Source organism: Anser cygnoides, chromosome 1, assembly GCF_040182565.1.
Source record: "Anser cygnoides isolate HZ-2024a breed goose chromosome 1, Taihu_goose_T2T_genome, whole genome shotgun sequence".
In the NCBI taxonomy this organism is placed as follows: Eukaryota; Metazoa; Chordata; class Aves; order Anseriformes; family Anatidae; genus Anser; species Anser cygnoides.
This window is the reverse complement of record NC_089873.1, coordinates 212,467,982-212,578,882: the sequence shown is the minus strand read 5'-3', so window position 1 is coordinate 212,578,882 and position 110,901 is coordinate 212,467,982. Positions and strand designations below refer to the sequence as shown.

Genomic DNA, 110,901 nt, shown 5'->3' with positions numbered 1-110,901 from the left:
TCGGACCAGGCTGCTCATGGCTTTATCCAGCAGCGTCTTGAAAACCTGCGCAGGTGGAGGCTGCACAGCCTCGCTGGGCAACCTGCTCCACTCCCGGACAGTCCTCGTGGGGAAAGCCTTTCCCAAGACCCAGCCTGAAACTCGCTTTTCTGCCTCTGTCTGCGGGCTCTCCAGCCTGCACCACACTGCAGAGCCTGGCTCTGGCTCCTCAGTAACCTCCTTGTTGGAGCCACCAGGTTGCTGCTGTTGGAAGCTTCTCTCCTAAAGGCTGAGCAAGCCTCAGTCTCTCCTCAGCTCCCTCCTCGCAAGGCAAGTGCTCACAGCATCACAGAATGACAGAATGGTTGAGGATGGCAGGGACCTCTGAAGGTCATCTGGCCCAACCCCTGCTCGAGCAGAGCCGCCTAGAGCTGGCTGCCCGGGACCATTTCAAGGTGGCTTGTGAAGATCTCCAAGGCAGGAGACCCCACAGGCCAGGGCTCCATCGCCTCCTCAGTAGAGAAGTGCTTCCTGATGTTTAGACAGGTTCAGCTCATGACCATCCCCATGCCTTCCCCCCTGAACTTGGGGCGGTTTGTTGAGGTCTTTCATGTGCTGGGGGCCCAAAACTCACAGCAGTGTCCATATGTGGTTTAACAGGTGCCAAGTGGAGAGGGGGCTGATCCCCCCTGGCCTCTCTGTGCCCCTGTGCCCACAGTCCGGGTGCTGCCAGGCTCTCCTTGCTGCCAGTGCGTCCTGCGGCTCCTCGTCCTGCCTGCTGCCCACGAAGACCCCCAGGACATTTTCCCCAGGGCCCGTGTTCCCAGCTGGGCAGTCCTGGCCGGTGCTGTTGCAGGGCTGTGTCCTTCCTGAAGCAGGACTTGGCACTATCCCTACTGAACCTCACGCCGTTCCTGTCGGCCCCTTCTTCCCACCTGCCCAAGGCCCTCGGGGTGGAGTCTTGCCCTGGTGACAGTTTCCCCAGCCTGGTGTCACCCTGGAGCGGTTTCCCCAGCCCGGTGTCACCCATAACCTTCACGAGTGGGCGCTCTGCCTGCACTGGGCCATGGCTGAAGACGTTCGGCAGGAGAAGGCCCAGGGCCCAGTCGATGGCGTTGCCACGTGGGGCAGGATGGGTGGTGGGGACAACGGCAGAGGCGGTGGTGGTGGCAGTGGCGGTGCTGTGCTGGTGGCGCGGTGGGAATGCCGCCCAGCCGGTTCCCTGCGGAGGCCTCGGCAGCCCCAGGCCAGGGCCGTGGCGCAGAGGCGTTGGTGGGGATCGGCCCCAGCAGCACCCATGGGACTGGGGCAGCAGCCCACGCGTTGAACTGCCCCGCGCCTGCCTGCTCCTCGCTATCAGCTGGCACCTGCGGCGCCAGGTCCCAGGGCTGGGGACTCTCCCGTCCCCACAGGCGAGGACCTGGCCGTGCCCGCATGGCTCCGCCGCAGAGGTGAGCGGGAGCAGCGTGGAGGCTCTGGGGGGCGGTGGCAGCAGGGGGGGGCAGCGGTGTCACCCCGGTGCTCCCGGCACTGCCGCGCTCTGCGGGGGGCCGGGGCAGGAGGGCAGCGGGGGGCAGGCGGGCACTGCGCCCCACGCCACGGCCCGGCTGCGCCCCACGCCACGGCCCGGCTGCGCCCCACGCGCGGCCAGCAGCAGGCTCCGGCCCCAGGGCGCGGGGCGCGCACCCCCTCTTTGGCGGCGCCCCCGCCCGGGGATGCTCTCGGGGCGGGATGCGGTTGCCGTGGCGACAGCCGGGTACCCCCGGGATGCGGGGGGGGGCGCGCCCGGAGCCCCCCCACTGCAGAGCCACAGCCCGGGCGCGACCATCGGTGGCGGGGGAGGCGGGGGGGGCGTTCCCGCGGGTTCTCCCCGCGGCAGCGCGCGGGGACCCCCCGGGGACCCCCCCGGGGCGGGCAGCGGGACGCGGGCGCCCTGCGGCGCGCTGCCGCCCCGCGGGGTCCGCGAGGGGGGGTCCCCGCGCGCTGCCGCGCCAGAAGCCGGCGCCGGGCGCCCCCCCGCAGTGGTGCGGGCCGCTCTGGCAGATGCGGCTGCGGACCGTGCCCAGCCCTGGCGCAGTCCCTGCCGCGCCGGGCCGAGCCGAGCCGAGCCGAGCCGCGGCGATGCGCCCTGCCGCCCCGCCGGCTCCGGCTGCCCGCGGCGGGGGCTGAGCCGAGCCGAGCCGAGCCGGGCTTGAAGGTGACAGCGGGGCCAAGGGGCGGGGCGGGCGGGCAGGACGCGGCTGGCACGGGTGGGGCCGGCACAGCGCTGCCACGGGTGGGGATGGGGGGCGGCCTGCGCGGGGATGCGGGGCAGCGCCGGCCCGCGTGGGGGGGGGGGGGAGCGCGGCCGGGGGTGCGGAGAGGCCCGGTTCGGCGCGGGGGTGGGGGGCCGGGGGGGCCAGGCCCAGGCCCAGGCCCGCGCCGTCCCGGTGCCGGTGCCCCCCGTGCCCCCCCCCGGGCGGGGCGGGCGGGCGGTGACGTCGCGGTGCCGGGCCCGCACAATGGCCGTCGGGGCGGGGCCGCGCCGGGGCCTGCAGCCGTGGGGCCGCCGCAGCGCCGTGAGCGGGGACGGGGCGGGGGGGGTCGGGCGGCGCCGTGGGGAGGGGACGCGCGGGGGGGGCGCCGCGGGGCGCGGGGCCGCGGGGCGGGGGGGGGGAGCCTCGCCGTGGGGCGGGGGCGGCGCGGCGGGGGCGTGCCTGGCCCCCCTGCGTGGGGTCGGGCACCCGTGGGGCGGGCGGGGGGGGGCGGCGCTGTCCTTGGTGGGGCGCGAAGGCGCCGGGCGTGGGCCCGGGCCCCGGTCCGGGAGCGGCTGGGAGGGGGCGGGCCGCGGGGCTCCGTGGGGCGGGCGGGTGGGTGTCCTGCGTGCGGGGCAGCGTTCCGCGGGGGGGGGGGGTGCCTGCTGCCGCCCCCCGGCACCGCGCTGTGGGTCTCGGCCGTGGGGCGCTGCGCCTGGGGTGGGAGTGGGGGGGCCGGCGGCCCTGCTCGCCCTTGCCTGCCCCACGGCGCGTGGGGCGAGGGCTGCGGCTGCCCCCGAGCCCTGCGGGGTGAGTGCACGCTGCGTGCCCGGCCCACGGGGCCGGTGGGGGGCTGGGGGTGGCGTGGGGCTTCCGACCCCCTGACCACCCCTGCCTCCAGGCCGAGCGCCGCGGGGCCGCGGGAACGCCGCCATGGCGAAGCGGGAGGCCAGCGCCAGCCCGGTGGTGCGGCAGATTGACAAACAGTTCCTGGTGTGCAGCATCTGCCTCGACCGCTACCGCAACCCCAAGGTGCTGCCCTGCCTGCACACCTTCTGCGAGAGGTGAGGCCCTGCCCCACGGTGCCCGTCCACACCCCACCGCGGGGTTGGCACTCCCCACTGCAGTCGTGCCGTGTCCCCGCTGTGCCCCACTGCACCCACATGGTGCTGTGCCGCATGCCGTGGCATCCCTGCTGCATCCCTGTTGTGCCCCACTGCATCGCTGCTGCATCTTGGTGCAGCCCTACTGCATCCCCGCTGTGCCCTGCTGACCCCGAACCGCACCCCTGCTGCATCCCCACTGCACCCCACCTTATCCCCATTGTGCGCTGCTGCATCCCCGCTGCACCTTGTTGCACACCCATTTCACCCACACTGCATCCCCACTGCATCCCCTCTGTCCTGCTGCCCCCAAACCTCACCCCCACAGCATCCCCGTTGTGCCCCACTGCATCCCTGCTGCGCCTCGCTGCACGTCTCTCACAGCATGCCCACTGCTACCCGCTGTGCCCTGATGCTTCCCCCCTGCACCACACTGCATTACCCACGGCACTCACCATGTGCTGCGCTGCATCTTCTGAAACACTTTCCCTCCCAAACCTCCTGCCAGAGCTGAACCAGGGTCCCACTGCACCCCCAGTGCCTGCACTGGATGTCCAGACCCCTGATGGGCCCCCTGCATCCCAGTTCTCCCCACTGCAGCACCCCCGCCTACTGCCAGGGCCCCACTGCGTCCCCGCCGTGTCCGCACTGCGTCCAGCTGTGTCCCTGCTTGTGTCCCCCCGCTGCACCCCGAGCCCCAATGCACCCCCTTGCTGTACCCCATACGTCTGTACTGGCCGCTTCCCTCACTGCACCTCCTGCAGGTTGGCAGGGTCACTGCGCCCCGTAGCGTTCATGCTGCATACCTGCAGCGCCCTCACTGCACCCGTGCTGTGCCCAGCTGCATCCCCCCAGCATCCCCCTCCCGCAGCTCCCGCAGGAGCTGAGCTGGGGCTGCTCTGTCCCGCTGCATCCCTGCTGAGCCCACGCTGCGCCTCGCTGCATCCCTGCTGCCACCCAGCTGCACTGCACTACGTTCCCACTGCCCCACTGCCCCCTGCCACATCCATTCTGCCTTCAGGCTGCATCCCCACCATGTCCCCGTGGCATCCGCACTGTGCCCCGCTGCATTGCACGCTGCATCCCTGCAGTGCACTGCTGCCTCCAGGCTGTGCGGCACCACACGCCCCTGCCCCCTCACTGCTCTGCACTGCAGCACCCCACGCACTGCCCAGGCCACTCCAAGCTCCCAGTATGCCTGCCCCCCATCTGCCAGAGGGGAGCAGAGCCCCGCTGTGCCCCCTGCACGTCTCTACTGCGAGATGGGGTGAAAGCCCCTCCACCCGGGGGCGGGGGGCCACACTGCCCCCACAGCCCTCACCCCGTGGGCAGTGGGGTTGTTTCTGCCCCACAGTGCAGGGTCTGGCTGGGGGGGGCTGCGGCGTGGCCAGGGGCTCTGTACTGATGTCTGCTCTCTCTGTGCCCCCCCAGGCCCCTGCCAGCACCTGGCGCTTCCCTGTCCCTGCCCACGTGGCCCTGTCCCATCCCGTCTGTCTGTCTGTGGGTCCAGCCCCATGTCGGGGCCCAGTGGCCAGCTCTCCATTGGCACTGCAGCGCTGTGCCCCCCTCACCCCCAGTTGTCCTGCTGTCTGTCTGATACCCCAGCCCTCTCCCATGCTCCTTCCCCATGCACCCTGATGCACCCTGGCGTAGCCCGTGTCCGTCCTTCTGCCCCGTGTCTGTCTGTTCCCCAGCCTCTTGCTCTGCTCCTGTCCTGTGCACCCTGAGGCACTGCGATGGAGCTCCCCATCTGCCTGTCCTGCTGTCTGTCTGCCCTTCCAGTCCCTTCCTCTGTTCCTGCCTTATGCTCCCCAGTGCATGCTGGCACAGCCCCCATCCATCCGTCTGTCCCCAGCCCCATCCCTGGCTCCTGCCCTGTGTGCCTCTGTGCACCGTGGCACAGCCCCATGTCCGTCCGCCTGTCCCCCCGGCCCCTGTCTGTCTGCCCAGCCCCATCCCGCTGCCCCGCACACTGCCCCGCGCCCACGTGGCGGTGGCCCTGACCCTCTCGTTGTCCCCGTTCTGCCCCAGGTGTCTCCAGAACTATATCCCGCCCCAGAGCCTGACCCTCTCCTGCCCCGTCTGCCGCCAGACCTCCATCCTGCCCGAGCGGGGCGTCGCGGCCCTGCAGAACAACTTCTTCATCACCAACCTGATGGAGGTGCTGCAGCGCGACCCTGACAGCCGTGGCCCCCACCCTGGCCAGGGGCTGGACCCCGTCAGCGCCGTCACCGGCCAGCCCCTCTCCTGCCCCAACCACGAGGGCAAGGTGGGTCGCGGGAGGGGGGGGCAGGGGGTGCCGGCGAGGGGGGGCCCTGAGTGCCGGTGCCGCAGGTGATGGAGTTTTACTGCGAGTCCTGCGAGACAGCCATGTGTCACGAGTGCACGGAAGGGGAGCACCGGGAGCATGTCACAGTGCCGCTACGCGACGTGGTGGAGCAGCACAAGGCAGCCCTGCAGCAGCAGCTGGAGGCCATCAGGGGCAGGTAGGGGGATACTGGGGGGGGGGCACAGTGGGGGGAGTGGGGCCTCGGGGTCCCCGGCCGCGTACCTGTGCCCAGCCCCGGCTCTGCAGGCTCCCGCAGCTGGCAGCCGCCATTGGGCTGGTGTCAGAAATAAGCCAGCAGCTGGTGGAGCGCAAGAACGAGGCCGTGTCTGAGATCGGCAGCACCTTCGAGGAGCTGGAGAAGGCTCTGCAGCAGCGTAAGGGCTTGCTGGTGCGGGACCTGGAGGCCATCTGCGGGGCCAAGCAGAAGGTAGCGCTGCCCGCCCCTGCCGTGCTCCCCTGAGCCGCCACTGTCACGGCACAGCACCTGCAGGGACGTGGCTGCCGGTGACCCTGCCGTGTCCCCAGGTGCTGCAGGCACAGCTGGACGCGCTGCGCCAGGGCCAGGAGAACATCCTCAGCAGCTGCGCCTTCACCGAGCAGGCGCTGCACCACGGCACGGCGCCCGAGGTGCTGCTGGTGAAGAAACAGATGAGCGAGCGGCTGAGCGAGCTGGCCAGCCAAGAGTTCCCTGAGCACCCGCACGAGAACGACCAGCTTGACTATGTGGTGGAGACCGACGGCGTCCGCAAGTCCATCCTCAACCTGGGCGTGCTCATCACCACCAGCGCCACGGCGCACAAGACGGTGGCCACCGGCGAGGGGCTGCGGCACGCGGTGGTGGGACAGCCCGCCTCGCTCAGCGTCACCACCAAGGACAAGGACGGGGAGCTGGTGCGCAGCGGCAGCGCCAGCCTGCGCTTCCAGGTGACGGGGCCGGACGGCAGCGTGGCTGAGAGCGAGGTGCTGGACAACAAGAACGGCACCTACGAGCTGCTGTACACGCCGCGTGCCGAGGGCGACTTCCTGCTCTCCATCCTGCTCTACGGGCAGCCCATCCGCGGCAGCCCCTTCCGCGTCCGCGCCGTCAAGGCCTGCGACGTGCCCCCCTCCCCGGACGACGTCAAGCGCCGCGTGAAGTCGCCCAGCAGCGGGCACATCCGGCAGAAGGCCGTCCGGCGCCCCTCCAGCATGTACAGCAGCGGCAAGAAGAAGGAGAACCCCATCGAGGACGAGCTCATCTTCCGTGTCGGTGAGCGACGGTGGCGGCGGGGCTGCGGGAGGCGCGGGGGGCGCCGCTGACGGCTGCGTGTCCCCGCCACAGGGAGCCGCGGCCGGGAGAAGGGCGAGTTCACCAACCTGCAGGGCATCTCCACCTCCAGTGCCGGCCGCATCGTGGTGGCCGACAGCAATAACCAGTGCGTGCAGGTAGGAGCTGGTGGCGCTGCCGCGGCCCCCGGCCCCCGCCCTGGCTGAGTCCCCCCCGTCTCCCCAGGTGTTCTCCAACGAGGGGCAGTTCCGGCTGCGCTTCGGCGTGCGGGGCCGCTCCCCGGGCCAGCTGCAGCGCCCCACCGGCGTCACCGTGGACATGAACGGGGACATAATCATCGCCGACTACGACAACCGCTGGGTCAGCATCTTCTCCCCCGAGGGCAAGTTCAAGGTGAGGGGGGGGCCTGGGTGGGGGGTGGCGGCTCGGGGCCCCCCCTGATGTCTCTGATGCCGCAGACGAAGATCGGGGCCGGGCGGCTGATGGGCCCCAAGGGCGTTGCTGTGGACCGCAACGGGCACATCATCGTGGTGGACAACAAGGCCTGCTGCGTCTTCATCTTCCAGTCCAACGGCAAGCTGGTCACCAAGTTTGGGAGCCGCGGCACGGCCGAGCGGCAGTTTGCAGGTACACTCGATGGTAATACACCGATGGGCAAGTTCCCTCTTCCTTACTGCATGCCTTTGGCTGCCCGCTGGCTCGGGGCCGGGCTGGGTGAGTACTGCATGCCTTCCCTGTGCCGGCGGGAGCCGACCCAGCGGCACCGCGGCACCTGGGGCTGGGGCTGGTGTGGGCTCTGGGCTTGGGTGGTGGGGCTGGTGCTGGGCCCGGGTTCTAGGTTCCAGTGCTGGGTCTTCTTCTGGGTCTTGGCGCTGGTGGGGGTGGCTGGGCTCCGGGTTCCAGTTCTGGGTCCTGGGTTCTGGATGTGGTGCGGGTTCTAGGCCTTGGTTCTAGGTCCTCGTTTGGGGTTCTGTTTCTGATGCTGGGGCTGGGCTTGGGTTCTAGGTTCCGGTTCTGGGTCCTGGATCTGGGCTTTGGCTCTGGGTCCTGGCCATGGTCCCTGGTTCTGCCCCGGCGGTCGGGGCACTGGGTCCCCCTCAGGTCTGGGCTCCCTTGGAACCCTCTCTAGCCACCCCGGGGCCAAGCACTGCCTGCACTAACGCCCTTGCAATGGCCTCATGGCTGCCTGTACACACTAACCCCACTAATCTGTGCTGGCGCTGGTGCTGGCACAGCACCCGGGGCATCCCCATTCCCATGGGCAGGACCCCTGTGCTGGGCGCCCGGTGTCCCCGTCCCCACCTGCGCTCAGCGCTGCTCCCCCAGGGCCCCACTTCGTGGCGGTCAACAACAAGAACGAGATCGTGGTGACAGACTTCCACAACCACTCCGTGAAGGTGAGCCCAGCTGCGGCGGGCAGTGCCAGCGGCGCGCCCAGCGCCGTGCCCGTCCCACTGTGCCACCGGCCCCGTGCCAGCAGCCACTGACACCCTCGTCCCCAGGTGTACAACGCGGACGGTGAGTTCCTCTTCAAGTTCGGGTCGCACGGGGAGGGGAACGGGCAGTTCAACGCCCCCACGGGGGTGGCCGTCGACGCCAATGGCAACATCATCGTGGCCGACTGGGGCAACAGCCGCATCCAGGTGGGAGTGCGGCCCCAGCGCGGGGTCCTGCCTGTGGGGGGCTGGGGCAGCCCCATCCCTGTGCCCACAGCCCATTGCCAGCAGGGGGTTCTGGGCAGAGAGCGGGGTTTGTGGCCCTGAACAGTGACTTAACAAAGGGCAGATCGGGGAGCAGAGCAGGGACAGGGTGTGCACCCACACGGGGGGGTCACTGGGGCGGTGACAAGCTCTGTGCATCCATGGGGATTGCTGGGACCTCTGGGGCGTGAATGGGTGAGTGTGCCCATGGCGGATATAGGGGCTTGGGAGGGTGTGTGTGCCCACGGGGACCATTGGGGTGGGGGTAGGGACCTCATGCCCATGCGAAGCCGCAGGACAGAAATGGATCCTCGTGCCCATGGGGGCCCTCCTGGTGGGGATGGGACCCTGGGGCTGCTGGGCAGGGCTTGGACAGCCAGGGCAGGGCCAGGTCCCCGGGTCCGTGGGACCACAGGGGCAGGGATGGGTGCACGGGAGGGCACAGGGCCGGGGTCACAGCATGCTCTGCCACTGCCCTGCAGGTCTTTGACAGCTCAGGCTCCTTCCTCTCCTACATCAACACGGCGGCCGACCCGCTGTACGGGCCGCAGGGGCTGGCACTCACCTCGGACGGACACGTGGTGGTGGCCGACTCGGGCAACCACTGCTTCAAGGCCTATCGCTACCTGCAGTAGGGGCGGCGGGGACCCGGGGGACAACGGTGCCCACCCCACGCGGGAGCCCCCGCCGCCCGCACTGCCCCTCTTGTGCACTTTATCCCCACGCCAGGGCGGCCGGGCCCAGAGCAGGGGCAAGGACGGGCATGGCTGGCGTGGGGCGGGGGTGGCCGTGTTCCCCCCACGGCAGCGCCCGCGGGGCTCCCTGAGGTGCACGGGGCGAGGGGGCCGTGGGGCGGGCATGGGGCGGCCTTGCAGCCCCCTGCAGCCCCCTGCTGCCGCCGCGCGCCCAGCCACGCTCGCACGCTCTGTATGTACAAAATAAAGTATTCTGAGGGTACCGTCGCCCCCGGAACGTGTCACCGGCTGCGGCCCCACCACGCCGCGGGGCTCGGGGCCGCCGTCCCACGGCACGGGACGGGACGGGGAGCTCTGCCGGGATGGGTGCGACCCGGGGACCCCGGGACTGGGGGGGGGGTGGCAGTACCGGGAGTGCCCCGGGAGCCGCGGGGTCCGTGCCCCCCACCCATCCCCCGCCCCCTTGCCCCCCCGCCGCGCCCCGGGCTGCCCGGCACAGGTCGGGCTGCCGGCTCCTGCCCGCGGGGCCGTGCCAGAGCAAACAGAGCCGGGCCAGGCGCTTCCCAGCACGGGGGCAGCTGATGGGAAGGGGCTGGGAGGGCGCCAGCGCCGCGCACCTGCGGGGGGGCCCTGCCCGGCCCTGCCCAGCCCGGCCGGCCCCGAGCGGGGGCTGCCCCGGTCCCCACCGCGCCGCGCCGCCCGTGTGCCCCCCGCCGGGCTGCGGTTTTCTTTCCCCCTTTTTCCTCCCCTTCCCCCCCCCGACCCGGGGCGCCTGCCGCGGCCCCCCCGGCCGAAGGTTGCGCGGGGCGGTCCGGGTTGAGCAACGGGGCAGGGAGGTTGTGCAAGGCCCCCCCTATATAGGGCCGGCGGCGGCGGCAGCGGCCGCGCACACCATGGGGGTCCCCGCCGCTGCCCTCTGCCTGGCCGCCGCCCTGGCCCTGGGGTGCGCCCGACCCCTGTGAGTGGGGGGCGGCGGGGGGCGGGCGGGGGCTGCGCGGGGCAGGGCTGTGGGGACGGGGGGATTGTGCGGGGCAGGGGGCTACAGGGCAGCGCGGGGCGCGAACGTGGCCGTTTGGGAGGGGTGCGCGGCCGCCCCCGTCCCCAGGACCCACCTGCCTGTCCCCAGGACCCACCGCAAACCCGATGCGCCTGGAGGAGGGCACCCACATGGGGCCGAGCCCCCCGGCAACGACACCGGTGAGAGCCGTGGGGAGAGAGGGAGGGGGGCAGAGGTGCGCGTGGGGTCACACAGGTACGGGGGGTGCGGGGGGGTCCAGGCACAGGGTGCCGTGGGGCACGCTAGGTGCTCTGGGGCAGCAGGCAGGACCCGGGGGTCGGTCCCAGGGGTCCGTGCCAACCATCTGCCCCCCCCTGCCCTGCCAGCCCTGGCCCAGCTCTGTGGGGATGAGGGTGGCTTTGACGCCGCAGCACTGACCGAGAACGGCACCATGCTCTTCTTCAGAGGTGGGGCTGGGGCACCAGGGTCGGGGTCAGGGGTACGGGAGGAAAACGTGGTCTGGGGGGGACGGGGCTGGCATCGGGAGTGTGGTAATGGGCTGTGGGGGAAACGGAATCTGGGGAGGTGGAGGAGTAGGAGGGGTGTGGGTGCTGGGGGGAGTGGGTCTGGCACTGGGAGGTCTGGAGGGGAAGTGGGAGGGAAGCGTTCAGGGGAAACGGGGGGGGCTGGAGTCCATAGGGGCAGATCATGGTGGGGACCAGAAGATACAGCGGATGTGATAAATGAGGGGTAGAGGTGGGGCCCTGGGAGAAAATGGGGGTGGGGTGCTCCCATGCCAAGGCTGGGCTAGGAGCAGGGCTTTGGGGTGGTGTGGGGGGGCAGCGCCAGGGCCCGTGCTGCCTGCTGTGGGGCAAGCGCAATGCCCCTGCCCAGGCAAGGAGGTCTGGGAGACCTCGCCGCGGGGACCCCAGCCCTACGGCCACCCCCTGGCTGAGTCCTGGCTGGAGCTGGAGGGCCCCGTGGACGCGGCGCTGCGCATCCACCGCCGGCAGCACCCTGAGGAGCACCAGAGCCTCTACCTCTTCCAGGCACGGCTGCGGGCTGGTCATCCCGGGCTGGGGGGGCCTGGGCTGGGGGGCCTCCCGGGGTCCTGCTCCCTGGGGTCGGGGGGATTGACCCTGTGTTGATCACTGCCCTTGGGGTTGGCCCGTGGGTGGGTGGTGCTGGCAGGGACAGTCCTGGGGTCCCATCCCACAGTTTGGGTGCCGGGGGTCTTGTCTGGGACCAGCCCTGTGGGGCTGGCTGGGGGCATGGATGAGACCCGTGGAGTTCAGGCTGTGGGGCACGTTGCAGGGCGAGCAGGTCTGGGCCTATGCTGGGGGCCAGCTGCGCCCTGGCTTCCCCCGGCGCATTGGGGACGAGTTCCCAGGGGTCCCCGGGGGCCTGGACGCTGCTGTGGAGTGTCATCCCGAGGAGTGTGGCGGGGAGACCATCCTCTTCTTCAAGGGTGAGCACGGCCCAGGTGGGAGGGTGGTGGCGGGGGGGCACCGTGGGGTGTGGAGGGGCTGGGGGTGGCTCAGGTGCTGGGGGCTGTGCCGAACCGTACGAGCCGTGCCGCTCCCCTGCGCAGGGGACCAGGTGTTCTCCTTCGACCTGGCGTTGCGGGTGACGAAGCAGCACACGTGGCCGTGGCTCGGGCCCTGTGACGCGGCGCTGCGCTGGCTGGAGCGCTACTACTGTCTGCAGGGGACCAGCTTCCAGCGCTTCGACCCCCTCACTGGCAAGGTGCCCCCCGGGTACCCCCGTGACCTACGTGACTACTTCATACCCTGCCCAGGCCGAGGTGAGGGCCCCTCCTGGGACCGTCCCAGGGTCCCACGTCCTGGGAACCCCTGCCCTGGGCACCATCCCATGGTCCCATGCTGACGACCTGCACTCTGGGGACTCCCCCTGGGGACCCGCACCCTTATGACCTACCCTTGCGATGTGCACTCTGAGACTCTGAGGACCCCTCCCCTCCTGCGGGGCCCTGACCCTGGGTGCCTGGGCTCCAGGACTATGGTGGCCAAGGGACCCCGAGGTCCCCACCCTGCAGCAGGGTCCCTACTGGCCGTCCTGGCCCCCCCCCCACCATCCCCATCCCTTTCCCTGTTCCTGCTGCCACTGCTGCCACTGCCCTACAGGCCATAGTCACAGGAACGCCTCGTGGGGGGACGCCGGTGACCGCTGCAGTGGGTTGCCTTTCCAAGCCGTCATCTCCGATGACACCGGCCGCATCTACGCCTTCCGCGGTGAGGGGTGCTGACGGGCCATGGGGTCGGCAGTGCCTGCGGCAATGCTGGGGGCTGCAGGGCCATGCTGTGGGGTGGAGGGCTGTGCTCCTGGTTGCTCTATGGGGCCACGGGTTGTGGGCCTGGCTGTGCTGTAAGGCTGTGGGATTGGGGCGCTGTGGGCTGTAGGAAATAGGTTTGTGGTCCTGGCTGCACCATGGGGCTGTGGGGCAAGGGGAAGGGGGCTGTGGGGCAGGGCCGTGGCTGATGCATCCTGCAGGCGGACTGTTGTTCCGGCTGGACTCGTGGCGGGACGGGTGGCACGCCTGGCCCCAGGGACACAGCTGGCCAGGGCTGCAGGGCGAGGTGGATGCTGCCTTCGCCTGGGATGGACGCACGTACCTGATTCAGGTGGGACACCCCCCCGGCACAGGGCTGCTCAGGGACATCACCCCTGGCATGGGGGCTGCTGAGGAGATGTTGCTGCTGGCACCAGGGCAGGGGGAGGCAGTGGCATGGTGCCCCCCACGAGTGCGCTTCTCCCAGCCCCCAGCCAGCACCTCCAGCCACTCCTGAGCTGCCCCCAGCCGGGGGCCTCCATACGGCCCTCCCCATCCCTGATGTCCCTGCCCACCCCATCCCTATCCCATGCCCCATCCCTGTCCCCACGGACATTCATGACCATCCACGTGCCCGTCCATCACCTTCACCACTCTCCGCAGGGCTCCCAGGTCTCCATCTACCTCTCGGGCCAGGGCCACCGGCAGGTGGAGGGGTACCCGAAGGCTCTGCAGGATGAGCTGGGCGTCCCCGTTGCAGACGCTGCCTTCACCTGCCCCGGCTCCGCAGAGCTCTACGTCATCGCAGGTGGGCAGCGGGTGTGCCAGCACCATGCTGGGGCCAAGAGTGGGTGCAGGGCAGCACTGGGGGTCCCCGGGCTGGGCCCCACAGCACCAGGTGACGGCAGCTGTGCCGACAGGGGACCGCATGCGGCGCGTGGACCTGACACAGATGCCGCGACATGCGGGCGAGCTGCTGCAACTGCCCCACGATGGTGTGGATGGTGCCATGTGTACTGCCGACGGCGTCTTCCTCTTCCGCGGGGACAGCTACTACCAGTACCGCAGTGTGGACGAACTGCTGGGGGCGCGCCTGCCTGCCCCCCCCAAAAGCATTGCCGTCGACCTCTTCCGCTGCCCGCAGTGACCGTGGCCCCTCCTGCTGCCCGAGCATGCAATAAAAGCCAGGAGCCCCCGAGGCCCTGCTCTGATCTGTCCAGGGCTGTTGCGATGGGGGAGGAGTGGGGGGAGTCAGCACAACTGTGATGTGTCCTTGCCCCCATCCCATCGCCAGTCGATCCCTATCCCTCTGTGGATACCCCTGTGGGTTACCCCACAGGGTCTGGGGGCTACTCCCCACAGGCTGGGGCATGGCGGCAGCACCCCCAGGGGCAGTGGGGCCTCCAGTAGGGTGCCCTGGGGGGGACGCAGGGGAGTCCCAGCGGATGTGGGGGGGCAGCCCGTGGCTGTGTCAGGCCTTGCCACACCACACTGCTCTGTGCTGCGCTGCACCACCCAGTTGTGTGCTGTGCTGTGCTGACTGATGTCAGGCTGTGCTCGCCCTGCCCTGCTGTGCTGGGTCAGACCAGAACGCACCGTACCGTACTCACACCCATACACATACCACAGCCGTGCCATGCCGTGCTGTACCCATCTGCTGGAGGGACAACCCAGCAGGGCATACGTAATCCAGGAGGTTCCTAGAGTGTGTTAGTGATAACTTCCTTCTCCAAGCAATAGAGAAGCCAATGAGGAGAGGTGCTCCACTGGAGCTCATCCGCACCAAGGAGGGGCATGTTGGGAATGGGAAGATCAAAGTCAGCCTTGGCTGCAGTGACCAGGAGATGGTGGCGTACGAGATCCGTAGGGCAACGAGGAGGGCGCACTGCACGTTCACAACCCTGGACTTCAGGAGAACAGACTTTGGCCTCTTCAAGGACCTGCTCAGAAGAGCCCTGTGGGATGTGGCCCTGGAGAGGAGTGGACCCCAGGAAAGCTGGTTAGAATTCAAGGATCACCTCCTTCAGGCTCAAGAGCAGCCCATTCCAACAGCCAGGAAGCCAGGCAAAAATGCCAGGGGACCTGCATGGATGATTGAGGAGCTCCTGGCCAAACTCAAACATAAAAAGGAGGCCTACGGAGGCTGGGAGCAAGGACGGGTAACCTGGGAGGAACACGGCAGTATTGCCTGAGCAGCCAGGGATGTGGTTAGGAAAACTAAAGCCCAGGTAGACCTGAATCTGGCCAGGGGTGTTGAAAAGAACATGAAGGGCTTCTATGAGTACTTTGGTGATAAAAGCAAGGCCAGGGAAAATGTGGGCCTGTTGTTGAATGAGTTGGGGACCTGATGACAGAGGACAAGAAAAAGGCTGAGGTACTGAAGCTCTTCTTTGCCTCACTCTTCACCGGGAAGATGGGCCTTCGTGAATCCCAGGTCCCTGAGACCAGAGGGGAAATCTGGAGCAAGAAGGACGTACCCTTGGTGGAAGAGGATATGGTCAGGGAACACTTAAGCTCACCGGACACGTAGAAGTCTCCAGGTCCTGACGGGATACCCCCACAAATGCTGAGGGAGCTGGCTAGTGTTATTGCGTGGCCATTCTCAATAATCCTTGATCAATCATGGCAACTGGGAGAAGTGCCTGAAGACTGGAGGAAAGAAAATGCCAGTCCTGTCTTCAAGAAGGGCAAGGAGAACCTGGGTAATTAGAGGCGGTCAGCCTCACCTTGATCCCGGGAAAGGTGCTGGAGCCACTCATCCTGGAAACCACTTCTAGGCACATGAAGGGCAAGAATATCATCAGGAGCAGTCAGCATGGATTCACCAAGGGAAACTCATGCTTGACCAACTTGATAAGCTTCTATGACGAAGTGACTGGCCTGATAGATGAGGGGAATGCAGTGGATATAGTCTGCCTAGACTTCAGTAAAGCGTTTGACGCTGTGCTCCATATGATCCTTGCAGACAACCTGGTGATGTATGGGCTGGATGGGCAGACAGTGAGGCAGATCGAAAACAGGCTGAACGACAGGACACAGAGTGCAGTGGTCAGTGGCGCAAGTACGGTCAGTAGTCAGCGGGCTAGTTGGAAGCCAGTAACGAGTCCTGGGGGTCAATACCATGTCCAGTCCTGTTTAATATCTTCATTAATGATCTGGGTGATGGGGCAGAGTGTAACCTCAGCAAGTCTGCAGATGGCACAAAACTGAGAGGGGTGGCGGATACACCAGGGGGTTGTGCTGCCCTCCAGAGGGACCTGGACTGGCTGGAGAAATGGGATGACAGAAACGTCATGGGGTTCATCAAGAAGTGCAGAGTCCTGCCGCTGGGGAGGAACAAGTCCAGGCACCAGGACATGCTGGGAGCCCCCCAGGTAGAATGCTGCCTGACAGAAATGGACCTGGGGGGCCTGGTGGACATAAAGATGCTGAAGGGACTGCACCTTCTCTGATATGAGGAGAGGTTGAGAGAGCCGGCACTGTTCAGCTCGGAGAAGAGAAAGCTCGGGAATCTCATCAGTGTCTGTAAATACCTGAAGGGAGGGTGCAAAGATGTTGGAGCCAGGCTCTTTTCTGTGGTGCCTGGTGCCAGGACAAGAGGCAGTGGACACAAGCTGGAGCACAGGAGGTTCTGTCTGAACATCAGGAAGCATTTCTTTACTCTGTGGTGCACAGTGAGCTCACCTTCAGCAAATCTGCAGATGACACAAAACTGGGAGGGAGCAGCTGACGCACCAATGGCTTGTGCTGCCATCTGGAGGGACTTGGACAAGCTGGAGAAAAGGGCTGACAGGAACCTCATGGAGTTCATAGAATCATAGAATATCCTGAGTTGGAAGGGACCCACAGGAATCATCGTCTGATTCCTGGCTCCCCAAAGGACCACCAAAATTCAAACTCTATGTCTGAGAGCATTATCCAAACGATCCTTAACTCCAGCAGCTCAGTGCCGTGACCACATCCCTGGGCAGCCTGTCCCAGTGCCCGACCACCTCTGGGTGCAGGACCTGTCCCTAACTCCCAGCCTGGCCCTCCCCTGTCCCAGCCCCGTGCCGTCCCCTTGGGTCCTGTCGCTGTCCCCAGGGAGCAGAGCTCAGCGCCTGCCCCTCCGCTCCCCCGTGAGGGAGCTGCAGGCCGCCATGAGGCCTCCCCTCGTGAGGGAGCTGCAGGCCGCCATGAGGCCTCCCCTCGTGAGGGAGCTGCAGGCCGCCATGCCTCCCCTCAGCTGCAGGCCGCCATGAGGCCTCCCCCGTGAGGGAGCTGCAGGCCGCCATGAGGTCGTGAGGGAGCTGCAGGCCGCCATGAGGCCTCCCCTCGTGAGGGAGCTGCAGGCCGCCATGAGGCCTCCCCTTGTGGGGGAGCTGCAGGCCGCCATGAGGCCTCCCCCCAGCCTCCTCGTCTGTGGGCTGAACAAACAAAGTGACTTCAGCTCCTCCTCATGAGCCTCGCCCTTCAGACCCTTCCCCGTCTGTGTAGCCATCCTTTGGGCACTTTGTAATAGTTTTATGTCCTTATATCATGACGCCCAAAGCTGCACGCAGTACTCAAGGAGAGGCTGCACCAGCGGCTTCCCTTGACTGGCTAACAGTGCCGTGCCTGGGGCATACCTCCTGGTACCCTGGGGTACCCTTTCGGCTGCTAGGGCACACTGTTGACTTGTATTCAATGTGCTGACGACCAGAACCCCCAGACCCCTTTCTGTGGGGCTGCTGTCCAGCGTCTCGTCCCCCAGTCTGTACATATAGCCAGGGTTGCCCTGTCCCAGCTGTAGGACACGGCACTTGCTCTTGTTAAACTTCATGCGTTTTGTGATGGCCCAACTCTAATTTGTCCAGATCTCTCTGCAAGGCCTCTCTACCCTCATCAGAGTCAACAGCTCCTCCGTAGTGCTGTCTAGCTCCTCATAGTGTCGTCTGCAAGCCTACTCAAAACACCTTCAAGTCCTACATCAAAGGCATTTCAAGAGAACTGGCCCCAGAATGGAGCCCTGGGGAACCCCACTAGTGACTGGCCGTCAGCCTGATGTAACCCCATTTACTAGCACCCTTTGAGCCTGACCCACCAGCCAGTTGTTCACCCGTTGCATTATGTACCTGTTAAGCTGTGTGCTGGACATTTAGTCCTGAAGGACACTGTGAGAAACCATATCAAACGCTTTGCTGAAATCCAGAAAGATTACATCAGCTGGTTTCCCTTGATCAACTAGGTGGGTACCTTTGTCATAAAAGGAAATTAAGTTCTTTACACAGGACCTTCCCCTCATGAACCTGCTGTTGGCTATGACTTTGTGCTTTCCAGTAACTCCCAGAATCGTTTTCTCCATGATTTTTACCAGGCACTGAAGTGAGACTCACAGGCCTGTAATTCCTAGGGTCTTCTTTCTTGCCCTTCTTGAAAACTGGGACAATGTTTCCCAGCTTCCAGTCGACTGGGACCTCTCCAGATTCCCCAGACTGTTGAAAAATAATCGTGAGGGGTCTTGTGCTGACATCAGCCAGCTCTCTGAGTACCCTGGGACGGATCCCATTGGGCCCCATGGACTCGTGCATCGAGCTGGAGCTGGTTTTAAGCAGGAGCTGAGCAGCGTCCTGGCCCCAGGGGGGTCCATCCCCATCCCCAGGCGGTGCCCTCTGGGCCCCAGGCAGCGCTGCTGTGCCGGGCGGGTGCCGGAGCCCTGGCACAGGCTGCCCGGAGAGGGGCTGGGGGCTCCTCCGCGGGGTCTCCGGCAGCCGCCGGGACGTGGGGCTGGGCGAGCGGCCCCGCGGGGCCCCTGCTGCCGTGCCGTGCCGTGCCGTGCCGTGCCGTGCCGTGCCGTGCCGCGCCGTGCACTCAGGCGCTGCCCCGTGCCGCCCCGCACCGCTCCCCGCCGCGCCGCGTTGCTCCGTGCTGCCCTCTGCTGCCCGGTGCCGAGCCGGGCCGAGCCGAGCCAGCCTGCTCCGTGCCGTACCACGCTGCACCGTGCGCTGCTGCCCCAGCACCCTCGTGCCGCACCGCGCCGTGTCAGCCCGTGTCAGCCCGTGCCATCCCGTGTCAGCCCGTGCCATTCCATCCCGTGCCGTGCCGTGCCGTGCCGTGCCGTGCCGTGCCGTGCCGTGTCGTGCCGTGCCGTGCCATCCCGTGCCGTGCCGTGCCGCCCCGCAGCATCCCACGCCGCCTTGCGCTGCTGCATCTCGCGCCGCCCCGCACCGCCCCGCACCGCCCCGCACCGCGCCGTGCCCGCTCCGCTCCGCCCCGCCCTCGGAAGCGGAAGCCGACCCCCCCCGCCCCCCGGCAGCGGAGCCGCCGCAGGTACCGGAGGGGCCGCAGCGGGGCCGCTCCCCCCGGGGCTGCGCAGGGGGGGTCCGGGGCCGGGGGTCGGGCGAGAGCGGCTCCGGGCCCGGCGCAGCGGGGGCACTGGGACGGGGACGGGGCCCGGGGGGCCGGGGGCGGCTGCGGGGGGCCGGGCTCGGCCGTGGGAGCCGGGCAGGACCGGGCCCAGGGGCGCTGCGGGGCTGAGCCCCACGGCGCGTGGGGCAGGGTCGCGGCTGCGGGGCCGCCGCGGGCTGAGGGCGGCCCGGGGCCGGGGGGGCGGCTGGGGAAGGGCAGGGGGGCAGGGGGGGCACCCCCGCCGCCACTGCCGCCCCCGCTGTCCCCAGTGCCCGCTGCCCGCAGGCCCCATGGACACGGCGGAGCTGGCGCCCCGGGGGCTGTAGGAGCCTCCGCCACCGCAGGTGAGGGATGGGGCTGGCCCCGTGGCGGGGGCCCCACGGGCGATGCCGGCCCCACGGGCGGTGCTGGCCCCATGGCAGCCGCTCCCCGTGGTGACGCTGGTCCTGCCGGCGTCTCTGCTGTCCCCAGGCCCCGCGATGTCGGGGTCCCTGAGCAAGCGCAGCGACCTGGCCAACGACAACAGCTGCCTGGGGCTGAGCCTGGCGCTGCAGGGCCCCCCCGAGCACGGGGAGCTGCTGCCGGCCAAGGCCCCCCCTGGCTCGCCCCAGGGCCGCCACCTCCATGGGAGCACGGAGCTGGGGGGCGGCGGGGGCCCGCCCCCCCAGGCCGGCGAGGAGCCCGCCAATGCCAAGTGGGTGAAGGAGGGCCAGAACCAGCTGCGCCGGGCAGCCGAGCGGGACCAGAACCGCAACGAGCTGGGCCCCCCCCCCGAGGAGCTGGAGGTGGCCGCACGCAACGCCCGCAATGCTGCCGGCAGGGGGGCCCTGCTCATCGACCTGCGGGGTGCCCCCGAGGAGGAGGAGGAAGAGGAGGAGGATGATGACGGGGACGACGCGGAGGATGGGGATGGGGACTCCACCCCGGTGCAGAGCGACCCCGCCACGGCCGAGTCAGAGCCCAGCGGGGAGCGGGCGCCGCGTGAGCAGGGCCGCAGCGCCAGCCGTCTCTTCGGGGCGCGCAGCGGCACCGCCAGCGACGAGGACTCCAGCTGGGCCACGCTCAGCCAGGGCAGCCCAGCCGGCAGCTCCCCCGACGACGCAGGTGGGCCCCGCATGCCCCCCACTCGCCTGCCCTGCGGCTGCCCCTGCAGCCCCCAGCCCAGCGCGCTGCCCCATCCAGCTGTGCCCATCCAGCTGTGCCCCATCCTGCTGTGCCCCATCCTGCTGTGCCCCATCCAGCTGTGCCCCATCCAGCTGTGCCCCATCCTGCTGTGCCCATCCTGCTGTGCCCATCCTGCTGTGCCCCATCCTGCTGTGCCCCATCCAGCTGTGCCCATCCTGCTGTGCCCCATCCTGCTGTGCCCATCCTGCTGTGCCCCATCCAGCTGTGCCCCATCCTGCTGTCCATCCTGCTGTGCCCCATCCTGCTGTGCCCCATCCTGCTGTGCCCCAGCCTGCTGTGACCCATCCTGCTGTGCCCCATCCAGCTGTGCCCCATCCAGCTGTGCCCCATCCAGCTGTGCCCACCCATCCTGCTGTGCCCATCCAGCTGTGCCCCATCCAGCTGTGCCCCATCCAGCTGTGCCCCATCCTGCTGTGCCCATCCTGCTGTGCCCCATCCTGCTGTGCCCAGCCTGCTGTGCCCCATCCAGCTGTGCCCCATCCATCCTGCTGTGCCCATCCTGCTGTGCCCCATCCAGCTGTGCCCATCCAGCTGTGCCCCCCATCCTGCTGTGCCCATCCTGCTGTGCCCCATCCTGCTGTGCCCCATCCAGCTGTGCCCATCCAGCTGTGCCCCATCCAGCTGTGCCCATCCTGCTGTGCCCCATCCTGCTGTGCCCATCCATCCTGCTGTGCCCCATCCTGCTGTGCCCCATCCTGCTGTGCCCCATCCTGCTGTGCCCCCCATGCCCCATCCAGCTGTGCCCATGCCCCATCCTGCTGTGCCCCAGCCTGCTCCTCTCAGCCCCGCGTCTTTGTCTGCCCTCCCCAGCCTTGCACCCACTGCTGCCCCCAGCGCTGCCCGCGGCTCCATGGCACGCGCGCTGCATCGCTCCCTTCTGCGTGGTGGCCCCCGCCGGGCTGTGCCCCCCCCGTGCCGGTGCCGGTCGCACATCCATCCGTGCTGTGCCCCACGGCGTGCTGTCCCAGCGCAGTCACCCAGCACCCTCCTGGCTGCGCGTCCCGATGCGCTCCCCATCGCCCCCCCGGCCGCGGGGGTCCCCCACGGTGCCCCAGCTCCCTTCCCCACCTGCCTCTCCCCTGCCGCCGTGCCCCCGAGCCCCGGCTGCCCCACGTAGCCCCCGGCCCCCTCCGCGCGGCCCCCGCTGTCCCTGGCCCCCCCCCCCCCCATCCCTGTCCCAGCCCCCCCCATCTGCGCATCCCCGCCCCCCCACTGGCGCGGCCCAGCGGCGGCCCCCGGCGATGCCGTCAGCGGTTGCCGGGGAAACGCCGGGTCCGGCGCGGCCCAGGTGAGCGCTGCCGCAGGGCCCGGCCGCCGGGGGCTGCCCCGAGCCCCCCGGGAGGGGCGGGCAGGAACCGCCGCGGGCCCGGCACCGCCGTGGGGACGGGCGCTGCCGTGGGGGCTGCTGGGCGGGGCGGCGCTGCGGAGGGGCCGCGGGGTCCGCGCTCGGCGGCGGGATGGCTGCGGGGGGCTGGGGACGGGGGTCCTGAGGCGCAGGGGTCTGGGTGGGGGGCTCCCGGTGCCGCTGGTCCCGCGCCGTGGGTGGGCTGCGGCTGGGTTCCGCGGGTGCTGGGGGGCCGCTGAGCACAGCGGGGGCCTCGTGGCCATCGCCCTGCTGGGCGCGGCTGGGCCTTGGGGCCTGCTCGCCTGGGAGGGCTCCCGCATCCCCGCGGCCCCCTGGGCCGGTGTTTGGGTGTCCCGCCTGGCCTGGCCCCCCCGTCCCGGTGGCCGCTGGGACTCCTTTTCTTACGGCAGCGGGGTCCTCTGCCCTGCCTGGCTGTGCCCCCCCGCCATGTGGCAACACCCCCCACATGGCGACCACCCCGGGGTCCCCGCCCGGCTGCGTGGGGCTGCAGGGGTCCCAGCCTCGGTTCCCCCCTGCTCCCCAGACTCCTTCTGGACCCGGAACTCCTTCGAGACGGACTCAGACCTGCCTGCGGGATGGATGCGGGTGCAGGACACCTCGGGCACCTACTACTGGCACATCCCCACTGGCACCACGCAGTGGGAGCCCCCGGCAGGGCTTGCCCGCGGCTCCCAGGGCAGCACCCCCTGCGAGGAGCAGCCGGTGAGTCGGGGAACACAGGCTGTGGGGCTGCCCTATGGCATTTGTCCTGAGCCGTCCGCTCTTCCCACAGCTCGCCTGGACGGGCTTCGCTCCGACTGAACGCTTCGGCAATGGCGATTTCTGGAAGGTGAGGGGCTGTTGGGGCCGGGGACATCGCCTGCTGCGCCCGGCCCTGCCACCCTCTGTCCTTCCCAGGACCCCACGGCAGAGGAGGCAGATGGCGAGCCTGGAGTGCAGGACGCGGAGCCACCGGCACCAGACCCGGCCTCGCCGGGCATCAGGTGGGGATTCGGGGGCTTGGTGGGGGCTGCGTTGACCAAGCTGGGGCGCAGGGTTCCCCGTGCGCAGGGAGCAGCTGGTGGCAGCCGGTGGCAGGCGGTGACAGCCCCGCTCTTGCAGTGCGGCCCTGGCTGAGGAGGACGAGCCGGGCTCCAAGGTAGGCTGGGACAGCGGGGGCTGAGTGGGGCCGCGCTGGTGGTGGGCTCCTGCCCAGCTCCCCTGGCCCCTCCTGCTCCGGTGTCACGGGGACATGGGGGCCCTGGGGTGGTGGCCGTGCTGTTGCCACTGTGGGGGGGGCTCGGCTGGATGGGGTGCTGCCCCTGGCCCCCCCGGTGCATGGGGCCGGCGGGGGCCAGACTGCGCCCACCCGGGCCGTGCCCCGCAGAGCTTCCCTGTGCGCTCGCTGGGCTGGGTGGAGATGAGCGAGGAGGAGTTGGCGCCTGGGAGGAGCAGCGTCGCCGTCAACAACTGCATCCGCCAGCTGTCCCTGCACCAGCATGGAGCGCCGGGTGCCTGGGGGGGGGTGAGTGCCTCCCTCCCCAAGCACAGCATCACCCCTGGCCTCCAGCACATCCCCTCTATGCCCTGCATGCCGTGCTCTGTCCCTGCACCCCTCACCCCAGGCTGCCCCTGGCCTGACACAGCCCCCCCCAGGGCCGGGCCATGCTGCTGCTCCTGCAGAGCCAGACGCTGAAGCTGGTGGACCCGCAGGACCAGACCCTGCTGCACGCACAGCCTGTGGCCAGCATCCGTGTCTGGGGCGTGGGGCGTGACAGTGGCAGGTGGGGGCGTGGGGCCAAGGGCTGTTCAGGGTCTCCTGGGGAACTCAGGGGGCAAGCAGGGGTCCCCATGGGATCCGCAGGGCCGGTACAGAGGGGGGGGGTGCGCACGCACGGGTGTCTTGGCATGCCGGGTGCAGGCATTGCTCCAGAGTTGGGGCGTGGGGTGGGTCCCTGAACTGGGGGGGGTGCGGGGGCGTCCTGCACGTGCGGGGTGCTGGGTGCATCTGTTCGCATTCAGGGTGTGTGGGGGGTCTCCGTACTCTGAGGTTGTGGGGTCCTGGGGCAGGTGGGGGTCCCGTGGGCTGGGTGTTGCCCCGTGCTGGTGTGCTGGGCCCCATGCTGGGGGTGTGTGCGTGCGCCCAGCCCCCCTGACTCTGTTCTCTGGCTCTCTCCTGCTGCTCTGGCTGGGCACCCAGGGAGAGGTACGGCAGCGCCGCGTGCCCCCAGCCCCTGCCCACACTGTGCTGGGGGGGCCTTGGTGGCGGTGGCCCACTCCTTGTGGGTGGGGGGCAGGGGCCCTGGTGGCCTGTGAGGGGTCCCTGAGCGCAGCCCCTCCTTGCAGGGACTTCGCCTACGTGGCCCGCGACCAGCTGACGCAGATGCTCAAGTGCCACGTCTTCCGCTGCGAGAGCCCCGCCAAGGACATCGCCACCAGCCTGCATGAGGTCTGCTCCCAGGTGAGCCCAGGGCTGCCCCGGGTGCTCCCCCCCACCCCTCTGTCCCCAGGCTGCCTGTGCCGGGCAGAGGTTGGGGGGCTGCATTGTGACAGGCTGTGGGGGGGGGTCCGTGGCCCCCCTGCTCTCCTCAGATCATGGTGGAGCGGCGAAGCGCCCGGGCGCTGGCTAATGGCCTCTCCATGGACTCCTCCAGGATGGTGGAGATCCCCTTCCAGGGTATGGCTGGGACCCGGGGAGGGGCGCAGGCACCCGGGGACTGACCGTGTCCTGCCCGTGCATGCAGTGGGGGCTGGGGGCTGCACATGGGCAGTGCCGTGGGGCTGCAGGGGCCGTGCGGGTGGGCACACAGGGCAGGCAGGGGGGCAGCAGGCTGTGCGCGGGCTGGCCGTGGGGCTGTTGGGTGCAGCTGGTGCAGGGGGGCTGCTCGGGGCGCGCGCGGTGACTCTGCCCCGTGCCCGCAGTGGAGTTCCCGGTGCCCAAGAGCGAGGTGGTGCAGAAGTTCCCGGTCTGCTACCTGGGCTGCGTACCTGTCACAAAGCCCGTGGGTGAGCCTGGGGGGCCGTGGAGGGAGGCTGGTGTTGGGGTGTGCCCCACACTGGGAACGGGGCCCTCTTCCCCCCTGCCCGCCCCGAGCCCCCACCTGCCTGTCCCAGGCATGGATGTCATCAACGCGGCGCTGGAGGCGGCACTGGCCACCAGCAGCAAAGAGCATTGGACCCCCATCGTGGTCAACGTGGCACCTGCCACGCTCACCATCACCCATGAGCAGGTGCGGCAGCCCCATCCCCGTCCCTGTCCCCGTCCCCGTCCCCATCCCCATCCTGGTGGTGAGCCCGGTGCTGTGCCTGCAGACGGAGGCAGTGCTGTGCGAGTGCCGCGTGCGGTTCCTCTCCTTCATGGGCGTGGGCCGGGACGTCCGCTCCTTCGCCTTCATCATGGCCAGCGCCCCCGGCGCCTTCCGCTGCCACATGGTCTGGTGTGAGCCCAACGCGGCAGGGCTGAGCGAGGCGCTGCAGGCTGCCTGCATGGTGAGTGTCCCTGGCCCCGCACCCCCCCGCTGCGCCCCCGCGGCCCTGCTCACCCCCTGTCCCCAGCTGCGCTATCAGAAGTGCTTGGACGCCCGGCCCCAGGCCTCCAGCTCCTGCCTGCCCGCGCCGCCTGCTGACTCAGTGGCCCGCCGGGTGGGCTCCACCGTCCGCAAGGGCGTGCAGACCCTGCTGGGCAGCCTGAAGCCCAAGCGCCTGGGGGCACAGACGCCGTGATCAGAGCAGAGGGGAGTGACCAGACCCCTGCCCGCCCCATGCTCCTGCCTGCTGCAACCAGGACGGGACTGGGACGGGGCAGCTGCACCGGGCGCCGTGGGGCACATGCCTGCGCCGGGGCACGTGTGTGTGTGTGAGTGTCCCCGGGCGGGTGGCAGCTGCGTCCCACGTGTGGGTCCCTGTGCTCGTGCGTGCCCGCAGGGTGGCAGGGCCGGGCCCGGGGCCCTGTCCCGTGCACAGGGCGGCCTCGCCGCCTCCTGGGACGGGTGCTGCCCAGCCAGGGCGCAGGCTGCCTGCCCGATGCATGCGGTCTAACCTGCAGTGCGGGGGCCCTGCCGGGGCTGCCCAGCTCCGGAGCCGCCCCTCCTGCTGTAACAAAGATCTGTGTTGTACTAAATAATTAATAAACCCATTCCACCAGCCCGGCCCAGCCCCTTCCCTGCAGCATCCCCCAGCTCCACACCGCTGAAGGAGGTTCCCCCCCCGGGGCCAGCAGTCGGCTCTCTCCATCACCAACCTTTATTATGCAGCCGGCTGGGGGCTGCCACCAGTGGGAGCGCAGGGCTAAGTGGTGGCCCCGTGCAGCCAGGATGGGGCCCCTTCCCACCCCACAGAATGGGTGAGTATCTGTCCCCATCCCCACGTGTCCCCTGGTGCCGCTGCCAGCCCCGGGCTCAGCAGAGCTGCCGCTGCCGCCAGAGCTGCAGGATCTGCCGGAAAGGCCGGGCTGGGCGCAGCACCCGGCAGAGGCTGGGGTCGGCCGAGCGGCCGGTGCGCAGCGCGCAGAGCAGGGCTGCCTTGCAGGCCTCCAGGCAGGGCTCGCGGGGCGGGTGACCCTTGTGGAAGTGGTACCAGAAGCGCTGGAAGAGGTGCTCGTCATCCTGGAAGCGGCGGATGAGCAGGTCCCAGTCGGCGGGGAAGGCGGTGGCCATCCCGTAGGCCTCACGGGCGTGGTAGAGGCGCTGCCAGTGCGGCTCTGCCCCAGGCATGTTGGCCTCGGTGAGGTTGAGGATGAACGTCTCGTGGTCCAGCACGGCGTGGGAGCTGCCGTTGTAGGCGCCGTCCACCTCGTACACGCGGTAGCCTGGGGGCAGCAGTAGGGGGTTCTGCAGGGCCGCGCCACAGCCAGAGCGGGAGGAGGGGAGGGGAGGGGAGGGGAGGGGACGGAGGGCTCACCGGGGTTGAGGTTGATGTAGGTGGTGACGCTGGGTGCCACAAAGGCCACAGAGACCGGGCGTGTCAGGGTCTCCTCATCATAGAACATCTCAAACTCATCCACGTGTGTGTGCCCGAAGAACTGTGCTGCGATGGTGCCTTCAAACCTGCGCGTGGGGCAGCAGGGGTGAGAGCAGCCAGCGCCAGGCCCTGTCCCCTGCCCCGCGGCGCTGCCCGGGGCTGGCCCCACCCCGCACCGCTGCTCCCGCGACTCGTTGCACCAGCCTGGCTGCTGCTGCGCCCACGGCACCCGCTGGCGCCAGCTCCCACCCAGCCCTCGCCCTTGGCCTCCTGCCCTTGGATGGCATCAGGCGCAGCAGGGCCCCGGCACAGACCCGGCCCCCCGCGGGCTGACCTGTTGACGATGCGGTAGTAGTTCCAGCTCCAGCTCCGCAGGCAGTGGGCTGGAGGGATGTGCCCTATGATGTGCACCTAGGGGCAGCAGCCAGGAGAGGGGGGGCTGGTGCGGGATGCACAGGGGTTGCGGGGCCCTGGGACCCCCCCACCCTGCTGATGCCCACCTTCTCGCCCTGCTGCTCGGCGGCCTCCAGAACGCCCACGAGCCACTGCAGCTGCCCCGCAGGGTCAGTGGAGTTGATGAGCAGCCAGAAGTTGGCCTGGGAGCAGAAGTTCATGTTGAGCGAGACGAGGCGCAGCCCAGGCCATACCTGCACCGTGTAGAAGCCAGCGGCTCTGCAGGGAAGGGGGGGTGTCAGCGCTGACTGCCCAGGGCTGCGCTATCCCCATGTGTCTGGCACACGTCCCCCCCCAGCCTGCAGTACCTCAGACCCCCCCTTCCTCCCCTCACATCTGCCCCAAGCAGCAGTGCCCCCGCCCCCGGCCCCTGTGTGCCCCTGGTCTGCAGCCCCCCCCCCACCTGTCCAAGCACCCTCCCACCAGGAGTTCCCCCGTGCCCTGCAAGCTCCTTGCCCCTGTGCCCCCCAGCCAGCCCAGAGCCACCCCGGTCCTCACAGCCTGGACCCCCCCCAGCCCCTTGCTCCCTGCGCGGCCGCCCCACCGGAGGGTCTGCAGCGCCGGTGGGGGCAGCCAGTCCTGCCAGGCCTCAGCCATCGCGTCGTACAGCCACGCCGAGGACTGGTTGCCGCGCACGTAGGGTGGGGGAAAGGCATTGACGGGGGTGGCCTCGTGGTTGCCCACGGCCGGGTAGACGGGCAGGGCGCCCAGGTGCTGGCGCAACAGCGCGGTGACGGTGCGCAGGGCCAGCAGCTGGTCCTCGCGGTGCTGCTGCCAGACGTTGTGTGCCGGGATGTCTCCCGTCCAGTACGCGGCGGCGAAGGGGCCAGCGTGGTGCAGCTGGGCCAGCAGCGCCGCGATGGTGTGCAGCGGCAGGTCGCACTTGCTGTACTCGCCCCAGAAGCCAGCGCCGCCAGGGCCAGGGCGGGCGGCGCCGCGGCAGCAGAGCGGGTCGGGGCAGGCAGGCTCGCTGCCCGGGGTGTAGAGCCGGTCCCAGTGCAGGTCGGTGAGGAAGAGGATGCGGGCACTGGGCGCGCCGGGCGGCGGGGGCGCCGGGGGCCGCACCGGCGGCTTGGGGGCGGCGGGCAGGGAGACGTTCCAGGCGCCGAAGATGTCCCAGTGGCCGCAGCGCGGGCCCAGCAGCAGCCCGCAGGCCTCGCTGGGCCGCAGCACGGAGCGGGCCCAGGCGGCCACCACGTCGCGCTGGAAGAGCTGCACGGCCTGCCGGCAGATCTCGGGGCGCGCCAGCCGCAGCTCCTGGCACAGGCCCGCCGCCACGCGCCCCACGCGCGCCACGTTGGGCTCCAGCTGCGGCGGGCAATGGGGACGCGCTGGTCCTCGCTCTGCCGGCACCCGGCCCCGGGGGAAGCGGGCGGCCTCGGCCGGGTTCCCCTTCCCCGTCCTGGCCCCAGCGCCCGTCCCTGGCCCCAGCTGTCCCCGTCCCGTCCCGTGACCCACCACAAGGCACGTCCCGTCCCAGTCCCAACAGCGGCTGTCACGAGGCTCCAGCCCTGCCCCGGGCCTCGCTGCTCCCATCCCTGTGCCCTCCCGGCCCCGGCCCCGACCTCGCTGGCCCCGCTCTGCCCGTTCCCGTCCAGCCCCTGCCTCGGCCTCATCCCGGCCCTGTCCCTGTCCCCATGCCGCTGCCTTCCCGTCCTGGCCTGTCCCGTCCCGGTGTCCTACCGTCCCAGTGCCCTCCCCTCCCGTCCTGTCCCAGTGCCCTCCAGTCCTGCTGCCCTCCCGTCCCGGTGCTCCCCCGTCCTGTCCTGTCCCGGTGCCCTCCCCTCGCCCGCCCGGTGCCCTCCCTTCCCCTCCTGTCCCTCCCTCCCCGTCCCGGTGCCCTCCCCTTCCTACCCCCCCCGCCGCCTCCCCCCCCTTCCCCTTTCCTCCCCCCCCCTTCACCATCCCCTTCCCTCCCCCCCCCCCCCCCCCCTTCCCCCCCCGCCCCCCCTTCCCTCCCCCCCCCCTTCCCCGTCCCTCCCCCCGTCCCGGTGCCCCCCAGTCCCGCTCCCTCCCCTCCCCTCTCCTCCCGGTCCCGTCCCCCCGCCCCGCTGCCCGCCGGCACCTGCAGCGCCAGGTCGAGCGCCCCGAAGAGCAGCCGGCAGCCCGGGCACGTCAGGTTGCGCCAGCCCCAGCGCGGCCCCGCCGCCTCCAGCAGCGCGGCGCCGGGCGGTGACAGCGCCGCCGACAGCGGCAGCGCCAGGGCCAGCGCCAGGGCCAGCGGCGGGGCCCGGCCCGCGCCCACCGCCATGGCCGGGACGGCTCCGAGCGGGGCGGGGCCAAGGCGAGGGGGCGGGGCCGGAGCGCGGGGGGCGGGGCGCCGCGCGGGGCACGATGGGAGATGTAGTCCCGCGGGGTAGCGGGCACGGCCGGAGGGGGAGTCCCGGGGGCACGGCCAGCGACGGATCGCGCCGGGACGCGGCGCTCGGTGGAGGCCGGGAGGGCAGCGCGGGGGAGGGATGGAGGCCCTGCTGGGAGATGGGGGCCCTGCTGGGCGTCCTGGAGACGGAGTCCCGGGAGGTCACGGCCAGGTGGAGCCCCGCTGGGGTGCCGCGGGACGTGGGGTCACGGAGGGAACGGGGGGGGCTGCGGGACGTGGAGCCCTGCGGGTCAGAATGGGAGATGGAGTCATGGAGGGAATGGGGGGGCTACAGGAGATGGAGCCCTGCTGGGGCACTGCAGGACGTGGGCTCACAGAAGGAACGGGCGGGTACGGGACGTGGAGCCCCCCTGGGGAACTGAGGGATGTGGGGGCATGGAGGGAACGGGGGGGGGCTGTGGCAGATGGAGCCCCGCTGGTCAGAGATGGAATCCAACTGGGGAGCTATGGGAGTCCTGCCGGGGGGCTATGGGAGGCGGAGGCCCATTAAAGCATTCAGGGAGACGTAGTCCCACGGGAGAGCTGTGGGAGATGGAGTCCTGTTGGAACAGGGTGCGAGATGGAGCCTGGGAGAGGCGCTGCGGGAGGTGGAGTCCCACCAGGTGCTGTGGGAGATGGAGCCCAGCGGGCGCTGTCTGAACGGGAGCACAGCACCTGAAGCCCGTGGGGACCCCCTCGCGCTGCCCACGGGGACATCTCAGCCCCCCCCCCCCCGCCATGGGTCCTGTGCTGCTGCCCACGGGATCTGCTGCTGGGTGCCAGGGGCTGCGCTTGTGTCTGGGGGGGGCACAGCTGTGTGTGCATGTGCAGGTACAGGTGTGCGTGCATGCAAGTGCCAGGCGCAGCTGTGTGCGCGTGCACAGGTGTGCAGGCGTGTGTGCAGGGCTGTGTGCCCGAGCATGCATGGCTGTGCAAACCCGAGCAGCTGCGTGTGCATGCACGCACACGAGTGTGTGCACGCGCCTACGCGGGGGTGTGAGCCGCGGACGGAGCCGGGGCCGGGCAGGAACGGCGGCAGGACCCGGGGCTCTGGGAATGACCCAGCCGCGCCGAGCCGCGCCGAGCCGCTCGGGACCGTCCCCCCGTGCCGGTGCCGGTGCCGGTACGGAGCCTGCGGGCGCTCCCCTCCCTGCTCCCGCAGGGCTCCCCCCGCTCGGGGCCGTCCCGGGGCGCGGACCCACCGAGGGCCGGGCCCGGGGCTCCCGGCGCTGCCGCGCCCTGCCCGGCTCCGTGCTCCGCGCTGCCCGGCGCCGGGCGGGGGGGAAGAAGCGGGGCGGGTGGCACCAGGCAAAGGCTTTATTGTGGCCGCAGCCCGCGGGGAGCGAGCGGGGAGGGCCCGGGCTGGGGGTTTCCCCCCATCACCCCCGCCTCCGGCCCCACGGACGGGGCGAGGGGAGCGCGGGGGCCGCCGCCACCCTGCTCAGCCCGGGGCCGCAGCGCAGAGCCCGCAGGCACGGGGGATGCCCCGGGGCAGGTGGGAGGGGGGGGGGCGCACGGAGGCTCGCGGGTGCCACTGAGGCTGGAGGGGTAGAGGAGACGCGAAGCACAGGGGGCTGCGTCAGGACACGAGGGGGACTTGGCGGGGGCAGGGGGGCGCGGGGCCGGGCTCAGGGGGGCCCGAGGCTGCTGACGGTGGTGTAGCTGAACTTGGAGAGCGAGGCGTTGACGTTGGCCACGTCCTCATCGAGCGGGCGGCGCGGGCAGGCGCGGTGGCAGCCGGTGCAAGTGCCCAGGAAGGCCTTGCGGAAGCGGCGGTTCATGAAGCAGTAGATGAGGGGGTTGGCACAGGCAGAGGTGTAGGACAGGAGGTGGATGAAGGAGATGGGTGTCCCCGAGAGTGCGCGCTGGGCTGCCCGCGGTGCAAAGGCACGCCAGGTGTTGGCGGTGAAGATGGGCAGCCAGCAGAGGAAGAACATGGCCACGATGACCACCAGCATGCGGATCACACGCCGCTTGGCCACCAGCTTTGCCTCTGAACTGTTGATGCGTGCCCGGTCCTGCTGTGCGCCTGCTGTGCCCAGAGCACGCAGCTCCAGCGCGCCGCCTGGCCGGGAGAGCTGCAGGTAGCAGCCATCCCCCTCATCGCAGGCAGGTGCCGGCTCCGCGCTGCCATTGCGCTGGGCTGTGGGGGGGGAGCGGGACATGGTCATGTCCCCAGCCCCATGGCGCCACCCGGACCCGTACAGTGCCAGGCACTGAGCAGCACGGCCTCCCCGCTGTGACAGGTGTCAGGAGGCGAGGCAGCTCTCGGGGCTCGCTCTCGGCCCTGCTGCGTGCCCCAGGCAGGAGGTGCTGAGCGGAGCCGTGCCCCGCAGGATTGTGCAGGTCCCCAGCTCCCCATCCCCTCACCTGCAGCCTCCCCCTTGATGTCCAACTCAAAGCGGATCCCTCGATAGAGCTCACGAGAGATGAGCCCGTAAGCCACGATCATCACCACTCCCGGGATGAAGAAGAGGATGAGAAGCAGCAGAACGTACCTGGAAGGCACAGCACCTGTTGCATGGCAGCCCCTTGCCCAGCCCTGACACAGCAGCTGTGCTGGGTGCAGGAGCGTGCGGCCCAGGGCCGGGGCCAGCTCACCAGGCCTGCCGGACGTGCTCGCTGGGCCAGTCGTGCGTGCACTGGCTGAGGGCTGGGCGGGCGCCGCGGGCGGGCACGGCCCGCGTGGTGCTGTAGATGGCGTAGGGCAGCATGAGCAGCGCCGAGAAGAGCCAGGTGCTGGCGATGACCCGGCAGGCGTGCGAGCGCGTCTGCCACACGCGGGATTGCAGCGGGTTGCAGATGGCGCTGTACCGCTCGATGGCGATGGCCACCAGGCTGAAGGTGGAGACCGACACGGAGACGCCTGTGGGCAGCGAGGGTCAGCGCCCACAGCGCGGTGCGGCACAGCCCCCCGGCCCTCCACCCACCGTACCCATGAGGTAGGCCATGAGCTTGCAGACAGCCTCCCCGAAGATGAAGGTGCCCATGAGGTTGGGGACGAGAGTGAAGGGCATGCAGCAGAGTGCCAGCATCAGGTCACTGAGCGCCAGGGACAGCAGGAAGGAGTTGGTGACGGTGCGCAGGCGGCGGTTCAGGAGCAGCACGGCCACGACCAGGGCGTTCCCGCAGATGCTCAGCACAAAGATCAGCGCGTACAGCAGGACGCGCACTGTCAGGTCCAGGTCTGTGGGGCAGCAGGGTCACAGGCGGCCAAGTGCGCGTCCGGGCGCACCGGGCATGGCGAGGGCGGCGTGGCCGCGGACGGAGCCAAGCGCCCGGGCTCTCACCAGCCCTAGCAAGCGTCTGGTGGGCAGAGCCGGGACGTCCCCGCGGCCATCACTGCAGCGGACGCGGTGCCAGGATGCCCGGGCGCTCTCCCTCCCCAGCGCGGCTCGGCGGGCACGACGCCACCCAGGCTGGGCTCCAGCACCAGGGCAGCGGGCGGGCAGGCGCCGGAGCCGCGGCGGTGCTGACGCTCCCCGGGGCCGGGCGCTGGCAGCCCCGAGCCCCCCGCTCCCCGGCCGCGCTCGGACGTGACCGCGGCGGCTTCGCGCCGGGAGCTGAGCGAGCCCCGGCCGCGCGGCCAGCGACGGGCACCGGGACCGAGGCACCGGGGCGGGGGCTGCGCGCCCCGGGGCTCCGCTCCCGCCTCCGCCCGGCACCTTCGCTGCCCCCGCGCGGGCACAGCCCGGCCCCGAGCCGCGCTGCAGGGCTGCCGGGCGCTGGGCACCGGGCACGGGGGCCGGCGGGGCTGGGGCACACGGGGGAACCGCGGGCGCGCCGGGTTGCGCCGGGCAGGAGACGGGGCGCACGGCGGGACGGACCGGCTGCCGCGTCCCGTCCCGTCCCACCCCGCCCCGGTCTCACCTTTGGGCGCCGGGGGCCCGCGGAGGCCCCTGCGGAGGAGGTCGCAGGCGGAGCTGTTCCAGGCGGAGCCGGAGCCGGAGCCGGTGCCGGTGTCCGTGCCGGTGCCGGTGCCGTTCCCGGGGCGGCAGAGCAGCTCCTGCAGGGACTCGTTGAGGCGCCGCGGGTCCATGGCGCCGCCGGAGCCGCCGTCAGAGCCGCCCCGCGCCCATCGCGCCCACCCCGGCGGCGGCACCGGCGGCGGCCCCGGGAGGAGGCTCCGCGCCGCCCCGCTCGCTCCGGAGCCGCCGGGAGAGTGAGCGGGGGCGGCGCCCGGCGGCGGGGGCGCGGGGCGGGGGCGGGGGCGCGGGGCGGGCCGGGGGCGCGGCAGCGGCAGGGAGCGGGGGGAGCCCGGGGGGAGCCGGGGGGAGCGGCGGTGGCGGGGCAGAGGGGCGCGGGGGGGCCGCGGGCTGCGGAGCAGCGGGGGCCGCCGGCCGGCAGCGGGAGCCGGGTTCGAGGGACCCCACGTGGGGCCGGGGCTCGGGGACCTCGGGGGCTCGAAGGGCTTGGGGGGCTCGAAGGGCTTGGGGGGCTCAAGGGGCTTGGGGGGCTCGAAGGGCTTGGGGGGCTCAAGGGGCTTGGGGGGCTCGAAGGGCTCGGGGGGCTCGGGGCTCGCACCGCGCCCTGCCGGGGCCGTTCCGGCCTCTCCCCGCAGCATTCCCGGGTGCCCGGGCAGCGGCTGCCGGCGGGTGCCGCCCGCTGTTTGCCCAGGCTGCCCGGGGCTGTTTGCCGCAGCTGCGCCGCTCCCAGCCGGGGCCGGGCCGGGGTCCGCCCGGGGGCGCGGGGCCGCTCCCGTTGCCGCCGCAGCCGGGGCCTCGGAGATCCCGGCCCCCTTGTCCGCTCCCGTCCCCAACCCCATCCCTGTTCCGACCCCATCCCCTTCCCACCCACACTCCCGTTCCGTCCTCATCTCACCCCCCTCCGTGTCCCTTTTCTGACCGTCCTTCTCCCCGCCCTATCCCCATCCCTGTCCCTGTTCCGAACCCGTCCCTGACCCTCTCTCGTCTCCTCCCTTCCCTGTCCCCTTCCCCATCCCATCCCTGCCCCTGTTCTGAACCTTGGCCCTGTCCCATCCCCATCCCTGCTGCCTCCTGACCTGCTCACCCATCCTCTCCCTTCCCTGTCCCCATCCCTGTCCAGACCCTGTCCCCTCCCTTTCCCATCCCCATCCCCATCTCTGAACCCATCCTTATTCCCCATCCCTGTCCCACCCCCCTTCCTGTCCCCATCCCTGTCCCCTCCAGCCCGATCCCCTGCTGCCCCTTCCCACCCCATCCCCGTTCCTGTCCCTTCCTGTCCCTTCCCACTCCCGTCCTCTCCCCACCCAGGTGGCCCTGGCCCCGTCTCTGTCCTGCTCTGATTCCTGCGGCCGCTGTGCTGGGAGCCCCCCGGCCCCGCCAGGGCACAGCCCGGTGCCTGCCCCCGCTGCCCCGTCCCCGCAGCTCCCGTTCGGTCATGAACAACCATCCTCGTTACCTAGCAACTGTTGTCATTGTTACGTAGCAACTATTGTCACCATCACCTAGCGGTTGTTGTCCTTGTTACCTAGCGACTGTTGTCATCGTTACCCAGCGATGGCTGTCACAAAGCACCCGGCGTCACCGCTGTCGCACACCTGACAGCCGGACAGGTCCCTCGACCTTCAGTGCCGGGGGCCTCTGCGTCTTGTGCCCCGCACCCCCGTGGGACCCTGGCCCCTGGTGGGTCCCTGTACACCAGTGGGGCCCTGCACCCCCGTGTGCCCCTGTACACCAGTGGGACCCCGTACACCAGTGGGGCCCTGCACCCCCATGCGCCCCTGTACACCAGTGGGACCCCGTACACCAGTGGGGCCCTGCACCCCCATGCGCCCCTGTACACCAGTGGGACCCCGTACACCAGTGGGGCCCTGTACACCGGTGGGATTCTGCACCCTGGTGGGACCCTGTGCCCCCATGGGACCCTGTACACCAGTGGGACCCCACATCCCCATGGAAACCTGCACCCTGGTGGGACCCCGTACACCAGTGGGACCCCGTACACTATTGGGACCCTGCACCCTGGTGGGACCCTGCGCCCTCATGGGACCCTGTACACCAGTGGGACCCCACACACCATTGGGACCCTGCGCCCTTGTGGGACCTTGCGCCCCCATAGGACCCTGCACACCAGTGGGACCCTGTGCCCCAGTGGGATCCTGTCCCCCATCAGGACACTGTCCCCCATCAGGACCGTGTCCCCCATCAGGTCCCTGCAGCCTGGCAGGCGCCTGGTCCCTGGCTGGAGCCCGTCCCCTGGCCAGGCGCCGCTGCTGGGCCCTGCTCTCAAGGCGCCCGATGCGCAGTGCCAGCTTGAAGGCGCTGGACTCCAGCTGGGCCAGCAGCCGGGCCACCCGTGTCTGCAGCTCCTCCAGGGCCACCTCCAGCGCCTGCACTCGGTGCTCAGCCTCCTCCGCCGCTGCCGCCGCCGCCGCCTCAGCATGCACATCCAGCTTCTCCATGCGCAGCAGGATCTCGCGGCCCTTGGCCTCCATCAGGGTGCGGGCGCTGGGGAACTCGGCCAGCACCTCTGTCAGGTCCTCCTTGGAGAGGCAGAATAGGTCCGAGTAGCCGATGCTCTGGATGTTGGCGGTGCGACGGTTCCCCGACCTGTTCCCTGGGGATGCAGGGCTGCGGTGAGGCCTGGGCTGGGGGTGTGCTTGCAGGGGTGTGGCAGAGGCTCACCTCGGATGTTGATGAGGCTGATCTCCCCGAAGTAGAGCCCCTCGCCCAGGATGGCGAGCCGTGTGACGCCATCGGCCGCCACCACGGCCAGACGCCCCTCGCGGATGAAATACATCTCATGCCCCACGTCGCCGGTGCGGCAGACGAACTCGCCGGGGCTGAAGACCTGGGGCCGCAGCTTGAGCACCAGCGCCTCCAGCACACCGCGCTCGCAGCTCTGGAAGAGGGACACCTTGCGCAGGGCTGGCAGGTGCACGCTGGCGGCCACCTCAGCCCGCAGCCGGCTGGGCAGGTGCCGGAGCACGGCCCGCTCCCCCACCAGCTTCCTGTGCGCCCGCAGGTGCTGGTGCCAGCCGGCCACCCGCCGCGCCAGTCGCTCCCCAACACCATGTGCCTGCAGGTACTGCTGCACCGGGCCGTGGTCGGGGTAGAAGGCGGCATCGGCTGCGTTCATGTTGGCGATGACGGAGCTCATGCTGCCCATGATGGTGGCGAAGCCCAGCACGGCCAGCAGGAAGCCGGCGGTCATGAAGAGGAACTCCTCCTCGCGCTGGGGCTCCGGCGTGTCGCCCACGGTGGTGAGGATGAGGGTGGAGATGTAGAAGCTATGCAGGTACTGCCTCAGCGGGCGGGCGAAGCCGGGGCGGCTGGCGTTGGGGTAGACCCAGTCGTCGGCACCCAGCCCCAGGTGGGTGGAGAGGGCAAAGTAGAGGCAGCCGTTCCAGTGGATGGTGACGAAGACGTAGAGCATCAGCTTGGCGATGCGGAAGGCGTAGGGGTGGGCAGTGCGAGTCTCCCGGCGGTCAAAGGCTTCGAAGAGCCGCGGGGCCCGCAGGCAGCGGTTGGCTCGCACGGCCGGCACGGCCGGCCCCAGGTGCAGGTAGAGCAGGTCGGTGGGCAGCACCGAGGCCACGTCCCAGGGGAAGCAGGCAGAGCGCAGGTAGCGCCGCCGGATCTGCGCCCGGTCCTGCACCAGGATGCCCTCCTCCAGGAAGCCTGGGGGCAGTGAGTCAGCACTCGGCCCCGTGGGGAGCCCCTGGGGGGTGGAGGGCCCTGGGTCCAGGAGGGATGTGGCGGGGCTGGGGACAGGGGACTCGTGGGTATGGGGGCTCCCTGTGGGATGGGGGCACCCGAACGGGGGGTGAGAGGCCGTGGGGTGGTCCTGTGCTGGTAGAGGTGAAGGGCATCACACATGTCACCACGGGGCCCTGTGCTGCCCGCATCGCTGTACTGCTGAGGGGCTCGGCAGATGGGCGCCCACCCCAAAATGTCAGCCCGGCCCCACCCCTGCCCCCTGCCCGGTGACCGCTGTGCTCCCAGGTCTGTGTGTGCCAGACACATGTGTGTGTGTGCCACGTGTGTGTGTGTGCATGTGCCACATGCACGTCACACAGGTTTGTGCATGCGTGTCTTCACATTCAAGTACGTGTATCTGTGCACGCGCACATGGGCATGCACATGTGCGCACACATGCGTGACTGCGTGTAGTTGTGTGTGCATGTGCCCGTGCACACACACGTTGTGTTTGTGCAAGTGGGTGAGCGTGCGGCTGGGCGTGTGGGCGGGCTGGGGCACTGACCGGTGTGGAGGTGCACGGCGATGTCCAGCAGGTAGAGCGCGTCGCTCAGGCAGTCCAGGCTCAGCCACAGCACCACGTGCTGCTCCTGGAGGTCGGCGAAGCAGGACCTGGCAGCGCCGGCACCGTCACCGGGCTGCCCAGAGCTGGCCCCAGCCCCTGGGGCACCCCCCTGGCTGCAGCGCGGCGCCCGCCCCGCACCCCGGCACCTGCAGATGATGACGATCCAGTTGTACATGATGGGCAGGACCATGGCGCTGAGCCACCAGTAGTACCAGTCCCCAGACGGGTCGAGGATCCAGCTCCGGGGAGCGGCAGCGCTGCTGGGGAGGCACGGGGGGGGTCGCGGTGCACGGACCCCTCCTGGGATGGGCCCTGCCGCCCCACCGTGCCCCGCCGTGCCCCACGGTGCCCCGCCGAGCCCCGCCGTGCCCCACGCCCCCAGCTCAGCCGCACCCCACCACGGGGCAGCGGCGCTGGCGGGGGATCCCCCTCGCGCCCCGTGCCCGGTCCCCCCGGCGGGGCAGCCAGGCCTCGCTCACCCCTGCGTGCGGCCGGTGCGGGGTGCCGGGGCCCGGTCCCAGCGGCGGGACAGCACCGCGCTGAGGCTGCGCATCCCGCACCCCGATCACGGTGCTGCTGCGGGGCCGGGGCGCGGCTGCGGCGGTGCCGGGCGGGTCCTAGCAACCGGGGTCCCTGGGGGCTGCTCACGCGCGCACCGGGACGCGAGCGCTGCCGTGCGCGTCCCCGGGGCCGCGGGGGGCGGCGTGCCGCCGGCGCTGCCGCCGGGCTCGGGGCGGTGCGGGGCTGGCAGCGGGACGGGGGGCGCCGCGGGGGCGGGGGGTGGCGGCCGGTGCCCGGTGCGGGCACAGCCGGTGCGGGGGGCGCAGCTGGGGGCGCCGTGCCCCGGGCGGGCTGCCCGTGCCCCGCGGTGCCGGTACAGGGGCGGGGCAGGGGCAGGGGCAGGTCCCGGCACGGCCCCGGTGCCCCCGCCCCGCCCCGCCCCGCCCCGCCCCGCCCCGCCCCGCCCCGCCCCGCCCCCCCCGCCCCGCCCCGCCCCGCCCCGCCCCGCCCCCCCCGCTGCCCACCTGCCCCCGCCCCGGGCCCCGCCCCGGTCTCAGCGCAGCCAATGAGCTCTCGCCTTGAGGCCGTGGCCGAGCGCCGGCCCCGCCCCCGACGCGCGGGCCCCGCCCACCCCGGTGTTCGGGGCGGGGCCGCGGGCGGGGCCGTGCGCGCGCCGGTGCGTCGGGCGGCGGCGGGAAGATGGCGGCGGGCGCGCGGGGCCCGCACCGGAGGCGGCCGGTGAGCGCGGGGGCGGGGGCGGGGGGCGGCCGGGCCGGGGGGGCGGGGCCCCGGGGGGGGGCGGGGCCGCCCGGGGCGGGGCGGGGCGGCCCGGGGCGGGCGGGCCGGTGCCCTTGGCCGCGGCGCGGGGGGGGACCCGGCCCGGCCCGGGGCTGTCCTCGAGCGGCGGGCGCTGTGGACGGGGCGCCCGGCCCCGGTACCGGGGGTGGCGGCGGCCGCGGGTGTCCTCGCGCGGGGGCTGCGGGGAGCGGCGCGGCCCGGCCCTGGCGGGTCCCCCCCCGGGCTCTGCCCCCGCTCCCGGTGTCCCCGGGGAGCCCCGGCCGGGCCGCACCGGGGCCGGGCCCCGCGCCCCCCGCGGGCCGCTCCCGTTACCCCCGCTACCCCGCTGTCCCTGCCCAGGCGCGGCGCTGACGGACGGAGCCCCGCGACCTTGACCCCAGGTAGGAGGGCGCCGGGACGGGGCTACGGGGCGCGCGGGCGGCGGTGGGGGCACGGCTGCTCTGTCCGTGTGTCCGCCCGCCCGTCCTTGCGGGGGTGTCCAGGTCTGGCGGGCCCGGGGCGGCTGTGCCTCCACGAGTGGCACCGGCACGTGGCGTGGGCCGGCCGTGGGGCGATGCTGCTGTCGGGTCGGGGGCGCGTGTCCTGAGCGCCTTCTGGGCCGCCCCCCGCTGCCCCCCGGGTGTGGGACCGGGCGTGCGGCCGTGCCGGGCAGCAGCACTCGTGGCTTGCGGTGCCCCGTGCCCGCCGCCTGCCGGGCACCGGGCTGGGGGCCGCGCTTGGTGCTGCGCACCGTGGGGCAGCGGTGCCCTCGGCGCCCCTGGACGCGCCCCGCACCTTGCTGACAGCGTGTGAGTCCCCGGGACCGGGCAGGTTCGACGCCGCGGTCACCTCTTAGAGTCCCCGCTCTGGTGCCAGGTGGGTGCCGGACACCGGTGTGGGCCGAGCCCCCTCCAGGCCACGTCCCCTGGGGGCTCCGGCCGGTCCCAGTGCAGCCGCAGCACCCTGGGCCTGGTTTCTGCGACGTGTTGCCATGAGCTGGGCCTCACGGAGCGCCTTGCTCTGTCCGGGTCCGTCTGTCCGCATGCCTCCCCCTGCCCGGCGTGGGGCCCGGTGTGGCTCAGCGCTGCGGGCGCCGCCCGTGGCTGTCCCGGTGGCGGCAGCGCCGCGGGAGCTTGGCGCGAGGTGCTGGGCGCGCTGACTCCTCAGGGTCTAACTTTAGCAACTGCAGTAAGACTGCGCCCATGTTGGAATGGGAAGCTCCTCGCCGCGTGGTATAAATACATCTGGCCAGTTCCTAAAATACCCGGTGGCAGCGTGCTGCCTCCCCCGGCGGTGCTGCCGGCAGCGCGGTGCTCGGCTGCCCTCAGCGCCAGCTCCGTGCCGCTCACGCCGCATGGAAGCTGCCGGCACCGCTGCCCCACAGCTCCTTGCACTTCCCACGCCGGGTCTGTGCCTGTGCTCTGGGCGTGCCGCTGCTCACTTCCCTTTTTGTGCCTTTTGTGGTTTAGGTTTCCCTGAGTGGCCTCTTCCACACCCCGCCTGCGGCCCTGTGGTGTCCCCCCGGCGCTGTCCCGGTGCTGCCCTCCTGCCCCCGGTGGCGTCCCACCAGTCCCGGCAAGGCCGTGCTGGGCCTGTGCTGGGACGGCGCCGTGCGGAGCAGCGGGACCAGGGCCTCGCCTGTGCTGGGGGCAGCAGGGGATGCCCGGCACGAGGTGTGGGGACGGAGCGCAGGTGCTCGGTGGCACTGGGGGGAGGCCAGGGAGCGTGGGAGCCATGGCTCCATGCGCTGCCCCCAGCTGCCACGCTGCCATGTCCTGGTGGCAGTCAGGGCAGAGCCTTCCTGCTGGGGATGCCCCGGCCCTGTGTCCCTCGCTCCTGCACTGCCCCTCGTTGGTGCTGCCACAGCCCCAGGGCCAGGCTCTGCTGGTGCCCCGTGCCCCGAGTGACGGTCGTGGGGCCTGGTCCGTGCCGGTGGCTGTGTTGGGGCCGGAGGGTGCCGGGGACAGGGACTGGGACAGCCCTGTGCCCTGGGCAGGGGCTGATGGCACGGCCTGGAGAGCCGCGGTGCTGCCCTGGCGGGGAGAAGGGGCTGAGCACATGGGGCCTTGCGCCTCTGGCTGGGGTGCCTGAGCTGCTGCGCCCCACGGCGGGGCCCCGTGCCTGGCCGAGCCTGCTGCCGCCACGGGGCCGGGCTGGGGGCGGCTCTCCCGGTGCCACTGGGTGCCCCCGCGCTTGGCTCCCGGTGGCTCCGGGGTTCAAAGTGCAGGGCTGGGTGTGGAGGCAGAGCCGTGCCAGAGCCCTCCTCCGCTCTGCTTCCTTGTCCGTCCCGTCCCGTCCCGTCCCACCTCCTGGCAGCCGACGCTGCTGCCTCTTCCTCCCGGTTCTGCCGGGCGCCCGTAGGGCAGCGCCCAGGACCCGGCCCCTTCCCGAGGCTGGGCCCCCCTGGCCCCGCTCCAAGCCCACCGGAGCGGGCGCGCGGTGCTGGGACAGGGCAGTGCCTGCCCGTGAGCGTCGCAGGGCTCTCGGCACATGCTGGGGCGAAGCTGAGAGGTTTTGGCTGCGCCGTGGGGCCTTGTGCAAGGCCTGGGAGCTGCCGCCCCAGCCCCACGCGCAGGTAGGTGACGTCCTGCCCGTCCTGCTGCCTCGGGGCTGGGCCTGGGGTCCCGCCGGGCTGCTTGCCTGGGGGCTGCTCTGGGTGCTCCCTTCCAGGCTTGTGCCTCCCGTGGTGACCTGGGGCTGCTGCAAGCTGGTAGCGCTTGTGGAGCCGTCCCCATGCCGGTGCCGCTGCTTGCCCGTGCCCTCCAGTCGTGTGCTGCCAAGAGCTGATGTGGTGGTGGTGGTGGGGGAGGGGGGGGGTGCCTGTCCCGCTCCATGCCTGTTCCCCTCCAGAGCGGCAACAGCAGCTCCCTCGCCCCCCGCAGCCGCAGCCCAGGCTTGCAGCGTGAGCCCAGCTGCGGGGCAGCCACAGCTCCAGGATGGCGGGGCCAGCCCCCCCGCCCCTCCCGGCATAGCGGCGGGGCATTGGCCCCTCCGGGAGCTTCCCGGTGCAGCCAGGCCCCGGCAGGGCTCCGCTGGAGCTTCCAGGGCCGGTGCGGGTGTGCGGGCAGCCAGTGTCACCCCCGGTTGCGTGACCCAGTGCCGCTACACGGGGAAGGGTCGGGTGCGGTGCAGGCGATGGCGGCGTGGCTCTGCTCCTGGGGCAGGAGTCCTGCCGTTCCCTGCTGCACGCTGGCACGCCTGCCTGCGGGGTGCAAGGCCTGGGAAGAGCGGTCCCGGGCCGAGGGTCCCTGCTGCTCCAGCTCACCCGTGCTGAGCCGCCGCTCTCCCACAGCCCGGACCTGGGTGACAGCAGCATGGAGTGTGGGGCCCTGTGGGTTGGCCGCTGCCCCGTGCCCCTGCAGCACCGCCGCGCAGACGTCGGATCTGGCCCAGCCTGCAGGGTGCCGCACCGCTGCCTGTGAGCCCCCCCCCGCCACGCACCGCGTCCCCATGGAGAGGATGAGCTGGCTCAGCAAGCTGAACCCCCGGGGGGCCGGGCACCGCACCGCCCGCAGCGCCAGCTTGCAGAGCCCCGTCACCGCTGACCCCGAGACCTGCCTCATGGTCTTCAAGAACCACTGGTCCCAGGTGAGTGAGCCGCCGTGGGGGCGAGCCCAGGGCGCCCCCCCAGCCAGGCACTTAACACCGCTGCCCCCAGGTGCTGCGGATCCTGGAGCGGCGGGGCTGCAAGCCGGCCCCTGACGACCTCAGCGCCGTGCGCAACAACACCTACCAGATGCTGAACCTGTTGGCGGAGGACCGGCCGCGGGGCGAGGCAGCTGCAGGGCCCATCCTGGAGTTCGTGGTGGCAGAGAATCTCCTGGAGCGCCTGCTGTGCTGGCACCTGCAGGGGGACTTCACGGAGGAGCGCAAGGTGGAGCAGCTGAAGCTCTATGAGATGCTCATCAGCCAGGCCCGGCAGCCCCTGCTGCAGCACAAGCCTGTGCTCACGCCCCTGCTACGGCTGCTCAGCCTCTGTGCTGAGCCCGCCTCGGCGCTGCTGGAGAACAGCCTGGTGCTGCTGCTCAACCAGCTCTGTGTCTCTGTGGCCAAGGAGCCCTCCATCCTGGAGCTCTTCTTCCACAGCCACACGGACCAGGGCCCTGCCAACCTCATCATATTCTCCCTCCTCATCCCCTTCATCCACCACGAGGGCGTCCTGGGGCAGCAGGCCAGGGACGCGCTGTTGCTTATCATGGCCATGTCTGCCAGCAACCATGCCGTGGCCAAGTCCATCACCGACAACTCCTACTTCTGCCCGGTAAGGCCGGTGCTAGCGTGGTGCCTGTGTTGCCAGGGGCTGTGCCCTGCTTGGGGCTGCACGTCCCAACGCCGTGCTCAATGCCTGTCCCCCCAGGTCCTGGCCACAGGCCTGAGCGCCCTGTACTCCTCCCTGCCTCGCAAGATTGAGGTGCGGGGGGATGACTGGCACTTCCTGCGCCGCGAGGACTGGATCGGCGTCTCCTCCCTCGTGCTCTTCATGAACTCGCTGGAGTTCTGCAACGCTGTCATCCAGGTGGGGCTCGCTGGTGGTGGTGGCGTGCACAGGGCAGCGTGGGCGGCCCTGACCCCTCTGCTCTGCAGGTCGCCCACCCGCTGGTGCAGAAGCAGCTGGTGGACTACGTCCACAACGGGTTCCTGGTGCCCGTCATGGGGCCAGCGCTGCACAAGGTAGGGGCTGCCTCAGCCGGGGCTGTTTGGGTGGGCAGCAGGGCTGCAGGGTGCTCCGCGCAGGTCCCGGCCTGGCGCACGCCCAGCTGCTGCTCCTGCAGACCTCCATCGAGGAGATGATCGCCAGCACGGCGTACCTGGACCTGTTCCTGCGCAGCGTCAGCGAGACGGCGCTGCTGAAAACCTTCCTGCGCTTCGTGCTGCTGCACCGCCACGACAACGCCACCATCCTCGACACCCTCGTGGGCCGCATCAACAGCAACTCGCGGGTGAGAGGCACGGGGGCCGCGGCAGGGCCGGCTCGTGGGGCGTTGCGGCTGCCTCACACCCCCTCGGTCCTCAGCTCTGCATGGTCTCCCTGAGCCTCTTCCGGACACTGCTCAGCCTCAACTGTGAGGACGTGATGCTGCAGCTGGTGCTCAGGTAACCTGCACCGTGCCTGCCGCTGCCCTGTGGCGGCAGGGTATGGTTGGGGCATTGCCTCGTGGGTGAGACACGGCTGTGGCATGGAGGGGCAAGCGCCTGGGCGGGGGCACCCCTGGGGGGTCTGGCGGTGGGGTGGGATGGTGCTGGCCCCTGCTGTTCCCGTCTTGCGGTCTTGGCACGTCCCCGCGCGCAGCCCTATGTCCCCCCAGGTACCTGCTGCCCTGCAGCCACGTCATGCTGAGCCAGAAGCGGGCGGTCAGGGACCTGGACATCTACGGGAAGACGGCCGCCAAATTCCTGTCACTCATCCCACGCTGCTGCCGCCCCGAGAGCCTGCCGCCGCCTGAGCGGGAGGAGGAGCATGCCGCCTGGTCCAAGGGTACGGTGCTGGTCCCCTCGCTGCGCCCGGAGCCCCTGCTCCGAGCTCCCCAGCCCCGTGCCGCCCTGAGCGCCTGCTTCTGCTCCTGCAGGCCAGGGCAGCCCCAACGTGGACGCCTCCTCCGTGGTGACAGTGCCGAAGCCCTCCACGCCGTCCCGCCTCGCCTTCTTCATGCGGCAGCAGAGCGCCGGCCCTGAGGCAGCTGGCACCGTGCCGCCGCGCTCCCCCGGCACGCCGTGCGGCAGCCCCGGGCACCGGGCCGGCCGCTGGGAGGAGGTGTCGGAGCTGGACAGGAACTACCTGGAGTACCTGCGGGACGCGCGCCACAGCATCGACCGCTGCGCCTGGGCCTGCCGCGTCTGGTCGGCCCCCTACGACGGCGAGGAGCCGAGCGCCACTGGCGCAGCCCCCACACCCGATGGCAGCCACCTGCCCGGCCCCGAGGGCTGCGGTGCCCCGCGCCCTCCGGGACCCCCCACCCCGCGGACTAAGAAGCGGGGCCTGCCCGAGGAGGGGGCAAGGGAGGGCCCTGGGGGGGCACCCGTCCCTGGTGAGCCCTGCACCGGGGGCCCCAGCCCCAACGCCCAGGACTCAGGAGCCCTGGTGAACGGGGCGCATGGGCTGGTGGAGCCAGGGCGTCCCGAGGGGGACGTGGCGGTGAAGAAAGTGCGCAGGAGCCCCCAGGGTGAGGGGCTGGCGCAGAATGGGGCTGCGGCCCCCCCCAGCCCCCGGCCGCAGCCTGCGGGCTGGGAGCCGCTGCCCTCTGTGGACTCGCTGCTGGAGGAGCTGCTGGCCAAGGCGCCGGCCGAGCCCAACGGGGCGGGCGTCAGCATCGAGGCCTTCACGGAGGAGTTGCGGGAGATTGAGGCCGAGATGAAGAATGGCGGCGTGGCCCTGCCCAGCCCCAAGGAGCCGCCCTGCGCGCCTGAGCTGCCCCTGTCCCGCGAAGAGGAGGAGGCCTACGCCAGCTTCGCCGCCCTGCCCGAGGGCGAGCTGCTGGCCGGGCCGGGGGAGGCTGTGGGGCGGGTGCTGCCCCGGCCCCTGGACCCGCTGGCGCAGCTCATTGCCAGCCCCCCGCGTGCCGTGGGGCCGCCCCCCAGCCAGCCCTTCACAGGTGGGGCCGGGCACAGGGTGCGGGAGGGCGGCCGGGTCCCCCCTGCCGCGTCCAACGCGTGCCCCTGCCCGCAGGCCCCTTCGTGACGGCGCTGTTCGGCAAGCTGGAGAACATGCTGCACAACTCGCTGTACGTCAACTTCCTGCTGACCGGGCTGGTGGCCCAGCTGGCCTGCTACCCGCAGCCGCTGCTGCGCTCCTTCCTCCTCAACACCAACATGGTCTTCCAGCCCAGCGTCAAGTCCCTGCTGCAGGTACCTGGGCCGGGAGGGGCGGTGCTGAACGCCAGCCAGGCGAGCAGCGCGGCCTGCGGGGTTGTGGTTTGGTTTTTAAATTGGTGGGAAACAGAATTGCGGAGGTGCCAACGGGCCAACTCTCCAAAGAATGCTTACCAATATGGTGATAGATGCTTTATATTTGCTTATTTTTATATTTATATCCATATTACGTATTTATATGAATTTATATACAAAAAGCGTACATCTGCCCGGGGCTGGTGGTGATTCCCTCCCGCCCTCCCTCCCACAGGTCCTTGGCTCGGTGAAGAACAAGATCGAGAGCTTCGCTGCCAGCCAGGAGGACTTCCCCACGCTGCTCTTCAAAGCCAAGAAGTACCTGATTGCCCGGGGGAAGCTGGACTGGTCCGACACGCCGAGCGTGGTGCCGGCCCTGCGCCGCTCCGAGACGCTGGGTGAGGCTGGGGCCGGGGCCAGGGGAAGCAACGCCCATGCTGAGGGTCCCATCGCGACGGCTGGGGGCCAGCACGGAGGGCTGGGGCTGCACCGGTGCTGGGGCTGCACCGGTGCCGGGGGCTGCCCGGGCCCTGCGTGGGGCCGGGGGGCTGCTGCTGTGGCGGTGGTGCAGGGCGCTGGGGGCTGCGTGGGGCATTTCACAGGGGCCGCACCGCACGCAGGGCTGGGGGCTGCCTCTCCCTGGGTGCCCGAGCGGCGCGGCTGACGCTGTCCTGCAGCCCGCAGCCGGAAGCCGTCGCTGGGCGAGCTGATCCTGCGGCACGCCAACAGCCCGACGCGGGCGCGCCAGGCGGCCCAGCTGGCGCTGCAGCAGGTGCGGGACGGGCCGGTGCTGCAGGCGCTGGCGGGGGCCACGCTCTTCCGCGGTTCGGCCGAGAAGCAGAGCGAGGCGCTGCGGGTCAAGAACGCCGTCTACTGCGCCGTCATCTTCAGCGAGTTCCTGAAGGAGCTGGCGGCCATCGCCCAGGCCCACGCGGTCACATCCCCGTTCCTGACCGAGCCCCCCGAGGAGTGACTGCGGCGGGCGCCTTTTTAACCACGCGCAGGGCACGGACCTTTTTAATTTATTGGGGATGAATGTTGTGCTGAGAGCTGGCTGCGGTGCGGCAAGGGGAGGCTGCTGCCCGCGGGGATGCGCCGGGGTCGGCAGGGCCGGATCCTGTGCCGCCTCACGCGGGGCGGGCCGGCTCTGCCCCCCACCCCCTGGGTCCCCACTGTCACCCCGTCACCTACCCCCTCCTCTCTATGCAACACCCCGTGCCGTGGGGCAGCCCCCCCGGGGCTGTGGGGCGGCGGGCCGGGGCTGGGGCATGGGGCGTGGGGGCTGGGTGGTGCATGGGGAGGGCTGGTGTGTCTGTGCTGTGTCAAAGCCCTTCTGTAATAAAGGGTCTGGTCGAGGGCAGTGCTGCTGCCATCCCTTCAGGGGTGTGGGGGGGTGCAGGGCACTGGGCTCCCCTCGTGCTCCCTGGGTGTGGGGGGCCTGGCCCTGCTCCCCCCCCCCGTCCTGGTGCTATAGCTGCATCCTGCACCAGGGCTGCAGGGGGCTCGTGCCTTGGGTCCCTGCCTCCAGCCAGGCCCCTGCAGCCCCCTGGCCTCCCAGCCCCCTGCACGGGGAGGATGGCCCCCAGCAGCACCCTGCTCCCCCCCCCCCCAACACTCAGGGCAGGGACACAGCTGCAGCAGGTCACGGTGTTTATTTGTTGTACAAACATCTGCAAAGTGTGGGGGCCTAGGGCACCACCAGTGGGTTCCAGCCCCCATGGGGCTTGGCTTGGGCAGGGGGCTGCAGCCAGGGCTCCCACCCCGCCGCCTAAGGCTGGGGTGGCTCCGGTGCCCAAGCCCCCTGCCTGCACTGCTGCTGCTCCTGGATGAGCTCCGGGCTGGGACCGCAGCCTGCCCTGCCCGGCACTGGGCACTGCTTGTGCCTGGCACGTGGGACTGTCAACCTGTCCGTCCGTCTGTCCTGCAGCCAGGCAGGCACCTTCTTCCAAGCACCTCCATCCCCCTCCACGTGTAGGCAGAGCAGAGAGGGTAACTGCAGGGCTAACCTGATGATGGGGTGGGGGCTCACAATTACCCCCCCCGGCCAGCCCCCTGCATTTGTCCCCTGGCACAGGCTGGGCAGGGCCACACACCCTCAGAGCAGGGTCTCCTTCTTGCAGTCGTGGCTGCAGGTTGGCCCCTCGAACTGCAGCTCGAGTGCCTGCTTGGGGTGCAGCCGGGCATCCTGCGTGGTGAAGGGCAACGGCGGCCACAAGAGCCCATTGTACCCAGGGGGGTGGCTGCAAGGCGCCAGCACCACAGGCACGGCCACGGCCAGCGAGCAGCCAGCGGGGGAGGCTGGCGAGCTCCCTGGGGAGGTGTCAGACAGGTGAGTGGCTGCATGGGGTGTGTGGGGTGGCACTGCTGGGGACCCGTGCTGCTCCAGCAGGCACAGGATGGTGGCGTGGCCACGCTGGGCAGCCAGGGCAGGGGTCCAGCCATGGCTGTCAGCAAGGCAAGGGTTGGTGCCGCGTTCCAGCACAACATGGCCCTCCTGGGCAGCGATGCCCAGAACCATCGCCCCTTGGCTGCAGGCCTGGCCTATGTGGGTGTCACAGTCCAGCAGCAAGCAGGCGGCGGTGGTCTGGCCCTGCCAGGAGGCCAAGCGCAGGGCTGAGCTCTGCTCCCTGTCCACTGCGTCCACCTGGGCCCCGTGCTGCAGTGGCAGCTGCACGGACTGCCCCACCAGCAGGAAACGTGCAGTGCTGCGCGCCCCTGCGTGTCCCAGCCCTTGGGGTCGGCCCCGTGCACCAGAAGCAGCTCTGCCAGCGCTGGGTGCTCCTCCAGCACCAGCAGGTACAGCAGGGGCCAGCCCTCAGCACCAGGGAGGTTGCGGTCGGCCCCACGGTGCAGCAGCAGCTCAGCGGCAGGGTGGTGGCCATGCAGGGCAGCAATGGCCGGGGCAGCGCGGCCATCGTGGCTGCAGTGGTCCAGGGGTGGGCGGCTCTCCAGCAGCAGGCGCAGGCCGGGGCAGTGGCTCTCCTGTGCAGCCAGGTGCAGCAGGCTCCAGCCCCATGCGTCACCGTGCTTCTCGTCCAGCCCCCGGGCCAGCAGTGCCTGTGCCATGGCTGCGCTGCCCTGCACTGCTGCCACAGCCAGCGCTGTCACCCCTCGGGGTCTGTGCGGTCCATGGCTGCCCCCTAGAAGAGCAAGGCGCTGACCACTGCCCTGTGGCCCACGGTGGCAGCCACCAGCAGTGCTGTGTGCCCAGCCACATTCACCTCGTCCACCTGGGTGCTGGCCTCCAGCAGCAGCTCCACTATCTCGGTGTGGCCCTCGTAGGCAGCTCCAGCAGTTGTTTGAGTCCATCCATCACGCACACGCTGCTCCACATAGGCACCGTGCTCCAGCAGCAGCCTCACCACTTTGCTGTAGCCCCAGCTGCCTGGCACACAGAGGGCAGCCACTGAGAGTGCTGCGTGCCTGTCGGCATCGGCAGGGTTGGGGTTGGTGCCATGGGGCAGCAGCAGCTCCATGATGGGGCAGTGGCCCATGTAGGCAGCAGCAATGAGGGGGGTCCGGCCCTCAGCATCAGCCTGGTCCACACAGGCACCGTGCCACAGCAGCATCCAGACGACATCCTTGTGGCTGCCCCAGGCGGCTGCCCGCAGTGCTGTGCGGCCCTCGGCGTCTGCTCTGTCCACCTCTGCACCCATCCACAGCAGCGTGGCCACAGCCTCGGTGTGCTGAGTGCAGGCGGCTGAGCGCAGGGCAGCCCAGCCCTCCCAGTCCGGCCGGCTGATTTCGGTGCCGTGGGCCAGCAGGCACTGCAGCACTTCGGTGTGGCCCTGAGGGGCAGCCAGTGTCAGAGGTGTCTGCCTGCTGGCATCAGCCGCCTCCACCTGCACCCTGTGCCAGCAGCAGCGTGGCTGCCTCGTGGTGCCTGCCATGGGCTGCGCTGGCCAGCAGCGTCCAACCGCCTGGCATGGAAGAGTAGCTTGGTGCCACCAGGGCCATCTGCCAGCAGTGTGCCCAGTGCCTCCAGCAGCTGCTGGAAGTCATCCCAGCTGGGGCTGGGCTTCGGACCGGTGCAGTGTGCCCAGAGCGCCCGGTACAGCTCCTCGGGGTGCAGGGGCCGGGGCGCAGCCAGCAGCCAAGCAGCAGGTGGGCGAGGGCAAAAGAGTGGTGGTGGAAAGAGGTGCCGGCACAGCCAGAGGTAGAGGCTGTTGAGGGTGCCAGGGACGTGCCACAGCTCACGCAGCACAATAGTGCCAGCGGCCACCCCATCTAGCACCCGCTCCAGGTAGAGGAAGCCGGCCAGGTAGAGCTCCGGGTAGAGGAAGCAGCGCTGCTCTTGATGTGCAGCTGGTGCAGCACCTCGTCAGTCTGCTGTGTCAGGTGCTGGCACAGGGCAGGCTCATGGTCCAGCCGGCACAGGATGTACTGCTGCATGTCCTGCACCACCGCCGCCTTCTGCAAGTCGTCCAGGCACAGGCAGCAGAAGCCTGGAAGGGAAACGCATCAAGGGGGGACCACGGCTGCCCCCCGCCCTCCTGTGCCCACCCCCACCCACTCCCCAGTCCCCAGTCCCGCTCACCAGTGAAGCTCCTGGCCAGTGCCTTGCCGTGCCGGCATGCTGAGCAGACCAACAGCAGCCAGGGGGGCAGCAGGGCCTGGTGCCGGGCCAGCAGCTCTGCGATGGTGCCGCTGCATCCCGATGGCTTCCACTCACCCTCAGCCACCAGCATCCCCTCGTCCAGGGCACCCACCAGCAGCAGCAGGGGCTGCTCCGGGGTGCAGCAGTGGCAGCAGCACGGCCCTGGGAGGACACAGAAGCACCTGAGGCTGTGCCAGGACGCGGCCCCATACCTGCAGGAGACCCCGGTGCAGTGCTGGGAGCTACGCCTGTCGTCCCTCTCCTCTTGAAGGCCTCATCTGGGTCCAGCTTGCTGTCAGCAGGCAGTGGGGCAGGAGGCAGCCGGTACCCCTGCAGCAGCGGGGAGCGCTCCAGGGGCTGCACCAGCCCCAGGACGAAGCGGTGGGGCGAGAGCGTGTCGGCATCCTGCGCCTGGCAGAGGTGCCAGCCCAGCACCCGAGCGGCCAGACCAGCACGGTGCCCGCCTGCTGAGGTCGGCCACAGCAGCTCGGTGCAGAGAGCCGTCCTGCTGCAGCCGGGACCCCCGGTCAGCATCACGCCGCCCCCCTGCCTGTGCGCCAGCCGCTGCCGCAGCCGCTGCGGGGCCCAGTGGAAGGAGTCGCCCTGCTGCAGGGCGCCAGGTTCCGCTCTCTGGGGGGGCGCGGGGCATGCTGCGCCCTGGGCACCCCGCGGGCAGCGGGGCAGGGGGCTGCTCCGTGCGGAGCCTGCTGCCGGGCCCTGCCAGGGGTCACCGCGTCCCCGGTGCGCGGCGGGCGGCACGGAGGGGCAGGCACCTGGGGGAGAGGGGTCAGGGGCACCGGCAGCGCTGCCTAAGCTGCGCCCCCAGCCCCGCGCTGCGCCCCCAGCCCCACGGTGCGCCCCCAGCCCCACGGTGCGCCCCCAGCCCCACGGTGCATCCCCAGCCCCACGGTGCGCCCCCACACCGCGCTGCAACGGGAGGGCTCGGGGCGGCACCGGCGCTGCGGGGACCCCGGCGCGGCCCCCCCGAGCCCCGGGGCAGCGGGACCTCGCGCGTGGGGCCGGGACCCCCGGCTGCGAGGCGGGAGGGGGCGGCGGCGCGGGGGCGGCTCTCACCGTGCCCGGGAGCGGAGCGGCGGAGCTTCCGCCGGCCGGGCGGGGCAGGAAGCGGCGGCGGCGGCGGCTGAGCCCGGAGGCACCGGGAGGCTCCGTCCGCGGGGCTCCGCCGGCGGCGCCCGGACCGGCCCCGGGGGCTGGACGGTGCGGGGCGGAGCGGGGCGGTGCGGGACTTAGGTGCGTGTGTCGGTCTGCTCGAGGGTGGGAAGGCTCCGCAGGAGGATCTGGATAGGCTGGACCGATGGGCTGAGGGCAACCGTGTGAGGTTCTACAAGGCCATGTGCCGGGTCCTGCACCTGGGGCGCAACAACCCCAAGCAGAGCTACAGGCTGGGAGATGAGTGGTTGGAAAGCTGCCTGGCAGAGAAGGACCTGGGAGTACTGGTTGATAGTTGGCTGAATATGAGCCAGCAGTGTGCTCAGGTGGCCAAGAAGGCCAACAGCATCCTGGCTTGTATCAGAAATAATGTGGCCAGCAGGACTATGGAAGTGATTGTCCCTCTGTATTCAGCTCTGGTGAGGCCGCACCTCGAGTACTGTGTTCAGTTTTGGGCCCCTCGCTACAAGAAGGACATGGAGGTGCTCGGGCGAGTCCAGAGAAGGGCAACGAAGCTGGTGTGGGGTCTGGAGAACAAGTCTTACGAGGAGCGGCTGAGGGAGCTGGGCTTGTTCAGCCTGGAGAAGAGGAGGCTCAGGGGTGACCTTATCGCTCTCTACAGGTACCTTAAAGGAGGCTGTAGCGAGGTGGGGGTCGGTCTGTTCTCCCACGTGCCCGGTGATAGGATGAGGGGGAATGGGCTAAAGTTGCACCAGGGGAGGTTTAGGTTGGATATTGGGAAAAACTTTACCGAAAGGGCTGTTGGAATTGGGCTGCCCAGGGAAGTGGTTGAGTCACCATCCCTGGAGGTCTTTAAAAGACGTTTAGATGTAGAGCTCAGTGATATGGTTTAGTGGAGGACTTGTTAGTGTTAGGTCAGAGGTTGGACTCGGTGATCTTGGAGGTCTCTTCCAACCTAGATGATTCTGTGATTATGGGAGGGATCCTTGCCACTGGCAGCTGTTTCCATGAGATCCATCACCTCTCCAGTTCTTTATGTTATGCTCTGTTTTATTGATGCTGCCTAACACTAATTTCCTGGTGGAATACCATGCAACGTGTTACCTGTGTCAATCAGTGCATGTTGCATCCAGGCACTCACATTTATCAACCCAAACGTTTGACAGAGCTGCTTTATACAGAGCAGTGCTGATAGGTGTTAATTATCCCTATAATGTTTTAAGTCTTCATTTACAAATGCTAGCTTTCACCAGTTGAGTTTTGGCATGATTTTAGCAGTCTTCCTGCCTGCCAGGTTTTCTCCCAAAAGCTCTCTCGCGCTAATCCAGCAGACATCCACCTGTGCTGCCCCACTCTGCGTGGTTGGGAGCACTGATGTGGGGTGGCTGCTGGGGCTACTGGCACCTGAGACATTTCCCAGACTGTGACCCTGCTCTGCCTGCCCTGCAGTGCTCTGCCCACACCAGGGAGCTTCCAGAGCTGGTGGGATGGGGTTGGGAGGGGAGGAGAGGGGATTGCAAAGCATCTGGGCCCTGCAGCCAGGGCACTGGGCAGAGCTGGGGCAGGGCGCATGGCCCCCACCCATGCACGTGCCCTGGGGAGGACGCCTGGTGCCAGAACCAGCACCTGCAGGGTGGAGGTGCAGGGGCCGAGACCTGAAATGAGGATGCCTGCAGCACCCCTCGTGTGGGGAGAGGCCGTGGCTGGGTAGGAGCGGGCTGGGGATGGCAGTGAGGGGTGCCTGCAGCAGCTGCAGGGGGTGGCAGTGGCTGTGCCCCTCTGCAGGAGCTGGGGGCACAGGACCGCTGCCAGCCTCGGCTTGGCAGGCTGAGAGCATGCTGAGGCTGCTCTGAGCTGTCGTGAGGCCACCTCTGGAAAGCCTCGAGATTTGCCCTCTGAAATGTGTTAACACTGCTTCTTGCTCTTGTCTCCTGTCTTCACCTGTGAATTAAGGACGGTGTGTTTGCCTCGAGCACTTTGGGTTTTTCTGCACACACCTGTGAACATGCCAGAGCTCACCAGGGCGTTTGGTTCTTTGCTTCATCCAAACAGTGACGCTGTGTAGCCGAGATCAGCCCCAGTCTGTGAGGTTGTCATTGCTCTGAGGTCATTGACAGCTCGAGGCCGAGCCCGTGGCGCAGTGCAGGGTGGTGGCCGAGGGCACTGGACTGCGATGGGTGCTGCAGGAGATGTCCTCGCGCTACCGCTCCCGGCCTGTGGAGCTCCTGCTGATCTCAGACTGCCTGGAGAGCAGGGCACTGGCAGCGGGAGGAGGACTGGATGGTTGGTGCCCTCCACCAGGTCCAGGCAAAGCATGGGGAGAGCATGGTGCTGGCAGCGGCCTCGGCACGGCACCATGCCGCGCTGTGCCCCTGGGGATGGGGCAGGGGGGCGGCGCTGGACACCCTGATCGAGCAGGGGCTGGATGTGGTGGCATGGACCTGGCCCCTGGAATCCCTGCCCCTCTGCATGCCCCGGCTTCGGGCAAGGTTTTGTTTGATGCCACGGCTCCTGCAGGCACAGCACTGTCAGCGACGATCACCTCTGGGGGTGGGAAGCACCACGTCAAGCCCAGGGTGGCGAAGGCGGCTGAGAAATGCTGCTGGCGCACCGGGGAGCTACCGGAGCTCCTGTGGCAGCTGGTGCTGGGCACGGGGCACCTCGAGGAGGAATCCTGGTGCGGTGGAGCTGCGGTTCGCCTGCCCATCCTGCTGGGAGGGGAGGAGGCTCTGGGACGTCACTCGAGCCCCAGCCCAGGCTCGCACCAGCGCTGCCGCTCCTGCACTCGGGCTGAAGGTACCTGGGGGCTGTGTGGCACGTGCTGCCCTGCTCCGTTGGGTCCCACGCTGCAGGTGGCCTGGTACAGCGTTGGGTACATCCAGTGGAAGGGGTAAAGGTGATACAGTTTGGTCAGGGAGAAGGCAACATGGATTTTGATTTCAGGGAGCGTTTGGCTTATTTTAGGGTATTGCAAGCAGCTTAGCAACAGCACTACACAAAACCGAAGTGACCCACCCTGACAGCAAAGCAGTGTCAGCAGTGTTTGAATCTCTTTCAAGTGATACGGGGGATATGCAGGCTTTTTGTTCTGGCAGCAAACCCAGTGCAATGTCTTGGCAGGTGCAGCGGCCCCACAAGGCAGGGAACAAGCCAGAACCCTTCTGCAAGGAGCATCCTGAGCCCAGGGCCAGCCCGGGGGTCCGGGTGTGGGGGGAGCAGGGATGGGGGTGGGCAGGGGGCTGCAGCGACCCCTCCTCATCCCGCAGGGCTGACAGTGCCAGTGAACAGCCTCCTTCTCCCTGCCCCCCCCCCCCCATAGTGCTGCAACTTGCGGGGGAGGTGATGCTTGGGGAGCCAAAATTAGACCCAAGAAGGATTTCTCATGTTTTGATCCTGGGAACCATTTCCACCACCAGAGATTCACAGATTTCCACCCAAAAACCCTGTGTAGGTGACACAACCCAGGCAGCTCCCACATCAACCCTACTTCCCCCGATGGCGGGTGATGCCCCGGGTGCGCGGGGGGCTGTGGGATGGGCAGGGTGCAGGGGGCCCAGGGTGCTGTGTGTGTGTGCAGAGCCCCCGGTGCTTCTAGCCAAGTAAACCAGGTGTCTGTGTGTGCACATGTGAGTGTGCACGTGTGTGTGTACGGGCGTGCAAGGGCTGCTGCACTGCGCTGCCTGGATGGGGTCTGCAGGACCAGGGGTGCTCGGAGCTGCAGGGCAGCCAGTGCTGACGGTGTGCGGGCACCGCTCTGCCTTGGCCCCAGCTCTGCTGAGCTCCTGCTTGGCCCCAGCTGCCTCCCAAGGACAGGAACTGGGATCTCACGGCTCGTCACCCCTCCCTCTGGCAGTGTTGGTGGGGACGCTGAGCCTGGGTCTGGCCGCGGCTCTGCTCTGGGGGGAGCTGGGCCCAGTTGCAGGGGATGTGGCGCTTCTGTCCTGGCCCCGGCTTCTGCGGTAAGGGGATAGAGGGAGGAACGGGCAGGTGGGCAAACGGGCGGGTACCAGGGTCTGGGGGGGGACAAAACTGCAGGGAGTGCTGCCACTGATGTCGCCATAATTTGCAAGTATATGGATACTGCTGCCCCGTGGACTGGTGACCACAAGCACGCAGAACTACACCGCTGTTGGCCCCAAGGAGGGCTGCCATGCCTCCCGCCCCTCCAAAATGCTGTAAAAAAACATCAGGGTGCAAAACATCCAGAAAGGAGCAGAGGAACCCCGCCGCAGCACCCCCCCGAGCTGCGTGGGCACGGTGCCGCTCCCGTGCCAGGACCCGGCGAGTGGCCGGCGGGACCGATCCTGCCCCGGCCAGCGGACGCGCAGAAGGGATGCCGGTAGAGCCCTGGGGGGCCGCTTGGAGGTGCAGGGAAAGGGCTGCCGGGGAAGTTTCCTCACGCCTTTGCTTCCTCCCCTTGCTCTGAACGACACCAGCCCTGACTCATTTCCTGGTGGTGCCGGCGTGAGGCTGGCCCTGGCAGCGCCTCGCCGGGGTCCCGCAGCCGGGCTGGGCATGGAGCGGCCCCTGTGCCCTGCAGGGGCCTGGGGATGTGCAGCAACGTGTCCGTGTCCCCGGCCGTGGGGACACCCTGGGAGTGGTGCCATAGCGTGGGGGCAGCACCAGGCTCTGCCGGGCGCTGTGCAGCCGCACCACGGCGCGTGTGGCACAGAGCTGTTGTGCTGGGCTCTGCGCTGCTGGGCACCAGTTTTCTCGCGTGGTGTTTGGCTCCCCTTGCCCGATATCTGCACATCGCCACTTCCATCCCTCGCCCGTTGCCACCCCTTTCCCTCTCTGCCTTTTGGGGGCCGTGCTGTGTGTTCCTGCTCCCACAACACGGCGCCTCTCAGGGCAGCCTGGCTTCGCCTGCCCAGCAGGACAGCAAGGGGCCAGGCAGCCACTGTGGGTGAATGAAGCTGGGGCCCCAAAATGTGGCAGGGAGGCGGACACGGAGCTGTGGAAAGTGGTAGGGTGGGGATGCTCCCACACTGCCACAAAGCAGTGCCTGAGCTGTATTGTGCAGAAATTCTGCCATCCTAACATTCCTTCACCCTGAATGTCCTTGGAGAATTAACATAGAATTAAGATATTAACAAAGAATTAGCATAGAATTAAGATATTAAACAGCACTGTTCCCAGGACAGACCCTTGAGGTACACCACTCGTCACCGGCCTCTACTTGGACATAGAGCCATTGACCACCGCTCTCTGGGTGTGACCTCCAAGCCAACTCCTTATCCACTGGATGGCCCACCCGTCAAATCCTCTCTCTCCAATTTGGAGACCGGGATGTCATGTGGGACTGTGCCAAAGCCCTTGCAGAAGTCCAGGCAGATGACATCAATTGGTTTTCCTTTGTCAGCTGATGCAGTCACACAGTAGAAAGCCACCAGATCGGCCAGCAGACAGCTGAGCGGTGCCTTGTCCTTGTCCCCTGCAGTGTTTGGGACAGACCACAGCCGAGGACAGGCCACCAGGGGCAGGGGACCAGTGCTCTGCTCTTGTCTGGCTTTGCAGAGGACATCTGAGGCTATGCTCGGGTCAGGAAAGCATTTCCCTTCTGGTCAGGGATCTGGGAGGTGTGGCAGCTTGCTCTGGGACCTCTGGTGTTGCACCTGGGTGCTGCATGGCTACGGCTGTGGGGGTCAGAAACCGGGGCTGGCCCCCTCTGCCTGAGAGCACCCTGCTTTACAGAAGAGCATCTTCTGTTAGTCTGCCGAGCACGGCCCTGCTCCACAAGAGGTTAAGTTTAATTCTGGTTCAATTAATCCAGTCTCCAACATCACTCGGTGTTCTGGAGCACTGCCCAGCCCTTGGCACGGCAGCGTCCCCTCGCTTCGCCACCTCCTCCACTGAGCCGCATCAGCTCCCGGGCCAGCCCCAGCACCCATGTTCTTAATGCACAAATGTCCCCTTCTAAACACAGCCTGCTCTTCTCACCCCCCATCTGAGATGCCGAGCTGGACGCGCTCACAGCGCCATGCAGACGTGCCTCCGTTGGAGGGGGAGCCTTGGGAGAAACGTTGCCCCAGGGCTTTAAGAAAAGGGAAGCAGAAGACGCTCCCACCCCACGCGGGAGCTGCTCCGGCTGCGCGTGGGGTCCTGGCAGCCTTCTAGGAGGCCGCTCGCGATTTGCAAATATCTCCAGGCTGTTCTCAGAGAGATGGCAAGGCTAGAGGGGTGTATTTGGTAACGCACGCTGCAGGAAGACCTGAGAAATGTTCCCAGCGTGCACAACGGGGAGGAGGAAAAACGTTTTCTGTGGGCAGCCTCTGTGCTGCCAGGCAGTGCCGTGGCACGTGGGAGATGGGGGCAGCCCTGCAGGGCCTGGGGGGGTCAGGGCTGAGTAAATGGCAGCTGCGGGACGCTGCCCCGAAATGTGAGCAGCAGGCTGCTGCCTTTGTCTGAAAACCATGAGTTCCTGTGCCGTGATGCAGGAAGCCAAAGCCGTGGTCCCCAGTCGGCTGGGAGAAGCCCCCCCGTGCCCCTCTTGCCCCCCGCGCCCCGCAGGCCCAGTGCCCGCAGCTGGCAGCGGGTCGGGGCAAGGCGACGCGGTGTGCTGCCAGGCGCTGCTCTGCTGGGTGCCGTTCCAGCAGCTCTCCCTTTCCATGCAGCCTTTCAATTCCCCCGTCTTCAGCTTCTCACAATAGTGACTTATTTTTCTCAGTTTTTCAGGTGAAAGAACACTCCTGCAGCATCGGACAGATCCTCCCCATGCACAAACGCAAAGGCTGAGCCATGGCGCTTTTCAGCCTTGCTCTGAGGCCAAGCTTTTTGGTTCCTCAGCCTCAGTTCCGAGATGAATTCCACCCCAGCCCATTTCCGCAGGCTTCCCCTGTACCCCAAGCAGGTTCCCAAGGCGTTTCGTGCCGTGTCCCCTCTGGCAGCAGCCCCCCATGCATGCATGCTCCGTTGGTGAGCGCAGCGCCCCCGGTGCTGCGCTGCCAGGCCTGGCACCACCGGTCACCATCACCGATGTGCTCGGAGGGCGAAGTGAGGACTGGAACCGAGTGGCGGTGGTGCAGCAGCGCGGGAGGTGTGGCGTTGGTGCTGTGCCACTGCCTGCTCCAGGAGCAGCCGGAGGTGGGCGCGTGCCCAGGGAAACGGCCACCGGTGCCCCGCGGGGACTGCGGGCTCCTCTCCCGACAGCCAGTGCTGTCATCCAGCAGGACGCATCCTGTGAGGATCCGCACCGGCCCTGCGCTCGACACCACTCAGTGTTCTGAATCAATTAACAGATATATTTGGAAATCTCTTCCCTTTGTAAGCCACTTCCTCTGTGATTTGCCGATGCATTTTTAATAAGAATGTTATGCAATTGCTAAATAAAACTCCTTCCAGAAGTTAATTGACCAGGACAGATTTTCCATTAAAACCGGGCTGAAGCATTAATTTCTGTTACTGACTGAGAGCTGCAGAACGGAGCTGTGGGGGGTTTTCTGCACCTGCGTGTGGGACCAGAATGAAGCAGCCGCCAAACCCGTGTCTGCTCCACTCACTTCTGCCAGGGATGTTGAGCAGAGCAGAGCAGAGCACAGTAGAATAGAATAGAATAGAATAGAATAGAATAGAATAGAATAGAATAGAATAGAATAGAATAGAATAGAATAGAATAGAATAGAATAGAATAGAATAGAATAGAATAGAATAGAATAGAATAGAATAGAATAGAATAGAATAGAATAGAATAGAATAGAATAGAATAGAATAGAATAGAATAGAATAGAATAGAATAGAATAGAATAGAATAGAATAGAATAGAATAGAATAGAATAGAATAGAATAGAATAGAATAGCTCAGTGGGAAGGGACCTTCAGAGACCATCAAGTCCAACTGTCTGACTGTTTCAGGGCTAAACAGAAGTTAAAGCACATTACTGAGGGCATTGTACAAATACTTCTTGAGCACTGACAGGCTTCAGGCATCAACCACCTCGCTAGGAAGCCTCTTCCAGTGTTTAACCACCCTCACAGTAAGGAATTTTTTCCTAATGCCGTCTGAGCCTCCACGGCTCAGCTTTGTGCCATTTCCGTGTGTTATAATGTAATTCCCTCATGAGTTAAGCTCTCACTTAAAACCTTTAGCCATTTTCACTACAATTGTGGTGAAATTTTACTCCTCATAATCTGTTATAGCAGAAGCAGTGATTTCTTTTTCATGCTGAGCCTTTCTTCAGATTTGAAGATGCCTTGGAGCAGACACCAGCCGCAGTGAAAACATCAAAAACTGGGCGCTCTGTGGGGCTGATCAGAAGGGCTCGCAAGGATTTCCAAAAGAGGTTTGGGAAACTACACAGTTGCTTTATCTCCTCTGAAGACTGGAATACTGAAAACCCCACTTGCAAAGACTGCAGCTTTCCCTAGTGGGAGGAACAACAGCCCGGAGGCACCGGGCAGGAGCTGCTGCTGGCGGTGATGATGATGCCAATGCTGCTGCTGCTGCTGGTGCTCAGTTTTGTACTTCCTGTGCTGTCAGCCCCATGGCAGTGGATGAACTGTGCACTGCATTCTGCAGCCCGTTGGTCCTGCCCTAGGGTTGGGATGCGGGGCCTGGAGCCCACCAGTCCTGGGGGCTCAGCAGGACCTCGGGCTGCGAGGGGACACCCCTGAGCAGCAGCAGAATGGGCTGGGGGTCCACCAGAGAGCAGCGTGCCCCCATGCAGAGGGGGCTCCTGCAGCCACTGAGGGCGCAGGAAAGGAGGAGAAAAGCAACCTTCACCCCTTGCAGGGCCGTGAGCTGCTGCTCGGACATCCACGCTGCCTCCTTGCCCTCCCTCCGAGGAGGGGGTGGGCAGGTTTAGCAGCTTGGCTGCTTGTCCCCCTCCGTCCCCCCAGCTCCGTCCCCATGGGATGCCTCAGCCCTGCCCCACCAGAACGCAGCAGAGGCTGAGCTGCTGCTTCCTGCCCTGCTGGCGAGTGCTACCTGCGGTGCGGGAGGTGCAGCGAGCTCGCAGGGGGTGGCAGCGAGCAGCTCCTGCGGGGTGGCCCTGGGGCACCCATGGAGCGCTTGTGCTGGGGAAGCCACTGCATCGGGCAGCAGGGCACAGACTGCTCGGCTTTGGCCTGGCAGCTCCGTTGCGGAGCCGTCCTGTGCTCCACAGCCCCTGGGCCACCCTCCTGCACACGGGCTCCTGATGAGCTTCTCGGTCCTGAGAGTCCCCAGGCCTCTCAGGACATCCTCCTGCCTTGCTCAGTGCACAATTGTCTCAGCCCCACTGTGACTTCAGGAGCACCATCACCTATTTCTCGTGGTCTCTGCCCACCTGCAGCTCTCTGCCTGCTCTGCTCCAGCTGGGATAGGGCAGTGACACCCCCAGACAAGGGGATGCTCAACCAGAGCGGCTCAGGGTCCCTGTGTTGCTGCCTGTGCCCAGCTCAATCCCAGCCTCCAGCACCAGCCCTACGGAATTCCCCCTGACCACAAGGGGAAGAAAGAGCCTTGTGTTGGAGGTACAAGGCAGCATGGACCTATAAGGCCTCACACAAACACCGCTAGCAAATCTTTGCAAGCCAAATGCACGTTAATACAGAACTTGCCACTTATTTTCTGCCAGCTCCGTGTCACCTAACCTCTTCTTGGCCCCTTTTCAGCATTACCTCCACAAACAACGCTGCCAGCCTTGGGTTAAGACAACACTGCCAGCTTAACTAGGGGGGTCTAAAATACTGAATTGCTGGTTCTCATGGTTACTCCCTTCTGCTCTGAGATGAGAAAAATGCCATCCATACTGCACCACACCATCACTCCTCTCGTTTTCCCCCAGATGTGGGCTCAGTGTCCTATAGGGCCTACTCAGTTCTCAGAGTAACTTTTTCTGACTGCTGGAACTGCAAGCAGCTATCACCCCTAAATAAATCTGTAGGAAGAGCAGTTCCTTTAGCATTAATTCCCATTCGCTTCAACTGCTGAGGCACTGTAGCCTTGTGGATGTGCTTAGACACCTTTTTGTGTGAGAACACCACATGGCATCTTCTTCTTTAAATACATATTTAAGCTGAGAAGTGATCTATACGTTCACAACTACCTTTGTTATCACCGAGTTTACATTGTAAACCAAATTATTATGTAATCTCCAATCTGTTACCTCCTGCAGCTATGCTGGGGAAGGTGAAACAGCACTCCCAGGATCAGTACAGGACTGGAGTCAGAACTCCGCGAAATGTGACTAACTGCAGGCAGAGCGTCCCTTTCACTTTTTACTGGGCAGTTTCCTCTCACATTTAACATCTGAGTTCTGCTCAGCTTGCCCTTTAACACAAAGCCTGGGAGAAGAGAGCAAAAGGCAGTTTTCTTCTGGACAGGCTGAGAGCTGCCACACCACACTACCGACTGAAGACCACTCGCTCGCTAGGACTAGCCAGATTGTGTCAGTTCCACAGAAGAACATCACCATCCCCATTTACTGACAAAGGCCCAGCAAACATTCCCTGACCTGCCAAACCTTCACCTCTCCTGAGCAGGGAACCTGGAATATCAGAGCAGTGACTGCCTAACACCCTCACATTTCCTCAAGAACAGCTCACCCACTTTTGCAGTCTGATGAGTTCACACGTGCTGCTGCATTCCTGTACTATTTATTTCACATCACACACACAGGGTAGACTTTTATAAAAGCTTTATTTTTCCTGATTATGCTGGTTTTAAAACTTCTGGAATTGCTTCTTGGTACCAGCAGCCTTTGTGACTTTGAGGACATTGAACCGGACAGTCTTGCTGAGGGGACGGCACTCTCCGACGGTGACGATGTCCCCAATCTGGACATCCCTGCGAAGACAACACCAACATTTCAGTGGTTGTCAATTTCCTGCATTCACACCCAATTAGCACAGACATCTGCAGTACATGATGCCAGAACTGCTGCTGTGTAACAGCACTGAAAGTGACCTCGCACACTTAGAGCTGTAAATCAAGAAGGTACGACTCAAAGTGCTGCAAAGACGTGTGCCAAAAACGCAGCAGTCATTCCCTGAGCTGCCACAAGGCCTGTCACTCCATGTGAGCACAAGCTCAAGACAAGAGTAAATGCAAGCTTTTCACAAAAGCAGGATGAACGCCAAGCACCAGAAGGGAAACCCCTTGAGTGATCAGGGGTTTCCCTTCTGGTCACATACAGGCTTGAAGCACTCAACCCACCTCACCTGGACTAGCATTTCACCTCATCCAGGCTTCCCTGGAAACCCTGCACTCCAAATATGAGCTTCGGAAGCAAACAGCAGACAAAAATGCTTTGAACCTGTCCTCATTAGTCTCAGCATTTACTTTGGAAACTTCAGTCCCAGATTTTTCGCCCTTTTTCAAAAACTATAAAGCTGTAACAGTGTTCAGTTTCAGAGGACAACAGGCAGACTGACCAGAACATGTCTTATGGTTCAGCAATTGCCACTGGCATTGTCAGCAGCCTCCTTCATCGACAGGGGCTCTGAAGACCATCGTGAGTTCAGACATCACCACCAGCAAACAAGTTCCAGGTCAGAAGCAGCAATAAACTGCACTTGCCCCACTGATGTTTCTAGGCAGAAGCTGGGTGAGGCATCACACACACTAGATACATGCCTATCAGACACGTGAGCATGTGGCACTTCTGTACCCCTGCTCTTTGTGGGTCAGCACTCTGCACAACCACCGCTGCACCACAGGGGCTTGCACGCACCTGAAGCAGGGGGAGAGATGCACAGACATGTTCTTATGGCGCTTTTCAAATCGGTTGTACTTGCGGATGTAGTGCAAGTAGTCCCGACGGATGACAATGGTGCGCTGCATCTTCATCTTGGTAACCACACCTGGGTGCAAGAGGTGGGAAGGTGACAAGGAGCATAAGCAAGTACACACCGACCATCAGTAAGTTAGCTGGGGGATCTGTATGTAACTAATGGAGAACGGACTTTCAGACAAGCTATCCAAGAAGATCAGCAGTGAGGAGTGGCATCTGACATCTGAAAGCGGTGCCCATCAATTCCGGTAATTTCTCCTGACTTACCTTAGTAAGTTACAAAACATCCTTTGAGAGATGCTCTAAAACCAATTCTACCAGGATGAAAAGTCTTTCTTTCCACCTATCAAGCTACAGTCTCCAAGGTTGTATTATGAAGCAAATGATTTTTTTCTGTGTTTTTGGTGACTTTCTAAAGCAGTCTGATACACCTCCTAGTGCCATTGCTCCCTGCACTATCTGCTACTACATTATATCGACACCAACACTGCAGTATGGTGCAGCCGGAAGGGTTAGCACCAACAACTGGTCCTTACTGCAGGCATCAGCAAAGCCACAAGGGCATCGTCGTCAAAGCCCCTTCACCATGAGGCTTGGAAGACCATCGTGAGAATGGCATCATGTGCAGCTCAAGGACCATAGCTGAGCTTCCCAGCAGCTCCAGACCGACACTCAGGCCAGGGGCTTTGTGTGCTTACCACACCAGTGGGTAACACGGCTGTGTTTACAGCATTACTCCTGAACAAGCTTCACAACTCACCTGACAGGATTCGGCCACGGATGGAGACATTACCAGTGAAAGGGCACTTCTTATCGATGTAGGTGCCCTCAATAGCCTGCAAAAAGAGCCAATTATCAGCGTTTGGACAAACAGTCCAGGCAGCGCGGAGGCTCGGTGATGGTGCCGAGGATCCCTAACTGCCCCAGCCCATGAGCAGACACACACAGCCCCGGGACAGGACCACCGCAGCTTTCAGGGCGCAGCTGCCCAGGCCGTGAGCCCAGGAGCGGGGCTGAGGCCGCCCTGCCTGCCCAGGCACCGCGGGGAGGCCGGGCCTTACCTCCTTGGGAGTCTTGAAGCCGAGGCCGATGTTCTTGTAGTAGCGGGGCAGCTTCTCCTTGCCGCCCTCGCCCAGCAGCACCCGCTTCTTGTTCTGGAAGATCGTGGGCTGCTTCTGGTAGGCCCGCTCGGTCTGCGGGGGGAGAAGGGGGCATCACAAAGGGCTCCGGGCGCAAACCCCCCCCCCGGTACCTCACTGGGACCCCCACCCCGGGGCACGGCTCCCCACTGACACCGGGGGCTCTCCCCGGCACCTCGGGGCACGGCACGGCTCCCCGCCCCCCCGGCCCGCAGGCCTCCCGCCGCCTCCGCGGCGGCTCCCCCGAACGGGCCGGCCCGACGCAGGCCGGATCGCAAGCCCCCCGAGCCCCGCGGCGGCCCGGAGGCGGCCGGGTGTAGGCCGGGACCAGGCCCCGTCCCGTCCCGTGGCGGCGCGGCCCCACCTGCGTGTCCGCCATCTTGCGCCGCGCGGCGGAAAAGAGCCCTGGGCTCCGCGCGGCGCCGCTTATCCGGCGGCGGGGCGGGGCGAGCGCCGGAAGTGGCGTCACGGGGCGGCGGCGCTGCTCGGGCCGCGCAGCGCGGGGGGTGCGGGCGGGGCGGGGCGGGGTGTGTGTGGGGGGTGTCGGTGCTGTGGTGAATTCGTTCCCTGCGGGAGCGGGGCGGGAGCCTCACAAGCGCGTCGGTTACCGACGGAGGAGTCGTTTCTGTAGCGTACCGGCCGCAGCCAGGCCCCCTCAGTGCGTGCGGGTCGCAGTGCAGCGGGGTGCGGGGGGATTTCCTCCTGGTCCCGCCCCGAGGGGCACGAAGCGCGTCCTGCGGTGGTGCCCGGGCACCCGGGGGCGCCGAGGTTCTCCGGGAGCTGCTGCGGGCCCCGGTGTTGGTGCCTGTGTTGGTCGGTTAGGTGAGGGACTTGGGAAGGGTGGGCAGTGACTTCTGCCCAGGCGGCCCTGGTCCCCGCAGGAGCTGGCGGAGCTGAGCCGCGGCCTCCTGAAGCCCCGGGGCCTGCCCTGGAGGAGGCGGGGGTGAGGGCGCACACTGACGGGGGCCTGTAGTTCGTGGAGTCGTTAGGGTTGTTAAAGCCCTCCAGGATCACCCGCCCCAACCACCCCTTACCACCACTGTCCCCCACCAAACCATGTCCCCAGGCACCACGTCCAGCCTTGCCTTGAACACCCCCAGGGACGGTGACCCCACCACCTCCCTGGGCAACCCGTCCCAACGCCTGACCGCTCTTGCTGAGAAGAAATGTCTCCTCATTTCCAACCTGAACCTCCCCTGGCACAACTTGAGGCCGTTCCCTCTGGTCCTATCACTGGTTACCTGTGAGCAGAGGCCGACCCCCAGCTCCCCACCCCTTCCTTTGTACCCACGCTGCCTGAACTCCAGAGAAGTGGAGCTTCTGGGTGGCTACCTCTGGGCCTGGACAAGTATTTGTGCTTTTTCAAAGTCCTTTTCAGAACCTGTTAATAATATTGCCAGGGTTGGACCTAAATTTGATTTTTCAGCAATTCTGGTCTCCTGGCATGCAGTGGGGTATCTCAGAAAACACAGTAAATCTATTTAGCTATAGATATATTATTTAGATATATTATTTATCTATATTTAGCTTTATACAAAAATACCAGTATAATATTATTGTGATGCAAATAAAGTTATATTAAACCAATACCGTATGGTACTCTGTTTATCGCATGTCACACAATTAATCAACTGAAGATGAGGGAGAGGATAATGGCCTTTTAGAGCTAGTTTAATAGGCATCCTGTTAGTCATCCTCTCTGCCTCGGTAGGGGCTGGGTGCACAGGGAACTTTTGTCACCAAAGTCAACGTCACTTCTAGCAAGGAAGAGTTAATCTGTGTGGATAATGTTTGACTCTCCCAGTGTCTCTTCCAGCACTAGAAATAAGGAATGAACTGGAACTCAGCAGGAGTGAGGTTCAAAACGAAAGGCAGCTTGAGAGTAAGTCACAGTGGAACTCCTTGCTCAGGGGCTGTTGATGCTGAACACATATGGGACTTGTGGAGGGGCTGAGCAAGTTCACAGAGGAAAAATCCATTTGTGTTTCCTAAATCTGCATCAAAATCAGCTCAGGAGGTCTCTATGGGGCTGGAAGTCCTCAGCAGCTGGGCACATTCAGAGGCAAGTGCTTTCTTTTTGATGGACTTCACGGAGATGTGGGCCAGGTGCACCTCTGGCTCTCGGTGCTGTTCTGCCTGGCGATGTGCTGCCCCACGCCGTGGGTCCCGCGCTCCCAACCTGGCTGCACTTTGAGCAGGATTGCACCACCTGGCACGTGGCAGGGGACAGGAATGTTTCTGAGTTTTGGTCAGTGGGTCGTGGATCTTCCTGCGGCTAAATAAGGCTCTGGATGGGCTCTTGCCTTGGAGCCGCTGCAGTATCGTGGTCTGAGTGGATGGCAGGAAGAACACAAGGGTTTTTATATGGATTGTCTTCAAAGTCTTCAAACTTTCAGGGGGAAAGCAACATGAAATGGAGATATGTAACTAAATTATCCTGAAAATTACCATTAATTACCGTCTCCACTAATTACCCATAAGCTGATGAATAAATAAAGAATATAGCAGTTTTTAACTCACCTGTTTGACACTGAAACTGAGTCATCTACTGCCTTTAACTCATCAAGAATTGTAAAGAGTAGGGGAACAAAAGATGATAGCCCTTTTTTTCTTCTTTAGGTGGGCAAACCTGTGGGTGTCTTGCAGCATTCGGATCAGCCCGCTGCCAGTGAGGAGCAGCTCGCCCCTGGGTGCAGTGGCTGCAGCAGCAGGCCAAGAAGAGCTGGGTCCACGTGGGCAGAGCTGTCTCAAGACCAGCGATGAAGCTGGTGGTGTCACATTGCTAAGCTCCATCCTGGTGATTCAAAGCAATAAAAAGGGAATTTCAGACAACAGGATGATCAGGAGCACAGCTGTCAGCGCTGTGGCTTTAGGGGGCAACGTGAGTAGTGGTGGGTGAGCACCAGCACCCAGGCTGGGGTGAGGGGTCTCCTCTCCACTGCGCTGGTGCTGGTGCCTTCCTGCTGATCCTGCAAGCAGCCATGCATTTCAGGACAGGGCTAAGCATTCCTTTCGATGTCCCTTGGCTGGAAACATCTTCAGAATATTGTGTAGGGGCAGAGGAAACAGCAGAGCACAGACGCTGTTTGGCCAGAGAGGACTTTTTCCTCTGGGCATTGTCTGGCTGCACAAGAGACCACGGAGCCTTTGGCATAAGGAAATACGCAAAATCCTTACTGCTGTTATGGAGAAAACTAGAGGATGCTTCACCAGCTCCAGAAGCTGGGCTGAGAGCACCAGGGACGAGCTAGCAGCAGGTGTCTTCTGGCAGCTGGAGGGAAAGATCTGAGGTGCTTTGAAGTGACACAGGAAGGAAACAAAATTGTGCTTGTTTTATGACCTGCAGTGTTAGGTTGTGAAGACAGATCATGGAACTGTTTTCCTGCTGGTTGTTTGAAACAGACCAATAGCCTCTGAAAATGCTGTGTTTGGGGCAGCCAGATCCTTTCCCAGCATGCAGGTTTGGCCTTTGGGGTACCTTGAAGTCCATTTGTATTGCTGCGCTTCCCACCACACTGCCCTCTGCCAGGAGCTCTGGGTGCCTGGGACACCGGTCCCACAGGTCCCGCTCGTCCCAAGGGTCCCACGGCCACAGCCCTTGGGCTCTGCTGTGGGGCAGAGCTTCCCTGTGCTGTGCCTGGGTGTGTTGGTCGGGGTTCTCAGCGCAGCGGTGCTGCAGATGGTAGGGGTGCTGTGCTGGGGGCGGGTGCTCGCTGGGGTCCAACTGAAATGAATTCAAATCGGTTCCTTTTTACACTTCATTAAATCATACAATCACAGAATGGTTTGGGTTGGAAGGGACCTTAAAGATCATCTAGTTCCAACCCTGTATGGGCAGGGCCCCCTGCCCCCAGCCCAGGCTGCCCCCAGACCCCCCACAGCCTGGCCTTGGGCACCGCCAGTGATGGGGCATTGACAGCTCCTCTGGGCAGCCTGGGCCAGGGCCTCACTGCCCTCAGAGGGAAGAATTTCCTCCTAACATCTAACCAAAACCTACCCTCTTTTAGTTTAAAGCAGTTACCCCTTGTCCTATCACTACTGTCCCTGATAAAGAGTCTCTCCTTCATTGCTTCATGTTTTCTGCTGGTGGTGTTCCTTGGGTGATCACTTACTTCATCCACACGCTAAACACTCCCAAGTACCAAATGCTGACCAGTACAATGCTGATAGCATTGTGTGCTCATCACGTATTTTATTTGAATTCAGTTCTGCCCATCCTCTTTGTTATGGTGTCACACGTGTCCCATTTAGACCTTTGTCAGGCTGTTGGTGCTTATCTGGTGCTCATCGGGCATGACCTGCCCAGTCCCCTTGGCCAGCTCCTTGTTCCAGGCAGGTGGGTCACGGTCCCTGCTCCAGACCCGTGTGCTTGGTGGGTTCCTCCCTGGCCATGTGAGCAGAGCTGCTGTGAGACCACAGCACCCATGTTTTCCATCCCCTCCTGTAGATTATAGAATCATAGAATGGCTCGGGTTGGAAGGGACCTTTAAATCGTCCAGTTCTAACCCCCCATCCGCCATTAGCAGGGACACCTCCCACCAGATCAGGATGCCCAAGGCCTCGTCCAACCTGGCCTTGAACACCTCCAGGGATGGGGCATCCACAACCCCTCTGTGCAACCTGTGCCAGTGCCTCACCACCCTCTGAGTGAAGAATTTCCTCTTAACATCTAATCTAAATCTCCCCTCTTTTAGTTTAAGACCATTCCCCCTTGTCCTGTCATTGTCTGCCTGAGCTAGAAGTCACTCTCCACCTTTTTTATAAGCCCCCTTTAAGTACTGAAAAGCTGCAATGAGGTCTCCGCAGAGCCTTCTTTTCCTCAGGCAGAGCAGCCCCAGCTCTCTCAGCCTTTCTTCGTAGCAGAGGTGCTCCAGCCCTCTGGTCAGCTTCGTAGCTCCAGACCCCGCGGGGCAGGGCTGCGTGCTGGAGGCAGCTCCCTCCGCCAGGGAGCCTCTCTGAGCTCGCAGCTCCGATGGCGTGAGTGCTGCCAGGCAGGGACAGGGGCCCAGTGCCCCCCACCAGGATTCACAGGTTGAGGACTTGATGGGCCTAGGTGCAGACTATCCATGGACCTCACCAACAGTATGGGCACCTGTTGAACTCTGTCCTGGGCAGCTCAGGAAGATGCTTTGGTCCTGCTGCCCCTCGGGCACACCCCACGTGGACCCTTCCCACCTGTGCTGCACGTGCTGGGTCCCAGCAGGGGCAGGGATGATGCCAACACCTGCGTTCTCAGCCACGATGCAGCGAGGGCTCGGTCATGGTGGCTGGGCTCCCATGACACCCCTTTTCCCCACCCTGCCCTGCAGCTCAGCTCTTGAACAGTTATTTTGTCCTGGGTCTACAGCTCGGTGTGATTTCAAGGCTCCTGTCCCTCCTTTATGAAAAACTGGTGTGACCAAAGGGTTTCTCTGATAACTGGGAAACGGCTAGCACAGCTCCAGTCCTTCAGAAGGAAAGGCAGGAGAAGGCAGAGGATTGTGGAGCACTCAGCCACAGCCCAGTCACTGGAAAGAGCACGGAGCGTGTCCTCTTGTGATCCCTGTTTCCAAACAGGCAACGCGTGGGGAGGCAATCAGGAACAGCCAGCGCAGATTTTACCAGCGGCAAATTGTGCTTGACCAAGCACAAAGTTAAGGCTTAAAGTGCTTTAAAGCAGTAGCCCATTAAATATTTTGCCTGTTATCTTCCTGCCATCCCTCCTGTTAACGTCTCATTAGGTCTTTCAGTGATTGCTAGCAGCCCTGATGATGAGGGTTTGCAAAGCAGCAGCTTCACATGCTCCTGGCACAGCTCAGTGCTTGAGCAGACCCCCAGAGCCGAGCGGGGGCGCTGGGCGGGTGAGGGGGATGCGAGCGCTGCCCGAAGCCTCCCTCCCTCTCCTGTCTTCCTGTGAGCGCGAGGAGCTCCTGCACTGCGAGGAGGGGACGGCTGGCATTTACGGCATGTTATGTTGAGGAGCATGTCATGTCCTGGGTGAGGCAGTGCAGAGCCAAAGACAAGAGAAAAGCTCTGCCCCCCTGGGTGGCGCAGCCGCTGTGTTCCTGCGCTTGCCCCTTTCCAACCACCCTGGCTCAGAGCAGGGAAAGCGCCTGAGGGTGGCCAAGGGCTCAGAGATGCTTCAAGTCCGGTGCTGACTTGTTAGCCAGCAGACTGGGGGAGCCTTCCTGCTAGTTACAGCGGCTGTCACGTGGAAGCCGGTAGAATCACAGAAGCACAGACCCACTGTTGGAAAAGACCTTCAAGATCCCTGTCTGACTGTCACCCTGACCTGTTAGGTCCCATCACTGTCCCATGTTCCTCAGTGCCACATCCACACATCCCTTCAATACCTCCAGGGATGGGGACTCCACCACCTCTCTGGGCAGCCCGTTCCAATACATGACCGCTCTCTCCATGAAGAAATTCTTCCTGACGTCCAACCTAAGTTTCCCCTGGCTCAACTTGATGCAGTTTCCTCATGTCCTATCACTCATCACATGAGAAAAGAGACCACCAGCAGGGACCTCCTGAGAAACTGGAGAGCCTTCTGCACCATTGCTTGTGGTCTCTGTATGTCAGAACCCACATCCTCCTCTTCTGTTGAAGCACTTTGCTCTTTCTTTCTCAGTGTAAGTGCGTGGCTGTGCTCTTGCAGGTCTGTGTGACAAGGTTTGTTGGGAAGTTACAGGTTGTAACACTGAAGACCCAGTGAAATTAATGGTACTTGTATGACCTTAGCTTAAACTCTGAGGCTTGTTCAAATATTCCAAACCTAAAATATTGCCAAAGGCTCAAAAGCAGTTAGCTCTAGCACATCTGCAGGGGCCTGTAGCTCACATAATGCACCCGAGCAGGGTGAGACTGCCAGAGCTCGTGCAATTCTGCACACTATTTATTGTCCCATCCTTGGAAATTTTTTATTTGCCTGAAGTGTGGTACCTGCACCTTAGGTAGACTCAAACTCCTTCATCTAGACATTGTCAACTGAGATTTTGAAATCTAGCAGATTTAAAAATTAATTTGTAGTGGCACTTTCTCCACAATGTGCTTAGTCCTACAGGAAGAAGGCTCAAAAGCATTCTTCGAAAGATTTGCAGCCTCGGCACAAAGATGCAGTTAAGTAGGGCAACAGCAACTGAACAATCAGCAAAACAGGTTTATAGATTATTTACACAAAACTACAGCCCAGCTGTGGCTGCGGGCTTTGCATTGTAAAGCTCTGTCAAAGACATGGGTGTGGAGGTCACCCACTCTTGCAGCCCCTGCGCTCGGATGTGGTGCTGAGCTGTCCCCTGGGAAGGAGGGCACAGTGACTGCTTCCCGGCTCACACGGACGTAGACCCAGTCTTTGAAGGAAAGCAACCAGACAAAGCGTCCTGAGCACAGCCTTCCCCTCCAGCCAAGATGCTTCAGGCTTCCTGGTGGATTTATTGTGTCTTCATGCTACAGGAGTAACTGCCTCAGTCCTGGCTGTTGTGGCAAGATCACAGAACCCCTGGGTGTGACCCCTGGGTGCCGCTGCTCACCCCCTGCCCCAGCAGGGCCCCGCGGAGCCGCTCGCCCAGCCCCACGTCCCGGCGGCTGCCGGAGACCCCGCGGAGGAGCCCCCAGCCCCTCTCCGGGCAGCCTGTGCCAGGGCTCCGGCACCCGCCCGGCACAGCAGCGCTGCCTGGGGCCCAGAGGGCACCTCCCGGCCTCCAGGCTGGGCCCGGGGCCTCTGCTCCTGGCCCTGGGCACCCCCGGCGAGAGCCCGGCTCCGGCCTCTGCGCAGCTCCCCGCAGGCCCCGGCAGCCGCGGGGGAGCTCCCCCGGAGCCTCCTCCTCTCCGGGCCGAGCGGCCCCAGCTCTCGCAGCCTCTCCTCACGGCAGAGGTGCTCCAGGCCCTCCCGCACCTCGGGGCCCTGCGCTGGGCTCCTGCCACCAGCTCCAGGCCTCTCTGGCCCCGGGAGCACCCCAGGGGCGGCCTCCCCAGCGCGGAGCAGAGGGGCAGGATCCCCTCCCTGCCCCTGCGGGCGCTGCTTTGCCCCGAGCAGCCCAGGCCCCCCGCAGCCCTCTGTGCCCGAGGGCCCCCGGCTGGCTCATGCTCAAAGGGGCCGTGGGTCCGGCTCCCTGCCACGCCGCTCTCCCCTCATGCCCTGCAGGTACCCTCGGGATGGGGTCACCACATGGGCTCTGTCGTCCCAGCACTTGGCTCTCACCATCAGCTTTTGTGCTCCCTCTCAACTGGTCTGCCGCGTGAGCTCTCGTGTCAGCATGCCCCCAAAACTAAATCCATCCAGCTTCCCACTGATGTTCTCCAGGAAAACTCGTAGTGGCTTTTAACCAAGAGAACAGAGCCTGCGGATTGTTGCCCGTGGTGCTGCAGCTCCACAATCATGATCTGTTTGTCTGCTGGACTGTTAACATCAGCATGAACGCATGCAGGCAGATATGTTTATTGGTAAGGTTTAGGAAATTAGGGACTGTCTGGAGATCTTCAGAGGAAGTGATTGCATCTGTCTCGAAATTTCTTGAATATCTTGAAAAAGAAGTGCTGCTGCACTTTATGCCAACAAATTGATAATCCAATTTCAAGTTTATAAATAAAGCTTTGTTCAAAAGTTATTTCAATTTACCCTGTACCCAGGTACAGAAACACCATATTGCACATTTATTGTTCTCTCTTAATGTGTGTCTGCAAGGAGGGCACAGACAGGCTCGATGTCTGAAGTCGGTTATTGCAGAGGAGAGGATGCCATGGATGAGCACCGAATACGAATGTAAGGAGAATTAACTTTTTCTGTTGTGAAGAAGGTTCAGACGTTCAGATTCTTTCCAATACACAACTTGGCTTCTATCCACACATATATGCAGGATTATGTTCTGCTTGGAGAACCTCCAAATACAGTGCTTCTCCTTTTCTCACCAAATAAATGCAAGCAATGGAATAGATGGAGCTGAGAGGACACGGGGATTTGTAGTGACTGAGCAGGGGTGGCACTGGGGCAGTCTGGCTTCTCGGTGACTATGCTGCTGTTCGTGAGATTTGGATGTGGTAGCTTATGCTATAATTATTTTGTCCCCCATTACTCCTTCTGCTATGCAAATCATTGCTGCAATCACTGTGAGTCTGGACGTGCTGCACTGAGTGCTTGTCCACATGTCTGCCTGAATTTTGGAAGGTGAAATAATACTATATTGACATCTTAACATTTTTCATGAAAACTTTGGTCAATCTAGTTTGCCCAGAGAGGTCCTGGAGTCTCTGTGCTTGGAGATCTCCAAAAGCTGCCTGGATGTGGTGCAGAGTGGCCTGCTGTGGGTGGCCCTGCTGGAGCAGGGTGGGAGCGGATGGACTTGCCATCCAGCGGGGCACAGTGGATGGGAAACTTGCAGAGAAACCTCTGCAAATCTTCCTCTGCTGGCCCTGCTCCTCCTTGCTTTCTCCACTGCCTGATCAGCTGTCCTTCACCTGATTTTCCCCTTGCTCTATCAAATTGCTCGATGCAAACTTCTTGGAAAGGCTGTTCCTTCATGAAGACCCCTCTCCATCCTCCCTGTTCCTCCTTCATATTTCGTAGCCTATTTCCCCCCTGTTTCTGGACCTGCCTCAGGCTTCCCCACCGCAGTGCTGTTGTGCTCTCCTGGCAAGCGCTGAGTGTGGCAGGGGTCCATCACTGGGGGGAGACCCCAGGGCAGCCACTGTGATGGACGGGGGTGGCAGGAGGGGCAGCAATGCCCATGGTGAGGTGAGATTTTCTGAATCCCCTTTGGTGCCATACTGATGGTGGTGCTGCCTGGCTCCCATGGCACCAGGCCCTGCGGCCAGTTTGTCCCCACGCTTCCCAGCCACCCAGGTGTGATGCCAGCATCTGGCAGTGCCCTGAGCCCCACTGGCTGCCAGGGAGGCTGCCATCACCTCCCACGTGGAAATGCCTCCATCATTTTGTCCTTGGAAGATTAACCAGAGCCTTTATTCACCAGAGCAATTAGTCCTTCGCCTTTACTCCTGTGCTTTCCTTAAGCAGATTTATCTGGCTGATGCGCTGGTCTTGCGAGTAATCCCAACAAGCCCGTTTGTAACAACCCAATTATAATTCTTGTCAAAGACAAGTGACATACAGGAGGTGGGGAGGCTGACTTGTGTCTGAGCCCTGCTTGCTCCTTACCTCTCCCACTGAGCAAGGAGCATCAGCAATGGCAGGGCGAGCAGCCCTCACGTGACAGCGCTCGCTCCTAACACCCCAAAGCTGTGCCGCCTCTGCCCTGCTGCCCCTGGCCAAGCCCCCGCTGCTTCCCCTGTGCAGCTGGGGCATGGGGCTGCCATGCTTTGGAGCTTTGCCAAGGCTCTGTGCTTTCCTGCTCATGCCGAAATTTACAGAAACTGCAGTGTCGGAGGACGAGTGACAAAAAGAGCTTCTGGAGGCGGGGGCTGGGCTCTTTGCCCTTTAAGGTCTTTTCCTCTTCTAAACAGAAGGTCCTTAGCTGTGGGCTCTGGGAATGGAGGAACACGTCCTGGAAGTGTGCACTGCCCAAGGCGGTGGCAGCAGCCGATCATCACCCGGGAGGTGTCTGGGCCAAAGACGCTTTGCTGTGGTGGGCAAGCAGCAGGAGACTCTGCGTGGTTCCTGGCAGGGGGACCCTGCCTGGCACGAGCAGAGCCCAAGAGAAGCTGATGGCTGGGGACATAGCGTGGAGCAAATGGTGTCTGCGCCACCCCAGGCGTGGGAGAGTGGCAATCTCATTAATGGCTTCAGTTTCAGGGTGCACTTGATCAATTTTCTGTCTACGTCCAACTTTCCCAAGGTCAGGGATCTTCAGATAAATTTTGAAAAAAATTCTCTCATCTGGAAACTAAATTATCCCACACGGCACTTATTTCAGCTCCTGTTTCCGTCTCTGCGACTTCGTGCTCTCTTCAATTCAGCTGCTATGCTATGGAAAATGAATTTCCTAGCCTTCAGACTGTCCGTGCTCTGTAGTCTCCAAGCCTCCTCACTGACATCCCTTTGCTGCTGCATAAGCCCGCATAAGTCCTTCAGGCTGACCAGCTTCCCAGCATGGAGCTGCCACCCCAACAATGGTGGGGGCTCCTGGGGCCCCTCTGCACTCTCAGGGGTCTGGGAGCCTCCACGTGCCTCCATCGCCCTTTCTGTTGCATGGACAGGCTGTGTGTGTAACCTCCTTTGGAGAGGCAGAGCCCAGAACTGCCGATACAACACTCGGAGAGGAGAAATTGGCATTTTTTAAAGGCCCCTTCCTTGTTCCTGCCTCTTTTCTGTGCACACGCCTGTGCCTATCCATGGTTGCCCACGCTCCTCCTGATGCCACCACGTGCAGCACCCATCACAGGACAGGACCTGGCTGAGACGCAGCATCCCCTTGTGCTGCGAGGGACGTGGGGACACCGGTGCTTTCTGAGCTGCTGCTGCCGGCGTCCCCAGCCCCAGGCGGTGCTGGCTGGGTGCTGCTCGGCGTGGGACGTGGGAGGATGGCTGTGGTTGTGCTGCTGGGCTATGAGAGTGTCAAGGTATATCCACAGATGTATACTTAATGAGGTGTGATGTCTAACATGTGAGGGGCTTCTATCAGCTCTAGGGGCAGCAAACACACTGCGCATCTATTGGTGTTTATTCGGCTTTAAAAGCAGAGCTTGTACCAGAAGAGAAATGTAAACCACCGCTGAGGAGTAAAACAGAAAACACAGATCAGAGCAATAAGCTGCAGAGTAATGAAAGACATTTCCTCTGGCAGCAAGCATGATTTAATAAACTTGGAGGGCAGCGCCGGTCCCTGCGGCCCCATCCCAGGCACAGCCCCGCGAGACCGCGGCCCCTGTGCGCTCAGCCCTCGCAGTGTGGCCGCGACGCCCCCCCGGTGAGCTCCCTCCACCTGCTGCAAGCACCAGGACGCTTCCTCTGGTGGCTCCCAGCATCCACACAACTCTGTGGGGGCTGCGGTTCCATCCGTGCCTCTGCGTCAGGATGGGTTTGGCCAAGGTCTCTTTCTGCACCCACCCTCGTGCAGGTTGGTGTTCTCCAGAGGCAGCGCTGGGATAACCCCCCCAGGCGCTGAGCTGTTAACCGCAGCGTGAGCGCTCTTGCTGCCCGTGTGCTAGACACAAACATGCGCTAAAAGAGGGTTTCAGGGAAAGAAGAGCCCTGGACCACCAGTGAAGCACCGTAGCTCGTATCTCAGGGACTACAAGTTTCATCAGCACAAGGCAGTGACTGATTCCTCCATTACCAGCACCACCTATATCAAACCCAAACGGGATTAATGAGGCTGTGTTTCAAAGACTCAGCGACGTGCATGATGGCCATGGAGCAGAGGTCGCTTTCCTGCTGGGTTGTGCCTTGGAACTTCCCCTTTGCTCTCACCCGCGTGTCCTTCTGTGCACACCGAGGTGGCCAGGGCGTTCGCATGGTCCCCCAGGTGTTACAGCCCCACAGTTACCCTGCGGCACCTCAGCACCAGAGGCGAGGGAAAGCAGTGCTGGCTGCAGAGCAGTGCTGCCACCTGGGCACAGCGCTGGCCACGGGGCTGCTCCTGTGTTGCTGCTCCCCTGCCCAGTGCCTTCATGCCCCTGTCCCCACCACGGCAGGCTGTGCTGTGCCTGGTGTCAAGAGCCAGCCTCAGCCTCCACGTGGAGTTTAGGGAGAAGGCTGCAGCCTGGATTTTGTGCAGCCACTGCTTGCTTTAGGCCTCGGGGCTGAGTTTTTCTTAGAGAGGTGCCCCAAGCCTGTCAGTGCTCGAGACATTTGGACAATGCCCTCAGTAATATGCTTTAATTTTTGGTTAGCCCTGAAGTGGTCAGGCAGTTGGGCTAGATGGTCTCTGGAGGCCCCTTCCAGCTGAACTGTTCGATCCCATCCCATCCCCATCCCCATCCCCATCCCCATCCCCATCCCCATCCCCATCCCCATCCCCATCCCCATCCCCATCCCCATCCCCATCCCCATCCCCATCCCCATCCCCATCCCCATCCCCATCCCCATCCCCATCCCCCCATCCCCATCCCCATCCCCATCCCATCCCCATCCCCATCCCCATCCCATCCCATCCCATCCCATCCCATCCCATCCCATCCCCCTCCCCCTCCCCCTCCCCCTCCCATCCCATCCCATCCCATCCCATCCCATCCCATCCCATCCCATCCCATCCCCATCCCCATCCCCATCCCCATCCCCATCCCCATCCCCATCCCCATCCCATCCCATCCCATCCCATCCCATCCCATCCCATCCCCCTCCCCCTCCCCCTCCCCCTCCCATCCCATCCCATCCCATCCCATCCCATCCCATCCCATCCCATCCCATCCCATCCCATCCCATCCCATCCCATCCCCATCCCCATCCCCATCCCCATCCCCATCCCCATCCCATCCCATCCCCATCCCCATCCCCATCCCCATCCCCATCCCATCCCATCCCATCCCATTCCATCCCATCCCCATCCCATCCCATCCCATCCCATCCCATCCCATCCCATCCCATCCCCCTCCCCATCCCATCCCCATCCCCATCCCCATCCCCATCCCATCCCCATCCCCATCCCATCCCATCCCATCCCATCCCATCCCATCCCATCCCCCTCCCCATCCCATCCCCATCCCCATCCCCATCCCCATCCCATCCCCATCCCCCCCATCCCATCCCATCCCCATCCCATCCCATCCCATCCCATCCCATCCCATCCCATCCCCACCCCACCCCATCCCATCCCATCCCCATCCCATCCCATCCCATCCCATCCCATCCCCATCCCCATCCCCATCCCATCCCATCCCATCCCATCCCATCCCATCCCATCCCATCCCATCCCATCCCATCCCATCCCATCCCATCCCCCTCCCCATCCCCATCCCATCCCATCCCATCCCCATCCCCATCCCATCCCATCCCATCCCATCCCATCCCCATCCCCATCCCCATCCCATCCCATCCCATCCCATCCCATCCCATCCCATCCCATCCCATCCCATCCCATCCCATCCCATCCCATCCCATCCCCCTCCCCATCCCCATCCCATCCCATTTCCTTCAGTTCTATGTGGGAAGGTTTGGTGAGAGGTTGTATAATACAGATGACAACACACGCCAGAGGCAGCACCCTCACGGTACTGCTCCAAAGAAGCAGTCAGGTTTCAGGTGACGCTGCCGCCGAGGCAACATTTCCTCCATCTCCTGCAGCGATGTGAAGTAGAGAGAACTCAGGGGAGGCGTTTCATGCAAGCAGCGCTGGAAGGTGCGAAGTCGTACCAGAACAGACATTAACGTAACAGGTCTGACATTAGCGTGTGAGAGCGGCTGTGATAATGCAATAGCCCCGGCACTGCTGGCAGCGTCCAGCTACTGCCAGAAGCCCAAGCAGACCTTGTGTTTGTGGCTCTTGGGGGTAATAAAAGGGCTTTTCATCAGCCAGCCTGGCTCAGTCCCTTGTTTGTGTCATTTATCTACGATGTTTTTGCTCTTTTCTACTCTCTAGGAGGAACTATGCACATGTACCAAGTGCATTTTAAAAGATTAATAATTATTTAATAAATTATTAAAAATGTGCTTTCTTGTGGTGCTGCACTGATGGATGCACTTTTGTCGTGATAAATACGCTCCTGCTGAGGTTGTCAGCACAGAGCCTCCGCCCAAAGCATGTTTTAAGTGTTTATGATTGAATTGTTGTTTTGTGACCTTCCCTACAGTGGTGAGGCAGGATGGCTGCACTTGCCCCGGTGTCTGTTGCAACATCTTTCTTCAAAGAGAGCAGGTTAAATATGAATTTTGAAAAGCAGCAGCTGAAAAGGTCAGAATGATGTTATCAGTCAGTTTAAATTCATTGAGTACAGTTCCTGCTTTTTACCAAGAAAATACTGCTGGTGGAGGAACAGCGTTAATTAAAAAGCCCATGAGATGTGACGAAACCATTTTGCAGGCAACACAATAAAACATTTATCAAGGTAAAAATGGCAGGAGCATAAGTGACCGAGGATAATGAATGGGTCGTCCAGCGTCGGATGAGGTTCAGTGTTGAAACGTAACGCAGCGTGTTCAGGTGAGCCTTTCCCATTCCCTCCGGTGTAAGCAGCGAGGATGTGACCGCGGGGCCGGCGCAAGCGAGGGGTGACCTGGTGAGCCCAGCGGAGTGCCACGAGGGTCTTGCCGTGTTTTGGCCTGGCCCTGGGGCCGGGAGGGCCTCTCCCATCATGGTGACACGTCCTGGGTCTTTCTTCTGGGAAAACTGGAGAAGCAGTGATGCCATCCTTTGTAAAAATGCCTGCTGGTCACTTTGGGGTTGGTGGTCAGCAAGAAGCACAAATAACCTGTCCGCCTTCCCTCTGGAGGCCCTGTCGGCCCTGGGGCTGGGACCACCCCTCGCTTATGGCTCTGCCTCGTGCCCTGCCCCGGCCGTGCTCAGGGAGGGCTTGGGGGCAGCGAGGAGCCCGTGCCCACTGTCACCCAGCCCTGCATTCACCCACCTGAGTTGGCACTTGTGTTCTCTCTGCTCTTTCTTCAGCAGCTCTTGCTGTTCAAATCTGGGTTGTTTGCCCACTGCTGAGCTGAATCACTGCCCCATGATGCGCGGAGCCCACCTGAGGCCGCCCCTGCCTCTTGTCCCCACGGGGAGTTTGTCTGGTGCCGCGCTCCCCTGTCATGCCCCAGCCCACCCCAGCCGGGCAGCTGCTGGTGCAGATTTGGTACGGAACAGATTTAACTCTTCCTCCTTAGGCTGAATACCAGTCTCTGCATATTTCGTTATTTGTTGAGGAATTTAATTAGTTAACTCAGTTTGGTCGGGTGCTCTCCTGGACATGGGGGAGTGCTATGCTGCCAGCAAGAGCTCCTTTCTCTTGCTGCACACTGCTTGGTGTTTGCATCCTTGTGGTTGTCTTTTTTTCCACCAGGCTTCCAGGATGCTCATTACACCGGTGCGTTCAGCCAGGGCCAGGCATTCCAGCGTGCGTTTCCTAGCCCCATAGCAGCGCTGTTGATGCAAGCGTGTTGCTGTTTTGGTTCTCTTCTCTGCACTTCTATCAAGTGTCGCTCTACTTCATTTTCATCCGTTCCCATCCTTCACTCGAGGACTCTCAGTTTCCACGCTCCCCGAGCCGCAGACATTTCCTCTGACAGCGCTGCTGCTCCACCACGCTCCTGAGCCATCGGGGCTCCCCTCCCGCTGCCCCCCTGCTCTGCTGCGGCTGGCCAGGGGTCTGCGAGCCCTGTGGCACGCTGCCTGCCATGGGGGGACCTGCAGCATGGTGGGAGGGGGTGCGAGGGGGGGGCAGGTGGTGGATGGGTGCTGAGAGCACTGCGGGTCTGCGCCCTGGTGATGTCCCAGAGGGGAGAAGCACCTGGGGGGGTCTCACTGCCACTGCTGGTAGGGAGCAGGGCAGGGCAGGGCGGGAGCAGTACAGCAGCACATGAACATGCACTGTGGAAATGTAGTCCAGCCTGTGCCAGCAGGTACATTATTATTTAATACCCGATTTGCCCTCAAAATATGTGCTCATATGCCAAGATTTTCCTACCAAGATGCCTAAGACAAGACAAGACCCACAAGCACCGTGGTGCTGACGCGGGGTGGGCTCAGCGCAGCGCTCAGCACGGCTCGCGGTGGCTCGGGGCACTGGAGAGTTTCTGGGCTCGCCTCTCCCCATCCCTGCCCCTGCTGCCCAGCGGTGGCTGCAAGAGCTGGGGTCAGGTATGGGCACTGGTTGTGTTAGCAGCCACCACTCTGGTCACTGGCACGTGGAACCCTTCTCATGAGGTTGTTTACGAGCAGAGCAAGGGTGCTGTGCCTGGACAGCTGCACAGCAACTGGGCGATGCTGTTTTCATAAGGATGGGAGCAAAACAAACTATGGGTGAAGTCACTGATTTAGCTCTTACTGCAAGTCCTACAGAGAGTGAACCCCACCAGGAGTCTTGGGACTGCAACGCTCTCTGTGGCCAGCCCTGAGCTGTGCTTCTCTGCACCCAGAGAGCAGTGTGGACGGACAGACAGACAGACGGGGCTGTCACAGAGCTGCTGCTGCTGCTGCTGCTCCTTGCAGGAGCGTCCCGGTTCAGCACCAAGGCTGAGCAACCCCGGTGCCCCGACACCGCCGCAGGCCTCTCGCTGGCTGGGACACAGCTTTCTCTGTGAATGGATTTTTAGATAATACCTTCTGGATTAATTAAAATTTGCTGGAGTAATTGGGAGATAACAACCTCAGCACTTATTGGAATACGAAGCTTAACAGCCTGATTATTGCACCATTTAATTTCTACTGGCTATTAGAAATTTCAAGCATAACGCAAATTATGATACTTTCAACCTTGCAGAATATTGAATTGCTGAAAGACCTGGAGCCACCAAGTGTCCCCTCCACTGGGGACGGGGAGCACGAGTGCATGGGTAGCAGGGCCATGGTGGTCTCCCCTCCCCGACACTGTCCCTGTCCCCACCCCTGCCCTTCATAGGGAGCTGAAGAACCTCAGGCTGCCAGGTGAGGTGGAAGCCAAACAGGCTGGGAACCTGCAGTTTTAGAGCCCTCCAGGTCCCATCATGGGAGCTGCTAAATGTTTCCTAAGACAGGTGAAGGACAATATTCATCATTTCCTGGAACAATATCCATCACCTCCAGGGACAATGTCCATCATCTCTTGGGACCATATCCATCATCTCCTGGGACAATGTCCATCATCTCTTGGGGCCATATCCATCATTTCCTGGGGCGATATCTGTCTTCTCCTGGGACAATGTCCATCACCTCTGGGGACAATATGCATCTTCTCTTGGGGACAGCTCAAGACAGCGTAGGGTCAGGTCCTGGATGGGTTTGTCCATCAGCCTACCACACGCAGCCCATCCTGCAAACGACAGAGAGAGGCGCCCACGTGCCCCGGGGATGTGCAGGGGCAGCCCTCACGCTGCTGTGGGCTCTCTGAGCCGCTGTGCTGCAGGCGCAGCTCCTGCCCCATGAGGGTGCTGCCCGGCAGCGCCCCGCTCAGCTCTGCCACCCCGTGTGCCCATGGCAGAGGCACTGCCGCTGCCGGTGCCCCTGCACTGCCACCACCGTGCTGGAGCACAGAGACTCGATGTGGTTCTTGTGTGGGGACAACGCTCACAGAGGTTCCTGAGAACTCTTCCACTTCTCACGCTGTCACATAGTAAGACTGAACGTGGAGTTTCACGCCAAAGGTCTTTCTGACCCTGTAATCCACCAGGCATGGCCCCTGAGGAAGGATCATGAACAGGGCAAGCACGCGCAGCTTTAGAGTTTTTGGAATTAGAATAGTTGAGCTGGAAGAGACCCGCAGAGACACTTAGTCCACCTGCCTGACCACTTCAGGGCTAACCAAAAGTTAAAGCACTAATGCTGAGGGCATTGTCCAAATGCCTCTTGAGCAGTGACAGGCTTGGGACACCAACGACCTTGCTAGGAAGCCAGTTCCTGTGTCTGACTGCCCTCACAGCAGAGAAAAGTGTCCTAGCGCCCCGTCTGAGCCTCCCCTGGTGCAGCTCTGTGCTGTTCCTGTGCCCTGCCATCAGCTGCCGGGGAGCAGGAGCCAGCAGCTCCCCCTGCACTGCCCTCCCGGGAGCTCTCCCAGGCTCCTGTCAGCTGCAGGCACCTCCCGAGCCCATCGCAGTCGATACGCTCCCTGCGTGCAGGGTGCCAGAGCAGACCACGGCCCTCGCTATGTTACGGGCTCGCCATTCCCTGCAAGTTTGGTCCCTGCAGGCTTCCCGGCTGTGCCAGGGGGCCAGGAGGTGCCGCATTCCCACCGGGGCGCAGCCGCACGAGTCGCAGGGCTTTCTGCTCAGCCCCTGCATGAGGAAGATATTCTCTCCGGTATCTCACGGGGGTTCCCCTGCTGCCGCTTGCCCTGCTCCCAGCCCCCAGTTTTGGGGCTCCCAGGCAGCAGTGATGACTGCATGCCTGTCTGCCTGCGCACACCCGGTGTCCCTGCTCTGTGGGGCCGCATCCTGCTCCGGACAGGGCCCATGCCCCGGTGACCCTGCCCCATACCTGGATGGGCACATGGCAGCTCCAGCAGGGACCAGTGCCCGAGTTTGGTTTCGCACGTGAATTTGGGGCTGTTCTTCCTCACGTGCATCACGTTGTGCTTGTGCAGACTGGCTTTCATCTGCAGTCGTGAAGCCTGCTGTCCTGCAGGATCCCTCTGCAGTTCCCGGGATTGTTCCTCCTCTGCGCCACCCTGCGCTACTCAGACTGACTGTAAATTAGCAGATAATGAAGTAGGAAAAGAACAGTATGTGTTAAGAGGAAAAAATCAGATATCAGCAGAAAATGCAAAATGCAAAAATAAAAACAAACCCCAGAACAATAATGTGCTGTGATTAAGCTGCTTAAAGAAGTGCAAACAAATTGCAATGAAAATGCAAACAAGTGGTGCTTACAGCAAGCACCAGAAGTAATTACACCAAAAGCACCTAAAACTGGTGACGTTTTTCACTCTTAGAGCAAACCGAGACTACTGTTTGAAACAGAACACAAGTGAATATTGTGCTTGAACAAATCAGTTTAAACATGCTGAATTAACTAATGAGAAGGTTTGGCTCTTAAAATTCCTCTTTAAAGCGCTGCCCTCACAGTGTCTGTGTTCGCACTGGTGCAAAGAGCCAGCCAGGGAGGCCCAGAGGCTGCTGAGGGCTTTGGCTTTGAGGAGGATTTGCCACGGGCAGAGGCTGAGCGAGGAACCTGCAGGCACGGTCCCGGCAGCAGGCTGGGTGCTGCAGCCCCCTTAAAACATGAAACTATGGCTCTCATTTCACCAGCCCCACCACTGTGGCCTCCGCTGTGCTGGGGAGGATGCTACCGGGACTGCCAGCATGCACTCTCCAGCTCATGGAAGCGTCTCTTCACCATGCAGATGTGCCTGGAAAACTACCTCTGCCGAACCGTCATCGTGGCGGTGCCGTGTCTCATGGTGGGGCTCACCAAATACATTCAGCTTGTAAGTAATAATTACAAAGGCATGCTTCTCCTTCCTGGCTGCTCTGCATCTGCCCAGAGTCAAGCTGAGATTTCTGTCTTGCTCAGGCAGAAACAGGGACAGATTTTTGAAAAACAAACCTCAGAAGGAAGGTCTCAGCAGCGCCCCTTGGCTCAAGGGATGCTGTGAGGGGAGCCTGCAGCCCTGTCCCGAGAGGGGCACAGAGGGAACTGGCACAGTGCTGTGGGGCCGCTGGGGGGACAGGGCTGAGGGTACCTGCACGGTGCAGGCGCTGCTCCGGGAAGCTGCTGCCCTCGGTCTGCACGCAGCAGAGAGCGGGGCTTTGTGTTCAGCACGAGTCACGTGCGTGCAGCTATACGTAACGCTTTTCACGTACGCTGTGGAAATATTTGCTGCAGTTAATTCACCACCAGCCAGGGCAGCATTTCACATATGGCTGCATACCACGAGATTTCCCCTGTGGGGCTGTCGTACTGCCACCCCCATCCACTTTCTGTGGATTCAGGTGTAGACATTTCCAGCCCCTAAGCACTGGACTGATCACAGAATATCCCGAGCTGGAAGGGACCCACCAGGGTCATGGAGTCCAGCTCCTGGAAGGCGCAGTGAAAGAGAAAGCAAGGCTTCCTGTGCGGGGGGGCATCTCTCTGACAGATGTTAGAGCGACGAGGAGCCCTCTGCGGGAGGTTTTGGGCCTGCCCCCTGCCCTTGGCATCCCTCCTGCTGGCAAACACCTCGTCACCCACATCGTGGCCTGTTGCCCTCTCGCATGTCAGCCTGTGCTCCGGGATGATCTGGAAGATGCTGGTTTGCCTCATTTATCCAAAATGTGTGAGTGTCTCAGCTCCCACCCCTCTGCTGGGAGGGAAGGGCTTGGGTCCTTTTTGAGACACAGCTGGGGGCAGACTCAAGCAGATTTTTGGTGTATTGGCAGATACAACGGGTCTACCGAGTCAGCCACCGGGCTGCGTTTGAAGAGAGCTGCTGAGGACCGAGGGCAAGGTGTTACCTTTGGGACTACGTTGGGACCACTGTGTACACCCGAGGCTTGATTCACACCAGAGCCCCATCTCCAGACTGGTCCTTGCTAGCTCCCGGTGTGCCGGGGAAGGGGAGGTGACGGAGGAGCAATCGCGTGAGCTCTGCATGCCCCGGAGGTGGCAGCGGCTGGCCACAGCAGTGGACTCTTGGTGTTGGTGCCTGAGCTGGCCAGATAAAGGCTCTGCTTTTGCAGCTCTGCTGCTTCTCCCCTTGCAGTACGCTGCCCCGGGCACCGTGCCCGGGGATGGAGGGCTTGGTCTGTGGGCACCCACTGGGGCAAGGGCTCAGCTTCAGATGGCGCCGCAGACGCATGAACCTGCACCACTGCAGCACCTGGACGCTGGCTCCATGTCATCATTTTCCCCCATTGAGTGTCATGGCTGGGAGCCTGCTGTGCATGAGACGGAGAGCTTGGGTGGGGACCTGCCTGAGCAAGAAGAACTGCTTAGCATGAGCCAGGAGCCAACAAGTCCACGTCCCAGAAAATGCTGGTGTAGAGAGCACAGCTTAAACTGCAAGCTAAATACATGGTTGAGATTAAAAGCAGAAGGGCAAAGAAAAAGTGTTTTTATCAGCAGCCACAAGGTCTAAACACTCTGATGTCTTGCATATTAATGTAACCATGATCATCACAAAATAAAAAATACCAGATGTCACTAGATTTGTGAGAAGTTCCCACCTCACCCAGGAGGGCTGCGCTGGCTGTTCTGTGGGACGGCTGGAGGACAGCCACAGCCTCAAGACAGGCAGCTCCTTCTGTGGTGATGAGAGCAAAGGCAAACGTCTCTTTTGCTTCCATGCACCCACAAATTCTGCCAGCTCCCACTCACAGAACATTGCCTTTCCTCCACTTGGGAAGCAGTTACTATTTCAGGATTACTATTTGTAGCTTGGAGGTTTTCTCTCTGCACTCCCCTCTGCTTCTTTGGCCAAGTGGATTTGTTTCCAGCACCTATACTGTTAATTGTCAGACCTGCATTTAATCACCCGTACCTGGAAGCACCAGAAGAGAAGAGCCCTGTGCCTCTCCTTTGCCTCTAAGCATCCTCCAGGGATGGGCATGGCACGGTAAAGGCTCTAGCCCGGAGAGCGAGTGGGGCATGCACCCAGCGTCGGGGGGGCTCCAGAACCTGACATCCTCATTGCTGAGGGATGTTTGTGCTGTTGTGCTGGAATCAGCTCGGGCAATGACAATGGAAAATGGGTTGCTAAAATTAACTGTGTGGCAGGAACATTTTTTCCCTAACAAAGGACTCAAACCACTGTACTACCAGATAAGATGACAAAGAGCGAGAGACAGAGACAAATCCATGAGCCACAGCCAGAGATTTCAGCTGCTGATGTCATGGAGGCAAGTAAATTCCTGCTGCTTCTGAAGATGTCAGTGCCTGTGTTCTTCTACTGAACTTCAGCTCTGCTGTGGGATAGATCAGCAGTGATAATGATGCTGTTAAAAATAATGGCTTCCTAACCTGGGATACATATTTGGTCATTATTAAGTTTTTGTCTTTTGGTGAGAAAATAAACCCTTAATACTAGAATGTGGAAGCTATTCATGATGGGATGCACCACAAACCAGAACAAGGATGCCCTTCCCAGACCCTTGCTTCTGCAGAGACCTGCTGTGCTGCCGTGCTGGTGTCACGCTGACTCTGCCTTCCCGTGGTGCTGGGGCCAGGGCTGTGCTGGTGGCTTTGGGAAGGGGGAATTCATGCATCAGGACCCCCAGCCTGGACCCGGCCACCCCCTGCCTCCTGCTGCTCTGCTCCGCAGGGCCCCATGTCTGCTGGAAGGTCCTGGTGCTCGCCTTGCCTCCACAGCTTCGCTGTGACTCAGGGCAAGGGGGATCCTACCGCTCCTGTGCAAAGCTCCAGGCTTGATGTAACACAAACCCTTCCACCAAGGCTATCAGGGCCCTTGCAGCACCTTTCCCCTTTGTGCCATGTCTCTGCTGGTTCCTTCCTGAGGACCTTGTGCTTGATGATTTTACTCTTGGGGATATTGTCGGCAGTGGTTTGGGAAGCCAGGGTTGGTGAGTAGTGCCAGCTCTGCTCCTGCAGCATGCCGGGTGTCCCTGCTGCAGCTGATGCCCAGTGGCTTTGGTGCTGCCACCACTGAATGGCAAGGTCCGTGCAGGGCCCGGGACCTGCCCATCCGCCTTTGGGCTTGTGCTGCTTTGTGCTGAGCTGCTTGCAGCCCGAGATGTCCTCTGTCAGGTTTGTGCTTCAGCAAGTGGCCTGGCTGCTCGTCACCATGGCAGGCACCGTGTAGCACCTCTCCCAGCGCAGCGCTGTTTTCTAGCTGGGTCCTCCTCGGCTTCTTGTGTCTCCAACAGTGGAAATACCTTGAAGTGGAACAGAATCAGCAAGCAGATGATTTCTGATGCCCATCTTCTTGCCAGTATTTCCTACACAAACAGCCAGCTGGGCTGTGTTATCTGAGCATCATTAGTTATTGCTCAGGTCTGAGATACAATCAGGTTTGTCCCGTGTGAGGGTGATCCATTAGGAGCCTTTCTTGGTAGTGTTCAGAAATGATTCCCAGGCCATGTTTACCCTGCTTGTTTCGTGCAGCACTGGACAAACATTGGCACTGTGAACACAGCATGCTGCTTGCAGTGCTCCGGAAGGTGGTTTCAACCTCCTCCGTGCTTTTGTCCCCATCCAGTCACTGGAGGGGAAAGGAATCATCCAGGTGGCTCGGGATGTGTACCCAGTGCCCTCCAGTCTCAGTGTGACGCAAACTGTCACCGTTCACCTGGAGCTACCTGGGTTACGTGTGTCCTCATGGTGCATTACGAGTGGCCACCACCGCACCCTCGCTCTGTGCTCTGCAGGCACAGCTACGCTGCTGCAGCCCACGGTGAAACACTGGTGTGTGGGATGGCATGGGGACACAGCAACGCTGATGTGGTACCGGCATGCCCCCAGCACGACTCTTACTGTAATACCTGATTTTCAGTGCTGTGACTTTCCTTGTGGAGAATGGGGGTGCTGGGGTCTGATGCCCAGGGCAGGCTCAAGAGCCCCATGGGATGATGTCTGTGGTAGCAGCCCTGTCCACTACACGTCTACCTGCCGGGGACTTGGAGGCTGGACAGGAGCCCAGCAGGGCCCCGAGGTGCGGGAGGGCCTGGAGCACCTCTGCCGTGAGGAGAGGCTGCGAGAGCTGGGGCTGCTCGGCCCGGAGAGGAGGAGGCTCCGGGGGAGCTCCCCCGCGGCTGCCGGGGCCTGCGGGGAGCTGCGCAGAGGCCGGAGCCGGGCTCTCGCCGGGGGTGCCCAGGGCCAGGAGCAGAGGCCCCGGGCCCAGCCTGGAGGCCGGGAGGTGCCCTCTGGGCCCCAGGCAGCGCTGCTGTGCCGGGCGGGTGCCGGAGCCCTGGCACAGGCTGCCCGGAGAGGGGCTGGGGGCTCCTCCGCGGGGTCTCCGGCAGCCGCCGGGACGTGGGGCTGGGCGAGCGGCTCCGCGGGGCCCTGCTGGGGCAGGGGGCGAGCAGCGGCACCCAGGGGTGCCCCCAGCCTCAGCCACACTGGGAATCTGTGCTTGGCTCTCATGGTGGCCGGAAGGCTCCAAGCTGTTGGCACAGATCCATGAGGCTGATGGGGAATGGGCAGACCTTCCACGAGATGGGAAAGGGGGAAAGAGTAGTGCCAGTCCCTCCACAAATGGGAAAAGGGGAAAAATAAGAGAGCAATCCATCTCCCTCTTAGTTCATTGAAAGTAACGTAGGGGAACCTGTGACTGCCATAGTGCAATAACTGAGGAAAAAGGAGCACCCAGCTGGTCTGGATTCCTGTTGCAGTCGGTGTCAGCTTGGTTCAGAGAGACCTGTTAATGGCACCTCTCGCAGCCACAAAGCCAGAGGAGCAGGGCTAGGGCAAGCATGGCGAGGTGGCTGCAGCAAAGCTGCATGGAGCAGTGTGCCCGGGGCAGGTAGTCCCAGTCCTGGGGCACCACCTGTCCCCCCAGGCTTCTCAAGGCAGACTGCTGCCAAATCTGCAGCCAGCCTGTGGGGGCCCTGCATCAGTGGTGTGTCCATGAGCCTGAACTAATAGAGATGTGCTGTGAAGGCACCAGAAGGCGCAGGGGCAGGACCATCAGCTGCACAGACATGGAGCGCTGTGGCCTCAGACGAGGACGCACCAGCAGGACACAGCGCTGTGAAAGAGGTGGACACCGTCCTTGGGCGGGTGGATGGGAGCACAGTCCCTAGGAGATGTGAGGTGATCGATGCTCCTGTCCTGTGCGGCTGCAGCATGGCTGCAGCACCAGGCAGGCGCTGCCCCAGCACAGCGGAGAGCAGTGGAAGTGGCCACAGAGCTGGAGAACATTACGGAAGGATCTGGCATTGGGAGGCTGGGGAAGGGTGGACAGGGGACTTGCAAAGTGCCTGGGAAGAGGAAGAAGAGCTGCTCTCCTGGGGTGTGAATGAGGACGAATGTGTTCAATTCACAACACAAATCAAGAGTGAACATCAGGAACAAAAAGATAATGCAACAAAAACAAAAACAAAAAACAAAAACAAAAACAAAAACAAAAACAAAAACAAAAACAAAAACAAAAACAAAAACAAAAACAAAAACAAAAGATTGTGGGGCAGTGAGATGAAACTCCCTCAAAGCAGGTTTGTGGCAGAGGAACTGATGTTCTTACACACAGAGGAAATATTGTCCCTAGCTGTGCCTGCAGGGGTGGCGCAGTGGAGGCGAGGCAGGGGCACATGGTGTGGGGCTGGTCCTGCTCTGGAGCCTGACGCTGAGTGAGGGGCTTCTGCAGGCTGGCCTCCAGCTCCGTGCTCAGCCTTGTGATTGCTAATAAACTGCTTCTGCAATGTGCTGAGCCTGGGGAGCTCCTGGTTCCGAGCCCCTGAGGGCACGAGCGTGGGTGTGCTCCCCCTCTGCTCTTGATAACGATCAGGAGAGGATGAGCCCCCTGGGCTTGGCAGAGGAGCGCTGCTGGTGAGTGTGAGCAGCTGAAGCTCAGCCCTGGCCATGTACAAACCCTTTCCAGGAACAGGTCCTGCATTCACTGCCTGGTGTGCCATGCTTGCAGCTTGCCCAAGAGCATCCCCATGCATCTTGGTGTTGGGAGGAAGAGCTGGAATCACCTGCTGTGAGACCCTGATGTCTCCGGGCAGGGTGATGGCCTCAGTGACGCCTCAGCCCCACAGGTCATAGAATCATAGAATGGCTCGGGTTGGAAGGGACCTTAAAGATCATCCAGTTCCAACCCCCCTGCCCTGGGCAGGGACACCTCCCACCAGATCAGGTTGCTCAGGGCCTCATCCAACCTGGCCTTGAACACCTCCAGGGATGGGGCATCCACAACCTCTCTGGGCAACCTGTGCCAGTGCCTCACCACTCTCTGAGTGAAGAATTTCCTCCTAACCTCTAATCTAAATCTCCCCTCTTTTAGTTTAAAACCTTTCCCCCTAGTCCTGCAATTATCACATTGAGCAAAGAATTGCTTACCATCTTTTTTATAAGTCCCCTTCAAGTACTGAAAGGTTGCAGTGAGGTCCCTCTGGAGCCTTCTCTTCTCCAGGCTGAAAAGCCCCAGCAACAGATGGGCAGGGGAAGCTCCTTCTACCCCTCTGCTACTGCCAGGAAGAGCTGGCCCCAGGCTGGGACTGGGGCAGGGCTGCAGCTCTGACAGCGGCAGGGCAATCCGGTGCCCTGCTGCCACTGGGGACCTCTGCAGAGCTGTCCTGCTCTGATCCCCTGCTCGGGGGCTGCTCACACAGCGTCTGCCAGTAAAACATGCAGAAGGCAAGCCTCGGTGCTGCCTGGGGACGGGGTCCAGCAGCTCAGCCTTGCCCTTGGCTCTCTGTGGCTCCTGGCTGCGTTGGGCTCTGCTGGGAGGAGGACAGAGTTATCTGCAGGCATGTGCAAGAGTGAAACTAATGACAGGAGGGGAGGAAGAGGCAGATGCAGCCATGGCCACAGCACCCATGCAGGTGAGGAACGGTGCCACTGCGTGATGCTTTGCTGGTGCTGCATGAATCAAAGCTTCATGTCATCAGCTGGCTGCTTTCGATAGTGCACGACTGTTGTTTTGTACCTTTTTAGCTCATGGTAAAGGTAGTGATAAATGTGCTGTGGCAGTTTGTGAGTGCCGAGGTCAGAACAGACTGAACTTCTGCCGGTTACAGCCCTGCCCTCCAACCCAGTGTCCACTCGCTCTCGCTGCGTGCTCTCCACCTCGTGCAGGCAAAGCTCTCATAGGGAAGATGATCCTGAAAGCAAAAATAGCATCTCTGGAGCACTGGTGCTGTTGTTTCTCTGCGTCTTTGTTCTCTTGACCTCAAGGATGTGCAGTGTTTGCTGCTGAACTATTATGAGCTGTGACCATCATGTTCTGCCTCCCCTCGCTTACTGTGTTCTTCTTCCATGGAGAAAACACTTAAAGGTTAAATACATACTAGTGGTTGCTCAGTGAGTTTCTGTAGTTGAAAAGACAAACACAAAACAAACGCTGTGCGTTTGGGCAAGCACTGAGTGAGGATTCCAGCGTTGCTCCCCAGAACAGTAAAGCCCAGCTTTGGTGTTGGAGCAGGAGACGGGGCTCCTCCTGAGCATCTTTTCTGGTGTGAATGATTCCTCTCCCTCTAGCAAAAGCATGTAAAAGAAACATCAAAAGCACCAGCATCAACCCAGTGCGGTTCTCCTTAGCTGGGGCTGTGCCACAGCAGAGGGACCAAGTCTCATCCAGGGCAGTGTCGTGATTTCTGTGCTCATGGTGCACCATGGAGTGGGAAGGAAAGCGTCACACGCCTGCTGTCCCTGCCTTGTGAGTTGCAGGTGCTGGGAGGAAAAAAGACTGTGCAATAAATAGTAATAATTAAAAATCCTTCCAAACAATGAGCTGTGTTAGTGTAGCCGGTGAGAACCAGCTGAGCCCTGCCTGGGAAAGCGAGCAGGTGAGCCCCCAGGAGAGGTCTGAACCACCTGGGGCCCAAGCCATGTGCAGACCTTCACTGGTCAACATGCATGCCCCTGTGTGAGGTTGTGCCGTGCCATCGGGGAGCAGTATAGAGCAGCCAGGCTGGAAGCCGAAGAGCTGTGGCAGTGCTCACAGGCTGCTTCCAAAGTCTGACGAGTCAGAGCTCACTGCAACGTGTTCTGCACACCTGAGGTATCCCAGCGAGGAGTACGAGGGTCCAAGCAGGGCCTGCACCAGGATGTATGTGCCTTGGAAACCCATCATGTCCTGGGGGCTGGTGTCCCCATGTCATGCCAGGCTGTGGAGCCCCCTCACTCTCTCTTCTAGTCCCCCACCGCAGCACTGCATCTCGGCTGGAGCCTCCGCTGCCATGGTCCCACTGCAGCAGGGTCCGTCCCTGAGCTTGGGCCGTGGGTCTCCACGGGCTGCTGGCTCTGCGGCATTTCTTACCTCGCAGAGACCTCTAGAGTCCACTCTCCTGAGCATTCAGCATTTCTCCAGACTGGTACGCACGGTGCCGGCTCCAGAGGCTGCAGCACTCACAGAGCAGCTCTTCTGCCCCGCTCTTGGCCAAGCCCCTTGTGGCCTAGACGCAAGGGGTCCCACAGATATCCCTGTGCATGACCCATGCAGGGACAGCAGGGGACACGGGGCCTCCCCTGTGTGCTCACCCTCTGGGCATCATCTGTTCCAGGGCCCTGACCCTTGCCCTTTCCCCATCCTCTATCCCCACGGTGCTGGATTTTGGAGCAGGGAGCACTGTCCCCAGGAGCAGCCCCACAGGATCCCAGACTGCTTGGAGGCACCCCTGGGTGCCGCTGCTCGCCCCCTGCCCCAACAGGGCCCCGCAGAGCCGCTCGCCCAGCCCCACGTCCCGGCGGCTGCCGGAGACCCCACGGAGGAGCCCCCAGCCCCTCTCCGGGCAGCCTGTGCCAGGGCTCCGGCACCCGCCCGGCACAGCAGCGCTGCCTGGGGCCCAGAGGGCACCTCCCGGCCTCCAGGCTGGGCCCAGGGCCCCCTGTCCTGGTGCTGGGCACCCTTCCAGTGCCCACGAGGGTGTGGGATGCAGAACGGCTGGGCAGGTGGGGGCTGTTCCAGGACTCCTGGCCACTTGCTCTGCTGCAGCTGCTGGCACCGAGCGTGGGGAGGCAGTGTCTGTAGAGCAGGCTGCTGGCAAATGGACGTGTCTGGGGGCAGGAGAGGCAGAGCTCACCTGTTTGTGGTGCAGCAGCAGAATGTCCCTCCAACTGCGGCGCCCTGGTGCTTGCTCTCCACTGGGAAATGGCAGCTCAGGAAGGGCAGCTGTTGTTACTGGCTGTAGAAGAGACTGATACCCACCCTGGAGGAAACCCAATTTGTGCCATGTTTAGCTTGGCATAGTGCAAATTCCTTCCTAAAATGAGGAGTGAGGGGAATCTGAGTGATGCATGTTGAAATGCACAATGCGTACGAAGAGAGACAAAAGCATTTTTTCTAATTCTGGGCATGACTCCCTTTGAAAATTTCCATAACTACTGTGTTTGTTGTGACCTGCTACTGCCCTCCCAGGAGCCCAGCGCCTCCCCTCCACCCCAAAGCCATGGGGAGGCATTACCTGGCTGGGGAGGAGAGGTGCCTGGCGGGGGGGAAAAGGGCCCTAAAGGGATGGGGTGGGTCGATGTCCATGCAGGGCACTGCTCAAGTGCTGTCTTCTCTGGCAATAAAGCCCTTCAGACAAAGTGTGATAAGCAGGATATATTCTTTTCCTGCCCGGGAAGATCCCACCAAAGATAAAGGGGTTTTAAAGTGAAACTCTTGCTTCGTGATGCCAGGGTTTTGGGGAGGAAGCTGGGTGCACAGCCCCGCTCTGCTCAGCCCTGGCAAGGCTGAAGGGGCCGTGGCTCCCCCAGCGTGATGCCGGCTGATGGCCTCTGCAAAGCTCAGTGCACCAGAGGAGCTGCAGAGGCTCCGATGTTACCACCATCCCCACGTCTGCAGGCTGTGCAGGGTCTCAGTCTGCCCAGGCTCCATCCGCAGGGAAGCAGTAAGCAGGGACATCGACTGGACCCGGGCATGGGAGGGATGAGGGGAAACACCAGACTGGCCACATCCCAAGGAGGCAACAGCCTCACCTGTGCTCTGTGGAGCCTTGTACCCAGACCGTGCACCTCACCATCTGCTTGTTGCTCCTTCCGTAAAGAGAGCATCCAGAAATCAGGGACAGTACTGACAGGGTAAGGAGTAATGGTTTTAAACTAAAAGAGGATAGATTTAGATTATACATAAGGAAGAAATTCTTTACCATGAGGGTGGTGAGGCACTGGCACAGGTTGCCCAGAGAGGCTGTGGATGCCCCATCCCTGGAGGTGCTCAAGGCCAGGTTGGACGAGGTCCTGAGCAACCTGATCTGGTGGGTGGTGTCCCTGCCTATGGCAGGGGGGCTGGAACTGGACGATCGTTAAGGTCCCTTCCAACCCGAGCCATTCTGTGATTCTATGAAAAATCCACAGCATGTTCCCAAGGCACTCGGGAGTTAGCAGGGTTTCCAGGGTTTCCTGCCCTGTGCCTGTTCCAACCCTTGAGGAGTGAGCACGGAGCTTTCTCCACAAACTTCGACAGCAACAGCCCGAAGCAGGCATGCAGCAGACCGGGTGCAGCAGGCCGGGTCCAAGCAGCCTCTCGAGGCTCCTGCTGCAACTAGGCGATGTCTCATGCACCCCCGAGCACTCCCATCACTGCCCTCTGCAGGGCCAGCCCAAAGGCCCTGTGGGGCAGGAGGGCTGTGGCTGCGTGGGCAAGCTCCATGCTTTGCTGCTGGGAGTGCTGCAGGGTGCGGGGAAGGTGTTCAGAGCACTTCGTGCTGGGTGGGGGCCAAAGTTCCTCCTGAATTAAAGGGCTGTGAACCAAGCTCTGGAACTGGAAGAGATTCCCCACAGCAGGTATGGTAGAAGCAGGGCCCGTTCCTGTTCTGTGGCTGCTCCATCAGCCAACATCCCTCAGCGCAGCACAGCGGGCACCAGCTGAGCCTGCCAGGTTTGCGTGAGGAGCTGCCTGCCTGGGACAGCTCATCAGGGGCTTTATTTCAGAGCACCACAATAGGAAATGGGCCCTGGGTACAACCAAGGCGTGCGGTGGGTTTGGAATGTGCTCCAAGGAAGCGGACGGTGGCATTTGTTTTGCACAAGTGCTCCCCAGTGGTGCACCAGCGAGGGGCCGGGGGTGGCGTTCTGCTTGGCTGTGCCTCAGCATCCTCAGGCCCCGCGCTCCACAGCTGGCACTGCAGGGGTTGGCTGCTCGGTGCTGCAGCTGAGCTGCTGGCGATGCCGCACTTGTCAGCCCTGCCCCAGCCTGGTGACAGCAGGAGGTACATAGCAGGGAAGAAGCTGTTTATCTGCAGGAATTTTTTGAAAACTGGGAGCCCAGAGCCGTGCTCATGAGCGCATTTCCTCCTGGCTGTGTGTCTACACCAGTGATAAGTGCACGGGAATGTGCACGAGCTGCAAATCTGCATTGCCAGTGATGCAGAGAAATATCTTCCAGTGCCCAGCAAGCACGGCCAAAAAGGTCTGGCCGCAGGTGCCGTGCCAGGATCTGCCCCAGGCACCGGGTGGGACGAGCTGGGGTGCAGCACTGCATCCAGCCCCCCATGCCCGCATCGTGTTCCTGCACTGCCCTGTAGGATGAGACACTGCTGCCCATCCAGAACTCTCCACTGCGATCAGAGCTCAGGTGACAACTGCTTCTGTAGCTTCGTTTTGAATCCCCCTGCTGCTGTGGAGTCTGCAATACCTGCCCAGCAAGATATTTAACAATTATATTATGAACTGGGTGAAAACAAACTTAGTTTGGTTTGTCTTAATCCTTCTACCACATTACTTCACTGAACAACATACAAAAGTTCTTTGCGTGAGCCTGCAGGTTGCCCACAGGTCTGTAAGGGAACGTTTTCAGGTGTGGCTTTGCAGCACGCGCCTGTGTCACCTCTGCCTGGTGCGATCATCCCTCCAAACTGCCAGGGTCTGACACAGCACCGGGGTTCCCGGGGGGGCCTGCAGACCCTGCTGCTCATGGCAGGAGGAAGACACCAAGGGGGAAGGTGAAAGCATCCGCCAGGGCTCCCCCCTGCAGGGCTCAAAACAGCCACAGTGACCTGGGCTAGCAGGGGGACAGTGCTGCTACGGGGCTGGGCAGGTGCTGTGCTCTCTGTGTGCTGAATGCCCATTTCCACGAGCTGGGAAGTGGCGTGGCTCTTCCTCACAGGCCCTGTGCTTTCAGGCTGAACAGCTTTGCCCAGCTTTATTCTGTAGAAACCACAGGGAGAGAAATAAAAGGAAATTAGAAAACACGCACTGGTAAGATGAACCTGCCACATGGGCTTGGAAGAACTCCTGCACGTGCAGGTGCCAAGATGCAAGGCATGGTCTGATGGGAGCGTGATCAGCGTTACCAGAGCAGCCAGCGGGAACGGGCACATTGCTGGCACAAGCCCTTCCAGACACTGAGCTGTTCAGGAGCCTTGGAGCACTCCTGCAGAAACGGGGTCTCCTTGGGACGTCCTCGGTCGCCACACACTGTGGTCCGGCACAGAGCAGGGCAGCAGCTGGGACGTGGCGGGAGGTTCTCGGTGCCCCCATCCCCACGCCCAGGGGCCAGCAGCAGCCGGCGGCAGCACAGCCCTGCCTGGCGGGGCCGACCCCTCCCAGCCCTGGTGGTCCTGGAAGCCCCTGCCCAAACTGGGAATTGCTGCAGTGCTCCAGGAGCAGACCCCTCTTCCTGAGCCAACTCCGGCAGCAGCTTGGGCAGGACTAAGCGAGGCATTACTGACGGCGTGCACAGCGCCTGGAGCTTTCCGGGTGTTCTCCGGGTGGACGAGGCGCGTGGCTCATGCAGCGCGGGCTGTGGCCGGGCCGGGCAGCTTGCTGGAGGCAGGAGACCTGCGCCGTGCGACCGCTGACACACTGGAGGCAGCTCCCAGCTGCCTGCCCGCCCCGGTTACCTTTTGTTCTGAGCCCGAGACACCGCAGCAGTGAAACGGAGCACGGCATCGCTGAATGATGAATGTTTCATTGCAGACCAAGAATTCATACTCCTTGATTTCATCCAAAAAAATACAATTACTCTGAATCATTTTGCTTTGGTTCTTGGTGGAAAGAAATAATCAGTTCATAGAGTCCTATGAGTTCAGACCCATTTTTCTGCAGCATTGATGGGTCTTTGACATGTTGTTTGCAGGCAATATCTGACTTTCAAATAATCTTTTATTATTATTTTTTTTGCATCCTTTGAACAGAGCTGTTGTTCCAGTTCCTTCTTCGCAACCATCACGTTCTTTAAAAATGACTTTGCAGTAATGGTGTATTATAAATTATGCAGTCCTGGTGTTTCTGGGTTTCCAGTTGGTGCCAGTTCAGTCCAGCAGTTCAACCTGGGCACAAATCTCTGCAGCCTTTGCTGTTTTGCAATGCGATCAAGCCAGCTTGGTGCTTGCGGCCACTCTCAGGCTTTTGTAGATCATTGACCAAGGGCTGGAGCCTGAGGGAGGAACCCCTCCCACAGAGGCACGGGGCATGGGAGGCAGAGCTCAGAGCCTGTTTTGGGAGGTTTCACCAGCACAACAAGACAGTGGCTGCTCCATGGGGGACACAACATGACCTGGGCACCAGCTCCCTGGCTGTAGGCACGCGGCCGGCTCTGCTGTCAGTCTGCCATGCAGCCTGTGTCTGGGCAGGGAGAGCATGGAAACACTCGCAATGCAAATGATGGAGAAGCAGGAAATGTCTTGACTCACCTCAAGAGCGTTACCTGTGGTTAATCTTTAATGCACATGCAGTTTAAATGCCCACAAGCTGCCAGGCTGATGCTCCTGCTGCAGCTCAGGATGGGGAAGGTCCCCCTGCTGCCCCGTGCCTATTGGGGCTGAGCTCCTCGCTCGTGCTGGGGCTGCTGGGGTGAACTGCTTTGTGCTAACATCGGCGCCTGGGGCACTGCATTCCTGTTTGGAAAGAACCAGAGGCAGTAAATTGGCAGGTGAGAGAAATCTGTTTCCATACCACCGGAAGGGGAGGCGTAAGGGCTCGCTGGACTGCTTTGACCATATGCATTCGGGCACCAGCAGGCTTTTGGTGCCCAGGAATGTTCCCAGGTTCATTTAATTTACTATTCTAGACCTAGCCTATCTTTATCTGTCTCTGTTGAGTTATTAGTGTGTTCAGTTCTGGGGCCCCCTGCACCGGAAGGACACGGATGTATTAGAACGAGTCCAGAGGAGGCCGCAAAGATGATCAAGGGGCTGGAGCACCTCTCCTACAAAGACAGGGTGAGGAAGTTGGGGTTGTTCAGCCTGGAGAAGAGAAGGCTCTGGGGAGACCTTATAACAACCTTCTAATACCTAAAAGGAGCTACCGGAAAGCTGGGGAGGGACTTCTTGTCAGGGAGCGTAGTGATACAACAAGGGGGATTAGCTTTAAACAAAACTAAAAAAGGGTAGGTTTAGATTAGATATAAGGAAGAAACTCTTTGCCATGAGAGTGGTGAGGCAGTGGCACAGGTTGCCCAGAGAAGCTGTGGAAGACCCATCCCTGGAAGTGCTCAAGGCCAGGTTGGATGAGGCTTTGAGCAACCTGATCTGGTGGGAGGTGTCCCTGCTCATGGCAGGGGGGTTGGAATTAGATGATCTTTAAGGTCCCTTCCAACCCAAACCATTCTGTGATTCTACGTGACTTTAGTAATGGAAGAAGTATTTGGATAAATATTCATGATGTGCTGGAGGTCTCTATACTGACTGATGCTTTCATTGGACTTCTGGCTCATAGAGGACAACTTCCCTTCTTCATGGAAATGCTGAGAAACACTAACATGTCATGCACTCAGATACCCACAGTTGGAATAAAAACAAAACTAACTACAAGTGTGTCTGAAGATGGAAGGTTTAGCTTTGGTCCAAATCAAATCAGTTTTCATAGAACCTTAATGATCATCTAGTTCCAACCTGCCTGCCATGGGCAGGGATGACACCCAATAGATGAGGTTGTCCAGTGCCTCGTCTGCTGTTTTTGGCTCTGTAATCCCCGTGGGATGAGCAGGAGGCACGCTTGTTAAAAAAACAAAGCACTTTGCATCATTTGCAAATAGACAAACATGATTCTACGGGTGGAAATTAGGGGAGAAACAAGTCCGGCAGAAGTTCGAGGGGCATGTCATGTTGTATGTCAGTCACACCCAAGACACCTAGCCATGTTGGAGCTAGTACAGTTTTTATGCCAGTTTTAACAGTTTCTACAAGGAGTTCTCAGAAATGAACTGGTCACTGATCTGAACAGATCAAGACACTATTATTTTACAAACAAAGCTGAACATAGCCCACTGGCTGTGACTAGGCAAATAATGGTGACTTTACAAGCCTTTTTGTGATAGCGTATAAAGTAGAGATAGATAGGACCTGACCTGTTGCACGGTGCAAGAGGAGGGACAGAGATGTTTTTCTTGCAGACACAGTTCATCAGGGTTGATGGGGAATAACGAATAAATCCATCCATACAGCGAAATGCACCAAGTGAGGCCCTGGCATCATGAACGGCTCAGTTGCAATTAGGACATTGCATGCACTGGTTTTATCATGTCTGGATGTGGGCATGGGCTGGCCTGCAGCATGTTGCTGGCTTGCCAGCAACACCTGGCTTGCCAGGCATTTATCCTGTTGTCTTTCTCATAGATAGCAGAATCATACTGACAGTGGGCACAGCAGCACCATGTATGAGCTCAACGAAAGCAGCTTTGATCCCATCACCTTCGTCCTGACAGGCATCCCAGGCATGGAGGAGTCCCACATCTGGATCTCTGTCCCCTTCTGTCTGATGTACATCACTGCAGTGTTCAGTAACTCTGTCCTCCTCTTCATCATCATCACGGAGAGGAGCCTCCATGAGCCCATGTACCTATTCCTCGCGATGCTGGCTGTTTCTGACCTCATGCTTTCGACCACGACAGTGCCCAAGATGCTGGCAATCTTCTGGTTCAGTGCCAGAGAAATTTCATTTGATGCCTGCATTACTCAGATGTTCTTCACTCACTTCAGCTTCATTGTGGAGTCTTCTGTCCTGCTGGCTATGGCATTCGACCGCTATGTTGCTGTCTGCGACCCCCTGCGGTACTCAACCACATTAACGCCCTCAGTGATTGGGAAGATAGCAGTGACTGCCGTGGTCCGGGGCTTCTGCATCATGTTCCCACCCATCTTCCTGCTGAAGCGGCTGCCCTACTGCGGGCACAACATCATGCCCCACACCTACTGCGAGCACATGGGCATCGCCCGCCTGGCCTGCGCCGACATAAGAGCCAACGTCTGGTACGGGCTGACGACGGCGCTTCTCTCCTCCGGCCTGGATGTCGTGCTCATTGCTGTCTCGTACGTGCTCATCCTCAGGGCTATCTTCCGGCTGCCATCCCCAGAGGCCCGTCTCAAAACCCTGAGCACCTGCGGCTCCCACCTCTGCGTGATCCTCATGTTCTACATGCCCGCCTTCTTCTCCTTCCTCACGCACCGCTTCGGCCACCACATCCCGGGTCACGTTCACATCCTCCTGGCCAACCTCTACGTGGTGGTCCCACCAATGCTCAACCCCATCGTGTACGGGGTGAGGACGCGGCCGATCCGGGAGCGCGTGGTCCGCCTCCTCTGCCCCGCTGGGCAGTGCCCCTGCCCCAGCAGCGGGGGCCACTGCTGAGCATGGCAGAGGGAAGGGGGATGCAGGACGGGGTCTGGACTGCAGGGCCAGGAGCGGCTGCTCTTCTCACCCTGGAGGAACAGACTTGCCTAAGAGGTTCTGGAGAAGCTGAGGGTGATGGGGTTTCTGGAAACACGAGCTTGGCTCATCAGCCTGTTCATTGCTGTTGGTTTCTCCTAAAGATGCTGCCCCTGAGTGCTCCATCTGGCAGAGACTGGGGCAAACAGGTCAGGTGAGGAGCATCAAGACTCGTGCTTGCTCATTTACCGTTGCCTTATTTTGTTTGCTGTCCTACAGCTTCATTTCTGTTTGCTCCTTCACTTGTTAGTGCCTAGACCATGAGCTGGTCATCAGAGCGGAGCCTGGTATGCCACCCACCACAGGATGGTCGCAGCGCTGCTTACCGTGGTGCAGATAACGATCTGCCCTCCTGTCCTCACAGGCACAGCTTGTGTTGCAGAGGGACCCCAGAACCTCCCACTGCTGAACGTGTTTACATGCTGAGAGCCCTGTGAGGTCTGGATGGGCTCTATTGCCCTGTGTTTAAAGGAAACATCCATTAAACCACAATGTCCAAAACTGAATTCAAGGCTTTAGTACGGACAGCAGAGGGACAATGGTCTCCCACACCCCACACATCCCATAGGAACATTTCTCTCTTTGCAAAAACGTTGCACTGCTGCAGTGCCCAGTGTGAGGTACAGCACACTTCGAGATCCTTTCCTGCCCGTACTGCTGTCTGATGACCCACCACGTTGTTGCTGTACGTTTGATTTATCCTTGAACACCAAAAGAGATTTGCTGAACTTCTTCTTGTTCCTCACATTGGTGTACCAGTTGTATCAATAATGCCTTGTTACCCAATGTCTACCTAAGGCTGTCAATAATACCTTGTTTTACCTGAAGCCAGTGGCAATCTGCCTCAATGAAAAGACACAGAGTGAGCACTAGGTATTGCTGGAGGAGCAGCAGGGCAGTTCTGCACACCTGTGTACAATCAGAGTGTAATTTCATTGTCAATCTGATCAGCAAGGAGAGCCCTTTTCCTTACCTCTTCCTTCCTCAGCAAAGACAGCAATGCAGGCTTTCAGGGCAAACTCATCTGCTGCCTCCCCTGCGGTGAATCTCATGCGTGGCAGAGTCAGAAGGAGAGGCTCTCATCCCGGTGCCGTGAGCACGGGCACTGCTGAAGGTCCCATGGGCAGAAGGGAGTGGAGGCAGCACGGCAGACCTCAGGGGGAAGCTTGCTGGAATTTCAGGTCTCCCGCTGAAAGATCAGTGTGCTCTGCACCACTTCCAAGGCGGGCTTTTGTCGTGTTGTTATGAAGTGCAGGACCATGGTGACTCCGACAGCAGCAGCCACAGTTCAGCCAGGATGGGACTGGTCCTCTGTCATCCTCACAGCAGGGTCCTGGTGGCCGTGCTGGCTCAGCAGTTAAATGCCAAAACTGCCGTAACCCATTAGCATCGCTGGGATGAGGAGGAGGAGGGGCTGCACCAGAGCTTGGAGACCTTTCCTTCATGTTTTCCTTTGTGTTTTACTGGGTGGGAAGTTGAGATAAACACTTGGTTCTCCTTTCTGCATTGCACCTATTGTCTACTCCATGTCTCATACACATTACTCAGAGACAGGGGAGTCTGGGCACTTTTTAGTGCCGCTGTTGAGCTCAGGGGCTTCCTGAGTCTGGCCAGTGACAGCCTTCCTCAGCTGGGAAACTGCCAGTCTTTTAAATGCAGTAATTGGGTAATTCAGTAATGCCTGAAGGCTCACACTCTGCAGTCCAGTTCCCACAGCAGTGCTAGGATCTGGCATGCTCTGGCCCCGTGTCAGCTGTAGGACCTGAAGAAGTGTCTGGTGTACTCGTGTCAATGGACCAGACCATCCCATGTTTCTGCAGAACATCCTTTTATGCCTGAGCAAAAGGGCAGTGGGCACACGCCAAGCCCACAGCCTGACCGTGCTGCAAAGCCACTCCAGACCTGGGGAAGCTTCCCCAGAGGTGGCCGCATGCCTGGACGCCGGAGGCATCTCTCTTGGAGAGCTCACCTTATCTGTTTGCCCCACAAAATCTTGTGCCCCACACGAGGGGCCAGGAGCCAGTGGCTGAGGCTGGTCTGGCAAGAGCCAGCACCCAGGGCTGAGAGCAGGAGCAGGGAAGCTCTGCAGGACCCAGCTGGCTCACGGCTGAAGGACGTAGGAGACGACAGGGCTGCAGCCACCCAAACCCTGCTCTGCTCTGGGCATCCCAGTAGCACAACTGCAGCTCCAAAAGAGAGGGAAAGAATCACAATTTCAGAATTTAAAACAAAAAAAAGTGCTTTACTCTTTCAGCATATTTCTTGTTTTCTTTGGGTATTCTCTGATTTCATCAAATTGCGGAACCCTGTGACAGGCACAACGGAAATGGAAGCGTTCACTAAGATCTGTTTGCTTAACAGTGATGATAACGGAGCTGGTTAAAAAGCTGTTTGTATTCCTGGGCTTTTTTAATGTCCTCAAAATATGTATGTGTCTCTCTTAGCAAAAGGAAAGAATATTTGCACAGAGCAGCCCACATGATTTCTAATAGGAGACAGAGCTGTCTCAAAGGCAATGTGTCAGGAGAGCAAGCTGGTATAGGCAGAACATGAATACATTTGGGCTGAAATGAGATGCTTTAGGGTCTTTGGGGCAGTCGCAGGTGTTACAGCAGACTGGAGGCTGTGGTGAGGTGCTGGAAAGCTCGTGACAGCAAGAGACTTATTTGCTGAATCAGGGGTTTCCTCCAGCTCTGCTTTCCTACCCAGAAACAAGAACTGGTTGACAAAGCAGCCCTCTGCTGCTGTTTTCTCCTGAAAGCTTTCTAATCAGCTCGAGTAGCAGTTATCTGCCACCCAAATTTGTCAATACTAAAAGACAATTCTGCACCATGGTATCTTGGTTACATGGTCCAACTCATGTGGTTATTTCTGCTGCCTTCTTCACTGCTTCCCTTTTCTTGCCTTCCCTCATTGAGGAACTTAAGCACACGCTAATCACAACAAATGTACATGCTAAGCACAACAAGCGTGCATGCTCAAAGCACACCAGGCAGTGGTGCTGTGAAGGGCCCCTTTATAAATGTCCAGGAGGAGCCTCATGCCAACACCAACAGCCTGGAGTTAGGGAGGAGGTGGCACTGCCTTGGGCAGGTGCTGCACAGATGGGACACAAAGCAATAGACTTGCTTCAAAGAGCTTCCAAACCAAGTATGAGTAACAGAAAATACACAGGGATCAACAGCAGGCAACTGCTGGCCCACGTGCTGGGTCTTGGCACCCCAGTGACCAGAACATCACTGATCTCAGGACCCGCTGACACTTGGACCGCTCCAGCGCGTGGTCCTGCAGCGCTCAGGGAAACCCCTCAGGGGCAGGCATTCCTGCAGGTACCCGCATTTTCACCTGGATTTAGTAGTCAGCTAGGTAGGGATGGGCTTTGTGTATACCAGGTGAATTCATTCCTTGTACCCTTCTGCTTCTCTGGCTTTCCAGGAACAGCTTAATACAAGTGAGGACCGAGTTTGAAGCTCCCAGCCCTGGCACTGCTCTGCTCCCTGGATGGATGTGGTGGCTGGGTCAGGGAGCAGCCTGCATGGGAAAATGTCCCTGAGTCAATGAATCACCAGCTCAGCAATTAATGTCCAAAGGGCATGCATAATGGGATATTAGCCCGTTGATCAGGAAGATTTATATTACTAACATGGTTAAAATGTTAGCTTAATAACTCACAGGAACTGTGAAGCCAGAACTTCTGCACTTTGAATTTAATTTCTCTCAACAGACCTATTTTTTGTTGTAGTTGTTGTTTTGTTTTGTTTTTTAGCTCAGTTGATGTGGGCTGTTTGTAGGCATGTTGGGACTGCAAGGACCCTTTCCTGGGGAGGAGGAAGTGATTTTGGCTGAAGTTGTTTGTAGTTGTAGCATACGTAAAATGTAAATGAAATCTCAAAAACTTTGGGACATAAGGGGAAGTCAATGGAGTCACTAGAAGAGACAGTCCCCAGTGAGTGTGTGGGCAGGCTTACCAGGCTTCCATGCTCAGGGGACTCAAGCACGGGCCCGAACTGAGACCAGGCTTCAGGTCTGTGCTGAGTCAAGCCCTAAGCATACGCTGTTATTGCGAATGCTCTTCAGCTGCATTTGAGTGCTTCACGGAACGGAGGCCGAGATAAGCACGGCATTCAGCGTGAACAAAGCCTTGAGTGTTCTCTGTTTAAGTACCACATTTCCATTCCTTTTGCTGCCGTCTACAATGGTGCTTTATTAATTGTTCTTCATCTGCAGATCGCTGTGGGTAATAAATTAGGGTGGCAAAGCTTAACGGTTTTACTGCATCTCACCTCCATCATCATTATGATTAGCAAATGTTAATTAATAAAAATCCCCAGTACACTCCATAACTGGCAGGCAATACACAGCACATCCTCGTAAGCTGTCCTGCCTTCACTGGTTTGCTCTGATGTATGGGAAGTCCCTGCTGGTCCCCAGGGGTCCCGGGCAGCGCGAGGCGGCTCTTCCTCTGACCCCAGTGCCCAGTCTGCCCAGGGTCTCTCTGCAGGTTTCTGGAGCAGAAACATCAGTCCAGTAAGTCCATTGCTCTCCTTGGAAATGAGGAAACATTGGAAATGAGGACAAAATCAGCTAAAAAATCTTGCAGCAGCAATGTTTGCTGATCTCCACCTCTGAGCTCCCAAATTCTCCGTTGTGTGCCACAAAAAGCTGAAACAGGACCTGCTCACCTGAAGCACGTTCAGCCCAGGTGTGGCAATGACTTCCAAACTCACACGTGACGGACAGGACCTGGTTTGCCCCTGCTGGCACCTCTATGGCCACTGAGGTCTCAGCCTGATCTTGGTGCCAGGGAAGGTGATGGAACAGGTCATCTTGAGTGGAATCGCACAGCATGTGTGGGACAGCCAGGGGATCAGGCCCAGTCAGCATGGGTTCCTGCAGGGCAAGTCATGCCTGACCAACCTCATCTCCTTCTATGACTGGGTGACCTGCCTGGTGGATGAGGGAAAGGCTGTTGATGTAGTCTACCTAGACTTCAGCAAGGCCGTTGGCACGGTCTCCCACAGTATTCTGGAGAAGCTGGCAGCCCATGGCATGGACAGGTACACTCCTTGCTGGGTTAAAAACTGGCTGGGCGGCTGGGCCCAGAGAGTAGTGGTGAACGGAGTGAAATCCAGCTGGCAACCAGTCACCGGTGGTGTTCCCCAGGGGTCGGTGTTGGGGTCCATCCTCTTTAATATCTTTATTGATGATTTGGATGAGGGAATTGAGTGCACCCTCAATAAGTCTGCAGACGACACCGAGCTGGGGGGAAGTGTCGATCTGCCGGAGGGTAGGAAGGCCGTGCAGAGGGATCTGGACAAGTTGGGTCAATGGGCAGAGGCCAAGGGATGAGGTTCAACATGGCTCAGTGCCGGGTCCTGCACTTTGGCCACAACAACCCCATGCAGCGCTACAGGCTTGGGGCAGAGTGGCTGGAAAGCTGTGCAGAGGAAAAGGATCTGGGGGTGTTGATTAATGCTTGCCTGAACACGAGCCAGCAGTGTGCTCGGGTGGCCAAGACGGCCAACGGCATCATGGCTTGTGTCAGGAGTAGTGCAGCCAGCAGGAGCAGGGAGGTGCTCGTCCCCCTGGGCTCTGCTCTGGTGAGGCCGCACCTCGAGTGCCGGGTTCAGCTTTGGGCCCCTCGCTACCAGAAGGACATCGAGGCCCTGGAGCGTGTCCAGAGAAGGGCTCCGAAGCTGGGGAAGGGCCTGGGACACAAGTCCTGTGAGGAGCGGCTGAGGGACCTGGGGGGGTTTGGGCTGGAGAAGAGGAGGCTCAGGGCAGGCCTTATTGCTCTCTGCAACTGCCTGAAAGGAAGGGGTGGGGAGCTGGGGGTCGGCCTCTGCTCACAGGTAACCAGTGATAGGACCAGAGGGAATGGCCTCAAGTTGTGCCAGGGGAGGTTCAGGTTGGAAATGAGGAGACATTTCTTCTCAGCAAGAGCGGTCAGGCACAGGGACGGGTTGCCCAGGGAGGTGGTGGGGTCACCGTCCCTGGGGGTGTTCAAGGAAAGGTTGGACCTGGTGCTTGGGGACATGGTTTAGTGGGTGATAGTGGTGGTTGGGGGACAATTGGACCAACCGTAATGATTCTATGTTTCTATGATCCTATGGCCCTGGGAAGCCTTCAGGAGCCTGGAGAAGGCAGTGATTTTGCACAAGCTGTCATATTTGGGGGGGGGGGGGGGGGGTGTGTGATGCTTCAGCTGATTCACCAAGGCTGCTCTGGGGACAACCCAGAGGTCTTCAGGGCTCGTGCAGTCCCCACACAATTAGCACTACCTGGGGACAACAAGCTGGTGACAACCACAGTGCTCTTGGGATGGAGCTAGGAGCACAACTGTCAGTGCTGGACACAGTATAACCACTGCAGGACAGCGTGGGGTCTGGCTGGTGACCACCTAATACCTGAAGAGCACTGGCTCGGAGCTACTGCAGAAGTTCACCTGTAAATTTTCCATATCTTCTAAAATAGCCGTCCCCAGTGCCAGGTGGTTCAGAAGGTATCACTCTTTGTTCATAGCGCTGGCTCAACAGCACCCTGCAAATCAACAGCAGCTCAGAGCCCTAGTTTGTGCTCTGTGGGCATAAGACAGGAGGCGGAAGCCCCTGACACACAGCTCCTTACTCCTCGTGGCACTTTAAAGTCCCTTCAGACCCTCGACACTTTGATAATAATAATGCCCTGCTGCGCGTGGCTTTTAATTGCATCTTTGTTTATCTGATGAGGATTTCTCCAGATACCTGGCTGAGCAGACACTGCGGTCTGGGGATCCTTCATGAAACAGAGCATTTGGGACGGAAAGGGCTCTCCCCTGCCTTTCATGTGCCTTGCGTGCAGAGGAGCGAGCTCATGCCATTACAGAATTACGGACAGAGCTTTCGTACGGACAGCCAGGAAGGACAGGACTGAACCAGGCTCCTTGTGTCCTGATTTCATCGGTAGCTTCCAAGCCACTCTGACTCCCTGAAGCTGGGTGCTCTTCAAACAGGATCCCTGAGCAGGATGGACACTGCACATGCCTCATTTGTGGCAGTCATAGGAGAGTAGGGAATTCTCCTAAAAATATTTCCAACCCTGAAGATTTTTCAGTTACAACATAAACTATGATCCTATCCAAAAATGTCTCCCAGAGAGGCATCCCTGTGACTGATGACTCAGGAGCACATCTTCTGCATATTTTGCTCTAGTTCCCAGCTGCAGGCAGTTGGAGGCAGAAGATTCTCCTAACTTCAAAGACTCAAAGACCAGAAATGAGGCTGCCAAGCTCCAGTGAGGGGACTTGAATAATGGAGGGAAAACCTGATGGCCCAAACTGCCCAGTATTTAGCACTTCTGGACAAAATATGGTTCATAAGGTAAGTGTCTGAACCTTGAGCAGTGATACTCACGAGCTCAGCTCCTGTTTGTATCCTGGGCACTGTTTAGCTGCTCTCAGAGCCTTTCTTCCTATAATTACACAGCAACAGCAAGCAAGAAAAAACTTGAAGCATTGCATTGAGTCATGCTGGTGACGAACCTGTCAGGGTCTCACCCTGCATTCTTCATCTTGGTGGGGATACCTGGGATGGAGAAGTCTCACACCTGGATCTCCATCCTGGTCTGCTTGATGTACACCGCTGCCCTCCTTGGGAACACTGTCCTGCTGATCACCGTCGTGAAGGAGCACAGCCTCCACCAGCCCATGTACATTTTCCTGTGCATATTGGCAGTGTGCAACCTGCTGTTGTCCACTGCCACCGTACCCAAAACCCTCGGTGTCCTCTGGTCTCTCTCCACCCATATCTCCTTCAATGGCTGCCTGGCACAGATGTTCTCCGTCTATTTTGTTTTTGTGGCGGAGTCGGCCGTCTTGCTGGCGATGGCCTTTGATCGCTACATCGCCATCTGCGACCCGCTGCGGTACTCGGCCATCCTGACGCGCTCCGTTGTGGTGAAGGTCGGTGTGGCGGCCTTGGCCAGGAGCTTCTGCATCATGTTCCCTGCCATCTTCCTCCTCAAGCGGCTGCCCTACTGTGGGCACAGCATCATGCCGCACACCTACTGTGAGCACATCGGCGTGGCCCGCCTGGCCTGCGCCGACATCTCCATCAACATCTGGTACGGGGTGGCCGCAGGCTTCCTCTCGGCCGGCTTGGACGTGGTCTCCATCGCCATGTCCTACACGCTGATCCTCAGGTCCCTCTGGGGGCTGCCTTCCTCACGTGCCTCCCCCAAGGCCCTGCACACCTGCGGCTCCCACCTCTGCGTCATTGCCATGTTTTACATGCCGGCCTTCTTCTCCTTCCTAGTGCACCGCTTCGGCCACCAGGTCCCTCGACATGTCCTCATCTTGCTGGCCAACCTCTACGTGGTGGTGCCGCCCATGCTCAACCCCATCGTGTATGGGGTGAGGACGCGGCCGATCCGGGAGCGCGTGGCTCACCTCCTCAGCCTGGGGGTCTCGGGCAGGGGGGCGTAGCTGTTCACTGGCACCTCCAGCAACACCTCCAGAGCTCCTCACGCTGTGTAGTATCACGGTGCACTTCGCAAGGCAGGCTCTGCCTGTCAGTATTTCCATTTACATTTTCAGCTGCATTTATCCCGTCCATGGCCTTTGGGAGCTGGGGTCAGGTCCAGGCGACTTGTGGGCAGGCAGCCCAGAGGGGCTGGTGGAGGAGCCACCAGGCCTGCAAGGCTTCCTCAGTTCATGCCAGGCTCAGAAAAACAGAAGAAAAGCAACTCCTTCTGCCATGTTCCAGTACTAAAAAGGAGAAATGGGATGATCAGAGGAATTTGACACTGCTCAGTTTGACATCAGCTCCAAATAAAGTAATGGAAAAGTGAATATGAGACTTAATCAATAAAGCGCGAAAAGGCAAGAACGCAATCAGTGGCAATCAGTACTTATTTCTGGTGCTTAGTTTCCATAGAATCATGTCATTTCATTTTCCAATGACTTCCGTATTTGGGTGATAAAGTTACCCGAGGGCTGAATAACATAGTATTTTTTTTTTCCCCACAACATTCAGATAAATAAGTCATTATAACAAACAGATAGTCAAAGAAACAAATGATATGCCTACTTATAAATAAAGAAGTTGTTAATGGAGTTTGGCTAACTGCAGAGTCTTGATGCAGTGATAGTTCCCCACTGAGAGCTTGTTTTCCATATATTTCTGGGGAGATTCAGCAGAGATTGGACACCAGGTCTGACACTACGTATGATTTTTATCAGTTGTGTAAAAACAAGTATAAAATCATTGCTAATGAGGTTTTTAGATGATGCAAAGACCAACATGGCCATACTGTTGACAAAGGACAGGCTGTTACACAGCCAAGTCAATAGAGGTGGATGCAAAGTCATGCTCAGGAGGTGCAGAGAAGGGGCTGCAGCCCCTTCCCCTCTGGGGAAACGCGGGGGGCTGAGGGAAGGAGCACTTTGGTGGGGGCTCTTTGGGTGATGCTTGGCCGACAGGCCAAGTCCCAGGGTGTTCCCACAGCCGTGCAGGGGCGCTGGTGGCGATGAAGATCTGTGTTCCTCTCAGCCTGCTCTCACATCCTTCCGCCAGTCCCCAGCAGCACATTTCTGAAAACTGTTGGGAGGCTGGGAAGGGCCATGCGTGCGTGCTGCAGCCCCCTCCTTGGGGTGGGGAGGGAACAGGGAGGCTGGAGCTGTGGAGGCTGCCCGGAGGGACCCCGCTGCTTCCCCAGCACTGCCCAGTCCCTGTGCAACAGCTGCAGAGGGGCCCTGCGATAAAGACAGGGACAAAATGAGGGGGAGAGCACTGGGAGAAAACAGCACTTTGAGCAGCTTTGCTCAGCAACAGTAACGTCTGAGAGCTGGTTCAGTGTCCCCTTGTAAGCAGGGCATCTCACAGGGTTGTGTTGAGAAAGACGAGGTGGGGTGACCCCAGCTGAGTTAAAGGCTGTGAGAAATAAACCTTCGGCCCTAGGAACTGCTGGGTGTCACAGCCAACTCCTCTGAGCCCCCTGAGCAGA

At 62.5% G+C, this 110,901-nt stretch overlaps 12 protein-coding genes and 2 non-coding genes across 21 annotated transcripts; 7 read left to right on the top strand and 7 right to left on the bottom strand.

Annotated features, from left to right (window-relative positions):
* Positions 1-1,269: 1,269 nt before the first annotated feature.
* TRIM3 (tripartite motif containing 3) lies at positions 1,270-9,569 on the top strand. Of its 3 annotated transcripts, none has more exons than XM_066990156.1 (12): positions 1,270-1,430; positions 3,115-3,277; positions 5,409-5,585; positions 5,651-5,802; positions 5,892-6,072; positions 6,171-6,894; positions 6,967-7,070; positions 7,138-7,305; positions 7,371-7,551; positions 8,239-8,309; positions 8,415-8,555; positions 9,095-9,569. In XM_066990156.1, exons 3-12 carry the CDS (start codon positions 5,472-5,474, stop codon positions 9,245-9,247), a joined length of 1,989 nt encoding a protein of 662 aa, XP_066846257.1. In that variant the 5' UTR covers positions 1,270-1,430; positions 3,115-3,277; positions 5,409-5,471; the 3' UTR covers positions 9,248-9,569. The 3 variants fall into 3 exon arrangements, with proteins under 3 accessions (XP_066846257.1, XP_066846256.1, XP_066846255.1); XM_066990155.1 differs by lacking the exon at positions 1,270-1,430 and adding an exon at positions 2,018-2,176 and having other exon boundaries at positions 5,348-5,585; positions 7,371-7,539; XM_066990154.1 differs by lacking the exon at positions 1,270-1,430 and adding an exon at positions 2,018-2,176 and having other exon boundaries at positions 5,348-5,585.
* Positions 9,570-10,112: 543 nt separating this feature from the next.
* On the top strand, positions 10,113-13,792 carry HPX (hemopexin). The gene is made up of 10 exons (XM_066990157.1): positions 10,113-10,265; positions 10,434-10,504; positions 10,691-10,771; positions 11,199-11,346; positions 11,612-11,772; positions 11,896-12,108; positions 12,449-12,556; positions 12,816-12,946; positions 13,258-13,402; positions 13,515-13,792. Exons 1-10 carry the CDS (start codon positions 10,201-10,203, stop codon positions 13,739-13,741), a joined length of 1,350 nt encoding a protein of 449 aa, XP_066846258.1. The 5' UTR covers positions 10,113-10,200; the 3' UTR covers positions 13,742-13,792.
* Positions 13,793-18,785: 4,993 nt separating this feature from the next.
* Positions 18,786-25,775, top strand: APBB1 (amyloid beta precursor protein binding family B member 1). 4 transcript variants are annotated; one of them, XM_066990148.1, is made up of 15 exons: positions 18,786-18,882; positions 19,246-19,304; positions 19,432-20,064; positions 22,035-22,213; positions 22,284-22,340; positions 22,409-22,494; positions 22,613-22,649; positions 22,878-23,015; positions 23,147-23,274; positions 23,837-23,951; positions 24,083-24,167; positions 24,413-24,496; positions 24,605-24,720; positions 24,803-24,979; positions 25,046-25,633. In XM_066990148.1, the coding sequence occupies exons 3-15, from the start codon at positions 19,440-19,442 to the stop codon at positions 25,211-25,213; spliced, it is 1,995 nt and encodes a 664-aa protein (XP_066846249.1). In that variant the 5' UTR covers positions 18,786-18,882; positions 19,246-19,304; positions 19,432-19,439; the 3' UTR covers positions 25,214-25,633. The 4 variants fall into 4 exon arrangements, with proteins under 4 accessions (XP_066846249.1, XP_066846248.1, XP_066846247.1 ...); XM_066990147.1 differs by lacking the exon at positions 25,046-25,633 and adding an exon at positions 25,635-25,775 and having other exon boundaries at positions 18,824-18,882; positions 19,230-19,304; XM_066990146.1 differs by having other exon boundaries at positions 18,827-18,882; positions 19,230-19,304.
* Positions 20,071-21,437, top strand: LOC136789731 (keratin-associated protein 12-2-like; the record flags this gene model as incomplete). Its single annotated transcript, XM_066990552.1, is given in 3 exon segments — positions 20,071-20,587; positions 20,590-20,635; positions 21,434-21,437. Coding segments are annotated over 3 exon segments (567 nt in total), but the record flags the coding sequence as incomplete, so codon positions are not given.
* SMPD1 (sphingomyelin phosphodiesterase 1) lies at positions 25,717-29,180 on the bottom strand. The gene is made up of 6 exons (XM_066990151.1): positions 28,968-29,180; positions 27,447-28,210; positions 26,950-27,121; positions 26,784-26,860; positions 26,390-26,535; positions 25,717-26,297 (listed from the first exon to the last, which is right to left on the bottom strand). The coding sequence occupies exons 1-6, from the start codon at positions 29,151-29,153 to the stop codon at positions 25,888-25,890; spliced, it is 1,755 nt and encodes a 584-aa protein (XP_066846252.1). The 5' UTR covers positions 29,154-29,180; the 3' UTR covers positions 25,717-25,887.
* Positions 29,181-30,563: 1,383 nt separating this feature from the next.
* CCKBR (cholecystokinin B receptor) lies at positions 30,564-34,371 on the bottom strand. 2 transcript variants are annotated; one of them, XM_066990152.1, is made up of 6 exons: positions 33,786-34,371; positions 33,132-33,267; positions 32,197-32,448; positions 31,863-32,127; positions 31,632-31,759; positions 30,564-31,404 (listed from the first exon to the last, which is right to left on the bottom strand). In XM_066990152.1, exons 1-6 carry the CDS (start codon positions 34,041-34,043, stop codon positions 30,890-30,892), a joined length of 1,554 nt encoding a protein of 517 aa, XP_066846253.1. In that variant the 5' UTR covers positions 34,044-34,371; the 3' UTR covers positions 30,564-30,889. The 2 variants fall into 2 exon arrangements, with proteins under 2 accessions (XP_066846253.1, XP_066846254.1); XM_066990153.1 differs by lacking the exon at positions 33,786-34,371 and having other exon boundaries at positions 33,132-33,413.
* Positions 34,372-34,512: 141 nt separating this feature from the next.
* CNGA4 (cyclic nucleotide gated channel subunit alpha 4) lies at positions 34,513-38,247 on the bottom strand. The gene is made up of 5 exons (XM_066990150.1): positions 37,988-38,247; positions 37,655-37,765; positions 37,449-37,555; positions 35,870-36,865; positions 34,513-35,801 (listed from the first exon to the last, which is right to left on the bottom strand). The coding sequence occupies exons 1-5, from the start codon at positions 38,059-38,061 to the stop codon at positions 34,810-34,812; spliced, it is 2,280 nt and encodes a 759-aa protein (XP_066846251.1). The 5' UTR covers positions 38,062-38,247; the 3' UTR covers positions 34,513-34,809.
* Positions 38,248-38,630: 383 nt separating this feature from the next.
* Positions 38,631-47,028, top strand: FHIP1B (FHF complex subunit HOOK interacting protein 1B). 2 transcript variants are annotated; one of them, XM_066990143.1, is made up of 13 exons: positions 38,631-38,747; positions 39,147-39,187; positions 42,079-42,374; positions 42,445-43,047; positions 43,144-43,302; positions 43,371-43,457; positions 43,559-43,726; positions 43,801-43,880; positions 44,093-44,262; positions 44,354-45,376; positions 45,451-45,629; positions 45,904-46,066; positions 46,346-47,028. In XM_066990143.1, exons 3-13 carry the CDS (start codon positions 42,237-42,239, stop codon positions 46,639-46,641), a joined length of 3,066 nt encoding a protein of 1,021 aa, XP_066846244.1. In that variant the 5' UTR covers positions 38,631-38,747; positions 39,147-39,187; positions 42,079-42,236; the 3' UTR covers positions 46,642-47,028. The 2 variants fall into 2 exon arrangements, with proteins under 2 accessions (XP_066846244.1, XP_066846245.1); XM_066990144.1 differs by lacking the exon at positions 39,147-39,187 and having other exon boundaries at positions 38,674-38,747.
* Positions 47,029-47,273: 245 nt separating this feature from the next.
* LOC106048566 (ankyrin repeat domain-containing protein 50-like) lies at positions 47,274-51,621 on the bottom strand. The gene is given in 6 exon segments (XM_066990145.1): positions 47,274-48,347; positions 48,350-48,775; positions 48,778-49,511; positions 49,513-50,113; positions 50,206-50,427; positions 51,340-51,621. Coding segments are annotated over 4 exon segments (2,127 nt in total). The 5' UTR covers positions 49,896-50,113; positions 50,206-50,427; positions 51,340-51,621; the 3' UTR covers positions 47,274-47,763.
* A 10,374-nt stretch (positions 51,622-61,995) lies between these two features.
* Positions 61,996-64,765, bottom strand: RPS11 (ribosomal protein S11). The gene is made up of 5 exons (XM_066990142.1): positions 64,611-64,765; positions 64,169-64,300; positions 63,868-63,943; positions 63,048-63,177; positions 61,996-62,161 (listed from the first exon to the last, which is right to left on the bottom strand). The coding sequence occupies exons 1-5, from the start codon at positions 64,623-64,625 to the stop codon at positions 62,038-62,040; spliced, it is 477 nt and encodes a 158-aa protein (XP_066846243.1). The 5' UTR covers positions 64,626-64,765; the 3' UTR covers positions 61,996-62,037.
* Positions 62,758-62,850, bottom strand: LOC125180873 (small nucleolar RNA SNORD35). The gene has a single exon (XR_007159797.1). It is a non-coding gene; the product is annotated as a small nucleolar RNA SNORD35 (small nucleolar RNA).
* On the bottom strand, positions 63,643-63,734 carry LOC125180874 (small nucleolar RNA SNORD35). Its single transcript, XR_007159798.1, has one exon. It is a non-coding gene; the product is annotated as a small nucleolar RNA SNORD35 (small nucleolar RNA).
* A 33,136-nt stretch (positions 64,766-97,901) lies between the features above and the next one.
* LOC106048565 (olfactory receptor 52B2-like) lies at positions 97,902-101,310 on the top strand. Its single transcript, XM_013200553.3, has 2 exons — positions 97,902-98,146; positions 99,831-101,310. The coding sequence occupies exon 2, from the start codon at positions 99,868-99,870 to the stop codon at positions 100,840-100,842; it is 975 nt and encodes a 324-aa protein (XP_013056007.2). The 5' UTR covers positions 97,902-98,146; positions 99,831-99,867; the 3' UTR covers positions 100,843-101,310.
* A 6,718-nt stretch (positions 101,311-108,028) lies between these two features.
* LOC106048587 (olfactory receptor 52B2-like) lies at positions 108,029-109,976 on the top strand. The gene is made up of 2 exons (XM_066990573.1): positions 108,029-108,278; positions 108,384-109,976. The coding sequence occupies exon 2, from the start codon at positions 108,425-108,427 to the stop codon at positions 109,379-109,381; it is 957 nt and encodes a 318-aa protein (XP_066846674.1). The 5' UTR covers positions 108,029-108,278; positions 108,384-108,424; the 3' UTR covers positions 109,382-109,976.
* The last annotated feature ends 925 nt before the right edge of the window (positions 109,977-110,901 follow it).

What these genes read in the sequence shown, in the direction of transcription:
- TRIM3 (XM_066990154.1), top strand. Translation starts at nt 3,147, where the DNA reads ATGGCGAAGCGGGAGGCCAGCGCCAGCCCGGTGGTGCGGCAGATTGAC. An exon ending in CTGGAGGCCATCAGGGGCAG is followed by an intron (nt 5,803 to 5,891) that starts GTAGGGGGATAC and finishes CCGGCTCTGCAG; the next exon opens with GCTCCCGCAGCTGGCAGCCG. An exon ending in CCCCCGAGGGCAAGTTCAAG is followed by an intron (nt 7,306 to 7,370) that starts GTGAGGGGGGGG and finishes CTGATGCCGCAG; the next exon opens with ACGAAGATCGGGGCCGGGCG.
- HPX (XM_066990157.1), top strand. Translation starts at nt 10,201, where the DNA reads ATGGGGGTCCCCGCCGCTGCCCTCTGCCTGGCCGCCGCCCTGGCCCTG. An exon ending in GCCCCCCGGCAACGACACCG is followed by an intron (nt 10,505 to 10,690) that starts GTGAGAGCCGTG and finishes CTGCCCTGCCAG; the next exon opens with CCCTGGCCCAGCTCTGTGGG. An exon ending in CACCATGCTCTTCTTCAGAG is followed by an intron (nt 10,772 to 11,198) that starts GTGGGGCTGGGG and finishes GCCCCTGCCCAG; the next exon opens with GCAAGGAGGTCTGGGAGACC.
- APBB1 (XM_066990148.1), top strand. Translation starts at nt 19,440, where the DNA reads ATGTCGGGGTCCCTGAGCAAGCGCAGCGACCTGGCCAACGACAACAGC. An exon ending in AGGACGAGCCGGGCTCCAAG is followed by an intron (nt 22,650 to 22,877) that starts GTAGGCTGGGAC and finishes CGTGCCCCGCAG; the next exon opens with AGCTTCCCTGTGCGCTCGCT. An exon ending in TGCATGAGGTCTGCTCCCAG is followed by an intron (nt 23,952 to 24,082) that starts GTGAGCCCAGGG and finishes TGCTCTCCTCAG; the next exon opens with ATCATGGTGGAGCGGCGAAG.
- SMPD1 (XM_066990151.1), bottom strand. Translation starts at nt 29,153, where the DNA reads ATGGCGGTGGGCGCGGGCCGGGCCCCGCCGCTGGCCCTGGCGCTGGCC. An exon ending in TACTACCGCATCGTCAACAG is followed by an intron (nt 26,536 to 26,783) that starts GTCAGCCCGCGG and finishes CCCCACGCGCAG; the next exon opens with GTTTGAAGGCACCATCGCAG. An exon ending in CTACATCAACCTCAACCCCG is followed by an intron (nt 26,298 to 26,389) that starts GTGAGCCCTCCG and finishes TGCTGCCCCCAG; the next exon opens with GCTACCGCGTGTACGAGGTG.
- CCKBR (XM_066990152.1), bottom strand. Translation starts at nt 34,043, where the DNA reads ATGGGGTCGGAACAGGGATGGGGTTGGGGACGGGAGCGGACAAGGGGG. An exon ending in CGGGCCCCCGGCGCCCAAAG is followed by an intron (nt 32,449 to 33,131) that starts GTGAGACCGGGG and finishes GCTGCCCCACAG; the next exon opens with ACCTGGACCTGACAGTGCGC. An exon ending in CATCAAGGGGGAGGCTGCAG is followed by an intron (nt 31,405 to 31,631) that starts GTGAGGGGATGG and finishes CCCCCCCCACAG; the next exon opens with CCCAGCGCAATGGCAGCGCG.
- CNGA4 (XM_066990150.1), bottom strand. Translation starts at nt 38,061, where the DNA reads ATGCGCAGCCTCAGCGCGGTGCTGTCCCGCCGCTGGGACCGGGCCCCG. An exon ending in CGCCGTGCACCTCCACACCG is followed by an intron (nt 36,866 to 37,448) that starts GTCAGTGCCCCA and finishes CACTGCCCCCAG; the next exon opens with GCTTCCTGGAGGAGGGCATC. An exon ending in CAGCCTCATCAACATCCGAG is followed by an intron (nt 35,802 to 35,869) that starts GTGAGCCTCTGC and finishes CTGCATCCCCAG; the next exon opens with GGAACAGGTCGGGGAACCGT.
- FHIP1B (XM_066990143.1), top strand. Translation starts at nt 42,237, where the DNA reads ATGGAGAGGATGAGCTGGCTCAGCAAGCTGAACCCCCGGGGGGCCGGG. An exon ending in TCAAGAACCACTGGTCCCAG is followed by an intron (nt 42,375 to 42,444) that starts GTGAGTGAGCCG and finishes CGCTGCCCCCAG; the next exon opens with GTGCTGCGGATCCTGGAGCG. An exon ending in ACAACTCCTACTTCTGCCCG is followed by an intron (nt 43,048 to 43,143) that starts GTAAGGCCGGTG and finishes CTGTCCCCCCAG; the next exon opens with GTCCTGGCCACAGGCCTGAG.
- RPS11 (XM_066990142.1), bottom strand. An exon ending in GCTTCAAGACTCCCAAGGAG is followed by an intron (nt 63,944 to 64,168) that starts GTAAGGCCCGGC and finishes CTCTTTTTGCAG; the next exon opens with GCTATTGAGGGCACCTACAT. An exon ending in CATCTCTCCCCCTGCTTCAG is followed by an intron (nt 62,162 to 63,047) that starts GTGCGTGCAAGC and finishes TTGTCTTCGCAG; the next exon opens with GGATGTCCAGATTGGGGACA.
- LOC106048565 (XM_013200553.3), top strand. Translation starts at nt 99,868, where the DNA reads ATGTATGAGCTCAACGAAAGCAGCTTTGATCCCATCACCTTCGTCCTG.
- LOC106048587 (XM_066990573.1), top strand. Translation starts at nt 108,425, where the DNA reads ATGCTGGTGACGAACCTGTCAGGGTCTCACCCTGCATTCTTCATCTTG.